Genomic DNA, 104947 nt, shown 5'->3' with positions numbered 1-104947 from the left:
GAATGGGGAAGATGGATGGAGCAAATGCCTCTCAAGCAGCTGCTTGCTGGACCTGTTTGGGGGAGTTATTCTGCTCTCTGCTAGTGTAAGAAGTTGCACAATGGGCTCCTAAGAGACCTTTTTCTCTAGGGATTTATCGTCTCTTTGAGATCGGGATGTAGGGCAGTACATACTTGGCAGGAAAATGCTGAATCCCAGTGCACAAGGGCAGGTTTTGGGGGCATGGCTTTCTTTTGTCCTTCCCAGTAAGGAGAGGAACAACAGTCTTCTGTAAGCAGACTGAGAATCCTCACAAATAAAAATATTCCCTGTAATAATAAAATCACAGAATGGTTTCAGTTGAAATGGATCTTAAAGCTCATCCAATTCCACCCTGTGCCACAGGCAGGATCACTTTCCACTATCCCAGGCTGCTCCAAGCCCTGTCCAACCTGGCCTTGGACACTTCCAGGGATCCAGGGGCAGCCCCTGCCTGCTTTGCTGGGCTGATGCTGCTTTCCCAGGCTGCGTGAGGCTGAAGCTCTTGTTCAACAGCCCAAGAAATTCTTTGAAAATTGAGTGTCACTAATTTGTGAGGTAATCAACTAGATTTTTTTTCTTTCTTGCCTTGTTTCTCATTGTTTTATCAGTTACTTCCTTGAAAAGCCCCATGCAAATTAAAACTTATGACAATAGCCAAATATGTTTAGTTATTATAGCTTAATGTAACAAACGTTCACACTGTTCTTTGTATTGCGCTTGGGAAAAATAAGTGAAAAGTAGGTGAAAAGCCCTTGGATCTGTTACATATAAAATATTATTTGCTCAAATTCTCAAGCAGGTTAGGAACAGTCAGTTTAATTCCTAGAAGGGAAATAACTTTGATGAAGTTTGAAGTGAGGAATGATGCAACAAATGGAGATAATGTTGACTCACTTTCTGTCTCACTGATGGGTATCTAGGGGAAACATGGAGGTGTTACATGCTCTGGATGCTAATTTTTCTGTTACATTGTAACGTTAGTTTCTGTCTTTCCCCTCTTCTTTCTACAGTTGACTTTTAATGAGAAAGAAGAGTTTTCCTTCAAAAATGCCCTCTCTAGAACTAGTTGTGTGCCAGGCCAGGATGGTTCAGAGTGGTCTGTTACAGACCCTCTCTTTGTGCCTATTCTTCTTCACAATCCCCTTCCAGCTGCTCCTTGTTCTTCAGGAAATGTGTTTCCCTGATGGCTTTGGTCTGTTGGGCACCTTTTCCACCCTTCTGCTTTACCGAAGGTACAGAAAGGCAAGGTAGCATGGAGAGGGAGTAAAGATGTGAATTTAAATGTACCAGGATGGAATTTTCCAACGGATATTTTGTATTCAGCCTTCTTTCCCTGTTCTTCCAACCTTGCCGTGTTGTTTCTATAGCAGAAATTTAATCTGGCCTTAATGGAGAAAAACAATATGAGGAAAAGCAGGGAATGAGTATGCTGAAAAGCGACCTTGGTATTATTTAGCTGAGTTAATCCCAAATGTAATGCCATGGGTTTAACTGGAATTACACTGGGGATTATTCAGTTGATAGCTGATCACCCTCTAATAGCTGCCTGGCTTTGGGAGTTGCTTGAGCAGGTGCTATTGCCTCCTTCCAGCCCCATCCTTTTACCTCCACGTTTTCCCACAATGGGCCAACTGTGCTCTTCCTGCAGCAAAACCTCAGTTGAGGAACTCCATTTATCCTTTCACTGCTGCCTCAGGGTTTCCTATTTTCTGTTTTAAGAGTTCATCAGGAGAATGAACCTTGGGGAGCATTGCAAAATCCCAACACCTTTTTCCTTTTGCTTCAAGGGTCTTCCCTCAGGGCCCAGTCACAGCATCAATGATTTTAAACTCTGCTGGAATGAAGGACAGAGACCAAACAGGAGTAATTTGTGGACTGCTGAACAGAGTTATTTATGTGCTTTATTTATGAATTTATGTGCTGAACAGGTTCCAGGAGGTGCTCAAAGTAGCCTCAGCATGTTGGACCTAGAAGGGAGCACTTGCTCTTCCAGGCACGATGAGAAGTGAGGTATCTCCTCCTAGAGGAGAGGCAGCACAGTTGGCACAGCCTTCCTTGTAGCCCTGGCATGGATCCATGGATGGGAATGGAGCAGGAAGCAGTGGTCCAGGAGGACAAGTGCCATTCTGGATGGGACCGTACATCCTCGGGTGTGGGATTACCCACCCACCAGGATCTTCCTTTCTCTGTCCCTTGCTCAGGGGCCATTTTAGGGCTGTACTGTGGTTTCCCTCCACCAGGCCATTGCCTGTCCTTTCCTCTGTTTCAGCAGAGTTCTGAGACCTGAGCTTTTCCAGCAGTGGAAAAGTGGGGCAAAGCTGTCAGTCGGGGGCTTCTCTTCCCCTCATCTGCTGCACTTTGCTAGGAGGCTCCACTGTGCTTCTTTTCAACTTTTTTGGTATTTTGGCCAAACCCCCAGGGACCAGCCTCCAGCGCTGCTGGGTTTTAAACATCATTTTCATTATCATCATCATCCTCGGGAGGTGCTTTTTCGCCCAGTAGTGTTGTGTGGGCTGCTGTTCCGAGCCTGGCCGTGGCAGGAGAGCCCCGAGCGCTTCATCTCAGGGCGCTTTTCCGCGGGCGGCTCTGCCGGGGCGCGCCGTGCTGCGGGATGCGGGTGCCGTGCTGCCCCCCGAACCCGGAGCGCCCTGCCCGGTTCCCCCGGAGGCCGGACCGGAGGAGGCGGTGGCGGGGGCGGGCGCAGGGCGAGAGGGGCCGGCCCAGGGCCGCGCTACGTGTCCCGCAGCCCTTATAGCCCCGGCCCGCCGGGCCCGCCGCCGCAGCACCATGTCGAGCCAGGAGCACACGGTAGGGACGCGCCGGGGAGCAGGGGGCGGGCGGTGCCTGCGGGTCCTTCTCGCTCTCCTGCGCTGGGATCCCCCGGCAGCCGCAGCCGGGGCGCTCCGGGAGTTCGCCAGCCCATCCCTCCATCACTCTGGGCGGCGGGGATTGGGAGCGCTGGTATTCGGGCGGTCCGCGCATCCCCCGCTCCGCATCCCGCACCTGTCCCGCCGTGCCGACCTCGGTCCCCCGCGAGTTCTCTCCAGGATCGTGCCTCGCTCGTGGCTTTTTGGGTGTCCTCTTGCGCCGGTCCCAGGCGGGGGAAGGAGTTGGTGAGGCGGTCACCGCCACCGTCAGGCTCTCAGCATCGCTGCACAGCCAGCGCTTTAGAACACGCGCGGCAAAGCGAAGTAATCATAGCCGGGGCGCAGTTCAGTTAGAAATTAAAACTGCAAATCGCAGCCGCAGCCAGACATCGCGTTCCGCTTGCCAGCTGCCCTCCCCTACTCCTTGGATCTGGAATGGGAGCTCTGGGTCCCTCTGGCTACGCGTACGTTTTCCAGGTTTTAAATCAGAACCAGAAGAAATCTTGACGTAAGTCTTTTGGGCTGCTTTTTGCTGGTTGATTTGGGGTTATTTTTTTGGTTTTTTTTTTGTTTTTGTTTTTTTTAAGTTTGCCATAAACTTTTCCGATGGATTTGGTGTATTTCGGACACAGTGGTAATCTGTCCTGGGAGGAATGCACCCAAAACCACACGGAACAAAGCGCGCCTGTGTAGCGGGGTGTTCTTGGAAACGCAAAAACCTGTGGTTTGGGGATTATTTCAGGCAGGGGAGGTGCGAGCCGTGAGCTGTGTATGGGAGTTCTGTTTATTGCTGTGACAGGAGAGAAGCATTACTGGATTTCCAGAATAATCCCTCTCCTTTGCCTCCACCCTGGGCTGGAAAAATGACCTTTATAAGCGAGTTTGCGGCTGACCTTTGTGCCGTGGCTGTCAAAACAGATGCTATCAGCTTGACAGCTGTAGGCGGATTTTTGTGTGCTTATCTGCCAGGTATCTGATGGAGTGAGAAAAGGCGTGATTTCGCTAATTACAAGAGGTTTGGGGAGTGATGGTGAAACGGCGATGTCCCATTAATGATCTTCCTGTCCCTTGCCAGGAAGATGTGGCTGCACAGAACTGCAACCTCAGCAGCTTCTCGGTTTCAACCATCTCCAGTTTATATCAAAGGCGTGGATAAGGAATTTAACTTTGTTCAGGGTCCTTTGACCTTTTTTTATACCCACAGACGATGTGTCATATCGCCTTTTGTAGCTGCAACAGCCAAAGGTGTTCCATTTTAAAATGAAGACACAATAATTTATCCTGTTGAGATCCTCATTGATACAACAGTAGGATCATCCTTCTGTTGCCCCTTCTTCTTCCTCATTCTTCATTCTCCCAGTAACACGAATCCTTATTACTCCTAAAAATCCTTGTTGCTACTAAAACCTCAGTTCTATCATAGTTTCATGATGCGGGCGGTGCAGTTTTCTTTGTCCCACAGACCAGGTTTTGTGAGGCTGGGTGTTACCAGCTTTATTCACCGGCTGAGGGGATGTCAGAACTGGGTTTTGCAGGTGATGTTGATCAGCTGTCAAATTTTGGAAAGGCACAGCAGTGCAGGCTGTTGTGAGATCGACCACTGTGTTATTTGACAGTGCTCCTCATTTTACAAATTGGATAACTGGAAGCCCGGGATTTAAACCCTAAATTCAGCTTGAATGGTCCCTGGAGTTTGAATTTGGTTTGAGGATGCTTTGATTGCACACTTATTTATTAATTGATAATATGGTAAGGTGCAAAGAAGAAAACTTTTTTTTTTTTTTCTGCTTTTGCATGTGTTGTTCTTATAGATGAACATGGCACCTTAATTCTGCCTTGTGTGAAGACCAGAGTCTCGGTGTGCAGGAATCTCTCTCTGGCTGGTTAATATGGAAACACTGTATGCTCACTTCACTTCTGCTCATGACACTGCAAGAGGCTTGAAGTCTCCTACGTGCCAGGCAGTTCCCTCCTGTTCCCAGCCCTCACTGACAGAAAGCCTTTATTTCTGGCCAGCTTCAGGACTGACTTTTTGGGCAGAAGAACGGTCTGTAACGATGCCCTTAAAGCCTTAATGTCCCTCACACAGCGCTCCTGTGTGCCTGAGTGGCAAACCCCGCTCTCGGGAGCCAGCACACCGTGACGGGAGGGCAGTGAGGGAGGTGGAGCTGCCCTTGTTCATTGTGTGGGCCCTTGCACAGCGTGGCTTTCAGGGCTGAGGGCTTCTTTGAGCTCAGTGGAAAGAGCAGCTCGTTCTCCCCGCACCTGCGGCGCCGCCGGTATTTCCGCGGCTCGCTGCCTGCTCGGCGCTTTCCCGGCGGGCAGGAGGACACAGATGCTGCACTGTGCTCCAGGGAAGCTTGCCACGGAGCCCGGAGCCACAGGCACCCTGGCAGGGTGACTGCCTGCGTGGCTTTGTGTCCCCAGGGCCGTGTGGGAAGTGCAGCTCAGCGCATCCCTTGGGATGGAGGCGTTGGGAGCCCTGCTCCCGGCCGGTGAAGTTTCTCTTCGGGTGCCCTTGCAGGTGCTTGGGGAGAATGAGAGCCCAGCACTGGAACTGTCTTTTTCGGGGGAAGTGTTCCAGCTTTGTCACCTGCCTGGTGTCTCAGCAGCATCTCCAGGAACCCGGCTGGTGTGGCATCCTTGGCTTGCAGCAGGCCACAGAGCTGTAACTTCTGCTAGCTCACTTGTGTTTGTGTAGGGCTTATGTGCAAATGATGCGGGCTTATTTAAATTTATTTAAAGAGGAGCAACAAACCCACAAGATCAGATGTCAACCCCGAGGAAAGAGGCTTCGTTTCTTTGCCTAAAAACTACTCTCATGTTGAAAAAGAAATGGAGCTGCAGGGCAGAGCTCAGATGGACTGAGTGATACCCCAGGCAAAGCAGGAACATCTCCATCAATTTAATTGCCAAGCAACATGAAAGAAAAAGCTTATTAAAGCACCCAAACCGTGCATTCATCTCCTCTCACACTTACTCTTAACTGTTGCCTTGAACTTAAGGAGCTTGAAAGATGTTTATTTTCAAAGCAGTTCTGAGTAGCTCATCGCAGTGAAACTGCCTGGGGGACAGGGCAGCAAAGTCCTGATTTCAGGGAATTAACGTGGCTTGCTCTGCACTGAGTCACTCAAGAAAGTGAGTTTTCTAAAACCCATGTTTTATCCAGCGAGTCACAAGCTGCTTGTTCTTACAGCATGATTTATTCTGTAGAACACATTCTGTGCCCAACTCGTTGCACCGTGACATCTAAAGGTGATTGTTTTCCAGCTGCTCATCTCACGCTTGGGATTTCTTGGTTTATTTCCTATTACTTTGTTTGCTTCATAACTCTTTTCTTCGAAGACCATGGAAAGGTGAGGTGATTAACTTTTGTTGCTTTGTTAATTATAACTTTGTTTCCTTTCTCCCAATTTCTTCTGAAGCCCTTTGCTATTAGAAAGTTCCCTTTCCAGTCTCTTGACCCTACCTTGCTGTTTTATTCACCTGGGCTGCCAGTGTGCCAGACTAGTGTTTAATAACCACACTCAGCTCTGTAAGAGCAGGCAGGTTCAATTTGGGGGATTTCTGGGAAGAAAAGCCAGGAAAAGTTGCAGGTTCCTAAAGATAAATGCCTTCTCCTTTCCATGCTTGAGCCTTCCAGGGGTTGGGGAATTAAATAACCATCTTGGTGTGGTCTGAGCACCTCTGCTGCTGGTGGTGGTTGGAGTGGTGCTGCCATCCAGGGGGGTGGACAGGGCATTAAACCTGGCTGTAACTCCTGCAGCTCTGAGTGGGAGCACTTGGAGTCAGCGTGTTCCTTCCTGTCGTGCTGCTGGACTCTGCCATAAACACAGACTCCAGCCTCCTCTGGTTTTCAGGCTGCACAGATCGAGTCGCAGCCAGTCACAAGTCCCTGCCAAAACCCCTAACACAGGTGTAGGTTTCCATCCATGCCCCTGCAAGAGCATTTAGTCAATCAGCAAATGATGCTGAAGGCTCCACGTTAGCCAGACATGTGCACTGCAGCTGCAGCTTAGACTCAGGCCACGGAGATTTTGTTTTTCTGGAGGGTTTTCAAGACAAACGCTGGCATATTTGCTTTCTTTTATTTTCATTTTAACTGGGCTGATGTTGATCCTGGAGGGTGCCTTGAGAAACGAGAAGCCCTTGCCTATCTGAAAGCAAGTGTTTTAGATAAACTTAGAGCTGTGCATGCCCCCAGAAGATAAGTGGCACGCAGGGCCCGCGTGAGTGCTTGAACCTGTGCTTTGGTCACGGTGCTCGCACACTTTGCTTCCATAAAATCCATTAAGAAAAAGGCTGTGTAATTCAGGTTGCCATTTATGAATTTGCTGTTATCGTGAGCGGGGTGTCACAGCTGAAGGGAGTGAGAAATAGCTCCTTAATGATTTCACAGCTTAATCATTTCCAAGTGAAAATTTACACAGAGTGTATCATTAACAAAAGGAGGGATGCAAAGAAAGCCCCGGGTGTGCGTCATGCCACGGGACTCTGGGAAGTTGGGATTTGCCTGTGGGGCTGGTAGCTCCTTGCTAGCACTGCCTCCTGTCCCTCCCAGAGTGGTCTTTGCTCCTTTGCTCACAGCCTGGCTCAGTTACAGCTCCATGTGTCAAAAGCTTTGTCTGCTGAGCGGGTGCCAAAATGCGTCTGGAGAGCAGAGCTTGAGGAAGGAGTTGTTTTACAGAGATTTGATCTAACTTTCTGTTCGCTGCAGCACTTTGTGGGTTGTTGAGATGAGCTTTTTCTGTGCTTTGCTGGAAAACAACAGCCTGCACCTACATTTCCAAGACTTTCTGACCTGGAGGTCTCTGTGGCCTCTCTGGCAGAACAAAATGTTTTCTTCAATATCAAACTGTATTTTAGCTTCCCATTGTGGTGCAAAAAGTGTGGTTGGGAGGGAGGTCACTTTTCAGGCCTGCCCAGCCCTTCTGATGGGAAGATCATTAGGTTGTGTTGCCAGCGAGCGTGGGAAGAGGGGAAAACAATTCATTTTAGAGGAGGGTTTTTTTAGAGGGCTGCTATGGGGGTCTGAGTTAGGCACCTCTGGGCATTATGAGTCCCCTCAGCTCACTGCATCTCTGGAAAGCTGATCTGAGACCCTGAGGATGGATGTGAGGGGTGTCGAGCTCTAAGAGGTGCAGCCTGAAGTCCAGAGGAGCTGCTCTTCAAATATAAATGATTCTTATGTCTTAAATATTGTGGGAGCTGAAGTCTTCATCTGCTGTTGGTCTTATTCTCCACTATCCTTCTGTGGCTGTAAAACTGGGGGTGATGCCACCCTCTGAGAGATGCTGGGAGTTTGCATGAACGTTTGAGGGACCAACTAACAATAATCTCCAAGGAAAATATGGCACTGTCCTTGGACCAGCCTTTGAGCAGCATGCAATCACTGAGGGCTGTGCCTATGCCTACGTTAGGGAGGGGTGGGGAAAATGCTGAGCAGCCACTCATTCTGGAAGAGTCCAACATCCTTGGTGCTGACTTAGGCCAGGGTCTAGGTGACCCTGTGTGCACTCACTCGTTAAAAGCTCCTCTTGTAGCTTCTAGGGCTCAGATGCACAGGGAGATGATGGGGAAGGAAAAATTCATCCTCCTGGAGTCCTCAACTTGGATTTGTCTCCCGCAGCTGGTTTTGTAGAGTGGCACATTCAGTGGTACAGCAGTGAAAACAGCCCAGTCTTTATCCAGCAGGAATTCCAAGGGGCCTGAGGAGGTGCTGAATGAGGGAAGATCTGGTCCTGTCCATCGTTCCCAGCAGCAGCCCAGAGTGGGAGCCAGGAAAGAGTTTAAGGCTGGAACACCAGTGCATTGTCCCCGCTTTCCACTGATTTACAGCCTGAGATACCAGAGGCTGTGCTTTTCCTCCTGATAGTCCTTGATGAACTTTCCTTCCATGAATTCATCATGAGGACTTTTTCCAGCCTAGTGAACTTCTGGCCCGCCAGGCAAAATTCCCCCATTTAACCGTGTCCTGTGTGGTGCTTCTGGCTGAGTTCCCCCGCGCTCCTTCCTGCTGCTGCTTTTGCACTTTGAAAACCCTAAAAAAGCTGCTGAGGTGGAGAAAGGTGTCCTGTGGTCTGTTGGTGACCATTGACCCCTGTAAAGTCAAGCACATGGGGCACAAGACGCTGGGTTCAAGGTCTGGGCACCCAACCCGAGGCAGGGAGAGGCACAGTGTGGCCGTGGCACTGAGAGCCCACCAGCCTGGGCTGCAGTCCAGCTCTTCCCTGCTACCAGGTCCTGCAGAGGAGAAGCCTCATAGAAAAATGAGTTCTTTTACAGAATCCCAGAACCACTGAGACTGGAAAAGCCCTGCCAGCCCATGGAGTCCAAGCTGTGCCCGATGCCCACCTTGTCCCCAGCCCAGAGCACTGAGTGCCACCTCCAGCCCTTCCTTGGACACCTCCAGGGATGGGCACTCCAAACCTCCCTTGGCGGCCCCTGCCAAGGCCTGAGCACCCTCTCCATGCAGAAATTCCTCCTGCTGTCCAATCTAAGCCTCCCCTGGCACAGCTTGAGGCTGTTTCCCCTTGTCCTGTCCCTGTTCCCTGGCAGCAGACCCCGACTGCCTCTGGCTGTCCCCTCCTGTCAGGGAGTTGTGCAGAGCCAGAAGGTTCCTCCTGAGCCTCCTTTTCTCCAGGCTGAGCCCCTTTCCCAGCTCCCTCAGCCTCTCCTGGGGCTCCAGCCCCTTCCCCAGCTCTATTCCCTTCCCTGGGCTCAGAAATAAATAAATAGATGTATTTTAAAACCTGAGGAAGCTGCTTGAAACACAGATCCTCTGTAGCTCCCGCTGCTTATGAAACCACTGGAGCTTCTCTAAAGACAGAGGATTTCTTTCCTTAGAGGGATATGCTGGGCATGGTAAAAAGGAGTATCTTATCCCCATATCATTGAGACCTGTTCTCAGGTTTGGGGTGCCTGTCCTGCCACAGCAGGAGGCGGGGCATGTACAGTGCCATATTTACCATAGAGAACCACAGCCCACTAATTAAATTCCTGAATCTCATATTCGGGGGTGGGGAGGGGGGGAAATTATTTGCATGTGGATACAATTCCTACCTGGAAATCTTTTTGATACTGAAGTTAATGTGTAGTCAGAATCTGTACCTTTGGCCCCTTTTCCTCTCGTCCCTGCAGTTTGAGTGACTGATACTCAGTTTCCCCTTTCCATAACCGGATCTTTTTCTCCAGGAGAAGGTAGAGAAGCGGGGCCGTGTGTTCTGGGTGGTTTTCCTGGCAGACATCAAACCAAGGCAGTTCTTCTGCAACAATGTCAAACCCATTGTTTGCAGAAGGAGCAGGGGCCCGACTGCTCAGGCGCGTTCAGCTGGGAGAGATCATTTAGCAGAACTGCTCTGAATATTAAACATTGGGCAACCAGCGAGGGGTTTCGTGTTTAAATTGTTATTTTTGTCAGTGCCTGACAAAACGCTTTGTTTGTTAAATATTTGTTGCCCCTGCAGCTGTCCCTTGAGATTTCAGGAATGAGGACTGGGAGATTGTTTTTATAACATCTGTCCTGGCCTTACAAGTTTATCCCAAAAATGCAGGCGCACAGGGTGAGTCACTAGCTTTTCTGCATCGAGGAAATTAGAGTAGTGACTTCACCTCATTCCAAGATAAGGAAAGGCCTGAGCTGGGAGCCTTCAGAGAGGCAGATTTCAGTCCCCAACTGCTGATTTGGACTCAGAGTGTAGAAATCAGCGTCTGATTTGTGACTGTACTGGAACATGAGCCTGATTTTGTTGATTTTCTTATCTTTTCTTGTGTGCCAGTGCTGTATAAAACTTGATTGTGACAACCCAAGCCGTACGAATTCATGCCAAGAGAAAAATATTTGAGCTGCCATCAGCAAATAAGGTCTGGCTAAGAGCTCAGGAATTCTTGTGACTTAAGAAAACACGGCTTCAGCTTAACAGCAGCTTGAAAATCTCGTGTGTTTAGCGGGGTTTGGCATCTCCAGCTGTCTGTCTCCAGGCTGAAAGGCTGCTTGTTTCAGGGCACTGGGATGGCTCTGCTGCTCTCCTTAAGGTTTTCTGTGCTATGTTCCTGGCAGGGCCCCGGGGGCGATGCCAAAAGGAACAGGCAGCGAGTGCCAAGGAGAGACTGAGTGTGCTGAGCTTTATTCGGAGCATGGGGTGGAGAAAGGGATCCCAGCCCAGCATCCTGTCCGGGACAGGGAATGCTGGCAGCCCCTCAGCCTCAGCAGGGCTTTGGTGACACGGCAGTGTCACTGCTCAGCTCAGTCTGGAGAGAAACCACAATTTTCCTGGGATTCCTGTTCACCTCCAGGTGCTGGGAAAGGAGATTCATCCCGTGGGCAGGGAACAGGGGGACAGCAGCAGGGAGCAGGGAGGTGGGCAGTACAAAAGATGCTTGCAAGGTCCCACTTCCCGCTCTGGACCTGCATCCTTAGGGGTTAAACAGGCAAAATTTCCAGGGTAACTCTGCCTTGCTGGGGTTTTCTCTTGGGAAAGAATGGGCCTGGGTTTGAAGCATTTTCTGCCTTAGAGCAGTAAATGAATATTTGGGGAAAGTCCATGGGTTTTGGGTTACAAGAGCTAAGCTAGGATGTAAGAGATGCCAAAGTTTCTCCATTGTTCTTCAATATGATTGTAATCAAATCTTTGCTTCCACAGACAAAACCCCCTTTTTTTTTTCTCTTCCTCCTTTTCTTTGGAGTATCAGTTTTGCTCTTCTTCAGCAAATTACTCTTTTACAGGAGGTTTTCCCCCCTGGTTGCCCATGGATACATGGATTCACCAGAGCAGCCCTGGTAGAAGAAAATAATTTTTTAAGGAAAACTTTAATAAGTGTAATTTTTATACATCAAATAAAACTGGTAGGAATAAATATTTTTAGGGGTTTTTTTTCAGTATGCTGCCAGGAATTGGGAGAGTTTTTATAATGATAGGTTAACTCGCTCTCCTGAGGCTTAAGGAAATGCTTGACTTCAAACTCAGAGTCACAGAATCTCCTGGGCTGGAAGGGAACCACAAGGATCATTGAGTCCAATTCCTGACCCTGCACAGGACCTGCAATAATCCCTCCATGTGCTTGATCCCCCTGCTTGCCTGTGCAAGGCAAGTGAAGGCTTGCTTGCTCATTCTATCATCTTAAAAGCCCATTCTACCATTTGCAAATAGGATCAGCTGAAAACATTTCGAAAGCCTCTATTTTTATTTTGGTCTAATTTTTCCTTCATGGAGACATGTCCAGGCTGCAGTACCGAAATAGGGTGTGTGTGAAACGCTTGACTGGAAAAAAATGAATCATATTTCTGGTGCTGTGAGCTTGCCCTATAAATAAAAAGGCAGCTGGGGGAGTCCTGACCCTGCCCTGGCTGTTGGGTCAGGGTTTCCCCGGGGCCCTGAGCGTTGCCAGCTGGATGCTGGTCCTGGTGCTGAGTGAGCCAGACGTGTGAGTAACGTGGTGCTCCACAGCTTCAGTGTGATCCTGATTTGGGGAGCGAGTTCCTCTCCAGAGCAGGATGCTGCTGCAGCCTGCCGTGAGCTGTGGCTCCTGGACAGCTTCCAGGTCTGTGCCTGTGCCAGCTGCAGCAGGCAGGGGTGAATTGAGGGCACTGTAAGGACACAGCTTGGACCGGATGGGCCACCACGATGGCCAGCTGGCTTTCAGGTGCTCCACCTCCTCCTGCAGCATCACAGAGCACTGCCTTCTCTGGGTGGCTGAGCAAGGGCTGGCCTGAGAGTGTTGTGTGCACTCAGGAGATCCCTCAAATGTCCTGCTCAGCTCCCATCTGTCCTTCATTTCCACTCCTCAGCTGTGGAACGTGGCACTTGCAGTTGGTTCTTGCCATGCTCCCACTCGTGGTGTAGCCATGGGGGTGCTGGTTGAAGAACTGGGGATGTGGAGGCAGGAGGAGGTGTTGCCCTAAGTAACAGTTTATACTTGAATTCCTAGTGGGAGATGGCAAAACATCCATGCAATTTGTTGGGACAACCCTAAATCCAAAAGAGTGACAGAGCTGGGGAGGGGTTCTGATGAGGAGCAGCTCAGGGAGCTGGGAAAGGGGCTCAGCCTGGAGAAAAGGAGGCTCAGGGGGAACCTTCTGGCTCTGCACAACTCCCTGACAGGAGGGGACAGCCAGGGGGGTCGGGCTCTGCTGCCAGGGAACAGGGACAGGACAAGGGGAAACGGCCTCAAGCTGTGCCAGGGGAAGCTTAGATTGGATATTAGGAAACCTTTTTCGTAGAAAGGGTTGTAGAACATTGGAATGGGCTGCTCAGGGAAGTGGTGAGATCACCATCCCTGGAACTGTTCAAAAAACATGTGAATATGGCCCTTGAGGATATGGTTTAGTGGTGGTGCTGGGTTGATGGTTGGACTTGATGATCTCGAAGGTATTTTCCAACCATAACACCTCTCTTAGGCCATGATTATAAATGTTTCTTGTCTGGTGCATTTTCTATTAAACGTGCAGTGGGTCTGCTCCCAACAAAGATCAGTGATGTCTGGGAGAGGCCACACAGACCTCGTGCTTGTAGCTGTCAGATGAGAAGATGCTCCCTGATAAGATCTCCTCGAGTAATCACACATAATTCATGTGGGCAAGCACAGCTACTCCCTTCCAAGGCCAATAACTTCAGGAGGAGCTGAGGTCACTCTTTTGGATGCTATGAATTGAGCAATGGTGGCTCACAGAGCAGAGGACTGATGGTTCCTGACTTCCAGCAAGACTCCCCTATCTCAGGGGCCACATCTCTTTATTCAGGATGATCACTCAGGAAAAACCTCCTGCCTCTGGCTGCAACATGCTTGCACACAGCGGGGCAGCATCTTGTCCCACCATGGGTGGTTTCCCTTTGGAAACTAAGCCAAGATGCCCTTGACAGGCAGCTCAGTCAAGCCTGATCCTAAAGACAGCCAAGATTTTGGCATCTCCGTTCACCGACCTCATGGTGAGGTGGGGAGGCCAAAAGCAGAGTTAGGATTTGGTTTCTTGGTCTGCTGCAGCCTCAGTCCAAGGTTTGGAGAGACGTGTTTGTTTTCTCCTCATTTCCTGGATGAGGTAAGGCAGGGTGGGCTGAGCACTGATCTCATCCAGACAGGGCCAAACAGCAGATTTCCAAGGAATGGGGAGAGCGTGGCAATGTCATCTTTAACCATCTGTCTGGCAGGGAATGCATGGCCCTTCTTTGGAGATGCTGCTGGGACATTAATTGCCTTGTTTGGGCTGAATTGGCTTACCAGTGTCCTAAATTGTCCCTGCTTTAGGGCCCAACATCCAGCTGTCAATGTTGTGATGATGATTGGATTATCTACTTAAATACGTTTGATTGGCAGTGACAGGGTTAAAAACCCAAGAATCAAATCAGTAGGACAGCCCTACATCTGATTAAACCCCATCCACTGCTTCTCTCTGCCTCCCAACCATCTTGCAGGATAGGTTCTTCCCATGCAGGATTTGCTATCAAGTCATTAATGATCAGTTTTCCTGGTGCCTTCACTCCCTTCCACCACACTTCAGCTCTGGCTTCCCAAACCATTCCTAGCTGGTGGATGATGAGGTGGGAAATTGGTCTTTCCCACTGAAGAGCCCATTCCCAGCTAAGCAAGCTCCCAGCCCAGCCATCCAGTTGCTCAGGGCTGGGAAGAGTTTCCTGGGAAGTTTATGAACAGTGCAGAAAAATCTGAAGGATTTGGTACTTCTGGAGCTTCCAGCAGGTGGGAGACGTGTGACAGTGCTGCTGAATTGCAAAAATGCCCTCAGTGGTGCTTTCCCAAGCTCCAAAAGGTGCCAGCGTGCAAAATAACAGCTTTGAGATGCTCACACAGCACAGATTTATGGCACAGCAACCTGTACTTAGAACAATCTCCTTACATCAGCCGTGTAAGAATGTGCCAGATCCTGCATCTTCCCGAGGTACGGACGTTATCGTGGCTCATCTCCTGTGAGACACAGCCTGAACTCCTGAGGATGGGAGAAAATTAATCCATGGTGGTGCTGTCTCACCTTTGTGAGCTCAAAATGCTCAAACTTTTGACAACCCCTCGCAAAAAAAACCCCACGAAAAGCAACAAAACGGAACAAACACAGAAAGCAAGTCTTGAGCTATTTACCCTTTATTCTCTGAGTCACAGGATGTGTAGCATTCACTCACCTTTTCAGGGGCAGGTCTAGAGATGTCTTGGGTTTTTTATAGAAGCACAGACTGGTTTATGTTGGAAAGGATCTTAAAGCCATCCACTGCTACCCCTTGCCAGGGCAGGGACACCTTCCACTATCCCAGGCTGCTCCAAGCCCTGTCCAGCCTGGTCTTGGACACTGCCAGGGATCCAAGGGCAGCCACAGCTGCTCTGGGCATCACTCCCCAACCTTACAGGGAAATATTTCTTCTGTGTCACTAACCTAAATTTCCCCTCTTTCAGTCTGAACCCGTTCCCCTTGTCCTGTTACTCTGATGGACAGTCCTTTTCCAGCTTCCCCATAGGCTCCCTAAGATACTGGAAAGTTCTGTGAGGTCTCCATGCAACCTTCTCTCTCTCTCTCTCTCTCTCTCTCTCTCTGCACATGTATCCAGGATATATTTATACCCTTGTTCCCTCCTTGTTCTTTCCCTTGCGTGCCTCAGTTGGGAGCATCCTCTTCACAATTAACAAGTACTTGAGGATATTTCATGTGGAACATTCCCTGTAGAGGTGCTGCTGCTGGAGCTGCAGGGCACAGCCAGGCTGTTCCACCTGCACCAGAATTAGGAAGCAGCAGAATTCAGGCCTCTGGCTCAGCGTTGTGCTGGTGCCTTGTTTGCTTGGGAATGCACATGGACACGCCGGGGGTTGTTTCCTCTGCCTCCCATCCCATCGCGTGCCCGGCTCTGCGCTGCTCCTGCCCAAGTGCAGATCTCGTGTTACACAGCCTGTAAATTAGCACCTGAAGTCACTCTCGTTTTGCAAGCCTGATTAAAATAATAGGTGAGTCTGCCTGCGTTTGAAACTGTCGAGAAAGCAGGGAGGGTGTCTCTGCCCAGACTCTGTCCTGCCTGCCTGCAAGGGGGATCAGTCACCTGGCAGTGCTCCTGCAGCAAAGCCAGTCAGCTTCTCCCTTCTCCCTGCTGGCATGAAGGCATCACCACCAGAAACACCCTGGGCAGAGGCAGAGAGCCTCCAAAAAATGAATCTGTGCTGCTGAGACAGAAATCCAACTCACACCAAAGCACCAGAGTTCACCATGCTGGCTCATTAATGAATTTGCATTTCTCTCCCAACTGTTTGTCCCAGCAGAGATTTCCTTTTGCACCGAGAGCAGCAAAGGTAACAGAAGTGCTTTGTTCTGCTCTGTTTTCTCAGGGATCCACCAACGTGGTTTACCAAGCCCATCATGTCAGCAGGACTAAGAGAGGACAAGTTGTTGGCACCAGGGGAGGATTCCGAGGCTGCACGGTTTGGCTCACAGGTATTTTTGTCTGGGTGTGAAAGTGTGGCCTCACCTGTGAAACTCCACGAGTATGGCTGGCAGGTGGGGATTTGGGATCTGCAGGAAACATCAGCGTTCCCTGCGAGCCGGGAATTGCAAAACATCCCCACGTGGGAAACACAGACGCAAGGTGCTGGCACAGCAAGATGTTCTCCCTGGCAGCTGCTGCCCATAACTAATGTTTTTATGGATTTCCCAGCTGCTATCAGGCTCCTTTGAACATGTCAGAGGCCCTCGGGGTAGCACTTGTTGTTCCCAAGTGTGTAACTGAGGAAGCCTTGGCTCAAATCCAGCCAGTCTTTGGCAGGGGAACGTACCCAGGGTTGTTCAAAATGCGGATGTTTTCATTCAGGACTGGTGGGAAGTTTATTGGGACATGTAGGTCTGCTGTGTTTGAGGCAGCACGAGGCAGTCACCTTGTCTGGAGAATAAACACTCCCAGCCACAGAGTCACGCTGGAAACAATCCCTTGCATTTGTTTTGTCGCCCTTGAAGTATAAACCCATTGTTTGGGGATTAGGGGCTCCCAGACATGACAATTGCATTTCTCATTTCTAATATTTAGACAAGTCTGTCTTTTGCCAGTGTCCAGTTGTTCCTTTGCTTGTTAAATATTGGCATTTTCTTTGGCTGCTGGAGAGTGCTGAAGGATGTGCTTGGAAGGATTTATAAAGCCATTCTGATTTGCCTTCCTGTCACCTTAGGTTGTAAATGCTGGATTAAAGCAAATTTCTGTTCTGTTCTCCTCCTCAATTTTGAAAGTGCCCAATCTGCTTTTATATAGTTTCTGAAGCCAAAAGCCCTATCCAAGGCAATTTCCTTTGGTTTTTTTGAGTATTACTCAAAGGTCTTGTGTTTAAAAAGTTTGAGCTCGCCTGGCTGATGATTATTCTTTGGAATACACACCTAGAGAAGGAGCCTTTGCTGCTGGAGCCTGTTCCACTCCACATGGTTGCAGCAAGAGCCTCTCCTTGGGTTCAGAATGGGAGAGCAGTTGGCCCTTGACAGTGGGAGCGGGGGGGGAAGAGGAAGATGTGGAGAGACCTGGAGGAAGCAACAACCTTTCAATCCTCCCCTGCTTCCTGGAACCCACGTGTCCCAACACGACAGGCGGTGCTGGGTTGGACCCCTCCAGATGTTGGGCTGTAGATGTTTCTCTCACTGCATTAATGCCACCCCTTCAATAATAAGGGTTGAAAAGGGCTCTGTGAAGGATGAATCCAGCTTCCTTTAGGGAGGAATGAGGTAAGGAACTTCAGGCAGAAGGAATTTGGCCGCTGGCATCACAATTGCGCTCTCGTTTTCACTCTCTTGACCTCAAACCTGACCCCTCGCTTTCCTGCCTCCCCCAGGCCTTTCTGGAGCTGGCAAGACAACCATTGGCTTTGCTCTGGAAGAGTACCTGGTGGCTCATGGCATCCCGTGCTACTCCCTGGACGGGGACAACGTCCGGCATGGCTTGAACAAGAACCTGGGCTTCTCGGCGCAGGACCGCGAGGAGAACATCCGGCGCATCGCCGAGGTGGCGCGGCTCTTCGCCGACGCCGGGCTCGTCTGCATCACCAGCTTCATCTCCCCCTTCACAAAGGTATGCTCTGCAAGATCCCAGACACCATCCTGCTCTCTCCTCAGCTTCCCCCTCTCAGATGATGGTTTATGGAGAGGGTTTCCTAAGGCCGCCATCGGATGCTCTGTAGGACACCACCGACACGCGATCGGTGTTTGGATGGCAGTGACCTCGCTGGATAAATCCAGTGTTGTAAATTGATGGAAAGCTAAGAGGAGTTTAAGATCTCCCTGCCATTAACTTCTCAGAGGCAGACAAGACTCACAGAAGCAGCAGCCTGCCCTAGAGCTGTCACTGCTCTTCTGGAAGGAGATTTGACCGACTTTCACTTCCGTAGCTGCTGTTATCAGGCCGATGCAAGCAGTTCCTTTTTTTGTAGAATCAAGAAATCATTAAGTTTGGAAAAGACTTCTAAAATCATCAGGTCTGACTATTTCGACATAGGACAGATAATTATTCACAATCTGAAGTTCTGCCTAACAAAAAGATCTTGAGGTTTTGCATGGGAAAATATGAAAACAGATCAAAGTTGTAGATTTTTACCATTTTTAAAGTATTTTTAAAGAAAAGAAGGGAATTGAGATGAAAAACCTTTATTAGAAGTAGTGAACATTTAATAAATTTAATTTAATAAAGAGAGATTAATTTACTTGTGTCAAAGTCCAGGGAGGCTTTTTTACTGCAATTCAGATTTTTCCCATCTTTCTTCTAACAGGATCGTCGAAATGCACGGAAAATCCATGAGGCAGCTGGACTTCCTTTCTTTGAAATCTTTGTAGATGCCCCTCTAAATATTTGTGAAAGCAGAGATGTGAAGGGCCTGTACAAGAAGGCAAGAGCTGGAGAGATCAAAGGTATGGAGGAGTGAGGATTTATTTTGCCTTTTGCTTTCCAAAGCTTTGGATGCCTTGTCCTGGCAGTGCCACACGTACTGTCACAAGTGTCACTTGTACCCATCATGGTTGAATGAGCACCCCCCCCCCAATGTTTGTATAGTGTTCTTGGCTGTAAGGCACTGATTATTCTATTAAATAAATTTAATTTGGGGGTTAATTGTCCGTAGGGTTCACGGGGATTGACTCAGAGTACGAGAAACCCGAAGCTCCTGAGCTGGTGCTGAAAACAAACATTGCCTCGGTGTCTGAGTGCATCCAGCAGGTCGTGGAGCTCCTCCAAGCACAGGTGGGTCACTTCTGTGTCACCACTGCAGCTTTGGAACCCTGCTTTGGGACTTTCCCTTTTTGGTGTGCCTGTGAAGACCAGCGTGTCACAAGTGCCGCCTGTCTCTGTCTTTCAGAACATCGTGCCCCAAGGCTCAGTCAAGGATGTTCTGGAGCTGTTTGTGCCTGAGGATAAACTCAGCAGTGTCAGGGCTGAGGCAGAGAAGCTGCCAGCGGTGGAGATCACTAAGGTATTGTCACACACACGTTCTGACACTATTTAGCTGCTCCAAGGGTGGAAGCTTCCAGAAGGACGTTGCCAGAGGGGCCTGTGTTTCTCTGATGGCCCTGACCTTTTGAGGCTGTGGTTTATGGCGAGCTGAGGTGGGATCCTGATCCTCAGACATTTTCTGCCATGCCTCCACCCTGGGCTGCTCCAGTCTCCTCTGCTGTGTCCATACAGCCCCACAAGTTCAAACTGCCAGAGGGCAAGGTTAGATGGAATAATTGGCAGGCCCTGGCACAGGGTGCCCAGAAAAGCTGTGGCTACCCCTGGATCCCTGGCAGTGTCCAAGGCCAGGGTTGGACGGGGCTTGGAGCAGCCTGGAATAGTAGAAGGTGTCCCTGCCCATGGCAAGGGGTGGCACTGAATGGGCTTTAAGGTCCCTTCCAACCCAAACCATTCTGGGATTCTAAGCTGTGCTGTGAAAGTGTGTGAGTCCGGCTTAAAAAGCCCCGAGCTACATCCCCCATGCCTTTCTCCCCCTTATGAATGTCCTGTATTTGAAGCAAAACAAAATAAGAATGCTGTTTCAGCAGAAGGGAAGGAAAAGCAACCTCTGAGCGTGACATGGTGGCAGGGGTGTGACAGGAGTGTGACCCCTTTGTGTTTGTTTTGCAGCTGGATCTGCAGTGGGTGCAGGTGCTGAGCGAAGGCTGGGCCGCTCCTCTGAAAGGATTCATGCGGGAGGCAGAGTATCTGCAAGTGCTGCACTTTGGCACCCTGCACAACGGTATGGATCCCCGAGTCCTCCCGTCCTGCCCTGTGGCACACACCAGGGCTCCTGAAGGTGGCCAAGGCCACCCTGCTGTGGCCACAGCCCTGGCTCACAGCTCAAATGGTGCTGCTCGAGCCTTCTGGGTGTTGTTGTGTGGCTCACGTCGTGCTTGGCTGTAGCAGGGTAAATGGAGATGCAAACCCAAAGCTGAGGAAGCAGGGAGGCTGCCAGGTTGAACTGGAGGTGGGAGGAGAAGGCAGCTGCTTCTTGGAAACAGGAGCAGAGCCTGGTTTTGGCCCCACCCTATTTCCCTTGAAGCTTGAAGTAAATCTGATTTATCTATGCATTAGCAGCCTGTTAGAGGTGCTTCATCCCTGGAAGAGGCAAAGAGGGCTCAGGTGACAACCATCCACAGCAGAGACTGGGGCACAGATGTTTCCATCCCGTTTCTCAGCTGTGGATGCTGTTGCTGTGGCTTCACCTGCACACGGGGTGCTCACGCTGAGGTTTGTCGACCTGGCAGTGATCTCTGCCTTCAGAGACCTGGCTGAGCAAGTCCCTTTGAGCTTTGCATGCCTTCTAGACAATCCTGTGGTCCCACAGGGCAGTGATTTGCTGCTCTTGCTCAGATTTGGGCACCGTGCAGCAGAGGCAAAGCTCAGGACTGCTCACTTTGCACTGCAGGATTGTCTGTGCAGGGGCTCTGCTCCCAGACACTCCATAGCCTTTCACCTCCTGCCCAGTGTGCAAACAGCATTCAGAAGCACATGTCCCTGTTATCACAGCCTCCTCTGTGGTCTTTGAGCTGCCTGTTGTGCCTGGGGAGGTTGCAGAGTGCCCTGGGATGTCCACGTTGCTCCAGAGCCCCGTACTTTGTGCCGGAGGCTCATCCCAGAGCGTATCTGTTTTTGGGGTGCCCCCCCAAGCCTGCTGACATCCCTGAGCACATCTCCTCTGAGATGTGTGGGCAGATGTTCAGGGTTTGTGGAGCTATGAGGGGAGCAGGGACAAAGGCCAGGAGAGCAGCTTTTGCAGGGGGATGAGCTCTCCAGAGCAAGGTCTGTGTAGCAGAGGGCAGCAGCATCAGTCCCTGGTGCACCCTGTCTACACGTGGCTCTCCAAACTCAGCATCGCTGTGGTCAGGTCCTCAGGGTGACATCTGAGTGGGAAAGAGAACCCCAGGTGCTCCTGGAAAAGCTTTGGGAAGTGGTGGAGGGCTCCATCTCATGATCCTGAGGCTGGGGCATGGCACTGCCAAGGAGAGGCTTGAGCCTGCTCTTCCCAGAGCCATTGGCACAGCCCTCACATCCTGGGACAGGTGATGGTTTGGGCAGCTCCCGTGATTTTTTGGGCGCTCTGTTCAAGCAGTAAATCCCTCCTGGATGCCCCAGCAGGTGGGTGATGTGCTTTGTGTAGGGCCACCAGGAAGGGGGGTGGGATCTGCAGCAGTGCATCAGCAACCTGTGACCCTGTCAGGAGGGGTGACAGTGACAGTGGAGGTGTTGGACCACACTCAGTGTGAGGCTGTGGTAGCACTGTGGAGGACCACGGCCACACCAGCAGGAGCTTTTAAATGCTTTGAGTCTTGAAATGTAACGTGCCCCTGAGCGTTAATTATCTTAATTATGTTTGTGTTCTCCCAGGAAAGAGGCGCTTGGGAGCTGGTATGTATGGAACTGTTCTCAGGATCTGCACAAATTACCTCAACTGAGATTCTTTTTGGCTATAATTTTTTGAGATTTACTAAAAAAAAAAAAATTTGAAATTATTATGAAATTATTAGAGCTATGGCCTGTTTATGATCCAGGCAGTTATGACGTGGCCCGACACACCCCGTGTGCTGGGGACCAGTCTGCACAAAGATCCCAGTTGTGTAATTTTGTAATTACGTGCACTGGAGTGATCTTCTGTTACCTCTCCATCCTGCATTTGGAAATGGAGCCTGAAGATCCCCAGTTTCAGCAGCATTTGTTGGTTTCATAATGCAGCTTTTTTTTTCCTGTGCTGGCTTCATTGGCTGATCATTGTTAACATGATTTAAATGTATGAAGTTGATATTGATTGGATCCCACGTGAATATAATTATGATTACTCATGAAAACTGGCAGATGAATGATACTCAGTTGTGAATTTAAAGTAAATGCAAATATTTTAATAAAAATTAAAGTAAAAATCTATATCATAGTCAAAATCCTCAAATTAAGACTCTCAAGGGTCCAAACTGATTTCAGTCAGATCAGAACAAATTGAATCAGAGATTTTTTTTGTGACTGGAAACCCATTGAAGAGACCCAATCTCCGGTATTAACACTGGAATATCCAGGGAGAAGTGGGAGGACCTCAGTGGAACACGGAAATTGGGAGAGTTAAAACCAACATGATTTCAAGATATTTAGGAATTAGAATTACGGGATTAGAAACTGTGTGTGTGTGCACTTAGAGACTCACACAGAAAACAAATTAAATATGGGCACTGCAGGGATGTAAAGGAGGAGGAGTAGCAGTATAGAAAAAGCCAGAACAAGAAAACCAAAAAAGAAAAAAAAAAAAAGAAAAGAAAAGAAAAAATATAACTGAGTGTGGTGGAAGAGGCAGCTCAGGAAGTGCAGGGAATGAGGTGCTCCAGGGAGCACCACACTGGAGCCATCTCCATAGAGGTGGTTCTCCTGAAGGAGAAGACGTTTTCCAAGCATATTTTTCAATTATCCGAGGTTGCATTTTGCAAGCAGATTTAAATTTCTCACCTTCGCAAGCAGTAACGACGAAGAACCAAGGAAAGGGAGAGTGCAGGAACTAATGAGATGCTCCAGGTGCCTTGGAGACATCTCTGGCCCTTAGATAAGGAGCTTTTATATCCTGCTATCATCACTATTAATTTGCAGCGCAGAGAAAACTGATTTTCCACGAAAACCTCTGTTTACTGCGTTCACAGGGCTGGTTGAAATTTGTCTGTGCAGGAGGGTGTTCAACCCCTTCCCTTCGAGGCTTGTGAACCTGAGCATCCCCACAGTGCTGCTCTCTCTCTCTCTCTCTCTCTCTCCAAGGCCTTTTAAGCCTAAACTGTTCAATGAAGAAGGGACACTTAATTTATTTTTACTTTTAACCCCATAACCAATCACCTGTGACCCGCAACGCGGAATTTTCTCATCCAAAAAAATTCGGAGCGGCGGCCGGAGGGCGCTGAGCTCCTCTCCCCGTCTCCCTTGCAGACGGCGTGGTGAACCTGAGCATCCCCATCGTGCTGCCGCTGTCGGCGGAGGACAAGCAGCGGCTGGAGGGCAGCGCGGCGCTGGCGCTCAGCTTCCAGGGCCGCCGCGTGGCCGTGCTGCGCGCCCCCGAGTTCTTCGCGCACAGGAAGGAGGAGCGCTGCGCCCGCGTCTGGGGCACCACCTGCCCCCGCCACCCCCACATCCAGGTGGGTCTGGACCCTCCCTGCCACGGGAAGGGGATGAAATGTGTCTCATAACCATGATCCTCACACGGGGCACCGCTTTATCGTGTTTTATGGGGCACCACCTGCCTCCACCACCCCCACATCCAGGTGGGTCCGGCCCCTCCCGGCCGTGGGAAGCGCGGCCTCAGGGGTGAAACGTGTCTCATAAGCTGAAGGTTGTCATTGAAGGTTTGATCCTCACACAGGGCGCCGCTTTATCATATTTTATCTTCTTTTTTCTCTTTTGAGAAACAAGAGTCAGGATTAAATGCTCGAGAGATGCTATTTCATGTTGGGACTGAGATGTTTATTAATTCGTATCTATGTTACAGTGAGATCTACAGCACTTCTAGCTAACAAGCTGAAAATGGCAATGTATCTCTCTCTCTACAAAGCCTTTTAAACCTAAACTTAAATTTAATAACAGACACTTAAATTATTTTTACTTTTGTGACCCACAATGTGGAATTTTCTATCCAATTACAAAAGAACCACCTAGGCCCATGAAGAAGAAGGTGAAGAAGAAACCTCCACCCTAAAACCTCCATCTTGCCTTCTGTGTATTACTATATTCTAAAACCTTAAATTCTAAATTTTCCACCATGTGATATTACACACGTCTATTCAAACTACTCATCCATGACCCCAGTCTATCATTCCGTTTTGGAAGCCTTCTCCATGGCCTCAGGTCAAAAGCAGTGTTTTCTTGAGGGTCAGTGCCTCAGAAAATTTAGGCACAGAAAGCCTAAAATTCTCAGTTTCCAGGGTTCCAACACACACGGGCTGGAGAAGTGAAATTTTCCAAGGTTTTCAAGGCAACGGGTTTCCTGTCTGTGCTTCCAGCCCAGCTCCTTGCTGGGAACCAGGCCATCCTGAGCAGGCAGGACTAAGTTTTTTGGCTCTTCCCTACAGGCAGCCAACAGGGTTGTTATGTTTTTACAGCTCCTCTCTTCCCACTTAGTCTGTGGCAGTACAAGGGGCATCACCCCTCAGAAAGGGAGAGCTCTGAGCTCCACACAGTGGTCTGAGCTTTCTGCTTAAAAAGGCTACAGCTGTGGTAGTTCTTTCCTCTCCCTGAAAATGCCTCGTTTAATTAATCAGCAGCAGGCTCATTCCTCCTGCAGGAGGAAAGAGCAAGGAGGAAGGTCTTGTGTCTTCCTGTGGACTGCTGGCTGCCAGAGGGGAGTCCAGTACCCAGCTGGGTGGGGACTGGGTGGCTGCTGCCCCACTTGATGAGCTTTTGCTGCCCATGACATTGGGTTCACGTGGCCACTGCAATGATGTTTTCCACCTGCAAGAAGGGAAGCTCATCCTACAATGGGGTTGAGCCTCACATTTTCCAAAGGAGACTGGAAGAGGGTGAAGGAGGAGGGTGCTGTCCCCTTTGCACTGAAGGTGTGTGTAATTCCCAGATGGTGATGGAGAGTGGAGACTGGCTGGTTGGTGGAGACCTGGAGGTCCTGGAGAAGATCAAGTGGAATGATGGGCTGGACCAGTACCGCCTGACCCCGCTGGCTCTCAAGCAGAAGTTCAGGGAAATGAACGCTGGTGAGTGCCCTGGGTGACACCAGTGACAGGTGGTCCTGTCCCACCAGGCCTTGGTGTGATCCATGACTTGTTCTCAAGCCCACAGCACTTCCAGGTGGCTTCTGGATGCTCCCAAAACAGAGCTGTTTGCAGAGGTGGGCAGTAAAGGGGGCTCAAGGCACAGCACAAAAAGTGGCACAGGGTCTCCTTGGTTAGGGCAGTGCTTGTGATGGGCTGTGTCCTCAGTGGGCTGCTCTGAGGGCTGCTCATGTCCCCCCTGGCAGGTCAGATCCTCTCTGCACTGCCTTTACACCTGGGGCACAGCTCAGGTGTCTTCTCCCAGCTCTCTGTCCCATAGAATCCCAGCATGGTTTGGATCAGAAGGACCTTAAAACTCATCCCATTCCACCCCCTGCCAAGGGCAGGGACACTTTCCACGTTCCCAGGTTGCTCCAAGCCCCATCCAACATGTTCCCAGCAGGCTGGCAAGGGTCAGACACTCACCCATGCTTTGGGGAAAGAGCATTGGCCCTCCTGAAGGTGCCACTGAGCTTGGGGAGGTGACAAATCACTTAAGACACCAGTGAAGGTGTCCCATGCTGTGCACAAACATTGTAGAAGAGCTGACAGAGCTGAAATCAGCCCCAAAGGAAGGGAGTGCAGTGAAAACAACCTCGGCAGGGCGATGTGTGTGTGTGTAAAACACTCAGCTTGCTCATGTGGAGGCAGGGCACACACAGGTCTCTGCTGACTCTGGGGAAGCTCAGAGTGTGGGGATGAGCCCTGTGACCCCCCGACCTTTCCCTTCCAGATGCCGTCTTCGCCTTCCAGCTGCGCAACCCCGTGCACAACGGGCACGCCCTGCTGATGCAGGACACGCGGCGCCAGCTCCTGGAGAGGGGCTACAAGAACCCCGTGCTCCTGCTGCACCCTCTGGGGGGGTGGACCAAGGATGATGATGTCCCTCTGGAATGGCGCATGAAGCAGCACGCAGCCGTGCTGGAGGAGCAAGTCCTGGACCCCAAGTCCACCATCGTGGCCATCTTCCCCTCTCCCATGCTCTACGCTGGCCCCACGGAGGTAACACAGCCATGCTCAGCCTGTCCATGGGGGTTGTGCTCCCAGCCTCCCTGTGCAGCTCTGGAAAACCCCGGGAAAGGGGATGGAGTCGTGTCCTCACTCTTGGCTCCCTGCATGGTTTGCCTGTGCTGGCTGCTGCAGCGTCTCCGCACAGAGCTCAGCTCCATCGGCTCCCATCCTCTCCTGGGCTGTGGAGGGCTGGGGAGAAGGGATAGAAACAGGCTTCACCTTTTTCTGGCGGGCAGGGACATTCATTTGTTTGCCCCCAGGGGGTTCCCTTCTGTCCCTAAATCAGTGGGATGAAAGGGGCGGATGCTGAACCTCCCCTTCCATGTGTTGGGGGCACCATCTGGGCATGTGGAAAATTCAAACTGCGACCTCCGTTTGCCACCAGATCGGACCCAGCCTGATTCCCACGCCCTGCCTGCGGATCCCTCCCTTTCCCCCAGCCCTCAGTCCCTGTGTCCCTCCCTGCAGGTGCAGTGGCACTGCCGAGCCCGCATGGTTGCCGGGGCCAACTTCTACATCGTGGGGCGGGACCCGGCGGGAATGCCGCACCCCGACACCAAGCAGGACCTGTACGAGCCCACGCACGGCGGGAAGGTGCTGGGCATGGCCCCCGGCCTCACCTCCGTGGAGATCATCCCCTTCCGGGTGGCTGCCTACAACAAGATCAAAAGGGCCATGGATTTCTACGACCCCAAAAGGTAAGGCAGCAGCGACGTCACGGTTTCTTCACAAACCCCAAAAGCATGGGGTTTATGGGCGCTTTGGGCTCGCAGCTTTCCAGGGGACAGGGAAAAGCCACGTTCCTCCCAAGGAGAGGAATGGGGGGAGAACCTGCAAAAGCCATCCGCATTTTCCTCCAAGATCTGTTCCCAGGTGTCACAGGAAACTAAAGATGCTGCCAGGGAGGAAAAGCAGCACGGGCTGGGAGCTGAGAGGCAGCAGAAAGGCAACCTCCTACAGCTGGGAAGTGTGTTAGGGACACTCCAGCTCCTCTGGGATGAGGAACCCTGGGGGTGACTCGGGCCAGCTGTGCTGATGTCACCTGTCTCTGTTTTGCACAGGCACGACGATTTTGACTTCATCTCAGGAACACGCATGAGGAAGCTTGCTCGGGAAGGGGAAAACCCCCCGGATGGCTTCATGGCCCCCAAAGCCTGGAAAGTCCTTACCACGTATTACCAGTCACTGGAAAAAAAGAATTAATTCCTCCTCCTCCTCCCTAGAAATATCTGTATTAAGAGTGAGCAATGATCGATTGATTCCCTGTGCCACAGATCACTTGGCATGACCCTGGGATTTTCCTACCCGGATCAGAGTGTTTTTTACCAATCAGAAATAACTTTGAGCCTGATCCTTCTCCCCCTAAAGCTGCTGGGAGCGTCCCCATGGAGCTGGAAGGGATGGGGAGCGGGCCCTTCATTCCTGGCTGGTGCCAGGATGTGCCACCAGGATTGTTGTGGTGCTGCCAGGGCCACCCAGCATCTCCCAGTGCAGAGGGGAGGCCTCAGACCAGGATAAATCCTGCCTGTGCCCTGCCTGGAGCAGAAATGAAGAAGTGCCTTTCCACATCGTGCCTTAGACAGTTTTTGCTAATTAACATCAGAATCTTTTTAATGCCCTTTTTTAAAAAGGACTTTTTAAGATCAGCTGTGACCACCGCCAGTTCCTTGTGGCTGAGCCAACTCCTCACTGCTTCCTTCCTCCTGCTTGACCTCTTTGGCCAAAAAAATCCCAGGCTGAGCATTCCTGTTGCTCCAAGTTCAGCTGTCTGTGAGACTGTGCCATGGTGATCCCTGCACTCACAGCCTAGTGGGGGAACCTGTCCTGGGAGGCACCATAAAGCCCTGAGATCCCTGAGAAAGCTCTGGACAGCAAGGAAACGTCAGGGACGCTGTCACTGTGCTTTCAGGTGTCCTCCTACATGGCAGGATGGGATCCCCCTTCCCTCTGTATAATGAAGTACTGGAATGATCTCCTCACGGAGGTGGTGGAGTCACCATCCCTGGATGTGACACTCAGTGCCATGGTTTAGTTGAGGTGTTAGGGCATGGCTTGGACTTGATGATCTTGAAGGTCTCTTCCAACTTAGAGATTCTGTGACTCTGCCCACACTCCTCCCATCCCAAAGGCAAATCCAAGGCAAAACAGCAAAGACATAGCACGAGGTGGGGCTGGAGAACCAGCTGAGAGGAGGTTGAAGCTCCTGTCCTGGTCCACACCTGTGTGGGTACAGGTGACCTGATTTATTCCATGTCTGTGGGGATGGCCAGAGGATGGCAGGAAAGCCCTTGGGCCCCCCCAGCCCTGTGGGGTGCTGGTGCTGAGCTCCCAGCTCTGGCTGTGGAAAGTTACCCTGGACTTTATCTCCTTCCCCACCCTCATCCTGACATGGACTTTGCCTGTGCCATGCCTGAGGCTTTTCCGCTGACTCGAAGCTCCTGTGGTGGCCCCGAGGGGACAGAGCAGTAACACAACAGTGGAGATTCCCTGGAGCCCACGGCCTTCCAGGGACAGGGCTGGTCCTGCCCTGCCTTCCCGGCTGTAAGGAAAACAACCAAGCACTTGGTAATTACAGCAACGGCCTCACTCCATGATTTTTGCACCTGGCCTTCTTTAGCAGCCTCCCCAGGACCCGTCAGGATGTGTTCCCAATAAATGGGAATCAGTTCCTCTCTCCTTGTGCTCCAGTTTTCATTCCAGATGGATCCACACTCGGCAAAACCAACCCTATCCTATGACCTGCTCTGCTGTGGCCAGGGCATAACATCCAAGCCATTGTCTGTGACTGGAAAATATCCTTGCAAAAGGGCTTTGTGGGTAGTTTTTAAAGTAATTTTAAAAAGTATTTGGAGCAAAGCTGTGTTTTACCCCAAGGCAAATGCTGCAGCCTCCGTGGGAGCTGACAGTGCACCAGCACCAGGCTCACCCAGCCAGGCCCTCTGGCAGGAAGCCAAAAGGGATATTCCCATTTAGGATTTTTAAGGAGTGAAACAGCACTGTTGTTGCTCATCATAAAGTCACCCAGTGTTGAAACCTGCCCCCCTCACTCAATCCAGGTGGTCACAGCAAAACACAGGTGTTTTATTATCATTTTAAACCAGCATAGTGTCCTGATTACTTCTGATTAAAACAGATGGACTTGGGGGATTTATAGTCTATTTATTAAAGACATGAGACTGGAATTTGTACCTCAACTGATGCATCTCATGATTTACTATATTCTGATCTCGATACTCTAAGAAATACTCACTTTTAGTACAAATAAATATTTATATGTGTAAGTAGCTCTCACTTGGTGATTTTTGGGTGGGACTTTGCTCAGCCTTGGCAATGCTGCAGTTGAGCAGCTGTCCCTGGAGCTGTGGGAGAGGGATCAGGCTCTTCCCTCCTTCAGAGAGGCAGGATTGGGTTGGACCCAATCTGAGGGTTGGCCCAAGCCTCTGGAGCCATGGAATTAGAGCAGCCACATTCCAAACCACGTTGCTTCCCAGGCCATTCGAGGAAGCTGCCAGAGGGTTTGTGCTTTGACAAGGACTGCCGCAGCAAGAGTAGAGAAGTATGGAAGAGTTCCTGGAGAAGCAGGAATTGCACTCCAGCTGCAGCAACTGCCCCCAGGAGCAATCAGAAATAATTCCTTGTGCCTCTTCGGTCAGCCCTGAGGATTTATGGGCAGCAGGGGAAGGCAGCTCCAGGCAGCCGTGCCCAGAGCAGGGGTTTTGGAGGCACGGCAGGAGATCAGACCTCAGGCAGTGCCCAGGGGCTGCCCCCGGCTCTGTTTTGCTCCTCCATGTGACATTAAAACTTCCCTCAGGGCACACTTCACACCCAATTAAAGCCAAGCAAGACCTGCCCGCGCGCTGCGGTTTTACCAAGCAGAGAGCAGCCTGAAAAAAAGGCAGGATGTGCAGGAGGAGCTTCCCAGGCTGGAATTTCTCAGGTGTAACAACCCCTGAGAGAGGAGGGAGCACAGCAGGGTGAGAGAGAGCAGGCACTGAACACACGGAGCAGCTGGAAAACTTCCCCGGCACAGGCGCCATCCCAGCCTTCCCAGGGAGTCCAGAAGGAGCACCAACAGCAGGTTCAAGGTTACTCATGGAATCCCAGATTGGTTTGAGTTGGAAGGGACCTTAAAGCCCATCCAGTGCCACCCCTGCCATGGGCAGGGACACCTTCCACCATCCCAGGCTGCTCCAAGCTCCAAAATCCAACCTGGCCTTGGACACTTCCAGGGATTCAGGGGCAGCCACAGCTTCTCTGGGCACCCTGTGCCAGGACCTGCCCACCCTCCCAGGGGAACAATTCCTTCCCAATATCCCATCTATCCCTGCCCTCTGGCAGTGGGAAGCCATTCCCTGTGTCCTGGCACTCTATCCCTTGTCTCAACTCTCTCCATCTCTCTTGTAGCTCCTTCAGGCACTGGAAGGCCACAGTTTGGTCACCCCAAAGCTTCTCCTCTCCAGGCTGAACAATCCCAGCTCTCCCAGCCTTTCCTCCCAGCAGAGCTGCTCCATGCTTCTGATCATCCTGGTGCCTCCTCTGGACTCATTCCTGGATCCCAGGCTCAGCCAGAGCCAGCACTGGGCACTCAGCCCCAGCATTAAAGTGACTTGTGGGATCTGGGAACATCCCAGATCTCGGACTTTTCCCATTCCCATAGTCCAGCAGTTCTGCTGTGCCTAAATTCCTGCACCTTTTTGTCAGACCACTGTGCATCTCCCATTGCTTTGTGATACAGGGAAGAGTTCTAAGCAATTATTCAATTATTTTTATCCTCCCCCTCCCTTCTGCTTTTAAGATTAAACTGGGACAAACTCAGCCCTGCTGCATCACCCAGCCAGCATTCCAGAGGGCAGGACAATAGGGAGCAGGCTGAGCTTGAGGGACACTGTCACCAGCCCCTGACACCGTGTCATGGCAGGGCTCCAGCCCCCCTTATTTCACTTTATTTTCCTTTGCAGTGCATTGGGTTTTACATCATTCTGTGCCTCCAATGTTTCCCCTCCCCTCACAGGCAGCAGAGCTGTGACACAGCGTCCCACCCCTGGGCTTTGAACAATTAATTCCCTTTACAGATTTGGGGTCAATTAGTGCACAGTTCATAGCATTATATGAAAAAACCTCAAGTTCTTGACTATCTCTGACAATAACGTCACAAAAAAAAACCAAAAAAACAAACCAAAACATTTTTGCCACTCACAATTGTAACCCTTGGCCTTTATCACAACAGAACGTTACAAGAATTCACCAGAACTGGTACCAGCAAGAACAGCACGTTGCTAAACCACATCAATAAGCCCAAAACCCATTTCCTCCTCTTTAAATTCACAGATCTGAGCATGGGACAGAGTCAAATATCATACAGTGTCCCCGCTGTGCCTCGGGGCTGTGACACTTCAGGGGATGGTGCCACAGTGGGGTTTGCAGAAACCGAGGGAGAAGCAAGTCCTTGGGACAGTGCACAGGAGCTCAGAAAGCTCGGGCTTCAGAGAGCTCAGAGGGCATAGGGCTTCAGGGAAGAGCCAGTGGGATTCTACTCTAAGTGCTCACAGGAAGGGAAAACCAAAAATAAAATCAGCCTTCATTTAAAAAGCCTTCAAAAGCAGAATTCATAAAAAATTAAAAGTATTCAAACATTCTTACAGAGTAGTTTACTATCTTGACTAAATGGCACCAGATTTCAAGTGGTCATGTGGAAGAAAAATCAGTAGCATTTCAAATGTTGCTTTGTTCTAGGAGCAGTTTCTATTCTGCTAAAAGGTAGAAGTGAACTGAGTATCGAGGAATCTTTCCCCTATGCGGCTTCGGATTTGGTTTGCTTCAGGAAGTAGAAAAGATTTTCCATACTCAAGTTATCTACAGATTATGTCTATATATAAAAAAAAGTGTGGCTATGTACAGGTCTTGCACTCACACACCCATCTGTACACACACAGCCCGTGCCAGGTCCTGTCCTCTTCCCTGGGACCACCCACTCCTGCTGGAAGGCTCCAAGGGATCCCTAAGGACAGCACACAGGCACTCGCTCTTAGTCTGGGCTGCACTGTTCCACTCATGATCTGTGCTTCCACTTCCAGTTGGAATTGCAATAACTTAGAGGTTGTTGTTGTATAAAAACGTAGAACTCCCTTTGCCACCCCTGCTCCCACCCCCTGACACTGGTTTTGCTAACTGATTACAGAAGTCAAACTAAATCACATCGGGAACTGCAAACACACTCTTTTGCCTTAATCCAACACGATCCCCATGGCCAGGTTCTGCATGGAGACATCCTTGGATTGCCTCATCTTCTCGATGGCCCTGTGGAGATCCTGCTGCTGCACGGGCCGGATCTCATCTTCATCGTGCCTGGGGAAGAGAGAGAGCAGCCAGGTGAGGGTCTAGGGGCTGTGCCAACAGTCACATCCCTGCAAACAGCAGCTCTGACATGGATCCAGCATCCTGCTGGAATCCCAGGATCCGTGAGGCTGGAAAAGCCCTCCCAGTCCATGGAGCCCAAGCTGTGCCCCATGCCCACCTTGTCCCCAGCCCAGAGCACTGAGTGCCACCTCCAGCCCTTCCTTGGACACCTCCAGGGATGGGCACTCCAAACCTCCCTGGGCAGCCCCTGCCAAGGCCCGAGCACCCTTTCCATGGAGAAATTCCTCCTGCTCTCCAACCTGAGCCTCCCCTGGCACAGCCTGAGGCCGTTTCCCCTTGTCCTGTCCCTGTTCCCTGGCAGCAGAGCCTGACCTCTCCTGTCAGGGAGTTGTGCAGAGCCAGAAGGTTCCCCCTGAGCCTCCTTTTCTTCAGGCTGAGTCCCTTTCCCAGCTCCCTCAGCCCCTCCTGGGGCTCCCATCCCTTCTCTGGACATGCTCCAGCTCCTCAGTGTACCCCGGACTGCTGTAGGCGTGGCAAATACTAGAGTGATGTCCCAGCACTGTGTCAGCAGCACTGAAACCAGGCGCTAACCAGTGCAGCAGCAGGACTTGGTGGCTCAAGCTACCTCCAGCCTGGGCACCTTGGAATAACCAAGGTGCTGAGCTTATTTTCAGAGCCAAAAGGAATAACAGTAACTGAGTTTGGGGTGAGATGTTTGTATATAGTGGCAAGTGGGCATGAAAGCAGGATGCTCCTGCTCTGTGTGATCCTCTAGCCAACCCCAGCTCGAGGCAGGGAACACGAGGAGTAGCTGTGAGTTGCAGCAGGGCCCCACGTACACGTCCTCCTCGCAGGCGTTGTTGACGTACTCCCGCACGCAGAGCAGCGCCGCGTCCCGGCACATCTCCTTCAGGTCGCTGCCCGAGAAGCCGTCGGTCTCCTTGGCCACCTGCAGCAGATCCACATGACTGTCCACCTGTGGGAAACTCGAGGTCAGGCCAAGGACACTCCAAAGCCACTGATTTGGGTTACCATGACAAGAGACAGTCACCTCCAAGAGTTTTTACCCGCTCTGAGATCATCTGCATTTGGCACTTGTGGGGAGCTCTATTCCCTCACCCTTTGAACCTCCAAGTGCTTCACACCATTACAGGAAACTGATGTTTCAGCTCAGCAAACTCTGCCATTGGTTCAAAACCCCACCAAAACCCCACACAAACCACAACCATCCCACTGGTATATCCTGTACTAACCACGCTCCTGCCTGGCAAAAACTGGATCCCAGGAACAGTGACCCCTTTTCCCAGGAGCCCACGTAAGTATCTCAGAGCTCTGCTGTCTGGATACCTGTTCCTGCTTTACACAGCCCCAAACCAGAAGATTTAGAGGCAAAATAATGTGTCTAACTCAGTGCACTGGGTCAGGCTGAACTCCTGCCAGTCAATGTTTATTCCATCTTTTTACAGAGTTTCTGATTCCTTTTCCACCATGTGCATCGGTATTTCCTTTTCAAAAAGTTAAAAGCCAAGGCAGTCTATAAAAGGCTGAAATTCTGCAATGACTTCTTTCAAGAGGAAAATTATTCCATGGTTTGAGTCAGGCAAGGAGAAAGGAGGGCAGGGCTTCCCTTGCCATATGAAGTCTGGGCTTGAGAGATCCAATTCCTCCTCCTGTGGGATAACTGATACAGGCTGGATTTTTTTATCTCCCTGAAAAACTTACTTGTGTGGTTCCCTGCCAGATGCTGGTGAGCTGCCATTTTTAGGCCTCTTCAAAAAATTTAGGTTGGTTTTACTAATAAAAGATATTTATTAAGCTGGAGCTCAGCCTAGAGACACTTTGCAACATTAACTTGAAGGCAATTAGTGCTGCTGACGAAATTTGAGAGGAAGCTCTGGTGACAGAGATCCCCTATCATGCCACAGACACTTCCAGGTGTGCTCAGCCCTCATCCTTCCCCTGTTCTCTGAATTATCAATCAAAAGCAGCACTATCAAAAAAGTCATTTCTCCTTGCTTGACTTGAGCTAAGAAAGAGTTAAAGAGTCAGCATCTTCTCCCTTCATCATGAGGGCTTGAAATTTCCTTCCCTGATCTAAACATGATTCACCTTCACCTTCTTTAGAGAGAGAAATCTCTTCTCTTGTTACAGAACCAGCAAATGGAGACAGAGAAATGGAGTCATTCTGCTCAGAGGGGGTGATTCACCCTGCAAGCCAAGGCTCCTGCTCACAAAGGAGCCAACTGCAGGGCTTTAATGTAAGGCCACACCTAAACCCACAAAAGATTCCCAAGTTCTCACCAGAAATGCTCTGGCAGATCATCTCAGCCTCACTGCAAGGCAGGCAATTATAAACCACACATCCTGCAAGGCCAGAGCTGCACTGGTGGCAGTAATGCAGCCATGAACCACTAACAGGAGGCTACTCACATTTTCATTCTTCAAAATCAGCTTCAAGATCGCCTCTCTTTGCTTCAGAGCCTGAAACAGAAGACACTGAAGTTACCAGAGGACAAAAATAAACACTTGTGACATCCCAAGGCTTTCAGTCCCTTCAGTGTCCTCACCCAGGACATGTGACACACACCGAGGAAACTTCTCTGGTGGCAAATTCAGTTCCACAGGTGATGCTTGGGAAATTCTAAACCAGATAAATTGCATACTGTATGTGAGGAAGTTATTGAAGAATCAGCTGAGTCCTGAGAAGATCCCTCCTAGGAAGGTCAAACACAGGCAACAAAGACTGGGTTTTGTGCCTGCCAAACTTCACTTACATCATTAAAAAGGGGAAAAATTACCCCACAGATAATCTGGCAGCTGAACAGTTCCTACTCTGTCCCAAAACCCACTTCAGCCATTTCTCTCTGCTTTGCAAGTAGTTTTTGAAGCGTAATCTGGGGCCTCTTCATCTCAAACTCAGTTATAAAATCTGCAAGGCTTTCACTCCTGCTCGTGCCTGTTCCCAATCCACAGCACATCAAATATTTCACCTTCAGAAAGAGTCAGGGCCAATCTGAGTTGATCATAAAGCAAGAGAGAAGCAGTAAGCTCATGGCAGAGCTGTACTGGGGTAAGGAAAATCTGTTCCCTAAATGACACCTCCTGTGGTAACTCTGATCCTGGGAGAGAGAGTCTATCCCTGTAATATCCCAGGGAACATAATTCATCCTTCAAATGATAGGGCTTGATAGAATGACACAACAAAGTACTCAAATCCACATCCATATACTCTACTAACTCAAGGAACAGTTGGAGATGAGGAATGTGTGTGGAACAGGTATGGATGCACAGCAGCTCCCAGGTTATAAATGTTATTTCCAAAGGGATTCACTCCCATGGCAGCTCCAACAACACAGGCCTGGGAACAACTCCTCTCTTGCACAGCCAATAAGAATTTTGTTCCTCCAGTTTTGTTTCTCAGTTTCAGCAAAAATGGATAATGATTTCTGTAGCCAGAAAGGAATCCCGACAGTCATGACTGAACTCCTGATAACACTGACACAAAAATGTCTGGTGACATCAGAAGGCATTCAAGGGTGACTGAAATATCTGGAAAATGATGGCAAGAGCAACTTTTGGGATAAGGACATCCTTGTGAGAGCTGCCTAATTGATAAAGAACTTAATAACTGGGGCATAAATCATAGAATCATGGAATGGTTTAGGTCCTTCAAGACCATCTCATTCCAAGCCCATCACAGGCAGAATAAACCAGGCTTTCCACACTGTCTGCTGTGGAAAGGCCTGAGCAGAACACAGTTACAAACCAGCCCTTTCCAGCGTGCAGCATCCAAACATCTCCATTCTCAGAGAAGAGGAGGGGTGAGAAGCTCACAGTGCTGTTTCTCATGGTGTTGCTTCAGATTAAAAACCCAAGAGATCAAAACTTCATCTTAAAAAGCCGAGTCATGGACGTGCTTCAAAAAACCCTAAAGCCAGCTGAGCAGAATGCAGCATTTCCTGGAGGAAAAGGCCCAGAGCTGTGGATTTCCTGGCTGGTGGGGCAGGGCAGGCAGGACTTACGGGCTGGTTGATGTGGAAGCGGGTGGGCATCCTCCTCATGATGGCAGAGTCCAGGTCCTGGGGCCGGTTGGTGGCTCCCATCACAATCACCTGTGTGACACCAACAGACACCACTGAAACCAGAGCTGGGAAACATCCACAGGCTGGGAATGTCAGCACCAGCCACGGGATCTCCCCCACTTTATCAACAGCATTGATGTTTAAAGAAGTTACATAAAGCTTTCCTGGCAGTGATCTCAGCAAGGGCAGCTGGAGACAGCCTGGTGCCACAAATGCCACCTGGAGGGAGATTTCTGTATGAGTCCAACTTGAAAATTCAAACCCTAAGAAGGAACTTAAAACTTCTGCTTGTGATTCCACTTTTGGTTCCTGGTGGAATTCAAAAGGAGATCTTTCGGGAAGGTATTTAAAAATGTGGTGGTTTTGTGCTGGGCTGAAAAAAGAATCACAGAAGGTTTGGGTTGGAAAAGACCTTAGAGCTCATCTTGTTGCAAGCCCTCCACGGGCAGGAACACCTTCCAGGAGACCACCACGGCAAGGGGTTCACCTGGCAAAATGTAAAGGCCCAAATGGTGTCTTTATTATATCAAATATTTAAAAAAGTATTCCATGACCTACAGGTCAGCAGTAGGTTAAAGGTGTCCAAGCCAAGCCCAACACCAGGACAATGTTTACCTCCCTGCAGCACTCCAGCTCTTAATTCCAGAACAAATTTACTCCCCATTCACAACAGCCTTGTTTTCCCATTTCTTACTCTAAGCTGTGTACATGGTAAACACTCAGCCAGGAGAGTGAAAAACAGCAGGGTGATTAATCTGGGTTCCAGGAGAGTGAAAAACGGCAGGGTGATTAATCAGGGGGTTTCCTGTCCGGCTCCTGCCTTTGGGCCAGGCCCAGCCGGGCTGGTGGCCCAGCAGAGTCACCCTGCCACCTAGAGGCACTGGGATTGCTGGCTCCGGGATGATCCACACTTCTCTGGGTATTATTTTCAGCCAAAAGGCACATTCTTCACCTGCCCCGAGTTCCTGCCACACTCCAGATTCATCCTCAGCAGGTTTAGCTCACAGCTGAGTGTGGCTTCCAGGTGAAATCAACACATCTACCTCAACACTTCCTTACAGTTTCCTCCAAGCATTTGGGATTCTTGTTTTTCTTACAAAAGGCAAGCGCTGCTGGAACTTGAGAGACCCCAAATTGTCTCACTGCAGGGAAGGAATAATTTCATTTGCTCCAAGGAACTGTCAGTATATTGGGAAAAAAAAAAGATGCTTGGAAGATAATACCAGTTTCCAATGAAGGGTTCATACCACTGGCTTTTTACTAATGGGAAGCTTTAGCCCTCCTCAGTACACATATATATATCAATGTTTTTTACTCATTTTGGGAAAAATCAGCTGAAAAGCATTTTTAGCACAAGCTTGGGAGAGGAGGAAAAGCCATTTATGGAAAAATATACATTAAAAAGGTTGAAAATTTTCAACTTAGGGAATAAATATCCTGTTTAAGGGCTTTAAGAAGATCATCCCAGATGACAGGTCAGAACAGTGGCATGCAGGCTTTCTGCTACATTCAAGCCATTTAGAATCTCAGGATGGTTTAGGATGGGAGGAACCTTAATGCCCATCCCATCTGAAAAGGCCACTTCTTGATTAAAACCAAAATAAGCACAAAGCCAATCTTCTCAGAAAGAACAATGATCTGTGGCTACAACTCCCCTCATTCCCATAAAGTGCTGGGAATCACTGACAGGTAAAGAACACTTTGGCAAACCCTGCTCCCAAGCAGCTCCACACACAATATCCCAGGGGAAGGAATGCCACCCTGTCTCCCAGCAGCCTGAGGACTCACCTGGCAGTTGTAGTCGGTGTCCAGCCCATCCCACAGACTCATGAACTGGGCTTTCATCATGGCTGTGGCCTCGTGGTCGGTGCTCGATCGGTTCCGCAGGAAGGAATCTGTGCCAAAGGAGGGGAGGGGTCACTGCCAACCCAGCTCCTCATGGGAATGCTCACCTGGGCTGCTCTCTTACCTCAGAAATGCATTTCTCATCACCTGGTGCTGCTAAGGGTGACAGCAGCAAAGTGGACTCTCCCCCATTCCTAAGCCCCCCTTTCAAAGGGCACTACACAAGCATGCACCCATCACAGGAGATTGCCCCACAACTTGGGCTCCAAATTTTCACCTTCCTGAATTCATGGAAAGCAGCCTCCCCTCCTATTCTTCAGTCTCACGAAACCAGTATTCCAGAGCTCTCCTAAAACCATATTTTACTTCCCAGTATGTGCCCTGACAGCAAAAGCACTGAAGTGTACTTTTTGCTGGGTTGCCTTGTGAAGCAAAAATAAGTAGAAACTCATTTTGCTTGTGAATTCCTCCACTACCACCAGGAAAAAACACTTTGTTTTTCCTAATGTGCCACCACCCCTTTAGAATTCTATTTCTCTTACAGAGCCTTCACTCTTTTTAAAGAAAAGATGACAGCAGATCCATACATCACTGAACCTACAGTTCAATGTCACTCTGTTATAGCTACTGATAAAAAAAGAGATTTTTACCTATTTCATCAATAAAAATGATGGATGGCTGGAGCTTTACGGCCAGGGAGAAGACAGCAGCAGCCAGTTTTTGGGATTCTCCATACCATTTATCTGTCAGTGTGGAGGGCTGGAGGTTGATGAACCTACACCCAGCTTCCTTGGCCGTAGCTTTGGCAATCAGGGTTTTCCCACATCCAGGGGGGCCGTAGAGAAGGACTCCTGGAAAATTCACAGTGTTAGTGCTTTGCTAGTAAAAGGCCTGGGGGTGTCCAGGCTCCAGTTTGATCCAGGTCTTAAAAGTTAAGAAACCAAACCAAGGAAACACTGTTCCATCAAACCAGAGGTTTTAAGATAATCCCTATTAAATTATAGCTCAGAATAGCCAAAGACAGGAATGGTGAAGATGAGAGGAGACATTTGAAAGATGACTGGTTTATTGTCCCTGCCCTAGGCAGGGGGTGGAACATCATCTTTAAGGTCCCTTCCAACCCAAATCACTCCATGATTACACTTTATTCCATTCCCAGGACTACGAAGGTTACATAAAATTAACCCCTGTTTATGTCCTGTCAGCACCTCACAGGCCTTGTTCATAGCTCCTTTCAGTCCTGCTAATAAAACTTAGCACAGAGAAGCGAGGAAAGGAAAAATCCATCACACAACAGACCCACAGACATTTTAAACAAATTACCCACAATTAAATATGACATCTTGTATTATTTTTAAACTTGTCACAATTAAATATGACATCTTGTATTATTTTTAAACTTGTCACAGTGCAAGAATTCACAGGAGTGTTTTTCTAACACAGCTATAAAGAAAACAATTTCAAGAGCAACATTCAGTCAAAAGAGCCCAAAACACAGGGAATTATTAAAGTTTTTTCTCTGCTTATGTGAGTGATGCCCACAAACATCATTACTCTGGAGCAGTGACTTCCTATTAGCTCCCAGCACAAGCCACTCGTAAAACTGGGGAGCAGCCCGAGCTGGAAGAAGATAAATAAAAAATCATTTTTTCCTTCAGCTTATTAGATCATGGCATTCATGTAATTTTCCAGACAGCTTCAGTTTGTGACTTACACAGAAAATAGCCTGGAAAAAGTAAACCAGCTACCAAAGTGCTGCATTTTCCATCCCTTGGGACACAGGACTGAGGTGGTCACAGATCCAGGAAGTAATTAAGAGCTCCAGAAACCAATATTCCAGGGAACAAAGCAGTAAACTTGGGGGGTTTGTCCAACATTTTAGGTTTAAATTCTGCCTTTTTTTTTTTAAGTGACATACAACAAATATGGCTGTAGGGATTTAAGCACAGTCCAACTTCTGTTTTACTGTGGAAAATGAATCTGCCACCTGCCTTAACACTGTGCAACTCAACTCCAGAGAGAATCAAAGGATCTCCAGAGGAAAAACGGGATGTCTGTCTTGCTGAATGATGGGAATTTCTAGGAGTGTCAGAGCTGTCTAGGAGTGCCAGAGTTCAGCTCTGTGAAGGGGCAACAGTGTGTGTAAAGAAAATAAAAATGACAATTTAGGCAGTTAAAAATGCAGGGCACATGGATTATAAGCCTGGAGTGATGGGATGAGGGGAAATGGCTTCATGCTGACAGAGAGGAGGTTTGGAAGGGATATTGGGAAGGAAATGCTCTCTGGGAGGGTGGGGAGGCCAGAGAAGCTGTGGCTGCTCCTGGATCCCTGGAAGTGTCCAAGGACAGGTTGGGCAGGGCTTGGAGCAGCCTGGGACAGTGGAAGGTGTCCCTGTCCATGGCACTGGATGGGCTTTAACGTCCCTCCCAAGCCAAATAATTTCACGATTCTGTGATTAGTGCACAAAAATGGACCACCATAACCACAATCCAGCTATTGCTTCATTATTAAAATGAAACTTCTTCACCAAAGCAGGAGAAGAGGGAAAATCTGAGGGTTTTTCCTGGCATCAGCCCTAATGTTTGCAATTTGACCTAACAACCCACTTCCTCTTCCCTTTCTGAGAAACGGCACCTTTATATTTGAAATACCAAGGTATAAATCCATCACATTCCCTTCCTACCTTTTGGGGGCTGTAAGAGCCTGGAATTCTCAAACAAGTATTTCTTCTTGATGGGCAAAATGACAGTGTCTTTCAAATCTGTGATGACATCATCTAAGCCTGCAATATCACTCCAGGTGACCTGCAAGGCAAAAAAACAGTGTTGGGAATGATCAGCATCGATCCTACCACGGAAAAGCACCCACCAGCTTCAAAGGAGTGCTTTGAAAATAAAAAATAAACCCTCTGCTCTCAATGATGCAGTTTTAATTTTAGATCACAGGAATATTTCCTGTGTATTTCCACAGAGGTGCAAATAATGTAACCCAGAGACAAAGGGGAATTTTGCAGGTCTGAGGAGCAGGGAAGTTGCTCACGTGCATGCTGAGTGGGTCCACCAGGTGGGCAGCAATGCTCATCTCATACTCAGTCAGCTTGACATTCTTCACTCCTATTTGCTTCATCAGCTTTTCAGCCTGGGGGAAACCAAACACCAAGAAAATCAAGGGAAAGAAACTGAAAGCTTCACTGAAAAAAAGCAGCTTTTTAAAAGAACTGCTGTTTGTGGTTTGAAAAGCTTCTCCCAAAGAGGTGAAATCTTGTTTTAAGCAGAAGGTTCTGCTTTTTTCTAATGACTTTGGTGTCACTTGAGTGAAACCAAGTCAGATGTCTCAGTTCCCATCAAACAAATGCTTTGACATGTCCAAATCCAGAACTCCTCTGTTATGACCTAAGAAACAACCAGAACAAACCTTAAAGCACAGAGTGTGCCCCTCAAGCCTCCACAGCACTCGGAGAGATTTGTGTATTTTGACATGAGTCAAGGAGAGATTAATGTATTTTTAAATTCCCAGAAGCCAGTCAATTTCTGATACGTGTTCAGTGGGTTTTCCCTAATTTACAAGGAAAACTCATTGTGTCAACACACTTGCACAAGTCAATTTCTCTTTCTACTCAAACTTGGAATAAGCCCAACAAGGTTTTGGGACGGTGCAACCTCTTAGCTAACAGCTGGCACTGAATCCATTGGGAAAGCCGGTTTTCAACTAAAAAGCTCATTACAGAAGGAAAACCACCCAACACAGATTTAGGCTGCTCAAAACCTGTGAAATTCTTGTCAGTCAGAAACCAAACAAAAAAAAGCTGCCACATTTCCAAAGCAAACCTTTAACTCTTAGTTCTGAAGAGCCCCTAAAGCTTTTCCAGAGCACAAATCGTTCCAGTTCAAGATAAGGAACGAGGCTTTTCATTTTTTACCTCCCCTTTCCAAGGCATTTTGACTGCTGGTGGAGGTCTCTGCCAGTAAGCTACCAGAAATGCAGAGCTTTCAAGTTCTCTTTTAAATTAAGAATTAAGTTATCTCAAGGTTTTCAAAAGCAACCAAGAGACTGATGATTTAAGGCCACTGCTGCTCAGCAAGGCTGTCAGAAGCAGAGAAGGCACCAGGCCCACAGACTTGCTGAAAATCAGAGCCAACAGCAGCCTCCAGACCAGCAGTTTTGCTGAAGCTAGAAAATGTAATTTCTTATAAAACTGTTATTTTTTATATACTGTAAGTTGTTATAAAAGACAAGCCCTGAAAAGACCAATAGCCTGAGATTGACTAAACAGCTTCCCACCAGCACATTCCTCAATATCCCAGGGAAACACTGCAGAAAGGAATCCTACCTGCTTTTGAGCTTCCACTTTCTGCTTCCTGGTGGGGTCAATGGCATCCACCATCCACTTGATGGTGAAATAGGTGACGGCCCCAAAGATGGTCAGGCGGAAGATCAGCCCCACCACCTCATTCCTGCTCAGGGGCCGCGAGAACGCCTCGGCGTGCACCATCCTCCTTCCCAGCACTGAGGGGGAAAAGGGAAGCACAGAGAGCGATAGAAAGGAAAATTAGAGCTGAAAAAAACACCTGCCTTGTGTTTAAACGCTGTTTGATAAAAGCTGTTTTGCAGGGACTTTGGACAAGTGCATGGAGTGTCAGGACAAGGGGAATGGCTTCCCACTGCCAGAGGGCAGGGATAGATGGGATACTGGGAAGCAATTCTTCCCTGGGAGAGTGGGGAGGCCCTGGCACAGGGTGCCCAGAGAAGCTGTGGCTGCCCCTGGATCCCTGGAAGTGTTCCAGGGTCAGGCTGGATGGAGCTTGGAGCAGCCTGGGATAGTGGAAGGTGTCCCTGCTCTGGCAGCAGGGTGAAATCTAAGGAGTCTTCCAACCCAAACCATCCTGGGATTCTGTGCTCGCAGTGGGCACAAAATTGACATTTCCCATCGAGACTGGCATTTTGGGCCTGCTATTGACCCTGAATGCTGAATCCTGGAGCCAGGGAACTCCATTATTTAACCAGAGAGGTCTTTTCCCTAAGAGGAAGTTTACAGGAAAGGCACCCGGCTGCCACATTAAGAAGCAATCAGCGACTTGCATTTGATTAAAACGAGGTTAAGAGCTGGAGCCTGCACCTGGCAGGATGTATGGGGAGCTATTAATATCCCTGGAAACCTGAAAATGCTGGATGTGGCACACAGCTATCCAGGGAAAAGCCTGACTGCTGCATGAGCCAAGCCCAGGGAGCACAGCACCCTCAATCTCGGGAACCAAAGGCACAGAGAAAAGAACTTTGCTAAAAGACTCAAAAAGTGACTTGGAAAATCAGGGTCCACTTCCTCCTCAGTTGCTGGGGGGGATCTGCTCGAGAATCCCCAAATGACTCCTTCGGCACTGCCCCATTTTCCTGCTGCAAGGGCACAACCAGCAGCAATTCCTTTGGCAGCTCCTGACACTCCCTGGCTACTCTCCAGACCAAGCTAGCAGCCAGGGCAACACTGGAGCACCCACAGCCAAATCAACCCTGGATCCCCCTCCTCAGGGCAACCCTGCAGCACCCACAGCCAAATTATTCCTGGATCCCCCTCCCCAGGGCAACCCTGCAGCACCCACAGCCAAACTATTCCTAGATGCCTGCTAAAGGACCTAAGGAAGTACTCCGGACCTGGAGGATTCTGCGTGTCCTCGTCAGCCTGACTTATTAAAATAAAAGGGCTCTCTAGTCACTGGACAAGGAGAAAACCTCCCCAAAAACCCCGTGCAGAAACCTCCTTCTTATGCAACCCGTGCACTGAGCGCCAACCGAAAGGAAAAGCTTGAACACGAGAGTAATTGAAGCATAACCCCGCTGAGCAAATTCCTAATAACACACAAACTCTAAAACCCGTAGGAACTCAGCGTTTCTTTTCCCTGAGACAAGACTCTTCACTCTGGGCCCGCTGCGGCTCCGCTCTCCCCGTACAGGCGCAAAAGGCAAACCAAAAACGGCAGCGGCGCTGGTTTCTGTTCGCTCCGAGGGCAAATTGAGGCACTGCCAGGAAACTCTGGCCTGCCCCGGGCCCGGGGAGCCCCACAGGGCCCTCCCCAGTGCGGGGATTCCCCCCGGGGCCGGGCAGCTCCCGTCTCCCGGGCTGCCCCGGGCAGGGCCGAGCCGGGCCGCGCCGCCCGTGACCTTCCCGCCGCCCGGCAGGTGCGGCGCGGCGGGGCCTCTCTGCCGCTGTCCCGCCGGGTCACTCACCGTGCGGCGGCTCTCCGGGACACGGGGCGGGACGAGCAGCAGGAGGAGGAGGAAGGAAAGGAGGAGAAAGAGAGGGAGGAAGAAGCGGAGCAAAAGCCGGCGGCAGCACCGAGGGCCCGGCAGCGGCGGCGCGTCCGGCGCTTCCTCCGTCCGTGCGGCGCTCGCTGCTCCGCCCAAAGGTTCCGGCCGGCGGCGCCCCGCGCGAAGGTTCCGCCCACCGGCAAGGGGCCGCTCCAGGCTGGGAAAGGCCGGGATGAGCCGGGATCGGCCGGAACGAGCGTCAGCGGAACGGAGCGTTCAGCACGGCTCCACCGGCACCCCCCGGGGCCACGGCTGCCGGTTACAACGTGTAATAACAGCGGGAAATCCCCCTAGCACATGGAATGCATAGAACATAACATGTACGACATGATAAGAGAAATATAAAATTATACATATAATATAAACATCAATACAAAATAATACATATGATACATAAAACATGCGTATATACACACACATTTTATATAGCTAGATATGTAATTTATATTACTTATGTATACATAACCGATATAAAACATATCTAACATATTTACAACATATACAGAGTCAAAGAAGAATGTCCAGGAAAAAGGCGAAAATTACAAGATCTCTCTAACAGCCATAATTAACCCAGAGTTTTGGCAATTTCTCTTCAACCCTTCTGCTCTCAAGCCAAGTTTTCCCAGCAACAGGACGAGAGGAAATGGCCTCAGGCTGTGCCAGGGGAGGTTCAGGTGGGACATCAGCAGGAATTTCTTCACAGAAGAAATGATTTCGATTTGATCAGGCAAGTCCTCCCTTTCATGCTGCTCCTGCAGGCTTTGATGGTAAAAAAGATTATAATCTTCTAGAGGTTTTTGTTTTTCAGTTCATGTGGACCATTGTGTTCGTTCATTCCTGGAGGAAAATATTTAGGATCCTTCTGGTTTTCTTCCCACTCCTGAAAAAAAAAGGTGACATCTGTTCTGCTGCAATTAAGAAGAAATACAAACACACACACACACACACACACACACGAGGAAAAGCAGCTCAAAACTTACGTTTTGTCACTGCTGTGGTGGCAACCTCTGAAAAAAATCCCATAAAAAAATATTTTTAAAGGATGTGGGGAAGTGCAATTCTTCACAAGCCAGCCAGGGTCACGGCGATGCAGAAGGTGTGGATTGGATTGGGCTCCAGTTAGTCCAAATATTGAGGGATTGTGATCACGATTGTGACCAGCCTCCTTCCCAGAGTTCACGTTTCCATTCATATCTCCAGTGAAATGGACTGTCTGGAAAAGAAATGTACTGGGAATCATGAGGTTATACTGGGGAGGAAAGGGGTTTGTGGCAGCTCTGTCCCCAAGCCCTTGCCATGCCATGGATCGTGGGGAATGCTTGCCACCTAAAGATAGATCCAGAAGGTGGGAACACAAGTAGAATGAGTTGAGATGGCTGGGAACCAAAACCCAGCTCATTCCACCCTGTGCCATGGGCAGGGACACCTTCCACTGTATCCCAGCTTGCTCCAATCTGGCCTTGGACACTTCCAAGGATCCAGGGGCAGCCACAATTTTATCAGTTTTGGGTGTGCAGCTGGAGGAAAGGGGGAGTGTGGAACTCAAGGGGGCCGAGAGAGACTTCTGAGCTTGGGAGAGCACGAAGTGCTCTTTAGGGACAGTGTTGGCACAAGGATAAATGGATGCAGACCAGTCCCGAATATATTTAGCCTGAAAACCAAGAGAAGGTTCTGGGAATAGCTTTGCAGTGGGAATGGTGGTGGCAAAACATCTAAAGATGCAACTTGATACGTTTCTGAAAGGAATTATATAATAGAGCATTTGCAAAGGCTGGAGGCTGCAGCAGCCTGGGAAATCCCACCACCTGATGTTCCACTTTATTTTGAGCCCTTAAAGGTTATTTTCCTGCAAAACATTAACGCTGCTAATGCCCAAAAAGTTACAGTTCTCAGCTTAGAGTGTGAAGAGCCTTGGACAACGGGGTTTATTCCCTAACGTTTTAATGAGTTATAATGACTTGATTTCGAGATTTATAGATGGGGCTTTCTCCCTGCCAAGATAATTGTGATCAGTGTGGGAAGGAGAATGGAGTGGGACAGAAAGCTCCATGGAAATACCACGGGCTGCTGGGCCAGACGGCCCGACCTGGGGAGACTCATGTCCCGGAGCATGGCTACCCCGAGGCCACCAAGAGGAATTTCTCCATGGAAAGGGTGCTCAGGCCTTGGCAGGGACTGCCCATCCCTGGAGGTGTCCAAGGAAGGGCTGGATGTGGCACTCAGTGCTCTGGGCTGGGGACAAGGCGGGCATGGGGCACAGCTTGGGCTCGATGATCTTGGAGGGCTTTGCCAACCTTTATGATTCTGCGATTCCGAGGGCAGCAGGTGGCCCAAACCCTCCTTCCCTCCGTGCCCCGGTGGCTGCAGGAGGCGACAGGCGCTCGCTCACCGCGGTTTCTCCGCTGCACGCCAACCTCGGGGGCCGTGAGGGGAGGACGACGAGCGCCCTCAAGACGCCGGGCTGACCCCCCCGTTCCCTTTCCCCGCGGGGCCGCACGGAGCCCGTTCTACCCCTTGCCTTCTTCCCGCCCAGTTCGGCCGAGGAAGGAGGAGAGGCGAGCGGGCGGCAGTCCCGGGGGCTCTGACGGGGGGGGGGGGTCCCTAAAAAGCTCGAGGTGCCCCAGGACCACCCGGGCCCCTCACGGCCCCTGACGGCCACTTCCGCCCGCGGGGGAGGCGCCGCCGCCAGCACCCACGTGACCAGCGCAGCACCGCCGCCGCCTCACTTTACCGCCCGTATCCCTCCGCTCACCGCTCCCCCCTCCCCCACCCCCTCCCGGGGCCGAGCTGGGGCCGGCGGGCGGAAGGCTACGGACGGCGCCCGCAGTGCGGTCCGGTCCCCCCGTCCTCCCGGTCCGCCGCTTCTCCGCTTGTCCGGCGGCGGGGTGGGAGGAACTACTTTGTGTGTTGGCGGATGCGTCGCGTGGGCGTGGCGGCGCCGCCCGCCGTCCCTCTCGGAAGCCGCGGCCATGATGGGCGCCCCGCGCCGGCGAGCGCTGCGGGCCGGGGGATGAGCGCGGCCGTGCCGCCCTGAGGAGCCGCCGCTGGGAAGAGCCGAGGGAGCGACCGCCCGGCCCCCGGGGCGGGGAGCGGAGCGGGGCCGGGCCGGGGGCGCGCCCCGCGCCGCTGTCACCATTGCCGGGGCCCGGAGCGCCGCAGAGCTGCTCCCCCCGCCGCCGCCGCGCTCGCCCCAAACACGGCGGCGGCGGCGGCACCGCCCGCAGGGGCTCGGCGCGGCTCCCGACGCGCTCGGAGGAGGAGGCGGAGAAGGAGGAGGAGGAGGGAGCAGCAGCCGGTGCCGCCGCCGGGAGCCGGGCCCGCCCGGGGCTGAGCCGCCGGAGCATCAGCGCCCGGGGCCGCCCGGTGGTGCCTCGCGGCCGCCGCCCGGGCCCTGCGCGCTGCCCCGGAGCGGCCCCCGGCTGCCAGACATGACCGCCATCATCAAAGAGATCGTCAGCAGGAACAAAAGGCGATACCAGGAGGATGGCTTCGACCTGGACCTGACCTGTATCCTCCTCCCGCTCCTGCTCCCGCACGTCCCGCGATTGCATCAGACCCGCGCGGCGTTACCTAACGCGCTGCCCCCGGCCGCTCCGCCGCCGGGGCTCGCCCGGGCCGCCGCGCCCTCCCCCGCCGCCGCCGCCGCCTCGGCCGCCTTTTGTCCGGGCCCGGCAGATTAACGGGAGCTCCAGGATTAACGCCAGCGCTCCTTGCCGGCCGGCCCGCGGCCCCCCCGAGCCGCCGAGGGGCCGTGCCCCCCCCCTTCCCCTCGGCCCCGGAGCCCCTGCCCGCTCCGGAGCAACCGCTTATCTCCGGCTCTCTTGGTTTTTGGGCTCACGCAGCAAATGCGCCCGACCCGCCGTGATTTGCGTCCTCAGCGCTTTATATATATATTTTTTAATTTTTTTTTTTTTAATTTAATAACTCGTCTTGAATCGCGGTTACAATCATGGCAGGCCCGTGTCTTTCCTCGGGTTGCTTCAGTCGAAGCCTGTGTCCTCTGCCCTGATTTCCAGCCCTCCACTAAGGCAGAGCTGTACCTTAGGATGCAGCAAGGCTCTCCATGACAAGAGGTGGCAATCGCTCCTTCCAAATTAAAAAAAAAACCAAACAACCAAAACCCACCATTTTTTCCCGGTGAACTGCACGAGGATGTGTCACAAATGAGAGTGCATCGGGTCTCGTCGAGGAGGATTGTATAGAATACTTACTCTGGAATAAGTAATTAGCGTGCAATTATGGCTAATGAGGCAAAACCCGGTTTGTAGTTTTGGTGGCCTTTGGAACAGATGTGCTGGAGCGGCGTCAGGCAGATGTTTAGCTTGGAATGCCCTGCAGGGTTCGTGGTGGGTAGGGGCTCTGCTGTGGACAGGGTCTTGCTTCGCGGTGGGGAAAGATTGGTGCAGTGGGAAACATTTTGGGGCAAGAACTTCGCTTAGAAGTTGGAAAAATGAATATTGGCAGTAGAGCTCAGAGCTGGACTCCTCCCTGTGGAGAGATGTTTCTGTTCTGCAACAGGATTAGGTGGAAATTTATTGGGTTTTGGAGCAATTACATTCAGGTCTGAGCAAGTGCTCCAAATAAATCCAGTTTTTGGGCAGGATCAAAGCTGATAAAAGCTGTAGCTAGTACAGAGCTCTTGCTTTTGCATTGAGCCTTGGCCTAAAATTTTGGTGGCTTTAAAACAACCTGAAAGGTTGTTGTCTTGACTTTAGCAAGTGGATGCTTAGCTTTTAGTTAAAAACCCAGCAGCTCTGGTTTATTGTTCCTGAGTTACGTTTGTGATAAAAATACTTTCAGGCTTGGATTTTTAGGTGTTTGCACTTGGTGATTTTGTTGGCTGTTGGGGTTATGGAAAGAGTTAAGCAGTGGCAAAACCAAAAGCTTTTGCCTTTAGAGTTGAAGAGTTTGGTGTTTCAGGTACCTTTGCCCAGATGTGCCCTTGGTAGGGAGAGATTCTTTGACTCAAGCACATCTTTTTAACTGGTCATAGGCTCCCAGCAAGACAATTAGTGAATGCTGAACCTCGACTTTCTTGCTCAAGATTGCCTAATGATGTGTCAAATGGAGCTGGTTGCTTATGTTAAATTTTTATTCTTAAAATTTTGTGTTAAAGAAACAGGTCATTTCACTGGCCTTAGGCTGGTGATTCTAAAAGGAGCAGCTGGCTGCAATTCTGCCATGAAATTTATGGAAAAGATGCTATGGTTTCTTTAATGATAAAAAAAATATCATAGGAAGAAGTGGGTTTTTTGTAGCTGCAGATTTTGAAAGGATAATTGACGAATAAAGACTTCTGCCTGTGCAGTGCCATGGCTTTGCTTGAAGGCTGATGTTGCTGCAGAAGTGAAAGTCGAATTTTTTAAATCACTTTGTGCAGGCTTCTTTTTGCAGGGCTCCGATGGAATTATTGCTCACCGTTCCTGGTAGCTGGGAAATAACCTATTTATCCCTTACACATATGGCCATGGATTTGGAACTCCAACCATGTGATATTAAGGGGAAGAAAGAGCAAACGTGAAGCCCAAGTGAGCTGTTCAACAAGGCATGGCAGGAGGACCAGGTGTTAGAGATGCCTGGTTAGTTCAGCATAGCTGCCTCTGTCCAGCTAAAAGGGAAAGGCAGCCCAGCTCCCAGTGATTTGGGCACTTGGCTGGGATGTGGGAAATGGAGATCTGGCTTCCTCGTGCAGCTCCAGAACACTCAGCAGCTGGTGCTCACCTGGGCTTTGGGAGCTGGACAGTGAAAGGAATTGCAGTGAATCCAGGTGAGGTTCCTGTATTCTGTGCTCTGCCCTTTCTTCTGCCTTTGTGTGAGGGAGGCTTCCTGTCCTGGTGTCCCGTGTGGCCAGGGACTTTTGGGCATGGATATTATCCGAAGGCATTGCAGGAATTCCAGGGTGCCAGAGGCAGGCTGGGTGGGGTGCTGGAGTGCCAAAATCCTTGGTTGGGCTGTGTCAGATCCTTTTAAAAGTGATCTTGATGTATGTGCAATACAGGGCATTGTGCTTGGAACTCTCAGTTCCTGAGGAGTTGGTTTAATCCTTGTGCGTGTAATGTGGGATTTCAGCAAAGGGAGATAACATCTTTCCCAAAATCAGTGCAGAATATGAAAATGGGCCTGTGTGTCTTTAAAAACCACACTGCTGCTGCTTTTCATCTAATCAGATGTTCCCTCTGAGCAGTCTTATGCACATCTTGGAAAAAAATATTTTGAACTTAGAAGAAGAAAGAGTTTAAAGGTGGAGACCTTAAATCAGCTGTTTAATACTTCAGATATTTCTTTCTGGTTTATTTGGATTTCTAATGAATTTCTGCAGTACTGGATGCTTTTTGGTGCACATGGGTGGGAAGGAACGTTTGGATTCACGTCTTTCGTCTCTGATGGTTGCATTTCTTGATGCTGCAAGCGCCGGAATGTTTTCTGAGGCACTCTGTGTGATATTTTTAAAATTGTGCAGTTTGGTGATGCCCCCTTTACTGCAGGGAACAGCAGAGAGAAAACACTTCAATGCAGCAGTGCATGGATTGCTTGTCTTAAGAGCTCTGGGTGTAACTGAGCTTAGCAAGTTGGAAAAAAATCGTGTAGCTGCTACTTGTGCCCGTCCTAGCTCGGGTTAAACTTTGTCCTGTGTCCCCAGGCCTTCTGGTAGGGGTGAAAATGGGCAGCTAGGCTGAGCCCAGGGCTTGACTGAAGCATGTGGAGCTCATGACCTACATAGTGGTACAAACTGCAGCAACATTCAGGCGAGATGAGATGTTGGGTGCAGTTTACACGTCTCACACGTCGTTTGTCTCGTGGAATGAAAGACAGGGAACGCTGAAATTGCGGGAGGAAGCTGCTTAGAATCTCTTACTGCTTTATGCTATTTGCAGTCCTAAAGCTCTTTGCATTTTAAATGAAATTTTAAATTATGGGACTTGACTCAAAATGGCTCAGCTTCCAAGAAAAAAAAGTGAATTAGCGGCATGAGGTCCATACCGTGTTTAAAAATAGAGCCCAAGTTGGAAATGCCGTTTGTTTAAAGGACTTGGTCTCATTTTAAAATTGAAGTTTGTTAGAGGTTTTGTAACAAGTTTGTCTTGCACACAAGCGTGGGGAGGGTTTAGAAGAAACTAGAAGAGACTAACTGGCAATGCATTTTATTGGTGGGAAGTGTTTCTTTGTTCTGAAGTAAACCATGTTACTTAGCAGTGTTAAGAGCCTGACAGGCTCATTTTGCTTCTGGAGCCTGGGATGATGTTGGGTTTTGGACAAGATTAGTGCCAGTTCTGCTCTGAATTAATCTCAGAAGTCTGTTTGCATAGACAGCTCTCCACGGCCCTGCTGGCTGCGGACTCATCAGAGTTTCAGTTCTCTGCTTGTTACAGGATGTGTTTGATGCCAGGAAGATTGCTCTTTCTGCACTTAGCAAGGATGAAGGGTTTTGACCTGTCCCGATGGAGAAAGCAAGGTGGTGATTGCTGCAAATGTATTCCTGCATTTTCTCTTCTGGGGTTAGACATGTGCTAGGTCGTTTACTGTTCCTCACAACCCAGAAAATCCCAAACCCTGTGACATACTGCCATAGTTGTGTGGATAGGGGTGTTGGACAGCTGAAGCCTTCAAAACCCACACTTGAGCAGGTGCTGTGTGGTGCAGTCCCATCCAGAGCCACCCAACCCCTTCCTGCCTTGCTTTTTCACTGCTGTTGTTCAGAAACGGGCTTAGAAGAAGCCCTCACAAATTACAGCTTGTCTCTTTGCACTTGTTTAAATGTAGTGCAGGATTCTTGGGGAAATGCTTCAGCTTGGGTCATCAGAGATATTCAGTGCATGTAGAGACTGTTTGCACAAGCTAAGCTCCAAATTAAAAAAATACCTGCCTGTGCACACTTTTAAGTGCACAGAAGCTGTTGAAGTGGTGGCTGTGTGTTCTTCTCAAGGTGGGCAGAGAAATGAGTGGACCCTTCTTAGTATTTCTTACACGGTGACCTCTTAGAAAAAGCCCAGCCAAAGTGATTAATGATTGGAGCCTGGTTTTAAGCTCAGTTAAGTGTGTGAAGTCTTCAGAACATCCAGAGTTTCACTGTTAAATGTGAAGAGGGTAATGCTGAATCAAGTACCAGCTTTGCTAGGTACTTGCTAGTGGGTCTGAGTGTTCCTTTTTTTAAGGAAAAATCCAAGTTTCCTCTTGCTTACACTAAGACTGATGAGGTATTAGCACTTGAGGAGTTACTTTGTGGGGTTTGCTCAGTGAGGACAGTTCTGTCACTGTTGAGGACTTGTGCAAATCCCACCCCACGTTTACTCTGTTTGGTTGGCTGGCCAGCATCAACGCTGGGTCCAGCTGGAGTCCTTGAGGGTGATGACTTTTGGAAATGCGTCTTTCTAGGAATCTGTGCTAGTCAGGAAGGCCTTTCTGTCCACGGGATCATTCCATGTGCCTTCGACTGACCTGGGAGAGGATGTAGCCTTGAGTGTGGAGCTTATGCAACACTGGAACTGCTGCTGCAGTATAATACATGCACAGAGATTAGTTGGCTCTTGAGGACTGCCAGGCTGGGGCTGGCAGATTTCTTTGGACCAGAATTCCTGTTGCTACCTGGTGCTACACTTAAGACACCAAGAAGAACTTGCTTGTCTTACCAAAGCGTTCTGGAGCACCGTGACTGCTGTAGAGACAGTGAGTATTGATGTCTTAAAACACTGTGTAGAGGAGTACAGAATTGTCTTAATTTTCTCCCAGAAGAGAGGTGGCTCTATTTTCCATTCTCTTCCTTGTAGATTGGTTTGGACACCTAAGTCCTCTTTGTTGTAGAAGCAATTGATACAATTTATTCAGTAATAATATGGCTGAAAGGATGTTGTGTTAAAACCCCCCTTTTTATGCTAAAAAGCCTAAAGCCAAAACTAATATTCAAGGAGTACAAATACATAGTTTAAATTTTCTATGTAAAGCTTCTGTCTACCAAGTTTTTGCTGGTTGTGATTTGCTGAATAGTTCCTTAAATGAAATTATATTTGTAATGGATTAATGTTGTTGCCATATTAATGCTACATAAGCTGACAAATTATACCCTGGTAGCTTAGCCAGAGTCTTCCCCTACAACAGGTTTAAACATGAAAATGGTTGTTGTATAATGATTTAAAGGACAATTGTTGTGTTCTGACAAACTGGAAGAGAAGGGAGGGAATAGGCAGTTGAGCTGTCAAATCCCTTAATTACATTAGAGACCAAAGATACTGTCATTACTCATAACTAACTCCCTTCCAAGGCCCGGCTCCTTTCTAGTTTGGAGCAACTCAGAGCTCTGTGTGATTTTTAAAATTCGTTTACTGTGCTTGATACAGGGTGGATGTTGAAGGATAATTTATTGCATGGCTTTTTTGGGGGGGAAATAGGGTATAGCCTGGAGTTGTGTATAGTAATTCCTGGATATGCCCTGTGCCTCATCTTAAATCCTAGGAGAGGTGTGGGCTCCTTTGTTTTGGCACTTGGGTGAAGGGTTTTTGGGATTAAAGCTGTGCAAGTTTGTACTTTTCTGTGAGTTACTGGAATGGTGATTTCTGGGCTATGAGAAGGGAATTTATTTGGAAATGTGTGGCCCTGTAGAGCAGGATGTCTTCTGGAACATGGATTATTTGTGGGTGGTTGACTCTGCTTTGGGTTCTGTTAGTTTTTGGATGTGTCCTAGGCCCAGGTTGATATTTCAGATGTAAACAAATTCTTGTTCCAGTTTCTAATTCAAGCCAGCATCCTCTTTGCTCCTGTCGTCATCTGCCTCGTTTGCTGTCTTGCCTGTGAGGCCCTGGGAAAAAAAAAGGCATTTTTGTAGAATGGAAGTAAATAATTGTGCAATTAGGCCCTGTATCATGCTGCATAAATCTAGGTTATCTTAATAACGATTCTTAGGCAATGTAGCTCAAGTGGTGGCTCTGTGATTCAAATGGTAATTGACTGTGCAGCTAAAAAAATTAAACTCAACTGCTCTGTGTTTGGGATGATGACTATTGCAAAAGCTGGCATTGTTCCCTTTAAAGATGAACTCCCAGCTTCACAGCCCCAGCGTGCAGCAGTGCAGAAAAACTGCTTAATATCCAGTTTTTTGTAGTGAAGTGCTTAAGAAACGTCTTTATAAACTTAATTCTGCCTTTGTGGAGCTGTAGTATAATAGCTTTTAATTTCATGATTAATTTTCTTAGAGGCCTCTGCTTAATTCATTGCATTGCCTGGATATCTATTGGGCTACAACTGAAGAGTTGTGTATTTTCTGTTCTTTCGTTCCTTGTGTGGGTGAATTAGAGACGTAATGTCCTTTTTTATGCTAACATTTAGAGGAGGGAAACACCAGATCTCCTTTGGATAAAATTATCTACTGGGGGCTTATTGTTTGAGGAATGGTTTATTAGAATGGCCTTGTGTCTTGTTTTGCCACTCACCTTTATGTTCTTTTGATCCACCCCATGCACATTAAGGTTTGATAAATCCATACAAACCCTGCTTTTTGTCATTTCTGTTCTGTGAAGATTTTTAGTGTGCTGTATTTGTCCTCCAGCCCGATAGCTATTTTAAATTCCCTTGTGTCTGAAAGTTTTGGATGTTCTTTCAGGCTTGCAAAAAGTTGAGTCTGAGCCATTTTTCACTTCCTGTCAGTAAATATCAAAGTAGTGACTCTTCTATGCTGGCTTCTCTGTACTGAATAAAATTCCTGTGTTTTTCTGGGGGTGTTTGAGGTTAGGACATGCTTAAGTACACAGTGGTGGTTCAGGGAGATCCTGCAAAGTGGGGTGGTGTGCTGGGAGCACACGGTGACATCTCAGCTCTGCTTGAAAGAGCTCCTGGTGAGTTGGACTGGTGATTAAAACAGGTCAGTTTGGCGCTTAAAAACTCAAACTGAGATGCAGTAGTCCAGCTTCTCACAGCATGGGTTCCTCTGGAGAGGATCTGCTCAGTCCCTGTCTCATGTGCACACCTGGATGTGGCACCAGATGCTGTGGTTTGGGTGACAGGGCAGGGATCAGTCATAGGTTGGATTGATGATCCCAGAGATTTCCAGCCTTAGAGATCCTGGGATTCTGCACCGTTGTCCTTGGGCCACCATGTGTTGTTGCAGCTTATTGGGATGCTGGGCTGGCTGTGGGAAGATGCAATGTGGCCTCTTCCAAAATGTCAGCAGAAACAAAAGGACTTTTACTACACCTCTGCATTTTTCCCTCTGGAAATCTGTTGGGATTGTAGGTCTGGAATTGGGGTTGAGTTAGGGAGTTAAGGCCAATCTCTGCCTTCACAGCTGAAGAGGTTTGTGAAACTTGGTATCAATAATACAGAGCCTGATGCATCATTTCTTATGTTCCCATTTGCTCTTAGCTCTTTCTGAATGGGAAGGGCAGCTTTTCTGTGTCCTTTAATATGGTCAGCTGTTTCAGAGGTGGAAGGGACTCACAAGGATCATCGAAGTCCAGCTTCTGGTCTTGCACAGGACACCCCAGCAATCCCACCCTGTGCCTGAGAGCATTGTCCAAACACTTCTTGCAGCTCTACACAAGAGCTCATGTTTCCTTTACTCTCTGCGTGCTTTTGTATCTTTATTTATGATTCCAGACTGTTTTGAAATGGAAGTTTCAGGTGCCTTTTTCTCAGCCTTTTTCAGTACAAGCTGTTCTCTAGAGCAGCCATCATTTTTTGTGCCTTTGTTACCATTTTTTCTATTTATGCTGTGAGGTCTGTGGGTTTTTTTCCCCCCCAGTCTTAACGTGACCCCATTAGCTCTGCAGCAAAGCCTCTGTATGGCTGAGAGTTCCTGGACACATTTCCTACACCTCACAGATGAAGGGGAGAGACTCTTGCTCTGGGATGACTTCCCAAATGTAATATAATAAGCAGGTCCAGAAGTGAGCTGTGGGTGTAGACAACCTGACATATCCTCTTGAGGCATCTTCTGATTTATTTCTTTATACTCTTGGAATTTGAGTTCCCCTCCAGACCTGTTGTCAGCCCCTTACCTCGTGTGGACAGGTTTGCCTCCTGGGCATGAAGGAGTTGCAGTTATTCCTTATCTAGGTTGTTGCATTTAAATTGCAGGCTGAAAGCTGAAAAAAAAAACAAAAAATGAGGGGAAAAAAGGAGTCATTCTTGGAATATGGAGCATCAAGGGGTTAAATGCGTTTCTTCTAAATGATAAAATGTTTCAGCCACATCTGAGTTGGTCCCTTTGCTTGTTCTTTGAGGCACAGATGGTAGAGTTGACAAGTGCAGCTGGCTGGCTACAAGGAATCCTCCTTTGCTCTGAAGAACTTTCTTCCTGTTCATTTCCTCTATGCTTCCTGATGATCCAGGCTCATAGAAAAAATGCTAAACTTATTTTGCATTTCATGCTGTCTAATGGAAATGCTGCCTATTAAATAAAGAAGGCACTCATGGGTACAGCTTAAACAGCATGTATGTCAGGAAAGACTTCTAGATTTGTCTGGGTGTATTTTCCTATGTCATTTTCTTTTTCGTTGTTGGGATGCTGTCAAGCAAATGGCACTAATAAGAGCTTGGCCATTTGTCAGGGCTCTTAAATCTGTTTGAGGATGGAGTGTGGACACTTCTTGTAACACTCCCCCTGTAGCTCCAGGCTGTCAAGCTGTTGAACAGTTAGTACAGTGCTGGTTTTTTTTTTTCCCATGCTGTTGCTCTGTGGACTTGTTTAAGCTGGAGTTAAAGGGCTGGAGGTCACCAGGCAAACGTTTTGTCACCGGCAGGCCCAGCTGTGACGCCAGACCGCCTCACATGGCTCCTGCAGCCAGAGTTCCTGAAAACTGCAGGCAAATTCAGACAACAAAGCAACTTTGGGAGGCTTCAAAGCCACGCTGTGCCTCTGCTCCCGGGCTTTGCTGTCAAACGGGACTCAGCAGTGACAGCTTGGCCACCCTGTGCTGGTGGCTGGGTCCCCTTGCAGGCGGGAGGGTGAGGGGTGACACAGAGCAGAGCTGGCAGCGCATGAGGAGTGGGATGGTGGGGAGCAGATTAAAGCAAAGCCAAACCTCCCCTGCCTAAACTGGACGTGAAAATTAGCATTCCTGGTAGTTGTGAAGTTTTTTTCAGGCTGTAGGTTCCCCGATTTAAGCCTGTTCTTTGTTAAAAGAAACTCCTATTTGAGAGCTGGAAGCTGAGGTTGGGAGGAATGGACTGTTGTTGTTTTGTTTGCAGGTGCCAGGTTCAGGGCGTACAGTAAGGTTTTTAGCTCCAGAGGACAACTTGAACATTCACAGCTTCAGGAACACTCAGCTTCTTTGAAATTTCCTTTCTAAAGAAGGAAGAAATCTAATGCTTGGTAGGTCTTTCTGAAGCCTTTGATTCACAGAATCCCAAAATGGTTTGGGCTGGAAGGAGCCTGAAAGCTCATCCAGATCCATCCCCTGCCATAGGCTGGGACACCTTCCATGATGCCAGGTCTTTCCAAGCCCTGTCCATCCTGACCTTGGACATTCCAGGGATTCAGGGGCAGCCAGAGCTTCTCTGGACAGCCTCTGCCAGGGCCTCCGCACCTTCCCAGGGAAGAATTTCTTCCCACTATCCAATATAAATCTACTGCCTGTCAGTGGGAAGTCATTCCCCCTTCTCCTTTTGTTCCAGGCCCTTGTAAATAATAACTATTTGTAAAATTGCAAAGGGCTATGAGTTTTAAAGTTCTTTTTCATTTGTGTTTTGATGTAAAACCGGTGTCAGTGTTGGGTTTTAAAAGTAAAGCTGTGTGTAAATTCTAAAACACTGCATGCTCTGGCCTGCCTATAAAATAGGAGATGAGGTCATTTGCTCTTTGTTTTCCTGTTATAGCAACCTTAATGAGTGGAGTGAGGATCAGGGGTTAAATACTTGGAAATACAGGACTTCGTAAAATCACTCAGACATTCTAATGATCTTACAGTTACTAATTGACAATGTTGATCATTGCAGAAAAAGCTGCAGCTGTTAGTTTTTGCAGCTTCCTTGTGACTGTTTAAGAATCAAGAGTTGGTAAATATTTTGCTATGCTTTTTTGGTCACCTTCTGTTATTAGGAAAAAGTCTGAATTTGTGAGCAAAATCAGTTATAGGACCAACATGAGTAATTTACTTTTATATCTCCATGTATGTAAAAAATTGCAAGTGTATACTGCATATTCTTTAATTTGGTCTTGGCATAATGTGAATATATAGACAGCTATTTTTGAAAGTGATTATAACAGCTGATTTGCATAATGATCCAGGATTTTTCTCATAGCAACTGGAAAGACTGTCATCTTCAGCAATGTGGGAATGATTTCAGGCTTTAAGGAGAGTGCTTGGTTAGTCTGTGAGCAGCATTAGAGCAAAGGCATTTCTGAAGTGGCACATGGATTATTTGTGTTGGTCTGGTTTCAGTATTGATGAAGCATCATTGTGGCATTGGGTGATTTAGCAGATAACGTGGTGTTGAGATTTTAAGGTTCCTTAGACACAGCACAGTATTGTCTTGGCTCCTTTGGAAGTGGAGCTCTGTAGTTGGTGATAAGAACTTGAGTGGAGGACGGTGTTCTGGTGTTCTGCCTTGTGTGTCATGGGGCACCAGAGTACAGAAAAGATGTAAAGCTGCCAGAAAGTGTCCAAAGGAGGGACACAGAGATGGGGAAGGGTCTGGAGGGGCTGCATGAGGAGCAGCTGGGGGCACTGGATTTGTTCAGCTGGAGGGGTCTGAGGTCAGACCTCAGCAGGAGCTGCAGCTCCAAACTCTGCTCTCTGTTCCAGGGACAGGACCCAGGGAACGACTGGAGCTGGGCCAGGACAGGGTCAGGCTGGAGATGAGGGCAAGGTTCTTCCCCCAGAGGGTGCTGGGCACTGCCCAGGCTCCCCAGGGAATGGGCACGGCCCCGAGGCTGCCAGAGCTCCAGGAGGGATTGGACAGCGCTGCCAGGGTGGGATTGTTGGGGTGTCTGGGCTGGCTGATCCTTGGCTCAGGATATTTGTGGTTCTAGATCATGAGTCTGTCCATGGTCTTTTTTTTTTTTTTTTTTTAATTATCAGCACTAAAATCCCAGCTTCTATGTTTACAAGACTGAAAAAGGAATGAGTACTTTAAAAACTGTTAGAACCATTTTTGGGAATGAGTATCTTTAGGAAAGAGCTACTTTGTCAAAATGTGGTGGGATTTATTTTATGCTGTTTAGAAAGCCCATTTCAAATCCTTGTGGGTTCCTTCCAACTCCTGTGATCCTATGAAATTTTGGTAGTTAACACCACTTTGGTTGACTTTGTTTTTGCATGTGTTGAACAGCCTCAGTAAATTACTGAGGCTTTTTCCATTTTTTGTTTTTCTGTCTTAAAAAAAAAAACAACTTGGAATTGATAATGAGCTTGTTGCACGTTTTAAATGATCAGTTCTTCCAGATTTCTAAAGTTAGCATTATGATTACCAATTTCATGATGACTCAGAGTTCTTCCTTTGAATGGAAGCCCAGCTTCTCAAGCTCCTGTGTAAGAAATTTCATCTTGGTAGTGAATATCTTAATTTCAGTTTTGGAAATCGATGTTAAATGAAGTAAGGTGTGAAAAGGGGTGTCTGTGAGCTGTTGAGCGTGGCTGGTGAGAGCAGAGCCTGCTGAAGGTGATGCTCAGTGGATGGTTGCTCCTGAACTGGTCCTTGCAGTGATCAGGGGCTGTCCCTGTCCCTGAAAGACGAGCATGTTCCCCAGCATGGGGATAAAAACAGGCTGAGAGGGATGCAGGAACAACCATCCCCTTCCCTTGCTGCAGATCTTGGGGTATCTTTTCACAGGTTAGGTAGAAGAAGTTGGTTTTATGACATCTTTTCAATTTAAGTGATGAAACTTCTGTTTCTGCTCAGAGATTTGTCTGTACAAACAGCAGCACCACTTCCATTCTGTTCTTCCATCTTAGTGCTCCCTAAAGCAAAGGCATTATTTCATTGTTTGAACCACCATAAGAGCTTCAAAGCAACACATGAAGGCTGCCAGAACTCCAGGAGCATTTGGACAATGCTCTCAGGATTGCACAGGGTGGGATAGGTGGGGGTCTGTGCAGGATTAGGGGTTGGACTGGATGATCCTGTGGGTCCCTGCCAGCTCGGGATATTTGGTGGTTCTGTATCTCTTCCCCGTGCTGTCAGGAGCACGTATTGAAAAGACCCAAAATTCTCTTTCTCAGCAGTGGAATGGGTTTGTCATTGGTGCTCCATGCTTTCTTTGGGAGCAGATGGAGCCTGGTGCCTGGAAGGGTGTCGCTGAGGCCGTGTCCTTTGGCACCAGCCCTGTGCAGACACCAGGGTGAGTCAGCAGTGGCTGAGAACTGCATTCCAGTCTAATGCTTTGAGATAATCACTGAGGTGCTTCAGGACGATTATATTTAGGTGGGGGAGACATTGGCTTGCCTGTTTAATCATGTTTTTCTGAAAGCAAGCATTCGTCCCCATTAGGCTCACTGTTGGATATTTAATTTTGAGCAACACTTGGGTTTTTGTGCTGTCAGGTTGCAAAGCCCAGAGCACACTTTGTGTGTTTTACACTTTCGGTGAATCAGCATCGTAGGCTCACAGAATAGTTGGAGTTGGAAGGCACCTCTGGAGATCATCCAGTCCAACTCCTTCTCTGGGCAGGATCACCTGGAGGAGGTGATGTAGGAGCACTTCCAGGTGGGCTTGGAATGTCTCCAGAGAGAGAGACTCAACACCCTCCCTGGGCAGCTGTTCTAGTGCTCTGTTACCCTCCAGGGAAGTTGTTCTTCCTCATGTCGAGGTGACCTCAGTAAATATATTCGTATTTCCCCCCCACACACCCTGTTTGAAATATTTTTTCATTGTCTTTCCTTACTGGAATATTGGGGAACACCTTTTGCAATTCCCGCTTTTGGTTTAAAAAGTAAAAATAATTGTCATGGTCACAGAATCATGGAATGGTTTAAGGGACCTTAAAGTTCATCCAGTGCCATGGGCAGGGACGCCTTCCACCATCCCAGGCCGCTCCAAGCCCCAGTGTCCAGCCTGGCCTGGAGCAGTGCCAGGGCAATGCATGGACCAGCTTCAGCGATCCCAGGGATTCCTGGCTGACAGGATGGTCATCAGTCAGAGGCTGGACTCCTGATCCTGGAGGGATTCCCCAGCCTGCTGGATCCTGCAGCAGTTTGGACGCAGGAATGGCTGTGAGCTGTGCCCGCACCCTCGTGCATCGCCCTTGAGCGAGGGAGGGGAGCAGGGAGAGCCGGGAGCCGAGCGGGAATCGCGCTTCCAGCAGCCTGGGAGCGCCCCGGTTGTTTTGGAACTTTTTATCTCCCTGTGCCTGCGTGTTTGGAGGCTTTGGTGTTTGGAGCAGTGTGTGTGAGCAGGCTGGGAACGCTGCTGTTAAGATGTTCTGTTCCCTTGGCTCGGGGGGTGTGTCTGCCTCGCTCCCATCTTGCACCAGCTGGGAATCCTGGAAAGTGTCTCCTGTCTCAGCTCCTCGGAGAGGAGAAGCATCTGAGCATCAACCACAGGCTGCAGTGCCTGAAAAAATGTAGGAAAGCTCATGATTGTAAATAGAAATGTGAGCAAGTCGCTCACAATTGGGTGAAGTTTGGGCATCTGTCCCGCAAGTGATACTGTAGCTGAAACTGAGTTTTGTTTTGATGTGTCAAAATGAAATTGTTTTCCCTCCTGTTGCCAGCATGAGGGCTTGTCTTCTAGGAGAAGTGCTGTGGAAATAAACTGATGCGCTGGATTCTTTTGCTGTGGTAATTTATAGTTTGTGTAGCCCTGCTGCTCAGAGCAGGATGCACGAGGACGGGCTTTGGAGGATAAATGCTGGAACTGGAAATAGGGAGGAATCAGGCTGAAACTGGGAAGGAGGAGTGATGGGGTGTATTAGCCAGGTAATTCACAGTTAATGTAATATAGAACCAGTTTCTTCTACTTATGGCAAGGAGTAACTGATAAAATAGTGAAGACATTGCTAATTATATAGCACCTTTTGTTAATTAAAGAGGTGTGAACTGCTTGCTGAGTAAAATAGATCAGAGAGAAATTCAAAGTTTGTGCTTTGAGGTTATCCCAAGCTCTGTAAGTTAAGCACTTTAATGTTTGGTTGGGTTTCTTTTCCCAATATGTGTTTTTTAGTGTTTGGACTAGTACAGAATAAACGGGAAACCAGACACAAACCTGTTTCAGTGTCTGTATTTAAAGCAGCCACAAATATTTACTTGGCTTACTCCAAAGCTTTTTCATATTTTTCTCTTTGTCTGTGCAAATCATCTGTTGAATGTCCCAAGCAGACCTATGTCTATTAATACTTGGATTACAACACAGTAAATGCTAATTTATTTTTTTTTTCACGAGTACAAAACATTATTTCCGTGTATTCAGTTGCTAATGTTTTTCTGAAGCCTTTCAGTTAATGGTGTCAATGCAGAACTTGGTCTGCTCTGCTCTGAGGACTTGTGGGAATTTTGCAAGGGTGGAGTAAAGTAGTTTGTGTCCTACTTGAGGCTTTTCTTTGTGCACAAGTAACTGGAATTTTAATATTTTGGAAGCTGATGCAGTGTCTCCCATTCTGATGTGATTATTATTTGGATCTTTGGTATATTTTGACCATGAAAATAAAAGTGAATCTTAAAAGGGTGGGGTAATTTAGGTTGAGAGGGCCCTCTGGAAATCACCTCCTCCAGCCCCCCTTTTTTAAAGCAGAGCCAACTTCAAACATATCATGCTTTGTTCTTGCTCCTTCTAAAATTAGTTTGAGGAGGAGTATGTTAATGTGGCAGGGTATGGGCTGTTTTGAGCTGCTGCTTTCATTTCTGGTTTGCTTTTCAGCTGAGCTTTTTCTCTACATTATCATTTCTAATAATGCTTTAAACTTGGGAGGACTTTCTTTTCTGGAACTGTGTTTAAAAAAAAAATCCATCTATCATTTCACCACAGGGGAAATAAATACCAGTAGTTTTCTAGCAGTTGTGAGTGCTTTACTACATCAACTCTAAATGTAAACTTAAAATTTTCTTATTTGCCCTTTTTCCTTAGCATTGATTTGTTTGGTTAAGAGGTACTTTTCATAAATTCTTTTATCCTAGGTTGCTTTTGGCAGGTAGTGAATTGCAGGTAGTTCAGAATAAAAAATGAGAATATTTGTTCAAAAGTTGGTAATTGTTAGGGTTTTTTTGATAAGCAAAATATATAATCCTTTTCAGATCTGCACATTTCCATCTATTGCATGCAGTTTGAGTTGTTGCTCTGATTTGGGTACAGCTACACATGTGATTAATATCCATTTAATGCTTTTGTAGACATTTCATATGTTTTATAAATATTTCCATAACTTGCATATTCAGATATTTATCCAAACATAATTGCTATGGGCTTTCCTGCGGAGAGGCTTGAAGGAGTGTACCGGAACAACATTGATGATGTAGTAAGGTAAGCCTTTATTTTTCTTTTCCTTAACTTATGAAACTTTGAATAATTTTTCCTACACTCATTTATGTCCTGCTGAGGAAAGGCTGTGTGTTCTGACTTGAACAAATGCTGAGGTTTTTTTACATCTTGTAGATGTTGCCTTAATAGTTTTCCTGAAAAATATTGGAAACAGTAAAAAACGGTCAGGCTGCTGTTCTGGGTTGATCTCAAATGCATATAATCTGCTTTTTTTAGTGGGAAAAATTGAATGCAGTAAGTTGTGTTGGAGTAAAAAAAGGTTATTTACTTATAGAAAGACATCAGCCCATGCCTCTCTTCAGTGTCAAGAGTTTCCTCAGGTAGCTGATGGTATTTCAGGATAAGTTTGCCCTTATCCTTTCTTCAATTGATAAATGAAGTGCTTGACAAGTAAATTTTGATTTCAAGTCGTAAATATAGGTGACTTTAAAGAAAGGCTTTTATATTCAGTTGTGTTGAATAATTATGGACAAGGAGAAAGATGACTTAAAATCTGTCACTGCTGGTAAAAAAAACCCTATAGGTTGTCATTTTTAATTTCAGATAAAGTCATTACTCTGAACTGCTGTCTACACTTGAGGAACGTGGGGAGTGTTGTAATTAATTTAATTAAAACCCTACCTGGAGAGTGTGAGTGGTTGCATTAAAAACTGAACAGTTGGTAGAAGCTGCCAAAAGTTTGTGGTTTTAGGATTAAAAGTTGTGATTTTTGGGAAGCCATGGTGCTTTAGAGATCATTTGAAGTCCCGAGCTCAGTGAGGCCTCTGGGGGTGGGGGATCACAGGAAGGTTTTCAGGGAAGGCAGGGGGTGTGTCTGGGCAAGGAAGTGCTCCTGCCAGCTGTGAGGTGCCACGGGGAGTGTCTCAGAATTGTGCAGGGCATTCCCACACGGCATCCTTGTGTCTGAGCTGGACACACATGGATTTGGTGGGTGGAACACTCAGTGGATACAGGACTGGCTGGATGGCTGCAGGGGAGGCACCGTGGGCAGCAGCTCATGGTCCCTCTGGTGACCAGTGACAAGCAGGGTCTCAGAGGGGCTGGTACTGCTCAGCAGCTCTGGGGGTGACGCTGGCAGTGGGATTGGGGCACCCTCAGCACAGCAGTGGTGACACGGAGCTGTGTGTCAGTCACACCCTGGAGAGAAGGGAAGGGATGGATCCAGAGGCACCTGGACAGGCTGGAGAGCTGAGCCTGCACCAACCTTGTGGAGTCCAGCAAAGTCAAGTGCAAGGTCTGCCCCTGGGTCAGGGCAAGCCCTGGGATCAATCCAGGCTGTGGGTGAGCAGCAGGAGCAGCTCTAGAGAAGGACCTGGGGGTGCTGTGGGTGAGAACTGGGACCCAGAACTCCCCCTGTGCCCTGGGCTGAGCCCCCAGCATGGGCAGCAGGGAAGGGGGGATTCTGCCCCTGTGCTCAGGTGAGACCCCACCTGGAATTCTGATGCCTCCAACATAAGAAGGATGTGGAACTCTTTGAGCAAGTCCAGAGGAGGCCACTGAATTGCTGATGAGGATGTAGCCATGGCACTGGATGGGCTTTAAGGTCTTTTCCCACCCAAACTATTCTGGAATTCCATGATTCTACAGTTGTTGGCAGGCAGAGTAGGGCTGCTGGAATTTCTGTGGGGATTACATCCAGGCTGGTACAGAAGTGAGCTGAGCTCCTCAGTTCCCACCCTGGGAGGACTCATCAGCCTCACCTGACAGTCAGTGGTCTGGGGGCAGTGGCTCCCTGCACAGCTGCACTCAGCTGGGGCTCCAGGGGGTTGGTTTTGCATGTTCCCCTGTTGTGACGAAAATCACCATCCACAAATAGCACTGAAAGTGCCGGGGCCTGGAGCTGACCTGGCTGGAGGAAGTGCAGTGCCTGCATTCTCTGCTGCCTGGTGAGAAGGCATCACTTCTCCAGAGCTGGGCAGATCAGTGAGGGTCCATGCAAGAAACACTCATGGAGAGAGCGTGTGTATCTGTGTCTGCTGGAATTGTTAACAGAGGGGGAAGTTGTGTTCTTCAATTCACACAAGAGGATATTGCTTAGAGAAGCTGGGGCTGTGCCTGGATCACTGGAAGTGTCCCAGGCCAGGTTGGAGGGGCTTGGAGCAGCCTGGGATAGTGGAAGGTGTCCCTGCCCATGGCAGGGGTGGAACTGTATGGGCTTTAAGGTCCCTCCCAAGCCACAAACTCCACATCTCCAGCCAGCTTTCTTTCCTAGCAGTCAGAGCTGATGGGATATCCAGTCCCTGATGAGCTCCACCTTTCAAAATTGTGGGATAGGGGCAGAGGCTGGACTTGGGGTAAATCACAGAATAGTTTAGGTTGGAAGGTATTTAAAGATCGTCTCCTTCCACCCCTGCCATAGGCAGGAGCCCCTTTCACTATCCCAGGGTTCTCCAAGCCCCAAAGTCCAGCCTGGCCCTGGACACTTCCAGGGTTCAAGGGGCAGCCACAGCTTCTGTGGGCACACTGTGCCAGGGCCTGCCCACCCTCACAGCCAAGAATTTCTTCCCAATATCTGATCTAACATGGAAATAAATATTGGTAGGCAGGAGTCTTTGAAGGCCCTCTTCCATTCACAGCATTGATTTCAGTAGGTTGTGGATGAAGGAAAATGTGTTTTAGTGGTTGACTAGGTAGGTAAGTATAAACTAGATTTTAGTATGTGAATGCCTATGTAATTATTAAGCTGTCCATAAACACTGATCAAAAGGAGCAGTGATCACCTAAAAGCATCATTAACCAAATTAAGATAAGCAGAGAGGTAGATTAAGTGGCTGCAGGGAACTGGATGCTCAAGTATTAATACATTTGTTGCCTTCTCTTTTTAAAGAAGAATAAAATGTGATCATGCAGCATTCTGCATGTTGCAGTTCTCATCTGCTCCAGTCATCTTTTTATTGGGGAGTTTTTTTCCAAGTGCTTTTTATGCAGAAATCCAAGGTGCTTGAGCTCCTGAGCAATTGGTATTGAGCCAGGATCCAGCAGTGGGCTTTTTCTGAGTAGCTGGTACCCTGACAAATTCCAGGTTAATGCTGGATGAGAAGTACAAGCTGCACTGCTGGCTGTCTCCTGTGACTGACACTTGGAGAGGTTTTGGATGGAATTTTGTTCTTTAAAAAAATCCTTGCCTGGATATTATACTCCACTTCGTGGATATTCCTGGAAAAGCAGAGCCAGCTCTCCTTGCTCTCCGGTGTGTGCTAATAAACAGGAACATCTCCTGAAACAAATCCCCGTGTCCACCATCTTCCTGAGGCTCTCCAAGGCTGCCAACAGGGGCACCAGTGGGAGTCGTGGAATTTTTTTTCCTGATGCACTCGCAGTTTCACACTCGGTGCTGCACAAGGATCATTCACATCTGTTCCCATTTTAGTGCAGACCTTTAACCACAGAGCTGTTCTAGGTTCTTTTGGAATATTATGACTGATAACCAGAGCTTGTTTTTGCTTGAGCTTTCCAGGATTTTAGCAGCTAGTGTTTCTTTTCAATTTGAACAGCATGTTCTGTCATGGCTAATTAAATTCCTTCTGGCTGATGTGCAGATACACACTGTTGATGATGTTAAGTGTAAACATTTGCATGTTATTTTTTCTTGCACATTGCCAGGTGACACATCATATATAATCACAGCAATCCTGATGAATCATGCTTGCAGTTTGGCTCGCCGAGGCTTGTATGGGAAGTTTGTGTTGCAAAGTGAGCATGGAAATGAAATGGGTGTGAAAAAAGTGTAGTGGTCTTCCTTCCAAAACCCAGAATATCACTGGGGACAGACTTCAGTGGCAAATAATTAAAAAACTGAGATTAAAGTGAATGATTCTGGCTGGAACTGGAACACAAGAGTTACTTTAACTGCTTTCCTTCCTTGTGGCAAAATATTTTGCATAGGTGATTAAATAGGAAGTGTTAGCAGATAACTGGTGCAATCAATGCTTTCTGTTCAAAAATAACCAAGCCTTCCTCAGCATCTTACAGGGATCTGCAAGTGTTTTAGGAATCAGGAAATCAGTCTATGTACAGTAAATATTTCAGTTTCAGGTCAGATCTTGGTTCCCTTAGTTGTCTTGTCCATCCTGTTGGATTGTTTGGATGAGGTTTCCAACACGCCTGCTCCTTGATTTTTTTGGGGGCACTGCGGGTCTGGTACTGGGAATGCAGAACTGCACATGCTGCAAATTAAGGTCAATATTATTCAGTATATATTAATGCATACTTTTTTTTTTCTTTTGAAGGTTTTTGGATTCAAAGCATAAAAACCATTACAAGATATACAATCTGTAAGTATGCTCTTAAAGATGCATTCTCCAAAATAATTACTTCTAAAAATAGCTGAGGAGTGCAAGTGGCTTGTTGCTGTCCTGAAGCAGAGCTGGAGATGTTTTGCACATTTCTTAAAACAATTAAGCCTGATTGAGAGCACTGGTACTTCATTTAGTGGAGCTGAGTGAGGTTAAATGAAATGCTGGTGTGTGTTCGTGTTACTTGAACGCTTTTAAATGACTTGGCATCCAGCCCATCTGGAGCTTGGGCCATGTGATTAAAAAGTGAAAAGTAATTCACAGCAGGCTTTCTGTTCGTGTATTAATGTCCAGTTGCCAAATGAATATTTTCCTGGTTTTTTTTCTCTAAATTTTTACATATCAAACTGCATTGGTACCCAGGCTCTGTTTGCTTCCTCCCTCTTGTCTGTCCCTGTTTATTACCTCGAAAAAGCTGTTGGAGCAATCGGTGGTGGTTTCTGACTTCTCCAAGTGTCATGTTTTCATCTGCAAATTTGGTTCTGCAGAAAGCTGTAACTGTTACAGGAGTTTTCTGGTTTTGGTTTTTTTTTTTTTGTTTTTTGTTTTTTGTTGCTGTTGCTTCATCTAATTTATTTGTTAGCTTAGGCTAATTTCATTTGTATAAATGATTTGGTGATGTCGAAGAGTCGCAGTTTTCCTACCCCTCATTTTTTTCCTAAAAATCTAAGTTGAAGATTGATTCTCTGAACTGTTAGAGCTTTATTATTTTTCTAACGAATATGTTTTTAAATACCTACAATTGATAAAAAAATACTGTGGTATTGAAATCCAGGCAATGCATGACATTGTAATCTGTCAGTCATTAAAACAAATATTTAAAAATAAAGATTTAAATCTGCCTCTAGGTTAGCTAAAGGATTGTGCATCAATCAGCTGTTCCCTGATATTGGAGAGAAGTCACAGTAGAAGCTAAGGAACCTTACAGTTGTCATTGAATTTTTTTTTTAGCAGAAAAAGATACATAAAAAGGAGAGACATTGGTCACCTTTCATAGAGTTCAGTAGCAAAATTATATTTTCCAGCTTAGGAGCTTTCCAGAGTGTCCTTTTAATAGATGGATAAAATTTCTGGGTGGAAAAGCCAGGGCTTCCCAGAAGAGCTGAGGGCTCCTTGTCATGGAGGTGCAGGTAGAGGAGCTAATTCCTGTCTCTCTTCCTTTGGAATCTTCTGGAGCTCAGCTCTGGAGATCTGGAACATTTAAAATCAAACTACCTTGGTTCATCAGCCTCCCCCAAAGCCTCCTGGCAGCTCCTGCTAGTTTTGAGGAGCAAAGCAGAGCAAGGACAGCTAAACTCAATCTCCTGCTGCTGCCTGGGGCCAGTGCAGCCGTCACCTGGGAAGGGTGGCTTTGGTGTTCCTGACAGGCTCTGGGTTTGCTGAGCTCCTTGTTCCAGCGTGGCTCCAGAGGTGCCAGGTAACCACCAGAGGCTGCTGGAGTAAATTTGTCAGAAAGGAGGATTTGGGGAAGACTGATGAGCATTTTTTCAAGTGTCACTTCCTTGAGGAGCTCCTTGCTAAGTGTCAGCTTTGCTGTCTGCCAGCTGCCTCATTTTACTGTAAAAAAAAAAATATACAACCCAGTCCCCCAGCCCTGCACAGGAACAGCTTTAAAGTTTGTAAGTGAGAAGAGCAGTGATGAGACAAATGCATTTGACATTCCTGTTGCTGCTCTGTGTGTTTTCAGCCGTGGAAAAAACTTGTCCAGGTGTGCCAAAGGTTTTTGTCTTCGGGTTCTTTATATAAAAATTGATATTGTTGTTGTTAATTGCAAAACAATCGCAAATGAATTTTCCTAGAATTACTTTATTCATCCTCACATGAACAATTTTGTGGGATAAAAATGTCTGGAGACATCTTAATGCTTGCACACACAAAATTTATACACATAAAATGCCATCAGGTGAATTGTGGCAATGTTTGGTCAGGAGATGGGAAGGAACTGAATCCATCAGGTATTCCAGAGAACTCCATTTCTTCAGATTTAGCTGATCTTTTGTGCATAATGATCTATTGTCTATGTTTCAAAGGAGGAGGTGGGAGTTCAGAGGAGTTAAGTGATTATAGTCAGAATTATTTCAAAATCTGTCATGGGATTTGAGTTCCCTTAAGGTAGCTGTTCCATGAAGTTGATAATAATGTATGTATCGAGCAGTTTTATCTAAAAGGATTTGGAGATTTTTCCAGTTATGCCCCACCCTCACATCTTGGCTTTTAACTTCCCAGCAATTTGAGCAGTTTAATTTTCCTTCTTGTGTTGCTTCTCTCCTGTTTGCCTTTAATTTAACCCTTTTCTATTTCTCCAGTATTCTCCTTAATTTAAGTCTGTTCTTCCACTTGGATCTCTTAACTTCCCATGCTGACAGACTGTCACCTGCCTGTTGTAATCATCTCCATCTTCTCCATTGGGTTTCCTTGAGCTGTCCTGCAAGCAGGTGGTTAAAGGAAGAAGCTGTGATGAAAATGGGGATTTTCTGTGCTTGCTGTGTCCCTGGGGCTGGGCTCTGGCAGAGGAAGCCCCTAGTTCTGTCAGCAGTGGGACCGTGACTAATCAGGAGGGTGCCTGGCTGGCAGCACTTCACTTCTGGGCTGCTTTAAACTCCCTTTAATCCTAAGGAGGATCCTAAGAGCAGCAACCCCCTTCTTAACCCCAAAAATGCCAAAAAATAGGTTTTGTCTGGAGATCTGATGCTGTTCAAGTTATAATGGTGTTTAAAAACCCCACCCCAAATGCACTTGAAGCATGAAGGCCCACTGGTGTCCCCAGAGTGTGTGATGGTGGGATTTCTGCTGCAAATACACACAAATTTAGTGCAGCTGAGCCAGGAGCTCTACATTGGTTGTGCTCAGCTCCCAGAAGAGGGCAGAGAGAGGGACGTGACTGTCTGCTGTGCTCAGTTTCTATCCTTGGTATCAACAAAACTCTTTTTTTATCCCTCTATGATATATATCCTACTCTATGATAGTCTCTCAAAGTTCCAAATTTGATGGGTTTTCCACCCATTTGTGGATTTTTAAAGTGTTTTGAAAACTTTGATTTCTTATTCCTTGTTTGAGCTGGGTGTTTCTTTAGAAGGAAGCAGGAAACTTTCCTGGATTGTGTTAACTGCTTTGCTTCCTAGCAGCTTCCAAAATTCCTGGGCTGCTGGCTGCTCCATCTCCCTTGGATGTCTATTCTGCATCCAGCCTGTTTCTCAAAGGCTCGAGTGCAGATAATATTTGTGAGTCCCCTCTGCCAGCTTTACCTGGTCACTTCTGACCCAGAGAAAGTGTCAGCAAAGTGATTGGAGCTGTGAAAGCTGCCAGGCTTTTCCCTAGCAGAGGGTAGAGCTGAGAATGCTCTGGAATTCAGGGAAAGGGAAGCACTGAGAGCATGTGCAGCCCCAGCAGACCTGGCTGTGTCCCTGGCTGTGGCTGTGTCGTGGGCAGAGCTCAGGGCAGCACTGAGAGGCTCCAGTTACAGTCACACAAGGAGCAGCCCAAAAGTTTGCGTGTCTGAAAGTGTCAGCTAAGCTCCCTATGGCTCCAGAGGCTGCAGTCATAACATACCTGGTAAGGAGAGATGAGTTCATTGCAGTCCTGAAACTGGTGTGGGAATGGGAATCCTGTGAAGAGTACAGGCTGTAATCAGAACTGAAGATCTAGGTGTGATTTGTCTACTGAAATGACTCCAGTGGTTGTGTTTCAACCTGGTGTCCTCTTTCATAGAATCCTAGAATGTTTTAGGTTGGAAGGACCTTAAACATCATCTTGTTCCAACCCCCTGCTGTGAGCAGAGATGCCATTCACCTAGATCAGGTTGCTCAGGTCCCCATCCAAGCTGGTCTTGGCAGGATTTGAGGCAGGATTCTTCTCAATTTTCCTTTCTGAACTGCACTTCCACTCACATCATCTTCCCTGCAGGGAGCAGCTCCAAGGGAAATTCTGGAGGGTATTCACTCTTGCCTTGCTTCCCCTTTCCCCAAGATCTCATCTGGTTGTTCCTCAGTGTGCTGGTTTGGCTGGTTTAGAGCCCAGCTGAGGGGTGGCTTCTGTCTCGTCACTGGTGTTTATCCCTGGGCAAGGCAAACCCAGTGTGGTTTGCTGTGCTCCTGTTTAGCTGGAGAGGGTCTCTTCCAGTGGGGAGAGACTGAAGCAGCTCCAGAGCCCTCAGAAATTTGCCATTTCCCAGGTCAGAGGGGGAAAGTGGCTGACTGGCCTTCAGGGTTCATTCCAATTCAGGAATCGGTGCCAAGTGGCAGAGCAGTGTCACAATCTGATGGATACAAGTGATCTCTGTGATAATATTCAGTGGGGCTTGTGGTGCTCCTTGTGATCCCCATCTCTCTGAGCACCCACGCTGCTGCTGAGGCTCCCTGACCTGTGTTCTGAGTTCAGCATCCCCTGGATGAAGGTCACAGCTGTCTGCTCTCCATGTGTTTGGCAGCAGCAAGCTGCTCTAGTGCTGGAGCTGCTCATGCCCAGGGTTAGAAGGTAATAGGACTTACATGAATTGAGTCACACTGACTAAAACATAGCCATGGACTAAAATTACCAGAGGGTAAGTATTTGCCTTTCAGTAAAATAATTCACATTTTAGTGAGCAGTCTACTGCAAAACAGTTTTTTCTGCGTGTAACCTCTAGTTTTAAATCATAAAGGTGACGGGCATGCATGATTTTCCAGGGTGTGACAGATGCTGGGAGTGCCTCAGAGACTTGTCTTGAACTCTTGTCTATTTTTCTTTTTCAGATGTGCTGAAAGACATTATGACACCGCCAAATTTAACTGCAGAGGTACGTTTTTACTTCCTAATGTGTGTTCTCTTTAAACCTCAGTGAATGAAGGCCTAAAGGAGGAGCTGATGAATAGTCATGGAGGAGATTTGGGCACAAGGAATGATGTCAGATTGCTTTGAGTCATTGGAAAAACTTGCTGTGTTCTTGTTGCTTTCAAAGAAGTGTGCTCCTGACAGTTAAAGATCAAGATCTAATAAAAAGTCTACAGTTGCAAAAAAATTCTGCAGAGTGGGTTACACAGAAGTTTCAATTCAGTGAAGTACAAACTCCTTGTACAATTTACATGTTAGGCTTGGAGGAGTCTGGTTTTTAGGAAGGATGAAAATGAAGAACACTTAAGTCACTATCACTATGCGTATAAAGCAGCTTTTGGAAGATCTGGCAGAACCTTCAGATGCTAAAAAAAAAGATTAATTCCCATGTGATAGTCTCTTAGAGATGAGTTGGGTCTTAGACACTCTGCAGAGCTGCCAAAAGCAGTGGGGAATCTTTCGGGGTGCCTTTTGACCAGGTCCTTGTGAGTGGACACTGATGTAGCTGTGGTGTCAGCATTACCTCCCCAGCTAATAAAGAAATAAATGCAGATTCACCTTTGTTCTTTGAGCAGAGGAGCATTTCTTGCTCAGAAGTTGTAGTTCCAATGCTTCAGATGAGGGTAGATGAGGAGTCCTTGTGCCTACGGAATCGTAGGAGATTAACAGATTTTGGGCTTATTCTGCATCATAGCAATGGCTCAACTTCTGTTTTTCATTATTATTATTTTAAACCATCCATCTAGTTATGAAGAGGGTTTAGAACGTGACCAAAATGTAATTGGCTGCTTTAATGTCTGAATATAGAAGGACTGAAATTGTCTTGTTGAAGTCGTCAGCGCTTCTGATTTGCTCTTACGATGTTGAATGACAGTGCCCTGAAACCCCACTCCATACTCACCAGCGAGAAAAAAGTATTTTAGGATCTGCTTGAGCAGTGCTTTGGGTAAGAAGAGAAGAGGACATGTTCTAATATGGCCAGAACATATGTTTGCTTGAATTTCTGCTTTTTGGTACGGGGGTGCTCAGCTCCCTTCGCTGTCAATCCCAACCCCAAATGCTGTTTGTGACAGCACCTTTCACAGCTCCTCTGCACAAGACATGCTGCATTTTTTTCATTTTCATCCCCGAATTAGTTAACCTCAGATAACCAAATTGGTGACTCAGGACTTCCCTTAGCAGAGGAACAAAAGTTCTACTTGAAAATCTCCTGAAGTGAAGTGACTGCAAAGGGAACTTGTCATTTGTACTGAGCGTGAAACACCAGAATAGTTCATTATTCACCTGGGATGATCTTGCATGACATTAAACCCCAAACACTGAAAAAGCTCTTCATCTTCTTTGGGAAGTAGCTTTGTGTCCATGGTTTTTTCAGTTTCTGAAATCCTTCCGTGCTGGGATTGTCTTCTGCTTTGCCACAGACTCCTTTTTTTATTTCTTAAGCTCTTCTATGTGCTATGGGATTCTTCTTGCAATGTGTAGAGGCTGGGAGAGAGCAAGCAGGATTATTCTCCAGGCTGTGTTTGTTCCATTGCAAGGAATCAAAATCCACGGAGGAACTGCACGTTCTCAAGGCCCTGCTCAAGACTGTGCAGCTTAATGTTTGCTTCCTCTTAATCCCTCCACACCATCCCAGGGCACCCATTTCATCTTCTCATTCCAGCTTTGAAGAAAGTACCATAAGGTTTGCCTTTGATTCCAAATCTTGGAGAGGAGCATCTTCAGCATCCCGTGACTGTTTGGGAGTTTTCAGGCTGTTCTTTCAGGACTTCTTTACTCCCCCTTTCATGGAAACCTTGCTGGCTGTAGTTGTGGTAGACTCAAAGCTGTACAAACAAATTTGTATCATTTTTGCAGCTTCTTTTCAAAGGGATTTCTAAATAAATTCCATGTTTAAGTTCACATAAGACTTCTAGGATCATTTGGGGAGCCTTTGAACCTTCCATGTTGGAAGAGTTTGTGTGTTCATGTTTATGAACATGTGTTACCTCTTTAGCAAAGATTATTCAGTTTATCAGCTTCCTCATTTGTTCTGGGAGATGAAGAGGGCAGTCTGTACTGTGAACAAATAAACTTGTTGATCCCTCCAAAAGGCCATGGATTGTCCTGCAGTCCTTCAGCAGTTCCATAACTTCATTCCTCACTTGTGCTCTTGGAGTCCTTGGGGATTCATCAAAAGGAGTCTTGCGTGTGTGACTACAGAGTGATGCTTACAAAACCAATGCAGACACTTGCCAAAAAATGAAATGTATTCATTTTTAGCCCAGAAAAGGAAATGGTGTTTCTAGCTGAGAATTTTGAAGTGAAGCAGAATTGTGTTTATAAGATCCCAAGGCTGTTGGTGTGCAATTGGGGTGCGCTTCATCAAGTGCTGTTCTGCTGAAACCAGAACACTGGGTGTAGTTCTTCTCAGCAAGGTGATACTGACCCTCCTTCAATCTGAGGTGGGAGAGGTTTGGATGCTTCTCTCTGCTTAGTGCTTATATTTTGGTCTCTTGAGTTTTCTTGCATTTCCTGCATTGCTTGAAAGTCTTTTCATCCCTAGATGGAAAAGTGTGTGGGAATACACCCATCAGAAAGGCCAGCATTGCTCAGTGCTTTGACTCTAAATCCCTTAAGTATTGCCAGTGCCCTACCTGAGATTTCTTTCCCAAATACCGTTTTTGAAGTATGGAACTGGCAGGTTTTTGTTTCACAAGGCCTTTGAGCAGATTCTCAGACTTTGTTCCCAGTGTAGACCCGACTGTGTTCAGTAATTTTTCAGCAAAGTTCCTGTTGTCTGCTCAGTGACTGAGGTCTGGCCTTGTTCTCTCTCAGCAGGTAGTTTAATTATTGCTGGAGTAATGGCTTTTCACAAGGTTACTCTGTGTGCCAGCACGTCTTAAATTCTAGAAAATTCGTGTTACAGAGCCTGTGCAGCTCAGTTCAATAGAGGTATGAAATACTTGCTCTGTGGAGCAGGATGCCTGCTTATGGATTAATGGAGAAATGTCTGCACTGCTTATGATAACCCTGAATAATACTGGAATTAAAAATACATATCAACATGTAAGATGGGGGGGCTTATTGAATAACTTAATTCTTCTATGCTTGTCACAGAGGTGACCTGGGTTTGCTTTGCCTTTTGTGTTTCTGATGAACTCCTCATTCTCCCTGCAGTTGCACAGTACCCTTTCGAAGACCATAACCCACCACAGTTGGAGCTCATCAAACCTTTTTGTGAAGATCTTGACCAGTGGCTAAGTGAAGATGACAATCATGTGGCAGCAATCCACTGTAAAGCTGGAAAGGGACGAACTGGTGTAATGATTTGTGCATATTTGTTGCATCGAGGCAAGTTTTTAAGGGCCCAAGAAGCCCTAGATTTCTATGGGGAAGTAAGGACCAGAGACAAGAAGGTGAGCTGTTGCTGTTCTTCTGTCCCTCTCCCTGAAACTTGCTGCTTTTCCTCCTTGAGATCCGTTTGATGTTCAAACCCATTAAGTTGTGATGTCTGATTTAGCTCCAGTAGGTTTGGATCAGTGCAGTTGGAAATGGAAAAGCTTTCCTAAGCAGCAGTAGCCTTTAGTCACAACAGTAAACCAGCCTGGTTTAACATGTCCTGTTCAAGGAGACCTGGACAGTTGATTTTAAATTACTTTTTCAGCACTGTTCTGCTGCGTGGTGCATCAGAGTGGCAGTGAACTTTCTCATTCAGCATTTTCAGCCCGAATTGAGAGGATTGTTCCAGCTGATTTTGCCTGAATGCATGAGTTGTTCATTTCCTCAGGTTCCCTTGACTGCTGTCGTGGGGTTTGGAGATACATAGGGGACTATCCCAAGTGGAAGGCCCCTTGTCAGTAAAGGATAGTTAAGGACCTTTCTGGCAGGGTTAGGCCTCATTAATGAGAATTTAACGTCCTTATATGAAATCTTCTCCAAAGATAAGATGTGACTTTTAAGGTAATTTTATCAAGTTTCCCTGCTCGTCCTCCATTATTTCCCTGAGTGTGTTGGTTGAACATCCCAAGGGGATCATCCCTGCAACCCAGTTTCAACCTCCTCGAGCACAGAGCTCTCCCTGTTACTGTAGTATTTACACAAAGTATTAATTTCCCAGTCTCTAATAAGAGTAGCTTGGTGTCTGAAGGCTGTTGAGAGCAGAAGTGTCAGATAAGGAATTTTAGAATTTGGCTGTTAATTCATTGGAAGGGGCAAGAAACTCCTCAGTTTGCTCTGCTGACAAGGTGGAGCTGTTATTCCATGTACTGCTGAGTTAGTTGTGATGTAATGCTGGAGTGGAGACAAGGTCAAGGTTTCTCATCAAAACTTTGTGGCTTTTGGTAAACGTGCATGAGAGAGACTAGGAATGAGCATTAGATAACCCTTATCAGCAGGAGTAATCTCCAGAGCTGGATAAAGCAGCATGAAAATGACAGAACTGAACAAATACACAGTGAAATGCTGTGCCTCAGTTTCCCTTTTGTGAAAAGAAGGTTGTATTTCTGCAAGGTCAGTTGGGTGTTTATCAGTACCCCAGGGATACCGTGGGCATTTTGGATGGGAGGGAGAACTCAGTAAACAGGAGTAGTGAGAGCCTTGTTTACTTGCCTGTAAATACTGTCTGTAACCAGCAACTTGTTTTGGTTTCAGTGTCTCTACTGCAAGAGTTGACTTTTTTCCCTTCCCAGCTCCACTTGAGCGTGGTTATCTTGATGTGGCCAGTGGGCAGCATGTGATTCACATAACCCTTCAGTAGTGTTTATAAACAGGTATTCCAGTGCAGGTTTCTGGGGCCTTTTCTTCCCTTGTGGCCCATATTTCAGCGTTATATGTCAAGTGCTGCTCTCTGATTTGATATTTCACCACACCTTTGTATAACTGACTTCCTCAATTCAGAGTCAACGAGGCATCAAAAGAGCTGTTTGCACAAAGGAACAAGCAAATGCCTTCATTTCTTTCTTTTTGGGCCAACTTGGATATGGTAAAGGAGAACTGGCTTTAATAGGGACCAGATTTTCTTGGTTTTAAGCGAGGACAAGGTGCCCCCTCTGCACCTGTAGCTGCTGAGAACAGCCCAGCTACAATCACTGCTGCCATTAATGCTCATGGCAGTGCTGCTGCGAGGGCTCAGGCTGTGCTGGCAGGAAGTGTGAGTCTAATTGCAAGAGGAAGTATGACTAATTGGTCAAGAGCACAGCCCTGAGTACTTCTGGAGCCAGCTTTTCCCAAGTGTCTGCCAGGAGAAGCAGCTCCAGGGAGGCCTTTGCACCATCAAGTGAGAGTTGTTGTAGGTGAGGCTCAGAGTTGCTGCACAGGCTGTTCCTGTGCTGGGCAGCAAGACATGGCAGAGCCCAGGCTGTCTCTGACCAGACCCTCTCATGGGGTATTTTATTTCCTCTTCAAGCTGCTCTTTTGGCTTCTGAAACTCATTGTAGGGGGGAAACTTAGAAGAAGGGAGTGGTAAAGATTAGGGAGTGTGGGCTGCATGGTTGTGTCTGTCGGTCTCCACCACTGTAGAACAGGAGTGATTTTTATTTTCCTTTTGAACCAGAAGAGAGAAACTGTTTTCTGAAATGGGATAAAGAACTGTACTGGTCTGTTGTCAGAGCTGGGGAAGACATAACCCCCCCAAAAGTCCTCTAAAGAAGCTGCTGCTTCCACTGTTTGTAGTGATTGGTTTATCCCACTTTTTCCTTATGATGGATACTGACACTACTGTGGTGACAAAGACTGGCAGCTTACTTTCCTACAGATAGAGAAGGTCTTTATTTATTCCTGCTTCTGCCTTGGAGGGTTTTGTGGTAGGATTAGCCTTGGAAGGAAGCTCAGTGGATAGAGATCAGCTATTCAAGTGCTGGAGATGATCCACTTGGGAGCATTCTTTGAGTACCATATGCTTTTATTTTCAAGGATGACTCCTAAGAGTTCTCATATGGTAAAAGGATGAGAGAACTGAGGTTGTTCAGCCTGGAGAAGAGAAGCCTTCGGGTGACCTAATCGTGGCCTTCCAGTACCTGAAGGAGTTGACAAAAAAGATAGAGACTCTTTACAAGGGCCTGTGCAACTGTTGTTACACCTGGATCCCTGGAAGTGTCCCAGGCCGGGTTGGATAGGGCTTGGAGCCACCTGGAGTAGTGGAAGGTGTCCCTGACATGGCAGGGGGTGGCACTGGATGGGCTCTAAGTCCCTTCCATGCTGTGTTTCTGTGGTATTGCTATAACTGAACAGGAAGTGAAAACCTATTACTCTGTGTGAGGAAGCCTCAGAATGACCCTCTGAGCAGGGCAGACATCCCATGTCTGATGGCAGAGCTCAGTTCTGGTGTCTGTCTGTTGGACATGCTCTGGTGCCAGCCTCTGCTAAACCTGGTGCCCTAGGCCTGCTCTGAGGCTGCAGCTCCACTCTCACAGTAGGGTGTGTTCCTAAAGGGAACGTGGAAATATTGTTTCCAAAATATTTGTTCTTTATAGTTCTGCTTGTGCTACCTTGAGAGGAGAACCAGGAGCAACACCTGACAGTGTCTGGGATGCCCTGGCAAGCTCTGACATAGGGACCAGAGGAGCTTATCTCACATCCATTTTAAAATGGTGATGGTGGTGGTAAATACTTGAATTACTTCCCTGTCCTTATTCTTTTGGAGTAAAAGTGAGTGGTTGCTGATTGCACCCCTTGGAATATTCTTAGTTTCTTATGAAAGTGTTCTGCTTGGAATTCAGACCTTTGAAAATGGAGAACTCTGAGTTCTGCTTCAGATGGGACTGGTTTTAGGGTCTCGGGATCTAAGGGCTGTGTCTCCAGGCAGTCAGACGGTGGCTGGAGGGCAAAAACTGTCCTGTTGGACAAGAACTGGCTTTGCTGTGCTTTTGACAGTTAGGGTGAAATTGTTCCCTTGGTTCTGGTCCCGGCCTTGCTTGTCCTGGCCAAGTGTCCTGGGGTTTTTCCATAGGACACATCCATTATGGCACGAGGAAGCTCTGGGCAGGGAAGGATGTGCTCTCCTCACCTCTGTGCTTTCCTCCTGCCTGGCAGCCCTGGCAAGCACTGCTGGCCTGCTCTGAGGCTGGGATTTACTCAGTCCTAAAGCCCAGATCCCAGGAAGGAGAACTTTGGAGCTCCCTTAAGGAGTGGGTGTGATAAGCACCGAGGACATCTGAGCCAAAACCACGGCCAGTGTACAAGACTGCTTGGGAAGGTCATTGTGCAAGTGCTGCAGGGAAAGGGCTTTTGTGTAATTTAGAAGCAGCTCGAGTGATAAGGAGACATAATTATCAACTTTTTTTTAAATGGCAGGAAGTGGCTATTTTCATGTGTGCAGAATAGAGATTTACTAAATTAAAAGCGCTTTGGCTACTCTTAGCTTCTGACTGTTGTGAGGTGAAACTAAAAGTTTATAGAAATATGCGATCTAGGTTTTGTCACCAAATGCTCACAGGTTTGTGTATGAAAAATTTTTGTTTATCTCCAGTTTATTCCAATTCCACATTCGGTTTCAATCAGAAAGATTCCTTACTGATGCTATTGCAAGTCTGCAGTAACAGGTTGTTCTAGACCATGAAATGCATTTTCTGGGAAATTAAACAATTTTTCATCTTTATCAATTTTACTTGAAAGTATTGACTCAAAGAGCTTTAAAACTGTTCCCTTATATGTTCCCTTTGATCTGATTTAAAATCAGTAATAAAAACATTCTTAGGTTTTATGCTGTCAAAGCAAATGTTTACCTCAGAGTTTGAACACTTTAGGCTGTTGGGCCTGTTTAACAAAACTTTCCACGTTTTTGGGAAAATATTCCAGAATGTTTTGTAAAGAGAAGGTAGCATCAGTCTTGAGTACAGTGATATTAGCAAACATTAGTCTTTTGACTTAAAGTGCTGTCAAAATGTAATTCCTGTAGTGGTAGATTTTAGGATTCCTAAATGTAGTGATGCTTTAAAGTTAGAGTATGTTCAAGGCACCTCTTGTTAAATATTTGATGCTCTCCATCCCCAAAAAAGCAGCACCATGAGACCATTTTTGACATGACCCTCAGGATATCTGTGGTGTTTGTTTTTAAGAAATGGGGAAAATCTGCATTCTTTGCTTCATTGCTGGGGATGGATGTTTGGAGAGCACAGAATCACAGAAGGGTTTGGGTTGGAAGGGACCTTAGAGGGTAGTTCAGCCTTCCTGCCAACCTTCCATTATCCAAGGTTACCCCAAGCCCTATCCAGCCCGGCCTTGGACACTTCCAGGGATCCAGGGGCTTCTCTGGGCACCCTGTGCCAGGGCCTGCCTACCCTCTCAGGGAAAGATTTCTTCCCAATATCCCCTCTAACCCTGCCCTCTGGCAGTAGGAAGCCATTCTGCCTTGTCCTTGTTATTCCAGGTTCCTTCTCCATGTTTCTTGTTGGCCCCTTCAGGTACTGGAAGGGTCACAGTGAGGTCAGCCCAAAGCTTCTCTTCTCCAGACTGAAGGACCCCAATTCCCTCAGCTTTTCCTGGTGGGAGAGGTGCTCCATGCCCTGAGATGTGCAAACCAGTGCCCTGCTCTGTGTGCTGAGGGCTGGTCAGTAGTGAATGACCTGTTCCTTTGGGCTTGATGTGTTTCAGCTGGAGGAGATGGGCAGGAGCCCTGTCAGTGATGCTGCTCAAAGGTTTTTGACACTTGTTTTCCCTCTGTTTAGGGAGTGACAATTCCCAGTCAGAGACGCTACGTGTACTACTATAGCTACCTGTTAAAGAATCACCTGGATTACAGACCAGTGGCACTGCTGTTCCACAAGATGATGTTTGAAACAATTCCCATGTTCAGCAGCGGAACTTGCAGTAAGTACCAGCACCCCTTCACCTCTGCTAGGGAACCTGTTGGCGTTTTGGATGGGGTGATGGCACCTAGAGCTGCACATCTTGGAGAAAGTCACATGTAATCATCTCACAATCCAAAATTTGCTGGCTTAAATTAATTAACATCTGTGGGCTCTGTCCACTGAAATCCTCCCAGGTGCAGTTTGTGAAGGTCTTGTGATTGCTTTACTACAGTTTTAAATTGGCAAGTGTCTTAATAGTTTGCAGATAAGTTATTTCATATGTAGAACCACTGAGGCTGGAAAAGACCTCCAAGATTGAGTCCACCCTGTGTCCCCACCTTGTCACCCAAACCAGACCACTACCTCATCCACGTGTTCCATGGACTCCTCCAGGGATGGAGACTCCACCATTCTATGCATATTTGGGTATTTGCTCCTTACTTTTATGAAAAGCCTCCCTTTTTTTTTAACACAGCAGCTCTTGGGAAACATGAATTGCTGAAAAACATTTGCCTAATGGCGTGTTGGCTTCCAATGCAGCAACATCATTCTTCCCATGATGTTAAAAAAAAAAATAAATGGATCAGTTCAACTGGGTAAATATCTAATTAACTCTGGAATAAACATTTCTTTATGTGGAGGTTTCTAAAGCATTAATACACTTGTAAATGATTAATCTCATCTGCTGATACACTGTGTTAGTGAGGAACAGCAGATTTTGAGAAGCTTTGACATACAAAAACAAATTCTGCTCTGTCCTGTGGGCTGTGTTACAGGGCAGTGACTGCCTTGTGTTGCGTGCTCTTTTTTTGTTGGTGGAAAAAACCTAATGGTTTTGCTATGGGGATTACAGCAATATGTAATTAATTCCAGTGCCTCCTGTGGCTTCGATTAAAATTGTCCTGTTAATATTGTTGTGAGACAGTACCTGAACATGTAACACACACAAGAAACAATGGAACAGCTTGTCAGGCTGTACTGGAGAAGGGAGGGAGGAGCCTCTGCCAAAACCCCTCTGCCTTAGGGAAGAGGTGTGGAGGTTACAGATTTCTGCAGTTACTACTTATTTAATGTTTTGCGTGAACTGTGCTCTACTTGTGAGTCTGAACTGCTCAAGTGAGCACTGACTTGCATGTCCATGGGAGGCTGCTGGGGTGGTGTTTTCACAGGAGGATGTTGGGATAGACAACAGATTGGCCAAGCACCTGAGAGATAAATTAACTATCAAGCTCAGCAGTTGTATGCTGCAATATTTTAAGTTTCTGTGGAGTTCTCAGTGATTTTTCACACGTGCAGTTGATGGTCTGTGTTCTCAGGTGTGATGGCAGTAATTTTACCAATGTGATAGCTTTCAATCTGCCTTCCTTGTTATCATTCCACTGCTTTAAAGTCACTGGTAGAGCAGACTCCAGCCTCTAGGGCAGAATGAGGGAATAGCAGAGTTTCACAGCTTTGAGGATTTGAAGGAGATAAGGGCAAAAAGAGAAGGTTGTTTGGAGACCTCACAGCACCTTCCAGGGTCTGAATGGGCTACAAGGAAGCTGGAGAGGGACCCTGCATCAGGAGCTGTGGTGATAGGATGGGGGAATGGCTTGACACTGCCTGAGGGAAAATTTAGGAGAGATATACAGAAGGAATTGTTCCCTGGGAGGGTGGGCAGGCCCTGGCACAGGGTGCCCAGAGAAGCTGTGACTGCTCCTCAATCCCTGGTAGTGTCCAAGGCCAGGCTGGATGGAGCTTGGAGCAGCCTGGGATAGTGGAAGGTGTCCCTGCCCATGGCAGGGGGTGGCACTGGATGGCCTTTAAGGTCCCTTCCAACCCAAACCCTTCAGTGATTCTCTGAGCCCACCAGTAATAGTTTCATTGCTGGGCCCTTCAGCAGGACAGTGAGGGTGTGTTTAGTAGGGTTTAGAGGGTTGTCTGACCTGACCATTTCCAAAGCAATTCTTCCTAAACCAGACCAAAACCCCCTTTTAATTTCAGTGTTACACCTGCACATTTAATTGGGGAATTTATGCCATGGTTGGGACTTCTCTGGTGATGGTGGTTTACAGGACCAGTTTAGGCTCTGCTGGTGCTGGCTGGTTTTCAGTATTAATGTTCAGTTTTGTCCTTGTTTTTGCTTGTTTGTGTAAGAGTAGAGTCAGTTTGTGCTGATGTGACCAGCCACTCTACAATGGGAAGAAGAGGTGAGAGAGAATAAAACCTCTCACTTTGGTCTGTATAATAGAGAGGAGAGGGGAAAATGCAAAGAACAGTCAGGCAGTTGTCACATTCTACAGTCATTATATTAAAAAGAAATAATGTTTTAGGGATTCCCTGGTGGCCTGAAAGTATTGCCATGAAGGACAGAAATATTGAAGGTTGTTTCCAGTAGCATCTGGCGAAGTTTCATCCCCTGTGGTGTTAAACCCTTAATGGAATTTTAGTTCACTTTGAAAATAACATAGGTCACAATTTTATTTCTGCTACCAGTGTTGTGCTTTTTGACACTTTTGAGGCTTTTCTCACCAAGTGACATTCTGTTTTGCCACACAGATCCTCAGTTTGTGGTATACCAGCTAAAGGTAAAGATATTCACCTCCCCTTCAGGACCCTCACGACGTGAAGACAAGTACATGTACTTTGAATTCCCTCAACCTTTGCCGGTATGCGGTGATATCAAAGTGGAATTTTTCCACAAACAGAACAAGATGTTGAAAAAGGTTGGTTTGGTTTCCTTGCTTTTTCTGGAAAATGTTGTCAAGCCAGCCCCTGATGCTGGGGGTTGGGATGTTGGTTATTTTTCAGGGCTGTGTAATCACAGCATTTCATTCTTTGATGTCTGGTTTTCCCAAGGAGCCAATCGACCACAAAATGAAAGCTGGATGTTTGGGGAGTTGGTGAGATTAAGTACAAAGGTTGGGTAAAAATGATCCTAGGTCGGTATTGCAGTCGTTTGGGTAGTAGTGAGTAATCTAATTGAGGAAGAAACATTCACCTTCTAAAAATAGACTTGCATACTGAGCAAGTTAACTCCAGCTGTTTTCTTCACTAAATTTTCCTGGGGTTTGAGCAGGCATAGAAGATCCTGTCTGTGCTGTTGGCTGATTTGTACCCATCTGTCAAATTTAGCTGAATTTCTGAGATAATTGAGTTCCCACGCACTTTTTACAAAGTATCTCTGCAATCTCTTCCACCACCTCTGTGTTCCCAGCTGCAGTGCCTTGACATGAGAGGTTTAGAGAATTCCCTCAGAGCTGAGGATTTTATTAGGGTCTCAGTTGTTGTGGAAAAAAAATTAATCTAGGACTTAATTTGCAACCAGAGTCAGGAAGTGGATCAGGAGACAAAGAAGTGATGAGGTAACATCACTTAGATCTGTGCACAGAAGTTGTGCCTGCCAGCTGTGTGTGAATACACATGCACACTGTTGTGTGGGCTTGCTTGTGCGAACAAGTTTAATTCATGTGCTGGTGTCTGCAAAAGTTTCTGGACAGTTTCTTAGTGGCCCTGTTTTCCTTCTCTGCCTGTTGGATGAGATGTTTTGAGTCATTGCAGTTAGGTGCTGTACAGAGACTGTAAAAGCATTTTAAAAGTAGAAATTCTGCTTCAAAGCTGAGATTATTGACATGCAACAGCCAGTTTTGAGAAGATCTTTTAGAGGAGCACCCAGATGGGTACTGTGGATGTAGACATGAGGGATGCAGGGAGGAGATGATGCAAAGCCCCAACATCTGAGACAAGGTCCTGCTTTACCTACTCTCTCCTATCTTGTTGTTTCTTTGCCATCTCCAGTAACACATGGATTGCAGACAGACCTGATGGGAAGTGCTCTGCTGCCTTACCCATCCCTGAAATACCTTGAAATGCAGGTTAGCTGCTGGATCTTGGCTCTGTAGCCCCAGGAAGAAACTCCTGTATTTGTTTTACTCCTGGAGAGAACACTGAGATCAGAGACCAGAGTGTAATGAGAGTCTCTCATGAGCACACACAGTTTCTGCAGTATGAATTGGATCTTCAGGAGCCTGTAGAAGTGCAGAACCACAGCAGGAGAATTACTGTGCTGGAGTTTCATTTCAGAGTGTCAGATTGTGGTTTTGTTTCTTAAGAATCTTTGTAGTTTCTGAGTAGCTGGTTGCTTTTGTTCTTTTGTTTTTTGATTTTTTTTTTTTTCTTTTTGTCTATTCTGATCAGATACCCGAACTAATTGGGTTCTGTGGATTACAGATAGTGCAGAGGTGCTCAGTTTCTCAGTGGTTTTGGCCTGATAGAGCCAAAGAAATGGTGAAGGTGGTTCTTTTCACATCTGCAGACTTTTCTGAGATGGAAACTGCCCCTTCATCACCCAGTAAAAAAAACCTTGATAATATCTCTGAATATCTGTTGAATCAAATGTCTTATTGCCTCAGCTTTCAGTATGAATGGAGGACAGAGGAAAATAGATATGAGATGTTCCACAATTCTGGTAAGGTCACCTCTCTTAGCTTTGCTGCAAACACAGGAGCTGATCCTTCTACATGGTCCTTGGACAGGTTGTTGCAGAAAGTGAATATGGTGAGAATAGGGCAAAGGGGAATATTGGTGCCAGAGAACCTCCCTTGGCTCAAACTGAACACATATCTCTGGCCAGCTGTTTCACAGCTGTGCCTTTCCTTTTCTACATCAATTGTTTACACAGCAAAACCCCAAAAGTGAAGGCCCTCCACTGGGGAGACTTGTGTTTTAAAGATCCCTTTATGCAATGATCACCTAATTCATGAGGAACAGCATAATTAGGAATAACAGCATCTTATCTTTCAGAGATTCTGGTTTATTAACCAGGTTTATGAAAAGTGGAATAATAAGTCTGTTGCCTGTGACTGGTTCTTGTTCTTCCCAGGTTTTGTGTTAGCAGATTATAGGTAGCTAAACAAGTCTTAAAGACTTCACATGTTGACCAGTCTGCATTTTAACTTCAGCATAATAAAAAACCTAATGAGATCAATTAAAAGTGTAATTCCTGATTCATTCTGAGCCTCAGGCTGGAGAATGGCTGTGTCTCATCTGTGGAGATGAAGAAAACTTCTCTGTCCTGGCTCTGATTTGTTGTTTTATAACAACTGATCTCAGATGTCAGTGCCCCAGATTTCCTCACCTGTACTTGCTTCCAAATTTCCCAGTTCTTTGAAGAGCAGCATTATCTGCAGAGCTCTCTGTAGGAGGGCCCTCCTCAATTTTGCCCAGGTTCATTTTGGATAAAATTATTATCCATAAACCAGACCAAACCTCAATGAAGCCTGAATGACAAATGACTTCAAACACCTAACGTTGCAGAGCCAGTGTGAGATTTAAAGTAGCCACGTGTCCTTTCTTTTAATGACAAAAGTTAATTTAAGCAAATTCAGTGGCTTTTGGGAGCTGACCTCAGCCACAGGATCACTGGTGCCATTGGGGTATTGATACAGGGCTGACAGCCTTGGAAAGGTTTCATCCTTTCCATAGTTTCTGCCACCTGGCATCAGTTAGCAAGTCCCAGCTCTTGGTCTTTTCTTGTCTGATCAAGTTGTTTACTCTATTCTCAGACTCTTTCTTCAGTGATCTGTAGCTACTTCCTTTCAAGAATGAAATGCATGCCCACATGAGAACAAAATGGCTTGAGGCTCAAGTGCTGTGACTGTGTATGAATTTCTGATGGGTAGAAGTTAGTAATTTGGGTGTCTTTTTTTAGCATGGTTTTTTGTTGTAGCTTGACTGTTCTTCCATCTCAGACTGCTGCTGTAGTCACTCTAGTTTTGCTTCCACGGATCTCTGCAAAGTCTTTTTCTTCCACTTATTGATGTTGACATGATAATCTGAAAGTATTTCAGAGTATCCTTAGATCACTCTGTTCAATGGGAGTCTGTTAAAAAAATACCAGAAATCTCCTCATCTTCCTGCCTCCAGAGCCTGGGGGTGAAGGAGACCTTTTCTTGGGACTTCTCCCAGTACAGATGAGAGGGAAATGTTGATGTGGGTTTAATTTGTGAGAGTCAGTGTTGTGTTATCCCCAGACTCCAGCGTAGGAGGGCTGACAGCATTGTTTGAGCAGTTGCATTTCATCTCTCAAGTCTAGAGATAAGTTCTGCTGCAGAGTTCAACAAGACTTTGGGCAGTTGCTGTTAAGCAAACGCTGAGGAATGAACTCCGAAAATGTCAGAAGACTCAGTGTTGATCTGAAAATGGTACAGGAAGTTCCATCAGGCAGGCCTGGGGAACAGGCTGAACCATGATGTCTGTTCTTGGAGAGCATCTCCAGACCCTCAGCAGGTGCTGAGAGGGACTTAGTGCCTGTAGATCTCCCTGCAAAAGTTAAGCTCTCAGGATGACATGGGAACTCCTGACTGATGGCTTAAATCTTGGATCTCAGTCTGCAGCTAGAGACCAGCTCTAGAGTGGAGAATGTTGTGGTTTTTTTTCAGTCAGTCTGAGAAACTGCACAAGGTAGGGACAAGCACTGTTTGTCAGAATTGGGGGATTAAATCAGCTTCTGTCTCATCTGATACTGCACTGGAGATTTATGGCACAGATTTGGTTATGGGAAGAAGTACATCTGTGGTTTATTTTTTTTTTAAGACAGATGTCTGTGATGTAACTGGAAGGGAAGCAAAACACATTGAAAAACAGTCTCTAATACTTTTTTTTTTTTCAGAAGTCTATTCATTAGCTTGTGTTATGTGAGCACTTGGTCTGGTATTTTGATTTGCTATATAAAGCCTGAGTTCAGTTCATGCCTTGATTTTTAAAATTCCTATCTTTGGCCCATATTACATCATCTTTCTTCCTCGTCTCTCATGAAATATCTTGGGTCCTGATGCTTTAGCTGAATCCTCACTTTGAATAATGGATTTGCTCTTCAGTGAAAACAGTGACAAGTTATCAGCCTTAAAAGCTAATGCCAAAAAACATGACCAAGTCTTCCCTCAATTTAAGTGGCCATGCCATGTTCCAAGACCCATGACCTCAGTTTATTAGACTAATTAAGTTGTGTAGTGGGAAGGAAAGGAAAATAACTTGATGCTTTAAAAAGCTGGAGGGAGATAAAAGGAAGAAATGACCAGCTCAGCTGAGTTGTATTGTTTAGTTTGAGTCCCTGAAGACCTCTACAAATTTATCCTGAGGAACACAGATTAAAAGCTGTCTAGTGAGAGGTTTGTTGTCTGTCAGCCCCTGTCAGTGAAGCTGAGTTCCCCCAGCCCCTAAGTGCCAGCTAAGTCCCTCCTGGTTCTCCACTCATGGAGCTGAAGGTGAGGCATGACAAAACTGTGCCTTCTGATTCTGCTGGCATTGAGTCACAGCCAGTGGCCTCTTTTTCTCTGACACTGCTTTCCTGCTGGTGACAGGAGCCATTCTCCAGCCATCCCAAAATCCCAGATTTGTCTGCTGCCTCTTCTTCTGGGAGAGAGACATCAGCAGAGTGATCCCAGAATATTCGTCCTCAACTTCCAGACCCAGGCAGGGCATTTCTGAGCCTGTTCTGGGGGAAAGAGGAGAGTGTGAAATGTATAAGCAGGGCCTGGCAAGAACCTGCTAACTGCTGCCTCCCATGGATGGGCTCCAACAAGGCTTCTTCAGAGATGGGATGGCTTGAAGGGGCTCAGTGGCAGTGGGAAACATGTTAAACTCCCCAGGCAACTCATTTGCTAGATGAACTTGATTCCCAAAGTACTGAAGAGAGGCAAGTGGTGAAGTGGGGAACTCAACTACCAGAAGTGTTCCTGGCTGGATTTTTAACTTCTGTCTTGGGGGCTCTCTGGTGCTTACAGAAATGCAGACAAGGTGGAAGTCGTTTTGTAGGCTTTGCCAAAGGCCAACAGACTGATTTTCAGTGTTTCAGGTAGAGAGGGACACTTGTGAATTCCCAGTATCTTGTTTGAATAAATTTGTGAGGAGGGTGTGAGTTAAGAAGTAGTCCAGCTCTTCCCTGCCTTCTTTCATTGGCTCAGGAAAACGCTGTGGTATTTTGCTGGTGCCAAACTGCCTTCAGCAGGAGGCCTGCTCATGTCACACACACTGGAACCACTTCTGATTTTCCCCCTGCTTCCTTACCAGCAGAGATGAATAGGAAGATAGGGCAGGACATGGATTTTCCACGAAGAAACTGGAATTAGATCTCATTGGTAAACCAAAATAGGTAGGTTAGCTCAGGAGGAGTGAGTTTATGTTCTTTCCTGTGTAATACCAAAGAATGTTAGATTCTGGAATGGGTTGCTTTCTCTGCAGCTTTAGCAGCAGTGCAGGAATACTGGCCATTTGCATCTTTGCATTTGAATCTTGGCCTGAAAAGCCACGTCAGAGCCAAAAAGAAAATTTTGTGTGTAAAGAACAAGTGGCTGTAGGTCAGTGTCAGATGGAGAGGGGTTTGGTGCGTGATCAGATCAAGCTGCCAAGCAGAGTTGACCTTGGAAACACCAGCTCTGGGCTGGCACAAAGCTGCTTCTCCAGAGCCTTCAGGATCTCTGATACAGGGATGTCCTTCCTCTTGGTACAGCTGGAGCTGTGGCAGAGTGGAGAACTGCTGGTGGTTGTCTGTCAAGTTCTGCTTAAGCTGAACATCCTTCAGCTGTCACTGCCTCAGCTTCTCCCTAAAAGCTTTCTGCTGAGTGGCAGGACAGCAGGCACTGGCTCTGCCTTCCTCCTAGTGCTGCTCAGCAAAGGTCTGGCTGGGTGAAAGCATCTCAGCAAAGCACCCGTGAATCCTTTACTGTAGTAGTGGATTGGTAGTTTTGCTCAATTGTAGCTATTTCTGTATAAAAATAAAAAAGCTTTCTGTTACAGGGGAGATTCAGTATTACTCACCTCAGCTGGTGAGGTTGTCTGTTGGGTTTAGGGATTGCTTGGCAAGGTGTGAGTAAAAACAATCCATTTATGCTTTGTGATTGCAAGTTTTAGTTTACTGAATTTATTATCATCTGCTTTTATTGCAGGTATGATAGTTTTAAGCCCAGCTCTCCATGAGTGACTGTTAAAAGCTTAATTGGTTAAAATTGAGCTTGATGAATGCAGATTTTTGTGTGTTGTCCAGGAGATGTGGTGAAAATGTCTTTGCATGCAATGTAACAAATGACATACTGTTGTCCAACCAAGTTTTGCCTGATATTACAGATCTGTTTTTGACCAGATGCTGATAGCAGTCTAATTAACGTGCCATTAGTGAATACTAAAGCAAGCTTGTTTTCTGTCTTCTTCCTCCCCCAGGACAAAATGTTTCACTTTTGGGTAAATACATTCTTCATAGGACTGGATGAAAATTCAGACAAAGTAGAAAATGGAAGTCTAGTTGCAGATCAGGAACTTGATGGTATTTTCAGTACAGAGCGCTCAGATAATGATAAGGAATATTTAATCCTTACATTAACAAAAAACGATCTAGACAAAGCAAATAAAGACAAAGCCAACAGATATTTCTCTCCAAACTTCAAGGTCAGTATATTCTGTGTGTGGGCAAAGCTGAAAAGCTGCATGATTTGTTTGTCTTGCCTTTGGAGGGACCATGTGAAACTGCTGTGTAGAAGCTGAGTTCATGTGTCGGTATTGCCATCACCTAGCAAAGCTTTGAGCTTTGTACTTTTATCTGCTTTTTGGGGAGCTAATGGATGTGGAGAGGCTGGGGTTGAAGTCTTCAGGTTGTTCCAGGTGTTTATGGAAGCCATCAGAGGTGTGGGAGAGCTGGTGACCAGGGGGAGCATCTTCCCTCCTCCAGCAGCATTGCCTGTGTTCTGGGCTGGGCACAATGAACTCCTGAGCTGATTTGCAGCAGTGCCTGTTCCACGGGAAGCAGAGGGGGCCACAAGGATTATTTGGGGTCTGGAGCATCTCCCTGATGAGGAGAGGCTGTGGGAGCTGGGCCTGGTCGGTCTGCAGAAGGGAAGGCTGAGGGGGGGATCCCATCAATCCACACACACATCTCCAGGGGATGGCAGAGGAGGGTGCTGGGCTCTGTTCAGGGGTGCCAGTGACAGGATGAGAAGCAAAGGCCATTAACTAAAACATAAGTTTCACCTCAACAGGAGGAAGAACTTCTTTCCATGAGGGTGGCAGAGCCCTGGAACAGCTGCCTGGGGAGGGTGTGGAGTCTCCCTCTCTGGAGACATTCCAAGCCCACCTGGAAGTGCTCCTGTGCCTGGGCAGGGGGTTGGGCTGGGTCATCTCCAGAGGTCTCTTCAAGCCCAGCTGTCCTGTGATTCTGGGAATACCTTACCCTAGCAGTTTAGCTTTGGAGAATATGAGCCATTGCCAGCAGTGTTTTAAACACGCAAAAGGCATTTGTAACAATTCCAGCATTTTTAACTTCCTCATAAAAGATCAGCCGGTGCTCATTTGAAGGTTACGGTCATAGCTGCTTGGAATATTGCTTGGATCAGACTTCCCACACGCAAGGCACCCATTAGGGAGCGTTCTGTTCATTCCTGTGCACTCTTGCTGCAATCTCCTGGTGCTCTGGCAGTTGTGGAAGGCAGGAGGATGGTGGCGTGGCCTGGTGTGCTGGGATGTCCTGCTGCTGCAGCTCAGGAGCACCTGAGCACTCAGCCAGACACAGTTCCTGCAGCTGGGCTGGAAAATCCTGCTGCTTTGCCAGGTCTTTGTGTTGCCAGGGGTGGTATTGAGAGGCTGGCAAAGCTCTCTAGGGAGAGGAGCACGGGTGTGACTCAGCGTAGTGAAGGACCTGTGCTGTTAAAAATTGCTTTGTTGCCTGTGCTTGGTTGAAGTCCGGATTCCCTTTTTAAATGTTGTTTTTTCCTTCCCCAGGTGAAGCTATTTTTCACAAAAACAGTAGAAGAGCCATCAAACCCAGAGGCTAGCAGTTCAACTTCTGTAACACCAGATGTTAGTGACAATGAACCTGATCATTATAGATACTCTGACACCACTGACTCTGATCCAGAGAATGAACCTTTTGATGAAGATCAGCATACGCAGATTACAAAAGTCTGAATATTTTTTTTATCAGAGATAAAAAAAAACCATACAAAAAAAACCAACCATGAAGAGAGACAAACTTGAATAAACTGAAAAAAAGGACCTTTCTAAATGGCAAAAGGACATAGTGTCAGATTACCAATTATAGGAACAATTCTTTCCTGACCAATCTTGTTTTGCCCTATAAATCTACAGGGTTTGACACTTGTCCAGTCGGGGGGGAAAAGAAAGGTTACGTAGCTCTTATATGTATATACCTTTTTGTGTCAAAGGACATTAAAACTTCAATTAGGAACTATAAACATGGCACTTTCCCATTTTATTCCAGTTTTATAAAAGTGGAGACAGACCTAATGTGTATGCGTAGGAATTTTTCCTTTTGTGTTCTGTCACCAAACGAAGTTTCAAAAACCGAAAAAAAAAATATTTACAGGTTCACATCCTGCCCCTTTTTTTGCACTTGTGTGGCAACAGAAAAGTCTGCAGTTGGCTAAGAGATGTTTCTAGAAGGTTTTTCCTACATTCTAATGCATGTTTTTTGGATGGGGGCTGGAAGGTGATGCTCGGAAAGGAGCGTGGCCTGTGTACCATATCCGGCTGTTCCATGCACCTTTCCTCAGCATGCTGCCCTAATTCATCCGGGACAATGGGTGAGGAGTCGCCGCTGTCACTGCTTGTTGTTTGTGCATTTTTCATTTTTTTTAAGTGTAATGGTGCTAGAAAAGGCAGCTAGAGGGAGTGATTCTGTCTAGGGGTACAGGAATGAACCTTCACGACACCCACGAGACCCACGCAATGAAGGGAGACAAGGAATTGGGTCACGAAAAACGAAAAAAAAACAAAAGGAAACACAGCAACAATGACTTAACCATACAAATGTGGAGGCTATCGACTAAAGTAAGAGCTTGAAACAAATGGTTACAAAATTTGACAATGATTTATTGGGATTTTTTCTGAATTGTAATGGCTGCTCCATCTCCTGTGTAATCAAGGCCAGTGCTAAAAGTCAGATGCTCTTAGTGCGAAAACACCGGTCAACATCTTACATTTATCTTAGTAGTTTTTCAATCATATTCCTGCTGTGAATACTTCATGTGCTGCCTTGCAAGCTTTTTTTTTTTTCTCTCATGAATATAAAAAGATTTTGTAATGGTGCACAGGAAATGTCATTGGAGACTCTCCAGGTTAGTGTTTGTTTGGAAGATTTCTGATGCATTTATTCAATCAAACTTCTGTCAGCCGTTCCACCCCTTTGACCTTACACATTCTATTACAATGAGTTTTGCAGTTTTGCACACGTTTTTGTTTTTTTAAAAAAAAAGTCATTAACTGTTAGGGAATTTTACTTGAATACTCATTACCTGCAATGTTTAAAAAACGGACATTACACACCAGAGACAGGAAACCAGTGTTGCAGTAAATTCTCAACCGCTAATGAAGACTAAAAAGCAGAACTTGTCCCAAATACCTTACTATAAAAATGTATTTTTCCCCTCGAACCACCCAACGAATTGTTTTTTCTAAACCAAGTGGCAGTGTTGGATTATTTGTTCCTAGGGACACAAGCAAGGGTAGGGCTCAAAGTTGGCTGCTGGTGGACAGTTGTCATGCCCAGCCTGAGGTGACTCAGGAGTCCAGCTGCTGATGCATCCAGATGTGAAGTCACTGCCAAAACAGACCCCTCTAAGTGGGCCATGAACAGCTGACCCCAAATTGATGCTTTTTTAAGGATGTAGTACACACATTCCCCCACTTAATTAACTTCTTGGTGCTGACATGGAAGTTCATAAGCTGTGTTCTCAGCCAGAATTATGAATGGGATCTGTCAGAGCCCTGTACAGCAGCATTAATGGTTGGAATTTGAACCACACAAGGCAGGACTTCCACTAATTACAACTGGTAAACCAAGGTTGTAAAGGTCGTTTGAAAAAAAAAAAATTCTTACCTGGTTTCTGTTGGTCAATCTGCTCCTCAGATTCATGATTCTAACTTCTAACAAAGCTGGTAATATGTTGTGACTTACAGGTTTAATTAGACTTTAATGGATCAAGGTTCAGTGCTCACTATGACGAGCAGGAGGTGGTTTTCCCTTGGGAACAGGAATTTTAACTCTTACCCTTCCAATCGTGTTTCACCCTGTCTGGTTTATAACAGTTGAAAGTTGTGTTGGTTTAATAAACCAAACTGTTCCTGCTTGGAAAGTATTGGGATCTTGGCACTGCTGCGTGTCCCACTTTGGATAATCAGGATTGGATGGTGCAGTTCCAGTTGGTGACGCCGGATCAGGAACCAGGACGCAAGGATGGGCTTTTGCACTGTTATTTTTCCTTTGGAATGTGAAGGTTGGAATGAGGGTTTTGATTTTTTTTTTTAATTTTTTTTTTTTTAATGTTTCGACGTCTTTGAGAAGCCTTGCTTACATTTTATGGTGTAGTCATTGGAAATGGAAAAATGGCATTATATATATATATTATATATATAAATATATATTATACATACTCTCCTATACTTTATTTCAGTTACCACCCCCATAGAAGTTGACAAGAATTGCTATGACTGAAAGGTTTTTGAGTCCTTATTAAAACTTTATTTATGACAGTATTCATAATTAGCTTGAGCTGCATTCTGTAGGTAATCTTTCCTTGAGTTTCCGGACTGTACGCTTCAGCCTGTTGGGATGTGCAAGAGCTTACATGTCTGAAACTACTTGAAGGCATCACTTTGGTAAGAGCTTAACTGCAAGGCCCTGAAGCATCCCCTGGGCTTGGGCAGCCCCAGTAAAAATCTTTGTCACAGCTCCTCCAGGGCAGCTGTGCAAATCAGCCTCCAGATTCCTCCCCGGGGCACACATTGTAAACTGGAGTTTACATGCAGCATCAAAATCAGCTTTCCAAATTAAAAAACAAAAAACAAACCAACCCTTCAAATAATCCAAAAAGAGGATGCTGGTGTGCAAGTTCCATGTTTAGTCCTAGCAAATGTGTGCAATATGTTAACGATGCCTGTGGTTGCCACGAAGTGCCTCGTTTACCTTCTCAATACTGTTGGAAAGTGTCGTGCATGCAGATGGATGGGGTGGGACTGTGCACTAAAAGGGGCTCCAACTGCAGCGTTTTGGCAGAGCTGCCTTTCTCTGCCAGTTCAAATTTCCAGTCTGTTTTCATATAGCATATATATATATAGATACTAAAAGAAAAAAAAAATCAGTCTGTTAAGCAGCCTTACTCTGATTCAGCCTCTTCAAATACTATTGTGCTGTGCAACAGTGGCTCTGTGTGTAACTGAGAATACACAAAAACCAAGTATGACATGTACAGGATAATGCCTCATACAAATCAGATGTCCGTTTGTTATTGTGTTTAACAACCCTTTATCTCTTAGTGTTAAAACTCCACTTAAAACTGATTAAAGTCTCATTCTTGTCACTGTGTGGGTGTTTTATTGCAGTGTTCTGAGCTTGGCAAGCAGCTGAGACGTTGTGCTTGTAAAGCTATGGAATTTGGAGTGTGGTGCTTGGAGCCAAGGGTGCTCCTCGAGCATTCAGGGATTTGGAGGGAGCTGCAGCTTCAAAGCCTGATGTGTTCCAGAGGTTTGACCAGTGCAGCAGTGGAAGTCCAGATGTGTGCAGGGATATCAAACCCTCCCGTTGTTGTCCTGGTGAGGGGCAGGAGCACCTCCTGGGGCATCAGACCACACGGGCAGGTGCCTGTACCCAGTGCCTGAGGAGCTGCAGGAAAGATGGAGACACACCAATGATAAGGGCCTGGAGTGCCAGGAAAGGGGGAATGGCTCTCCACTGCCAGAGGGCAGGGATAGATGGGATGTTGGCAAAAAGTCCTTCCCTGTGAGGTTGGGAAGTGGTGCCCAGAGAAGCTGTGGCTGCCCATGGATCCCTGGAAGTGTCCAAGGCCAAGTTGGACAAGGCTTGGAGCACCCTGGGCTAGTGGAAGCTGTCCCTGCTCATGGCACAGGATGGGCTTTAAGGTCCCTTCCCACCCAAACCATCCTGGGATTCTCTATTTAGTCTCCAAGAGAACTTATTTCAAAATTCACCTTATTTATAAGGTTATGTTGCATCTGCTGCATAATGAGGCATGAGTCCCACCTGAGAATTCTTTTCCTAAAAAGTAGCTTTACAGTGGCAATGAGATGGATTTTTCCCAATAGAATCATAGGATTGTTAAGGTTGGAAAGGCCCTTTGAGATCTCAGAACAGATCAAGTAGGTAATTTTGGGGTTCTTCTGGTTGCTTGGCTGTCTTCAAGGCAGATTTTCAAGTGGCACTTCAATCCTAGGTGGTGTTCCCTGCTCCCAGGGTTACCCCTGGGCCTTGCAGGAATGTGAGAGGGATGGGGAGGAGCCGGGGTGCTCTGCTGCACCCCCAAATCGGGTGCCTTCAAGTGCTTCTTGTTACTCCTCCTTCCTTCCCACTACTGGTAACACCAACCCTGGCTCACATTTGACTGAGCATTTCCAAAAAACTGGAGTTCTGTTTGGACAAGGAAGGTTGTGGTGCTCTGTGGGGTGCAGTGTTGGCCAGGTGTGTGGCACAGGTAAGGGCTTTACACCACAGCACGTGGTGCTACCCAAGCTCTTAATGCAGCTCCTTTTGCTTGGGTGAGCTTGGTTTGCATCCAAAAAATGGAAACTGGGTGGGAAGAGGCAGAGGAAGGCCAGGAAGCTCAAAGGAGAGTAGTTTGAACAGGGTTCAACATGATGAGAAATTTCTATAGATACAGAGATCTCTCTATTGAAGGGATTCTGCTCTGGAGACAGGTGAGAAGTGCTGTGAACAGAGGATTAAATTTGACTTTTACACTCTTGTTCCATGGCCCAGCCCCCAGCAGCTAAAGGTGGTTTCTAGGCTCATTTTTTCCACTCTGGTGACTGATGTGGTGACAGAGCTTCGCAGGGAGGTGCTGGGTGCCAGCATAGAGGACAATCCCTGTGCTCCATCCCCACACCTGTGGTTTCCATGTCCTCTGAGCCCTCTCCAGCTCTCCAGAGCCTGGCTGAGCTTTTTCAACCACTGGCATCAGCAGGGAGGGAGCAGCAGCTCAGTTCATTCAGGTCCCTTTCCAGGCAGCCACTGAGGGGTGGTGAATAATTAATTGTGTCTCTTTTAAAGCTGCAGCAGAGTTATAAATTGCAGTCTTTTAAGAAGGAAAGATATTGGTAGGAGAATTTGAAACTGTTTTTTCTGCAGTTGGTTGGCTCTGAAATGAGTGATGGCACGGGCCAGTGCTGATATTTGTGTCAGTCTGACCAGACTCCCTGAGGTGCCCTGGGTGCAGTGGGAGCTGGACTGAAAAAAAAAGCCCAACAAATTATTCCTATAGATCAAGACTTGATGCAAAGGGAGGGAGGTCAAATAAGGAGTCAGTTCATTGTCTTCTCAAAAACAGAACGTGAATTGCTTCTTTGGCTTCTTATCATCTTCATTCTCTGGTATCTTCTCAAACCTCTCCTTTCCACATCTGTCTCTGGTAATTCTATTCCTTTTTATTTTTTGTTTTTTTTCATACAATCCTGTGCTAGGCAGATGAGAAAATTCCTTTATTTTGAACTGATGGGCTCACTAAAATAAAAACCATTACTTGTTACTTTGCCTTTTGCTCCCTGTTCTTTGAGACTTTTCCTAGTTGGGCATTTTTTTATGCCATTTCATTGTTTTTCCATGTGTTTCTTCTCATTTTCCACTTGTCTTCTGTGCTTTCAAACTTTTCAGCCACTGCTCTGTGTTGCAATATAGGGCAGGTAATTATTTTCTGCCTGTTTTTTTTTTTTTAGGGTTTTTTTTTTTGGTTGGTTTTGTTTGGTTGTGGTTTGGGTTGTTTTTTTTTTTTCTTTTTGTCTACCAAGCTTTATTCTGAAGGCATAGCAAGGAGAAATGCTTCTGGGTTGTTTCTTTTTTAAAAGAAAGAACAGCTCTGAGAAACATCAGGGTTGTGCAGGTTCAGCAGATATGTTTGCCTTGGTGAGCTCCTGGTGCTCTGCACAAACCTGGATGTGTTTATCCTGCCTGATGGGAATCATGGATTGGGCTTGTGATGAGCAACCTGAATATAAAAACTTGCTAATGAACTCCTGGGCTGCACTTTTCAGCTGCAAATGTTGCTCTATGGGCTGTACTGGCTACAGAAATATTTTAAAAATTGGCTTAGTGGGGTTTATTTTTTACTTTTTGAGGGCTCCTGTGCTTGGTAATTTGCTTTGTCTCCCATCACTAAGCCCTGAAATTGGTGGCAGTTTGCTTGCATGATTTCCTGTTCACGGAGGAGTTTTAAGCTGATAAAAGGTGATATTTCAGAGACTGAGCTTTGTGCTTTAAATTACCTTTTGTATAATTCAAGCTGCTTCAGGCCCTGCTGATGTTTTTTTGGCCTTTGACAGAATAATTGTAGTGTCGAGGTTATGTGGGGTCTGGAAGAGGCTGAAAGCAGCTGGGAAATGCTGGATTGAGGAATTCCAGCAGCCTGGACAGAGAGATCAGAGCTGCCCCGTCCTCATGTGGCAGGAGGAAAATGGCAGAAGAAAAAGGGAAGGATTCTGTCATGGAAATCTGTGCAGGAATGAGCCTTTTAAATGGAAATTAATGAGTTTGGAGGAGAAGGCGGCAAAGGCTTTAATGTAAAGCAAGATTTCGTAATGGGAGAGTGAAACCTCGTGGGTGGAGGCATGGAACTTGTGAGGAAAGGGGTGATGGCACATGTTTATAGAGATTTGGTGGGGTTTTGCAAGGATGGGAAGAAACAGCTGATGAGAGGTGTCTGAGAGGCATCTGGAGGGCGGGAGATGCCTTTGAGAGGTTGGCTTGGGGTTCTAAAAAGTGTTTGAAACTATGGAAACAGGAGGGCTGGCAGCTCCAGACTGGAGTTGGGACTGCAACCAGCTTAGGAAAATATTGGAATTTTTGTTGGAGGATGGTAAAGATCACGCAGCAGTGAGAGGAGACTGATAACATCCACTCACCAGCACAAGAAGGAGTTATTCCCCTTCTCTGAATATCAGCACTTGGGAAAGGACATGGCTTTTCCCTGAAATCTGAATGTGCAGAAAAGCAGCTCTGGTCCATGTTTCTTGGGTGTCTGAAGGCTCAGTGGTTCTCAGCCCTCACTCAGAGGTGAGAGCCCTTCAAACCAGCCTGCAGCTGAGGTGTGTGGGGAGGGCTTGGAGGCTTCCTGGAGAAGCTGCAGCCCCCCAGGAAAGGGAGAGGGCTGGAAAAGCTGGGAAGCACTGAGCTGAGGAGCACACAGCAATGATAAAAAGCCAAATAGGAAGGCTGGCATTATTTTTACCCCAGCTTGTCCATCCTGTTGGCTTTCAATTTGTCTCCTTTGTGTCAAAAGGAAGGAAAAGCTTTGCACAACTCTCGTCTCACGTGTTTGTAAGTTGAAGCAGGAGAAGGGATGGCACCCAGTGTGTCTGTCCTTTTCTGAGGGTGAGGTCTGAGCTGCAGCACTCCAGGGAATGCTCTGGCTTCCCCTGAAGGTTTAGGCATAGAAGAACCAATCTGCAAGGTGCATAAAACTTGCCACCTTCATCTCTTTGTCTGCTGCCTCTGACAAACTTCATTCCCCAAGAGTAAGATCTGGAGGGTTTATTGTATGATCAGATCTGCCAAACTCTGACATTCACACAGGATAAAGCTCTACAAAAAATTGAGCTTTGGCAGAGAATCTTCTGACCAGTAAGTGGAAGGCAGCTGGATGCTGCAGGTGGAAGGATGAATTACCCTAAGCCAGCCCAATTGTTCATGTTGCATCCTTTGTGTACTTGGTGAACCTCCCAGCCTGAGATCAGGAGCTTGCTCAGGTTTGTGTGCTTTGCAGAGGTTTTCCCTCTCCATCCATCCATCCATCCATCCATCCATCCATCCATCCATCCATCCATCCATCCATCCATCCATCCATCCTCATCCCTCCTCTTCCCTGGAAGCTTTGATCACTTTGGTTCAGGGCAGTGCAAGGGCAGCATTTCAGGCCCCTCTGGGGAGGAAGGGTTTGCTTTTTAGGGGTTTGACAACGTGTTCACAGCAGCAGCAGCAGGTGGATGGGTGGACACAGTCTCAAGCAGCCCCTGAGGTGGCTCTTGGCAGGGAGGTGGGAAGATGCAGCATGAGGAGCTGGATGTCCCCTGGAGTCACTTCCACTGGCCAAAGAGGGGCTGAGTTAAGAACATGGCTGGGAAAGGAAATAACTTGGGGGATCTGTGAAGCACAGGACAGTCTGAGCACTGCTCTGAGAGCAGCTGGGGACAGTGCCTACACCCTCACCCAGATGCTGTGGCATGAGCTGGCCAAGAACTGCTGCCCAAAACCCCCATTACCAGTTCCTGTCAGAGTGTCCAAGGTGTGCTTTGACGCAGGTTAGTGGCCATGACCTGATTCCTCTCTTCACTACTTGCCTTCCCTTTGAAGGGTGCATTTTTCTGACAAAGCTCATGACACTTAAGGGATGGAACACTGTGCCCAGTTCATCTGAGCTTCTCACAAAGCTGCCCACTTCCTGCAGCAGCTGCATGGGAGCTGGGCTGGTCCTGTGTGGTTTCAGCCCCAGAGCAGAGCTCAGGGCTCAGCACCTCTGTGCTCTCTGTACCTGCAGCTCTGGGTGGCTCCTCTCCATCACCCTGCCTGTGAGATGACTCAGAGGTGGCCCCGCTGCTGCTTGTGTCTCTTCTTTTTGTCAAACCCCTGGGTGCTGGGCTCCTTTGCACATCTGTTTGTGGGGCTGCAGGGATTCATTCCCAACCGTGCAGAACCGTGCACAGCAGAGCCTGTGAAGTGCTGTCCAAGCCCTCTCTCGCCTCTTTCCACATGGAGCACTTTCTTAATGAAGAATTAAGAGACCTCAGGGACCAGATGCAACACAGTGATGGAAATAGTTGCACAACAGAGCGTTTGATTAATGCCTTCTGACTTTTCCAAGAGTCGAAGTCCTCCAGACGAAGCAAGCTTGGCTTAACTGTAGGGAGAAGGGAAGGCAAGGGGAGAGGTGAGAAGTCTGGAGAAGGAGGTGTGAGGGAGGTAAAAGGAGCAGAATGCTCCACATAACAGTACCTGAAGGAAAACCTGAAGGAGAGGAATTGAAGGGCCCACTGCTGACTGCTTGCTTTGGGCGGTTGGTTTTGTGGTTTTATTGAGCTCGGCGTCTTGCTGTAAAGCCCTAAAATGTAACAGTTTTGAATGTACAAGTGTGTAACTGCACAACTGTTCGGGCTTCTGAAATGGCTGTCCTGCCCTGTGGCTGGAGGGAACTGTTCAGGGATGAGTAAGAACAGGGGATGCACTCCTGAGAGCAGCCCCTCACCAGAAGCAGCTGGTGGCCAGGGACTTGCTGAACCTGCAGTGGTTTGTGCATTCAGCAACCTTCAACACGTTCATCTTCAAGGCACTGCTCCCTTTTCCCCTCAGACTGATGCACAAACTCTTGGCATCCTTCTACATCTTTGGACAAGGGTGCTGTGGGGGAAGTGAGGGAACATCTCCTGGGTTCAGGAGAATTCAGGCTGCTCCCAGTCCTTGTGCTGGAAGAGGCAGTGGAAGGACAGTCCTTCCTCCTCCTCCTCCTCCTCCTTCCTTGCCCTCTTGGAGATCTCTGGCCAATCCACTTCTACGCTGAAGCCTGAGCCTGAATGCAATGCTTGCAGAGGAAGGACACATCCAGATTTTCTCCCTTTCAGGAGTGAGGGTGTTTTTCCCCTCGTGGCACAGCCGTGGCTGCTTTGCATTCCCCAAGAGGTTGCTCAGTTTGGCGTCACCACCCCCGTGACCTGAGGTTTGGTGGTGACACAGGCGAGGATGGCTCTCCCTGGGGTTTTTAGTGCCACAAACCCTGTGTGGGCCATGGCCGCAGGTGCCCGTGTCACTGTGTGTGTGTGTGTGTCCCTGGTGCTCGCTGCTGTGGCGCTTTTCCTCTCTGTTTCCTCTCTGTTGAATTTAAAATCACGAGATCACAGTCAGCACTTTCTATCTCCAGCATCTCCAGCACGTGTTTCCTTTTTTTGAAGCCCATTAAGCAGTTTAATTGGGAGATGGGTGCTCTTGAATAAGCATTTGGAATTAATGAGCTGCTTTAGCCGTGCTCATCACGATTTTTTACCTCCCATGACAGTCGGTCCTCACCTGTTTTCTCCCTCTTTGCTGAGGTGACTCAGGCTTTTATTCCCTTTACTTACTGGGGACCGAGGTGTGACTGTGGCACTGTGCAGGTGCCTGGGGAAGGGTTAATGTCCCCCTGCAGGGGTGTCTAAAGCAGGGGTGATGTTTGTGCTCTGCTCTCCGCTGTCAGGCCAAGCCCCAGGGAGGATTCCACTGTCTGTGCCCATAGAGGTGCTCTTGCAAACAGGGTGTGCACAGTCTCTGGACACTTCGGTCTCAGCAGGGCTGCAGCTTTTCAGTCTTTCTGTTCCAGCTGCTGCCAAAAGCTGACTTTTTATCTGATCTGTGGTCTTTCACCACGAGCTGATGTGGTGCCTGCTCTGATTTGTGCCTCGGTGCAGGTCGAGCTGTGGTCTCTCACAGCCTGCTTTCCTCCGGCCCTGGTAGCACAAATAAATAAAAGCAGAGCCACCCGGTGCCACATGTGCTGCTCTCACTCTCCTGCTGTCGATTTTCTTCACTTTGGGGTTGTGATCAGCTGCACCCCCGTGATCTGGCCTCCTCAGCCTCCCCCAGCTGGAGCTGCATCCTCAGGTTGACTTGCAGCCTCTTTTTAAAGGTTTTTTTCTCTCTTTTCCCAAGGCAAAATATGCTGATATTGGACCACTGGAGGTGGCTTTCATCCAAGGGCTTTCATGGCAGGAGCCAAAGCTTGAGGTTGAATCCAGTACCTGTGGACCTCAGAGCGGTGCTGATCCATAGCAAATGGAAAAAAATCCACAAGAAATGCCAACAGCCTGGCTCTCTCCTCCATGGACATGCCTGTGGAGCACGGGGTTTGTCCTGCTTGGTGTGGCAGCAGAGGCTCAAAGACAAAGCCCCTTCCCACCCCTGCTGATGTCCCACCACAGGGTTGGTGCTCCCGAGGGCTGCTGTCCTCTCCACCTTCCCATCCTTTGCCGTTTTTCCTACTTTTCTGATGTAGCTGGGTTCCTGGCAGCACATCATTAATAATTAATAATTTAATGAGTCAGACCCTAAATAAGTGGCCTGAGCTGAGTTTTTTTTCCTCTCCCTGTGACACACTGTCAATGACCCCACTTCTTGCACAGAAAATCCCTGCTCAAATGGATGCTTTCCCACGAGAAACTGTTGCCAAATCAGTGATTTCCCCCCATCTAAAGAAAAATAAATCCTGAGCTGGAAAGATTCCTCACCTGTTCTGTTTAATAGCAGCGAGCTTCCAGACTGTGCTGTAAGATCTGCCCTCAATCTATTGAATAGAATAGGAAATTTTTTTCTCCCCCAGTAAATGAAGATATTTTCAGGAAGCACTTGGAGGTATTTTCACCTCCCAAAGAGGGCTGGTAGTACATTTTGTATTCCAAATTCAGCTCAGATGAGGAGGGACCAGAGTGTGCAGGCAGGCAGGGCCAGCCGAAGGGCTGGGAGCTGATGCAGCAGGAGATTATTTGGGAATTAAATCCACCAGAGTGACCTGAGGGGACCTGATGCTGCTGGAAATCACAGGGGCTTATCCAGGCACGTCTGCTGGACCCACACTGAGGTTTCCTGTTCAGGGCTGTTGGTTCCCAAGCCTGCTCCTGCTCTGGGGATGTGGCAGAACTCAAAGGTGGGAGCTCTCCCCCACACCTGGCTGTGCTCCTTTCCCCCCCAGCTGCCAGGGCAGGATTTGGCTGTTTCAAAGGTGTGATATTTGTGCCATGTGCTTGTGATGCTCTGCCCCAACGAGTGTAAATCGTGCCGGAGGATTTCCACATTCTACTCATGAAGTCTCCAGCACAGGTCCCGAGGACCAATCTGCCCGGAGGGATTTCCGTGGAGCTGAAGGTCGGTGAAATTTGGGATTTGCCCTTCCTCTCCCCCTCAGAAAAGAGCCCAAAGGCTCCCAAAACACTGCAGATGTCTTTGAAAATGAAGCTTCCCATTCGCCTTGATGTAACCCAAGCTCG

At 47.4% G+C, this 104947-nt stretch overlaps 3 protein-coding genes and 1 long non-coding RNA gene across 6 annotated transcripts; 2 read left to right on the top strand and 2 right to left on the bottom strand.

Moving 5' to 3' along the window:
* Positions 1 to 2767: 2767 nt before the first annotated feature.
* PAPSS2 (3'-phosphoadenosine 5'-phosphosulfate synthase 2) lies at positions 2768 to 29384 on the top strand. Its single transcript, XM_014882256.2, has 12 exons — positions 2768 to 2829; positions 16203 to 16308; positions 17682 to 17917; positions 18612 to 18750; positions 18960 to 19078; positions 19194 to 19307; positions 19958 to 20069; positions 23264 to 23469; positions 24900 to 25035; positions 25826 to 26094; positions 26572 to 26801; positions 27165 to 29384. Exons 1-12 carry the CDS (start codon positions 2809 to 2811, stop codon positions 27304 to 27306), a joined length of 1830 nt encoding a protein of 609 aa, XP_014737742.1. The 5' UTR covers positions 2768 to 2808; the 3' UTR covers positions 27307 to 29384.
* Positions 29385 to 31012: 1628 nt separating this feature from the next.
* Positions 31013 to 44930, bottom strand: ATAD1 (ATPase family AAA domain containing 1). 2 transcript variants are annotated; one of them, XM_014882259.2, is made up of 10 exons: positions 44608 to 44930; positions 42719 to 42894; positions 41428 to 41526; positions 41072 to 41192; positions 39038 to 39238; positions 38331 to 38437; positions 36483 to 36572; positions 34891 to 34941; positions 33300 to 33436; positions 31013 to 32448 (listed from the first exon to the last, which is right to left on the bottom strand). In XM_014882259.2, the coding sequence occupies exons 2-10, from the start codon at positions 42878 to 42880 to the stop codon at positions 32328 to 32330; spliced, it is 1089 nt and encodes a 362-aa protein (XP_014737745.1). In that variant the 5' UTR covers positions 42881 to 42894; positions 44608 to 44930; the 3' UTR covers positions 31013 to 32327. The 2 variants fall into 2 exon arrangements, with proteins under 2 accessions (XP_014737745.1, XP_088024857.1); XM_088168731.1 differs by having other exon boundaries at positions 33330 to 33436.
* On the bottom strand, positions 44925 to 48694 carry LOC148222953 (uncharacterized). 2 transcript variants are annotated; one of them, XR_015805065.1, is made up of 3 exons: positions 48194 to 48694; positions 45669 to 45901; positions 44925 to 45568 (listed from the first exon to the last, which is right to left on the bottom strand). It is a non-coding gene; the product is annotated as an uncharacterized LOC148222953 (long non-coding RNA). The 2 variants fall into 2 exon arrangements; XR_015805064.1 differs by lacking the exon at positions 48194 to 48694 and adding an exon at positions 46983 to 47227.
* On the top strand, positions 48039 to 96300 carry PTEN (phosphatase and tensin homolog). The gene is made up of 9 exons (XM_014882258.2): positions 48039 to 48195; positions 63984 to 64068; positions 68316 to 68360; positions 73112 to 73155; positions 76350 to 76588; positions 81836 to 81977; positions 84497 to 84663; positions 91154 to 91378; positions 92705 to 96300. Exons 1-9 carry the CDS (start codon positions 48117 to 48119, stop codon positions 92888 to 92890), a joined length of 1212 nt encoding a protein of 403 aa, XP_014737744.1. The 5' UTR covers positions 48039 to 48116; the 3' UTR covers positions 92891 to 96300.
* Positions 96301 to 104947: the final 8647 nt, after the last annotated feature.

This window comes from Sturnus vulgaris, chromosome 8, assembly GCF_052056855.1.
Source record: "Sturnus vulgaris isolate bStuVul1 chromosome 8, bStuVul1.hap1, whole genome shotgun sequence".
Taxonomy (NCBI): Eukaryota; Metazoa; Chordata; class Aves; order Passeriformes; family Sturnidae; genus Sturnus; species Sturnus vulgaris.
The sequence above is the reverse complement of the archived record's forward strand: the minus strand, read 5'-3'. Positions and strand labels throughout refer to the sequence as shown.

Excerpts from the sequence above, each read along its gene's own strand:
- PAPSS2 (XM_014882256.2), top strand. The coding sequence starts at position 2,809 with ATGTCGAGCCAGGAGCACACG. Across the intron at positions 18,751-18,959 it reads AAGAGCTGGAGAGATCAAAG|GGTTCACGGGGATTGACTCA; the intron begins GTATGGAGGAGT and ends AATTGTCCGTAG. Across the intron at positions 19,308-19,957 it reads CAGCGGTGGAGATCACTAAG|CTGGATCTGCAGTGGGTGCA; the intron begins GTATTGTCACAC and ends TTTGTTTTGCAG.
- ATAD1 (XM_014882259.2), bottom strand. The coding sequence starts at position 42,880 with ATGGTGCACGCCGAGGCGTTCTCGCGGCCCCTGAGCAGGAATGAGGTG. Across the intron at positions 39,239-41,071 it reads GCTCTTACAGCCCCCAAAAG|GAGTCCTTCTCTACGGCCCC; the intron begins GTAGGAAGGGAA and ends TGAATTTTCCAG. Across the intron at positions 32,449-33,299 it reads AACGCCTGCGAGGAGGACGT|GCACGATGAAGATGAGATCC; the intron begins GTACGTGGGGCC and ends TCTCTTCCCCAG.
- PTEN (XM_014882258.2), top strand. The coding sequence starts at position 48,117 with ATGACCGCCATCATCAAAGAGATCGTCAGCAGGAACAAAAGGCGATAC. Across the intron at positions 68,361-73,111 it reads CATTACAAGATATACAATCT|ATGTGCTGAAAGACATTATG; the intron begins GTAAGTATGCTC and ends TTTCTTTTTCAG. Across the intron at positions 73,156-76,349 it reads CGCCAAATTTAACTGCAGAG|TTGCACAGTACCCTTTCGAA; the intron begins GTACGTTTTTAC and ends TTCTCCCTGCAG.